A 121,896-nucleotide genomic window follows, 5' to 3' on the forward strand; every position below is an offset into this window, starting at 1 on the left:
TCTGACTTCAAGGCTTGGATTTTGTTGACAATAATGAGATCACCCAGACAATTATTGTTTGATTTTTCAGTTTGCCAGAGAGAGGAAGATTAAAGAAAAGTTAAGAAGCTTTGGCTGTTTCCTGTTACCCGTTTGCTGGGAGGGGTGGGGGTGGGGCCGAGGGTCGGGAAGAAGAGAAAATCTGACTGCTTCAAAATGTCCACACCGGGAGACACGCGGCTCTTACACCCGGCAGGCTTCGCACGGAGGCGGCACCCACGTGGGAAGATCTGAGGGGCACTGGAAACTCCTCTGTCCCCAGGTCCTGGCTCCCCTCGGACCACAGGATCTGCAGGGCTTTCCGCTCCCACATCTGTTCCTGCCGCTCCAGTGCTGGAGTGAGACACGGGACACTGGAACTCAATGAACATTCATAATTGTTATTACTAGGATGGGTAGGATTGTCTTGGTTCAGCAACTAACTTGTGGATGCAGCATTGGCTTTACTTCTCTGGCCTCCGTTTCCCCTCTGGGCAGTGAGGAATGAATGAGACCATCCAAACCCGCCTTGACCCTGACTTCCACAGCCCATCCCTCTCCACCACCACCCCGTGATCTGTGTGCCCAGATTTTTCAAATGAGGAGCCCCCAGGAAGAGGGTGCATGGGTCCTAAAGGGAGAGGAGGATGCTGAAGGCACCAGTAGGTACTAGAATTTTCTTTGCTCCCATCATGCATTCCTAATGAGACCTCAACCCCAGGAGGAGAGCATGGTCCATGGGGTCCCCGGAGGGGCAACAGCGTGGGGAGGGCAGGGCAGGCTGGAGAGTCTGCTCCCTCCTTCCATTCTCCATGTGGGGGGTTCCTAGTGGGACCCGTCCTGTGAACTAACCCTGCTGACAGGATATGACTTCTGTGCTCAGAAAGACCATCTAAAAAATTACTCCACCTCTGGGAATAGTCTCATGGCTCCTGCTACACCTTACACCCTTTCCTGGAACAGCACCAAGACCCTCCCCGCCAATGGGTTCTGCCTTTCCTTCTACCTATCACCTTCCCTCTCTCTCCCTTCCAGCCCTGCCTGCCCCTGCGGCATTGCCTCCCTGCCCCTTTCGGTGCATGAATCCATTACCCTCCACGTCTGTCGGGTTGTCACTTCTGGTCTCCAGCAACCTGCTAGGTATGGAATGTTGGAAAGTGATCACCAGGACAAAGCAGTTAAAAAATAAAAAAATAAAATAAAATAAAAAAAATAAGGAGAGAAATAATAGGTTGGTGAAGGGGAGCCAAGAAATTTAAGCAAAAAGAATACTAGACAAATGCGGAAACAGGGGCCCAGAGTGAGAATGGAACTCGTGTCTCCCAGCCTGGCTCAGGACCGAGGCCCTTCATCTAGGGCTTACATCCCCCACCTCAAGATCAAACAAGCAAGGGTGGTTTAGTGAGTTTTTCATAAAGCTTTTTCTTCTGAGAGTTAGTCTTTCCTATTTTTGGTGTTCTAATGTCCATCCTTTTTTTTTTTCCTTTCCTTTTAAGTAGGCTTTGTGCCCAGCATGGAGCCCAATGTGGGGCTTGAACTCATGACCCTGAGATCAAGACCTGAGCTGAGATCAAAAGTCAGACGCTTAGCTGCCTGAGCCATCCAGGCGCTCCTAAACGTCCATTCTTTTATAAAATGTTGGTAATGGCTAATTACTGATTTCCTTTTTATTTTTATTTTATTCATTTATTTATTTTTACTTACTTTTTTCCCTGATTTCCTTCTTAAAGATCTTTGTTTGGCATAAGACATGGTTTTTAAAATTGGCAATATCAAATTGATAAGCCAAGTTTCAGTGAGATTTGACTGTTGTTTGATAGCCAGTGTTTGGGAACATGGGCCCTCCAGCACACTCAGAAGGAGGCACAGACCAGCATTTGTTGAACTCCTCTCCTGGTGGGGAGCTCTCTACCTCCCTTGGAATGTGGTTCCAAGGAACACAGGCTTAGGGAAGTCAAGGTTCACAGCCCCCCACCCCCCAATCCCCGGGCCCAGGCCTGAGCCCCACTGTGGGAGGGAGTTCACAGTCAGGACCCCCACCACCACCACCACATTGGTCCCTAAGGCCTTCCATTGCTGTGGCTCAGAAAAAGTAAGATGAGATTTCTCCTGGCCAATCCATGATTACGGGTCGTGTTTCACTTTCTTTATTGTTTTTGCTATTGTCTGAATTTTTACAGCAAGCAGAGTAACTTTTATAGTCACCTCCAATAAATCATCCCTGCAATGAAAAATTAGAAGCCAGCAAACCTTTGTCCTCCGATTTGATTGCTCTTGGTGCTAAGTTGGAACACACGGGGAAGGATGATGAGACTGTCTGCCTCCCCGGGGAAAGTGATGGCCAGCATCTGGGGTCTTTCCTCTCCAACCTTAGGACCACAGAGAAATGGAGGACACGGTCGCCTCTTCTATGGAAGGCCCTAGAGCACAGATATCAAATGCCTTTGCATTGGGAGGACACCCTTTGGGAGGGTAGAAACTAAGTCTGCTCCTTCTTGGGGTTCCTCTCTCTCCTGCACAACCCAACCTATCCATCCCCTCGAACCTCCCCAGACGCCGGATGCCAGCCCAGTAGGAGCTCCCCTGATAGACGTTTGTGGAGCTGAAGGAAAGGCAGCAAGCAGGGCAAAGCCAGCCCCTGAGAGGGAGCCTGCCACTCCTGGCCCCCGGGAGAGCTCTGTCTGATGCACTTTGACAGAAAGGGGTTTGTTTCTTCTTGTTGTTTAGCTCAAAACAGAGTTAAGACTCCTAATCATCTCAAATGACCTGAAATGGTTTCCCAAGCAACCTGGGCAGACCCTGGGGGGTCCGGAGGGCATGCAGGGGCCCTGGGCCTCTGGGGCTGGAGGCCTGCCTGCCCCTGCTCTGCCTGACACGGATTCCAGAAGGACAGCAGATGCCTGATGCCGAAGGCACTGGGGAGATTGAGTGTGTGTGTGTGTGTGTGCCCGGGTGTGGAGTGGGGGGCTGGGCGGGGATCAGGGGTCTAGCTTGGGCCCGGGGCATTGTCTGCAGGGGCAGGGAGGAGGAAGTGGCCTGGGGTAGCTGGGGACAGCCATGAGTGAGAAGAATGGGGTCATTCTTCCAGAAAGCTGAGCACTCAGAGCTGGGGTAACTCTCGGGGGAAGGGGGCCCGGCCACTGTTTGCCCAGGGCAGGGCAGTCTGGGGAAAGTATGCCAAAGTATGCCTCGGGTGAGGGGATTCCCTGTGGGGGTGGCCAGTCCCAAAGTGGAGGGAGAGCTGGTGCTGGTCCCCCCCATGCTGTTCTGGGGTCTGGGGCATTAGGATGGGGAAGGCCTTCCAGTCATCAACAGTGTGGGGAAACCAAGTCCCAGAGAAGAGCAGGGACTCTTCTGAGTTCCCTGAATGAGTTGGTGGCAGAGCTGGGACCTTAATTCCGATGACTTTGGGGACTGGGGTTTGAGCCCCAGATTGGCTGCTTTGTAGGTGCGTGTGTGAGTCCTGGGGCCTCAGCTTCTCCATCTGAACAATGGAGATAAGTATAGACCCCCCATGGAGCTGGTGCAGGGCCAGAGCTAACGTGTGCAAGGACACTTTGTAGTCGCTATTTACAATGGACTCTCTCTGAAATCTAGTTTCCGTGCTCCTGCTGGACCCTCAAGGCCCCTCCCGACCTCCCCTCCTCCTGGCTTCTCCATTCAGCTACTTGGGGGGACACTCGCTCCTTCTCCATTCTCCATGCTCGGTCCCCTGGTTCCCAAGGGAGGATGAGCCCCTGCATTCCTTGTGGCTTTCCGTTCAGGACAGAGGACTGGGACGAAGGCCTTTCTTCCTGGTCTGGGCATGGACAATCGGCTGCGGACAGATGGAGCACAACTTGCAGGAATCCGGGTGATGTGTCACCTGGGTTAGTGGCCACAGAGAATGGGGGTGATCCCTGCAAGGAGACCAGAGTCTCTGTGTGCCGACCAAGTGCCCGATATGGGGTAGTTGTTCGAGGCCCACAAAGGGCCTGTGATGTTCATGTTATTTATCACCATCTCACAGAGGAGGATGTGGAAATCTAATGTGCTGGAACTGCTTTTCTTGGGATGGTCTGCATCCGAGGTAATTAAATTAATTTTAATTAAAAAACTAAAAAATTTTTTAATTTGTATTTTTTACTTAAATTTAATTAATTAACATTTAGTGTATTATTGGTTTCAGAGGTAAAGGTCAGTGATTCATCAGTCTTATGTAACACCCAGGGCTCATTCATGCACTGATCCATCCCCCTAAAGGGACAGGTTCCAACTGAGCGAGGCACACAGAGGGGCACGAAGCCAGAGGCCTTAGGCCCTGGGGATTTGTCAGGCCAGGCCAAGTCCACAAAGGGCTTGAAGTCCGGCTCAGCTGGGCACCCACAGCAGCCTGTCATCTGCTGCAGGCTGCCACTTGGCTCTCTTGGACCTCTCTCTGGGGGGTCATGGAGATGCTGTCAGGTTTAAGGCACAGAGATCCCAACAAGTAGTGATTTCGACCACTAGGCCATATGTTATCTCACATAAGAGAAGCCCAGGGACACGGCAGCTCCCTGTTGATTCTAGAGTCTCTTGGGCATTCACTTCTGTCCCTTTGTCCCCTCCACTGTTCTTAGTGTCAGCTTGACCTCTTAGCTTGGCCATCCTCATGACCTCAAAATGGCTGCAGGATAGCATGCTCATGCCGGCACCATCCCTTTGGGAAGAGATGGCTGGCTCTCTCTCACGTGTCTCTCTTTAAGGGCAACAGACTCTCTTCTGGGAGCATCCCCAGCTCACCCCTTGCCTCTCACTGGCCAGAACTGATACTATGCTTGTTCTTCTCCAGGGATTGATGAGACTAGTTTTGACCAGTTCTGACCAGAGTCAGGATTCATCCTAGGGATGGAGTCCAGACTCCCTCGAAAACCTACTACCGTGGACCAGAGCAAAATATAAATGAGGTGGCAGAGGAGATGCTGGGAACAGGCCATCAGACACACCTCCCTTAATCTCTCCACGTAAATATGTGTTTGTATATATACACAGAAAGTTCCCTGGGGCCTCTTTACCCCACAGCCAGCTCTTAGTATTAGCCCATCTGAGAAAAGAGAGACAGTCCCTCCCTGCTGTTTTCACTGGCCTTTCCCTGGGTACCCCTGAGGGTGAGCCTCCTTTGGAATGCTGATTACCCCTCAGTGTTCCCTACCCTGTGATTCCTTCCCCATACTCTTTTTTTTTTTAAATTTATATTTTTTACTTAAATTCAATTAGTTAGCATTTAGTGTATTATTGGTCTCCGAGGTAGAGGTCAGTGATTCATCAGTCTTATGTCACACGCAGTGCTCATTATGTCACGTGCCCTTCTCAGTCCATCACCCAGTTACTCCATCCCCCCAACCTCCTTCCTTCTGGCAACCTTCAGTTTGTTTTTTATAATTAAGAATCTCTTATGGTATGTCTCCCTCTCTGATCTCCTCTTGTTTTATTTTTTCCTCTCTGCTTCTCTGTTTTGTTTCTTAAATTCCACACATGAGTGAAATCTTATGTTTATAGCAGCGATGTCCACAAAAGCCCAATTATGGAAAGAGCCCGGATGTCCACTGACAGAAGAAAATGTGAGCTATATGTATATTGCTCTGTGGCCCAGACAAAGTAGCAGTTCGTGATATATACATCATGGAATATTATGCAGCCATCAAAAACGAAGTCTTGCGGGGCGCCTGGGTGGCTCAGTGGGTTGAGCCGCTGCCTTCGGCTCAAATCATGGTCTCAGGGTCCTGGGATCGAGCCCCGCATTGGGCTCTCTGCTCAGCAAGGAGCCTGCTTCCCCCCCACCCCCTGCCGCCTGCCTCTCCGTCTACTTGTGATCTCTCTCTGTCAAATAAATAAATAAAATCTTAAAAAAAAAATGAAGTCTTGCTATTTACAACAATGTGGCTGGAACTGGAGGGTATTATGCTAAGTGAAATGAATCAATCAGAGAAAAATAATTACCCTGTGATTACCTTCCTCAACTCTCACCCATCTCGCCCCTCACAGAGCCAGTGTCTGTTCATAAACCCATCTCATGGTGTCTCCCAGAGGCCTCGGGGGACAGATAGCAAGGAGGGGTCCATTTCCCATTTTGGACACATGGACGTCAAGCGCCAGGGAGGACTCTGGGTCATCGAGGGAACAAGAGGCGTCTGTGATGTGAGCTCACACAGGGGTCTTTATACTTAGATCCACCTCTGTTTTCAGGACACTGATAGTTCCCCAAAAATTTCAGGCAAGGGAGTCCTTCTTGGCATCTCACACATAACCCCAGGTCTAGAAGATGGTGAGGAGACCCGTCACTGAGGAGAATGGTGTAAGGTATCCCCTCCACAGCTCTGTTCCCTGAGGGCCCAGGCTGGGTCTTCCAAATCTCCAGGCTGGGTTTCGTGGATTCCTCTTGTACTGTAGCTTTGTCTGATCCCCAGAGTGATTTTTATTCTATTTTTCATGTTTTATTAAGGTATGCTTTTTTAGAAGGTACAATTTTATTGTACAACTGACATATAATAAAACTCATCTTTTTTTGGTATTCAGTCCTATGAATTTTGACAAGCCATCACCACAAGCAACATACAGGTGATCTCCATCATTCCCCCAAATACCCCAAACATCCTTCCTAGTCTGTGCCTGCCAGCATTCCCAACCACTGGCAACCACTGATCTGTTTTCTGTCACTATGGTTTTGCCTTTTCCAGAATGTCATAGAAATGGAATCCTACACTAAGGTGTCTTTTGATTCAGAGCTCTGTAATTTAGGGGAATGCCTATGAGATTTAGCAATTTTGTTGCACGTGTAGGTGGTTTATGCCTTTTAGTGCTGATCGGCATTCCATTACGTGGATATACCACAATTTGTTTATCCATTACCCAGTTGAGGAACACTTGGATTATGTCCAGCTTTGAAGCTGCCACAAACATACACTTACAGACTTTGGTGTGAACGTAAATTTTTACTTCTCCTGGATAATTCCAAGGAGTGGGGTTGCTGGGCTGGATAGGGAGTGTATGTTTAACTTTATAATAAATTGCCAAACTGTTCCCAGTGTAGCAGTCCCATTTTTCATTCCCGCCGGCAATGCAAGAGTGTTCTAGTTGCTCTGCATATTTGTCAGCACTTGGTATTATCAGGTTTTTTTAAAAAATGAATTTAGTCATTCTAATAGGTGCATAGTGTTATCTTAGTGTGGTTTTAATTTGCATTTCCCTAAGGACTAATGATGTTGAACATCTTTTCATGTGCTTATTTACCACCTGTATACCTTCTTTTTTTTTTTTTTTTCCCATCTGTATACCTTCTTTGGTGATGTGTCCAAATCTTTTGTTTAGTTTGTTTTTAATTAGGTTTCAAGAGTCATTTCTGTGTTCTGGATACAATATAAAGTGGTTTTAAAAATCAGAATCTGTTTATAATATTTAAAGATGCCAAGAGATTTCATATACAAGTTGGGTTTCTGGTTAAAAAAAAAAGGGGAAGATCTGGCAAGGTTGAGCCTAGTATCCCACATGGCAACAGTGGCTGAAGCTGGGTATCCTCTGCCTCTTTATGTCGGTCCCCTTCTCCAGCCCCTTTCCGGTTTATACACCAGCCTCACTCCTGCAGGCATTGGAGTTTGAGACCTTCTGAATAATACGTTTAATGTTTGCCCTGTGATGTGGGTTGTCCACATAGACAGCGCCCCCTAGGGCTGAGTTCAGGTTTTGCACCGTTTTTCTTCCCATCTTCCCAGGGACCCCTTGTCTGGGACTGAATCCCCAAAACTCACTTTTTCAAAAGACCACAAGACCCCTCTGTATGGTCCTTGGTTCCTTGATGTTCCCCCACTGGCCACCACGTGGTGCCATTCATGTGGTGGTATATGTGGTTGGTGCCCCCCAGAGTTGTGCAGTGCACAACCCACATGGCCATACATGCTAGGGGAGACCTTTGTCCCTCCCTAGCCCAGGGCTTGGGTGTTTATTGTTTCCTCACCAGGTGAGAGGATGCTATGCAGCACAGACCAGAACCTGAAGTTGTCTCGACACCTTACATTCTTGGCCTTTGTTTTTAAACTTATAAATTCACTTGAGGATTATACGGGACTGGTCTTCCAAATTTGGCATGTACTAGAATCACTTGGAAGGCTTGCTAAAACATGGATTGCCAAGCTCCACTCAGAGCATTTGATTACTAGGTCTTATGGCAAAGGGCTCAAGAATTTGCATTTCTAACAAATTACCAGGTGATGCAGATGCCATTGGTCCAGGAACCTGATTTGGGAAACACAGTTCTAGATCGTTTCAGAAGAAAAGAGAGAGAGAAGAGAGAAGATTGATTCTGAGGAGGAGAGGTTGATTTAGGGAGAGGAGGTAATGAGAAGAAAATGAAATTCCCTGAGAGGAAAAGGGTATGTGGGATTTTTGGGTCCCAGGAGACAGAACTGGGAAGTGGGGGATGACAGCCCTTCTGAGGGGAATGGCTACACCTGGGGTGGGTGGACAGAGACCCCAGGCCTTCGCAAAGGTCCCAGGCCCAAGTGAGGCTGGAGGCCTCAGAGCTGCAGCCTCGGAGGGACCGGGGGTCCTGTGTCATTGTCCAGCTCTGCCTTGGGGTGGAGAGGAGCACATTCTTAGCCAGGCTGCTGGGAGAGTGCTTGGAGTCTTGTTTAATTTGATTTTAGAAAAACAAAATAAGGACTTTATTTTACACTTCTAGTTCACATAGTAAAATTCATACCCCCATCCATAATTTTTGTTGTTAGTGCCTCACAGTTGCAGGGGTTTTAGCCAAAGATAAAATAATTCTGTGTTTCCTAAACATGTAGAAACCGATGAAAAAAAAAATCCGTGGATGATGAAAATCAGTTTGTAAATAATCTGCAAAGTGGAAAAAAAGTCAAGAGGTGGTTAAAATGACTGCTTGCTCTCCCTATCACTAAAGCTGTTTAATAACAATAACAACAACAATAATAATAATAGCTACAGGGGTGATAAAAACACACAGCCAGGGGCAAAGACAGGATTAGAACCCAGATCTGTTTTACTATTTACGTGGTAGATCATATGACTGTAAGAATAGATAATCTTTCAAATCATCATAAACTAACATGGTGAGCCACAGGAAGGATACAGGTGACAGCAGAGGGCAAAGGCTGGGCGCAGACTGGACCTTAGAAGCCTTCTCCTCTGGCTCCCTGGGACCATCTGGCCTGTGTGTCTATTTCTCTCTGCACATCAGTTTCATCCTTCTTTCCTTTGGCACGCTTCATCATCGGGCTTGCCTATGGTCCCGTTCTGGTCATTCCCCAACACAATTTAACAGACTGGATCCCACTCCCCAGCAGGAAGGATCTCGTGGGCCCAGCTTGGGGCAGGTGTCCCCCACTGGTCCAACTGGCTGTTTCAAGGGAGGGCATAGGGCAGAGAAGGTTGGGAGGTCCAGCCCTGGGCAGAACAGTGGTCCTCTGAGAAGGTGGCCCCTTTGTCATGTAGGAAAACCCAAGGCTCTGAGAAGCAATCACCCAGCTCATGATGAACCCGACATGACACTGCTTAGTTGGGTTTTAAGCCAGACAGACCTGGGTGGAACTCTTGACCCCACTGTGTAAATCCAGGCATGCCACTGAACCCCCTCCCCGCAAGCCTGGATTTTCTCAATTGTAAAATGTAGAAAGTGTAACTCATCTCATAGGATTGTTGAGAAGAGTAGATAATGTCTAGCTCCTTGCACACAATAGACCTTTAATGTTAACGTGAGGCATCCTTATGTATACAGGAAGGCACCTTAGTTCCTCTTTCTTTTCCAAAATAACCATATTGACCATAATATCAAAATAGGAGAGGACGGATAATTGCTGATTCCTTTTGTCTTGCAATTCTTACTTCTGGGGTCGATTTTTAACCTCTGGGTGACCTCAGGCTGGTTATATGAATGCTACAGACCCTTAGCTTTCTCACCTGCAAAATGGGCACAATAATTTCCCCACCACCTCCTATAATCTCCAACACCGAGGCAGAGGTTCTGGTGGGTCCAGCGATACACAAGAAGGAACTTCAGGGGAGTCAATAGTTTACAGCAACAGATTTTTTTTTTTTTTTTTTTTAAGATATCTGAATAGATTGAAAACTCCTATGCTCTAAGGTTCAGGAAAAACCTTCAGAAAACTGGGTATCTCATTTCCTCTACAGAAGCCCAGTATTGCCAGATAATCTAATTTTTAAGGAGAAATTAGAAGAGAAATACTCAGTTTCTTTAAGAAGTACTTAAGTGTCTTATATATTTAAAAAATCATTTAGTAGTTGTTGAATTAATATTCATATAAAGAATCACCACAGGGGTCAAATAAGACACACCGTGGGGCTGCCTGTTTGAGACCTCTCCTTGGAGGCAGGCAGGGCGGTTTGGGGGGACCTTCCTGTGAAAACTTTCCCCTACTCCAGCTTGGGTCCAAGCCTCTGGCCAGACTACGGACACCGCCTCCCCCCAGCCTCCTCTCCGCCTGGGGCCAGGGATGACTTCAGCTGAAGACAAAGAGGCCTTCATGTTCAAAGGCCGGCAAGACCGTTCATCTTCGGTCCTCCACAAACAAACAGGGCGGCTTTGATCTGGCTGGGGGTGGAGGGAGCAGCTCCAATTAGGAGATCAGCCCGTGCCTGGGCTAAAGAATGTTTGTAATAAAATAAAAGATCTAAGTGGTGGTAATGAAGGATAATAGAAAAATGGTGTCACTCAGGATTCCTTCTGAGCTGTCCTATTTGAAGTGGATTAACTGACTGGTCTGGGGATGGGGATGGGGGGTCCCGTCCACAAGCCTCTCCCAGCCTTCGCTTTCGCCCCCACTCTGGGGGCACAGCGAAGGGCCACCAGGAGAGACAGCATGACCCTATTTTCAGAAGCATGCCCTTCTTCACCTTTGCAGACATTGCCACTGTCGCCCAGGAGTGACCACCTTCCTTCATTCAAGACATGTGACTCAAGACCTTCCCCAGTGACCTTCCTACAGGGAAGGAGACCCTGCTGTCTTGGCCTTTGTTCCTCTTGCCCTGCCGGGGTTGTTTCACCCTCTGGAGCCTGATCCATGGAGTCTGGTCCTGAGAGATATAGCCTGGCTTTAGACTATTTCTTGTTAGCAACTTTTGTTCCTTGAGGGCAAAGGCACCTGCCAATCGGGGGTGGCAGTTCTTAGCATTGACGTCCACCAGTATGGAGGAAGGTGCATGGAAAAGAATCCGCAAAGGTCAGTGGTTTGATATGTGAGCTTATACAGACAGAAGCCCAGGGTTGGTATCTCCAATGTGTCAACTGCTTTACGTTCATCATTGGGACTGCTAGGGACGGTTGTTCAGATTGTGAACTGCACAACCCTACGGGATACCCTTTATAGTTAGGCAGTAACTATTTCCATAATTCTTTCTTTCTTAGTGATAATACCCAAGGCAGTCTTTTTGGTTCTCAGATGAGGAAATTGAGGCTGAGGAGGTTGCAGGATACTCTCTAGGCAAGATAAGTAAGCTGGGAACATGGGTCCTGTTGGTCCATGAAGCCTCTGTGTTACCATATCAGGATATGACATTGAAGGTGACAGCCTGGGATAGGTATTCAGTAGGCACTCTCTGAGGGCTAAATCTTTATTAACTCCCTGAATCCTGCATCCTGATAAGGTGGTAGTGTGATTATCATCTCCACTCTACAAATGAGGAAGCTGGGGCAGAGGGTAAACTGGAAGTCGCTTGCCCAAAGACATTTAGTAAGCAGAGTTGTGAGTGTTTGGTGTGTGTGTGTGTGTGTGTGTGTGTGTGTGTGTATTTTAAAGAGAGAGAGAGAGTGTGAGTGAGCAGGGGAGCAGCAGAGGGAGAGAGAGAATCCCAAGCAGTCTCTGTGCTAAGCCATGGAGCTCCATCTCATGACCCTGAGATCATGATCTGAGCCAAAATCAAGAGTCAGACGCTTAACCCACTGAGCCGCCCAGACGCCCCGGGGGTTGTGGGTATTTGAAATCGAGGAGCGGGGTGCTCCCGCTATGCTATCTTGTCATCACCATGGCCCCATTTCTGGTCACTTGTGGTTTCTCTCCCCTTCTAAATTGGTGGTTCTGTTCATCCGAGAAAGCCTGAGGGTAGAATATTAATTCTGTCCCTGACCACACTGGTCCCTGGCACGTGGCAGGGATCCCTGAGCAGCAATTTCCTGGGGCAATGGGGTCTTCCTCCTTCTTGGAACCCACATTGTCCAGCCCACCTCTCCCTGCTCCATGCTGAGCAGCAGAAATCACGCCCCCTCCCCCACTCCCAACCGTCCCTTCTCGCTCTCCCTTCCTCCGGGCAAGGGGCTCCTGCTTCTCAGGGAAACTGCTCGAGGACTGTCTGGATTTGTCTTCCAGCTCTACAATAAAGAACAGTTCTTTCCTTGACATGGAATCCTTTTAGCTTTTATTTTATTGTATATTTTTCTATTTCTAATTCGTAGTTTTGATGCATTGGGTGTAGCTTCTGAATGACCAGCTAGTAGACGTCAGGGGGACATTAACCTGGTTCCCGTGTATGCAGTGACTTTTTAAGAAGACAAGAAAGCGCCCAGTGAGGCAATAGCCTCCCAGTATCCTGGTGGTTCCAAGCAAGAGGGATCCAAGACAGGACCACAGACTTCAAATCCATCAAGCTTTCGAAACTTTTGAGTTTAAGTCACAAAGTCATCCACCTGCCCCACGAACGGGTGGACCATGTTGCCGAATACAAATCCCATTGGGGTCTGAAACGCATCATAGAGGGTCCCTGCCCTTTGTAGAATTCTGGGGGGCTTAAGGCTGGGTTTCCCACCTGGCTTAGGAAGAGCGATCTGCTTTACTCAGGCTACTGATGGGAAGGATACCAATACTAATACCAATACTAATTTCATCCAGAAACACCTTCATAGACATTCCCTGGCTAGTGTTGGACAGTCTGTGGCAGTCTGTGGCTGAACCAAACAGACTCATAAAATTCCCCATCGTCACATCCCACAGAAGCCAAGTCCTTGAAGAAGAGGTGGCGATCGGCCCCTCTGCTCCCCAGTGTGGCGTCCTGGGGGGAAGGTCTGTGCTGTAGAAAGTCCTAAGCTATTCTCTGAGCCATGGCAGGGGCTTTCCTGGGTAACACTGACTCCACTCCAGTCTTGCCCTCCCGGCTGGTGAGCCCTGGAACCCCCGAAGCCGCACAACCCACACACCCCGCTTGGGTCCATGACCCCTTCCACATTTCCTCCCTTAATGTCACAACCTATCCTGGGTCCCAGCTACCTGTACCCCATGACCGGTCCCTGCTCACCTGGGCTGCTGGGACGGGTGGCCTTCAAAATGCTTGCACACCCATATCTGTCACACACATACGGGTGTGCTGCACACAAGAGAGGGATGTGAGTAGGCGTGGCTTCTACAAAGCACCCCAGACAGTGGACGCGGGAGGGTGCAGGTGGGGGTAGGGGTTGGGGGGAAAAGGGAGCTGGGCAGGGGCCAGGCAGTGTTGCCTAGCTGAAGAAGAAAACGGATTCCCCAGGAACCTCATCAGGGGATTGAGCTCTGCACCTGCTTCTGACCCAGCCTACTTCCAAGCACATGTTCCCAGGAGGCTGGCATAGGGGCTGCTCTGTCTGCTCCCAGTTCTCCAGGGAGGGGCCATGGCTGCGAGAGCTCACCGGATGTGCTCCTGCCCATTGGTGCCCTGTCTGAAGGAGAAGCCGGGGCCCAGCTTCCTTGAACCATTTCTAGCCATGTGCCCCCCCCCCCCCCCCCCCGCTAGCGCCCAGGCCTTTGGGTCCGAATTGCTCTCATTTATACAGGAAAGGGGTGTGTCAGGCTTGAGGCTGTTTCCACACATCAGTCTTCCCTGCCAACATCGGCCCCCGGGCCTTGGCAGGACCCGAAAAGGAAGGACAATGCCGTGGGTTGTTCATAAGTCTAAATGCATTCCGTGTAATGGGTTTTCCTTTCTGCTGAGAGGATGTCCTTTTTCTTTTTGATACTTAAATGCCCTTTTGAAAATCCATTGCCAGCCGCTGAGTGTGTGGGCTCGTGCACACGGACATGTATGTTTACATGCTTGTAAAAACAAAAAAAAAGTGGGTCTGGGGCCCAAGCCAATTCCATCGGGTTCTCTGCCCACCCCCAGTGGCTGAAGCCGGATCTGGATGCCCTGTTCGTGCCCCAGCCCTCCACCCTCAGGGAGGACCTGGTGAAGGGCAGGCTCACGTCTCCTCTGCTCACCTCCCCGGCACGCACGGCCACCCTGAGTGGCAAGGGAGGCTGGACCACCGAGTCTCTAGCCCCGTGGCTGTTCTAGTCCTTAAACAAATATGGGCAGAGATGCTGGGGCTCCGCTCACCATTTCTGCCCCGGTGGGTGTGATGCAGGCACAGGAGAGGAAAATGTGGCATCTCTGGGCTCCCACCCTCCAGGAGATTCTGAGGAGAAAGTCCAGAGAAGCTCACGTGGCCGCATTACTCTGGCATGGCTGCCTCTGCCCCGCGGGTCGGTCTGTACACGTGATCTGGGCCACAGGCCCTCGTGTTTACCCCAAACACCTGAACCTGTTAGATCTGAAAGGGACCTTAGAGAGGGCCCCTCATTCTCTGCGAGGGGACCAGGCCCCAGAGAGGGAGGACTCTTACCCAAGGGCACATGGGGAGTCAGGGGTGGCCCCAGAAGGGGCTCTCCTCCCCCAGCCCACGGCACCCAGCCGGCTTGCCCCTGGACATGCCAGGGGACCCCTACCTGAGCTGACCACCCAGCTCCTCCTCCTGTGTCACCTGGGAAAGCGCTGGTGGACTTGACATAGGGAAGAAATTCAGCAAACTTGTCCGGGAGAAGAATGAACAGAAGGAGATACATGAAGGAAGCCCATCTGGGGAGGGGTTTCACCCTCCCTTCTCGTTTATGCATCTCTTAAGATCCTTGTGGCGGTAGGGGCAAAAATCCCACGCAAGCCGGCTTACACCGAGACATACATATCTGTCACCTGATACTTTGGTGGCAGCCAACTTCCACCTCCTAAGTTCAAGGGCCAGGTCTGGGGAAAGAAAGTTGGATTGCATGCCCACCAGATACCAGAGGCTGATGGGGGAAAGAGGGGGACTTATGCCTGAAGGACAAAAACCTCACTAGCTCCCCTTCAATCTCCCCCATGGATGAACGCTGTCATTCCCCGTGTTTATTTCATGGGTTGTTCATGGCTTTTATTCTCAAGTTTTAACTTACAGATATGTGTGTAGACCTTATTGGTGCATCTTTCTTTCTTTTTTTAAAGATTTTATTTATTTATTTGTCTGAGAGAGAGTGAGCGAGAGTGAGCACAGGCAGACAGAGTGGCAGGCAGAGTCAGAGGGAGAAGCAGGCTCCCTGCAGAGCAAGGAGCCCGATGTGGGACTCCATCCCAGGACGCCGGGACCATGACCTGAGCTAAAGGCAGCTGCTTAACCAACTGAGCCACCCAGGCATCCCCCTGGTGCATCTTTCTAATGGGAGGTGGTACACATAGTAGTGAGAAAATCTCGGCCCAGCGCTGAGTACCCGTGGGCAAGTGACTTACCGTCTCTGAGATTCCATTTCTTTCCCTTTAAAATGGGGATACAGGGGCGCCTGGGTGGCTCAGTGGGTTAAGCCTCTGCCTTCGGCTCAGGTCATGATCCCAGGGTTCTGGGATCGAGCCCCGCATCAGGCTCTCTGCTCAGCAGGGAGCCTGCTTCCTCCTCTCTCTCTCTGCCTGCCTCTCTGCCTACTTGTGATCGCTCTCTGTCAAATAAAAAAAAAAAAAAGGGGGGGATACAAATTCCTCGCTGTGGAGAGGATGACAGAGATGAGGTAGTGTGGCCTTCAGTCAATGGGGGCGATATTCATCACTGTAGCTTCCCTCCCACTCTACCCTCTCAGGTTGGGTTCCCAGAAGCAGCTCCGAAGAGGAGGGAATGTGGGGGATGTGGGGCAGTGGGGCAGTGGGCTGGGAAGGGAAAGCGTCAGCCAGCGCACAGATACTCAAGAAAGGGTGTGATATCAGGGATGTGATATCCAGCAAGGATGAGCTACCAAGCAAAGACCCCCAGAGGCTCATGCAGGCTCCCCACCCCCCCCACCCCAAACCCATGGGTGCTCTGGAGATGTGTGAGTCATGCCTCAGAATTACAGAGGAGCAAAAGAGCCAGGAGAGTGACTTCCTCATTCTGCTGGGTATTGGCCGAATTCTCTAGTCCCTTGAAGGTAGCTCGCCAGCCATGAGATACAGGTGCTGGCTATCGGGAGTCAGAGCACACCAGGGGTCAGGTAATGGGGTCTGAAGGGAGGCAGGTGGACCCCCGTCCTCAGCAGGCTCTTTCATACTTGCACAGAAGACTTGAAGCTGGAAATGATTTTAATGGATGAGTTGGAGAAGGGACCCGGGTGGGCCCAGCAGCTTCTGTTCTCTGGGTCAGAGCTCACCTAGTCTGGTGCCAGGAGGTTCCTCTTGGAACTGTCAGTTTGCAAAGCACCTCTGAATAGGAGAATCAGTGTGCTCAGCTCAGAAGCTGGGAGTGGTTATTTGAAATCCCATCCTGAGGAATGAGGGATTTTGACCCAGAGGCCCTTTGCACTGCTGCAGTTCACCAGGAGGCTCTGAGCTGGGCCAGGCTGCACAGATGCACTGGCCCAGGGTCAAGCGGTATTCCCACTGCTCGCGTTTTGAGGGTGTAGAGTTACACAAGTGGCAAAAGGCCTCTTGCCCAGGTGTCTTCCAAGTGCCCCCTAAGCACCTACCAGGCACCAGGCGCCGGCCTCAGCACTGGGAAGACCTCAGGCCTCACAGATTCACAGGTGACTCCAGGTGCTGCTCAGCGTCAGAAAAGACGGGCAGACCATGCATGTTGGAGTGCTGAGGCATGAGATGCCACTTCCACCTGGAGATCAGGGAAGGCCCCTCAGGGAAGGGGTAGGTTTTGAGCCGACCTAGAAAGGATCTGAACTTACCATATCAGGAAAGGGAAATCAAAAGGGCCTGAGTTAGTTCATGGCCTAGAAGAAGGTTTTGGAATGTTCTAGAATCTTCTAGAATATTTTAATATTTCTTGAGAAACATTCACATGGCACTTCCTATGTACTAGAACAAGTTCAAGAGTTTACATATTTGTAAAGAGTATGAAGATTTAAGGGGGGGATTGGGGCTGCCTCGCATTTGACTCTATCATCTTTAGGCTTCATTTATCTGTTCTTTCTCATCTAATGGCTAGTGTATAGCATCCAATGGGATGCTTTCCTCTTCAAAGAAGCAGGGGGAGCCAAATGTTCCCACCCTGCAAAGCTGTGGCCTGAGGATCCCGTGCCCAGAGTCCAGGGAGCCAGTGGCCATCTGTTCCCCAGTGATGCATCTTCTGGCACTGGTCCCAGCTGCCTGACATTACTTGCTTTCTGCCTATTTTCTCAGTCTGATTTTATAGCTACCTGTGAGTCCCTTTTCTGTTAGGATTAGACATGGTTAGACTCTGTTTTAACACTCAAGAGTCTCAACTGGTCCGGAAGAGAAAGTGAGGCGATGAGGTCGGGCAGAGGTGGGAGACTGATTGCGGAAGGTCTTGAACACCAGCCTAAGTAAGCATTTGTGACTTTATTCCTTTAGGCCCATGGTTCTTAATCAGGGATGAGCTTCTGAATCACCTGATGTGTTCATTATCTGTATGCTACACGAGATCACACAACAAAGATTTATTTTTCTCCCTACAGCTGGTGCGACACTGATGGATTTGACTAGGATGGGCTGAGCCAGGCTGGGGATGGGGTTTGTATCTGTTCTGCATGTCTCTCATTATGGGACCCAGGCTGAAAGGCTCTCTGGGGCAAACTCTTTCATGGTGGATCGTAGAAGTGTGAGGAGGAGGAGTGGAAATATGAAATGCTTCTGAAGGCCTTGGCTTGGAACAGGCCCCGTGTCAGCCCAGCCCATATTCAATTGGGCAAAATGAATGACACAGCCGAGTCCAACCTCCTGGGTATGGGAGAGCCTCATTTGTCCACCATGAATCATGTGAAAGTGGACAGGGGAGAACTGGGGACAAATCATTTCATCTACCACACCAGGAGTGTTTCCACAGTCTGAAGCCCTGATTCCAAGCCTTTGTTGTGAAATATTTGGAAAAAGCTGCGCTGATCCTTCTCGTGTGCACTCCCAGGGGAATGTCCTCCTGCTTGGGACAATGAGAGGCCATGGAAGGCTTTGAGCAGAAGCAGGACATCACCAGTCCTGCACTTGGAAAACAGCTTTGAGTGACAGATGGACATGGAGGCCAGGAGATCAGTCAGGGAGCATCTGGTTGCTACTGAACCAGAAGAGATCAGGAAAGCTTGAGGATGGTGTTCAGGTCTCTCTGTGGGGTCACAAGCCACCATATAACTCAGCAGCTCCACACAGTCATCGTTTAAATGGTCTCTCGTGATTTAGGGGGTTGACTGGGCTCAGCGGGGTAGTTCTGCTCTGTGCGATGGAGACAGGGACCTCAGTCATCTGGGGGCTCTCTTATGTTAGACATCAAAAATGGCAGTTGTTCTTGGCTCTCCCCAGAAGCTCAGCAAGGGCTGTCTATGGACACATACACAGGACCACTCTGGGTGACATGGGCTTCCAGCATTGCAGCTAGGTTCTGAGAAGGAATGCTCTGGAAGTGGGATGTTCTGGGACATTCTAAGTGGGAGAAAACAAAAACTTGTACAGAATCTTTCTACCAGACTCTGTTGGTTCAATGGTCACAGGCCACCCCAGACTCAGCGGGAAAATAAGTAGTCTGCGTCACAGGGAGAGTGACAAGTCTGTCCATCTTCAATCAATTGCACCTGGGCAGGGGCAGTGTGGAGGGAGGGGACACAGATGAAAGAGACATTTAGGAAGAATTGTCAGGACTTGGCACCTTTTTGGTCATGGAAGGAAGAACTGAGGTGCCCAGAAAGCCTTGCCCTAAAGGCTTGTCAGGGTGGCCCCTATGAACCCTGGAGTCAGCTCTGGGGTCATCACATGGAGTGGCCCCACCATCATGCATTAAATGGATTCCCTGGGAGCCAAAGGTGATTGGTGTCTTTGCTTGGGACACCCCCAATCACTCTGGCAGGCATCCGTCAGTCTGATGAGCTGGGCTTCTCACAGAGCCCCCAAATGAAGAGGACACAGGACAGGTGAGTTTGGGTAGCAGAGAAGAGGAGAAAAGAGAAATGCTGGACTCTCCTGGAAGAGGAGAGCTTTAGAAGCCAGACAAGGATGTAGCAGGGGCAGGCCCAGGAGATGGAAGGCCTGTCATTATCCTGAGGATTGAAGATCTTGCAGGTGTTGTTGGAGATGGAATGATTTTCCCTCAAGGGCAGCACTGGCCTTTTCCCAGTGGTGCCACTGCTCCAGGGGGCCACTCCTGATGGCAATGCCCCTATCACAGTTTCCCTCTGTGTTTGGAGGCCCAGGGCCATGTGGAGAAGGATGTCTTATGGTTCTCCTCACCAGTAGAAAAATCCAAAAATCCTCTTCCTGAACATTGAGGCCAAGCCTTGGAGGGGAATCTGGGTAGAGAATGTTATAGATTTTTCTTTTCTTTTTTCATCCTCTGACTCCCTCTCCAAGCCAGCTTTCCTTCAGACCTGTGGCTTCTGGTCTCCATGTCACCTGTGCCACCAAGGTCTTTCTCCTCCTTATGTCAGTTGCATAGGGAATAGATAGAAGGAACACTATGGAGGCAGACACTCCTAGACTGAGTCCCAGGGCCACCACTTATAGATGACATGACCTAGGGCAAGTTTTGTACAGATTTGAGACTCACTTTTCCCATCCATAAAGTGGGGGCAATACTTTTCTGACAGGCGCTGAGTTTTGCACATCAGAGGGTTGAGTTATAAGGACATTCTGCCTTCCTCAAGTGAGATAATGACTCCCTGTTGCCCTGTTTCCTTTGGGGGACTTGTTCCTTCCCATCCAATATTGCAGTGTGGTCAGGGCTGGGTCTGCCAGTCAACTCCATTAGGCCACAGGGTTGGACCAACCAAACTCCTGTAATGATTGGTTTAGAAATGTGCACATGACCGATGCTGGACCAATCAGAGTCCTTCCCCAGGATTTTTCTCTCCTGAGCTTGGGAAAAACAATTCTGTTTTCACACTTGACACAAGGTTGTTAGGTCACGAGTCTGAAGGTACTTGTGATCTATTCTCCCAGTACCTGGGTTACAGGAGCCCATAAAATTCCTTTCTGCTTGGGCTAGTTTCAGGTGGGCTTTGTCACTGCCATTTACAACTGAAAAGTGCTAAAGAAAACATTATTTTTTAGTGCTTTCATAATATTAATAATAATGAGAGCCCCTTTTATCACATGTCTCTTTGCCAGGCTTTCGGCCAAGTGTTTCCACAAGCTGGCTCACGATTCACCGTGGTCTGTGGTTGTTTGCGTGCACGGTGACACTTCCCATGTACCTCATCTCCCTGACACTGGGTCTGTCTGGTGGTACCTGGCCCCTGCGAGGCATAGGGCAGTCTGATGCCAGCCCCACAGTGGGACACCTTGGACTTAGCGTTTAGCGTGAGATGAAGGGGGTGGTCAGTGTAGATAGTCTGTTGCCACACAGATTCCGCTGGCCACATGGGGTTGGTCCTCTGGTCAGAAGTTGCTTGGGGACTGATCTGTGGGAGGAGGCTGCCTGAAAGCGGGAAGGATCCAGCTCCAGCTCATCATGCAAAAACCCGTCTCCTTGCCTCTTTCCCTATTAGTATGTTGACAGCTGGTTCCAGAATTCCTTCAGAACTATCTGTTTCACTGGGGCTGGAGGTGAGGCCTCCCCAGGGTTCCAGCTGGGGGTTAATGTGGAGGCTGGCAGCTGGCTTACGGAGGAGGATGGGGCACCTCGGCCAGCATCGAAGGCTTAGCAGGAGCCTGGAGTGGAGACAGTAGGGAGCAGAATAGTAGAGAGAGATCACAGCCCCCCGAGGCCCCCTGAGACCCTATAGTTCCCCATGGAACTGGCCCGATGGTAGCGCTCAAGGGGGTCTGGATGGGAGGTCAGGGAGAGAGCAGACACCCCGACACTGGCCCTCCAGATGCCAGCCCAGGTTGCTAATTTTTAAGAGCAGAAAACCTGGCATTTTAATTGGCATTAACAATTTTTTCAAATTAGAATAATAATAATAATTATTATTATTTTTAAAGATTTTATTTTATTTATTTGCCAGAGAGAGAGGGAGCAAGAGCACAAGCAGGGGGAGCAGCAGAGGCAGAGGGAGAAGCAGACTCCCCACTGAGCAAGGAGCCCATTGCGGGACTCGATCCCAGGAGCTTGGGATCATGACTTGAGCTGAAGGCACACACTTAACTGACTGAGCCACCCAGGCGTCCCTAAATTTGGATTATTTTTGCCTGGAGTTAGGGATATCCAGAATGTTATATGTGCATTAGGACACTAACTTGAGTGGCAGGGGCTCTGGTTTTTATTTTATTATTATTATTATTTATTATTATTATTATTTTGTGCTGGTTTTGAGAGCTCTCCTCTGTGTAAAACCTTTCTTACTGCTCTTTTGTTCCCATTGTTTTCTGTGAGGCCAAAGAACTTTTTGCAAGTTTGCTAGTCCTCCGTATGTCCTCCTGGACCATCTGGGTGCCTGATAGCCGGCTCTTACAAAGGCAGTTCATGTTTAGGGGAGGGGCAGGAAGAAGAGGGGTCAGGGGCTCCCGGCCCTGTTCTCAGCCCCTCCTTCTTCTCCACTTTTCTTGCTGGGTCCGCTCCATTCTCCCAGGGCCTGAACTTCTAGCCTTGGGTAACAGGTTATGGCTAGGGCCCTCCTTGGAAACACGGCGGCGATGGATGGAGGAGGCTTGGCCCTTGCCCCTGGCCCCTTGCTCTTGGGGCACAGCGTCTAAGGATAGCGGTCACAGCTCCATCTCTCTTCACACGGTGTGGGAGCTCGGTCACCTTGCCCCTCTGTTGCAAACATGAAACATCCGCTGTGATGTGCACCTTCGTGGGTTTTTGGAAGTTGGCCTGATGCCAAGTGAAAGGGGAGTCATGCAAGTCCCTATGTAGGAGGGAAGACTGGCCCCCTCCCCCCGAGCATTGTTCCATGGTGGAGAGAGGGGATCATAGAGATGATAGTCACAATGACAAGCTTTAGTGATGGCCAGTGCCCATGGAGAGCCCACGCTGAGCCAGGTACTGTATACCCTTTTACAGAGGGAGAAAGTGAGGACAAGTACTGGCCAAGGTCACCCAAATGGCAGTTGAGGAAGGCAGAGCCACCACGGATAACCTAGAGCCCCTCTCCAGTTGTTTCTGGTGTGTTCATTTCCAACCTGCATGCCCCATTTACAGATGAGAGAAGTGAGGGTGGATATGGGAGACAGGAAGCGCTAATGTTCTGCATGGTCTTTGTTTTTCTCTGGTACCCCTAGAAAGCAGAAGATCTGGGCAAAGGAGGAACTTGTTTCTTTATCAGAAGTTAGATTTGTGCCAGGAAGAAGGATCTCAAAAGGCAGGGCGGGGGTTGTCCCCAGACTCAACTTTCCTTGGCTGAGCCCCAGGGCTTTACATATACCTTGATGAATATTTACTTGGTTGGCATGTACAGTTGCCCAGTTTATACACTGCACAACTCCAGGTGGTATGTGGCATAAACCTGGGGGACCCATCTTGCAGTCCATGAGACAGGGTACAGTGTGGCCACATGTAAAGGCTTAGCTAGCAGGCAGTGGGGGATCGAGTCTCTTGAACTTGGTTGAGAAGCTCTGCTAGTCTCCTTGAGTCCACTTCTTCATCCATAAAGTGGAAATGATCATCACAGTCCCTTCATTTCCAGGGGGTGTGTAAGGAAGATGTGAGATAACAAAATGCATAGAGCCCTTCACACAGGGCCTGGCAACTGTGGGTCCTCAGTACAGTTTTGCTTCTCACACTTTTCTCCTGGCCTGGACTTGAGGGCAGGCAGGAGGCCTTTCTGAAGAATTTCTGCATCCTTCCTGCCAAGCCCAGTCCAGGCACATTGGAGGAACTTGCTACTCATTTGCCAGGGAACTGGAGGACTAACATTAAGGACCATGAGGGTATCTGGGGGACACTGATCAGCAGCAGGCGCCAGACTGGCCTCCCTACAATTTTTCCCTTTTAGAGAGAGCCTGGGGCCTGGTCTGAGTGCTTGCCTTCCTACCAGACACCTTCCCTGTCTCCAGTGCTGGGTTCCAGCAGGCAGGCCTGTTTCATAACGCCTGCAGCCATACTGAAAATTTTTAAAAAGTTAATTGCCAACTTAAAAAGAGGGGGAAGATTTTGTTTAGAAACTTGGCTTTCCAGCTACTCTTGAAAAATCCAAAGATCGAGCAATCCTGGGACCTTGGGAAGGAGTTGGGGTTGAGCTATAGCCATTCCTTTAGGCTGGCCTGATGGCACTGGGCCTCCCTGGCCCAAGCCCTGCCCTTAGATTTCCACCTTCTCCTGGTGACCCTGTGAGTCCTGGTTCTATGCCACCCCTGTTGCTGTGCCCGTGACCTCGCAGAGCTTGGCTTGTCATACGAAAAGGTACCAAGGCCTTCCTCTGTGTGATGGGTGTACCTTACTGGGGACAATCTACAGAGATGTTCTCAAATGTGCTGGCCAAGGCTCACAAGCCAGCCTCCAGGGTCACCGTCCTGTGGACCTTCTGGTCCTTCCCCTGCCTCCGTCCATCCTGCGAGGTTGCTGCATTGTTTAGGGACTCAAACATACACGCGTTATTAGAACCCCAGATCAAAGGCGGCGTCCCACCGCCTGCCTCTCAATGGTCCCTTTGTGCAGACGGAAGCCGGCCAGAGTCGGAACCCAGGGACAGAGGGAGGGGCTGGGGAGGGGCGCCCAGCACAAAGACCCCTGTCACCCAGAGAAGTCCGCAGATCATGATGTTAAAAGAGGCGCCAGGTGGAGGATGTAGCCCCAGCCGCTGTGGGAAGATGCAAATGGGGAGAAAGCCTTCATCCCTGTGGTTTCAGAGGGGAGGGACCATAGTGGCCCGTGCCCCAGTGGCAGACTCCATCTGTCCCCCTGCCCCGGCTGGGAGTGGAAGCTGCTTGGAGCGATGGGAGGTGGCGGGGGGGGAGGGGGGGTGGTGGGGTGGGGGAAGTGACCTCTTGGGCACAGAGTCAGAAGAAATAAAAATGATGTGGGAGGGGCTCGGAGAAGGGCCCGGAGAGGCCGTGGAGGACAGTGTCACCTCTGGTCAGATGGGTCCCTGTGCTGTCATTCCTGCCTACAGCAAACATTTCTAAAGCCCCCTACTGTGTGCCAGGTGTGGTGGTGAGGCTGGCCCAGACACGACCGACGTAGGGCCAGACCCCAGCGTGGAGGGCGTGGTGCGGTGTGGTGACCGCCACTCAGGGAGAGCTGGCATCCGCCGGGTGGGGTCCCTGCCGGATGCCTTAAGCGGTTCACACACATTGTCTCATTTATCTCTGGGGCTGGTTGGAACAAAGAAGTGCTTTGAGAGTTCAGAGGCTGAGCCAGGAATCTGCCAGCTTGGGGGGCCACGCAGGCAGGGGTGAGCAGGTATGAGAAGGATTACACTGAGAGAAGGGAGGGGAGCCCGCAAGGACTGAATGGAGGTGAAGAGGTCGAGGCGGTGCTGGATTCTAAGGAGACGCTTGCCGACCCCTAAACTTGGCAGGGTCCCAGGACTCAATTCTGTTCTCCGTCTACACTCACTCCCCAGGGGATCCCTTCTAATGTCAGGCTTTACGTTCTGTCTATGTGCTCATGAGGCCCAGGTGTATCTCTGCAGTCTGCAGCTTGCTTCTGACCCCCAGGCTCATGGATTCACCTGTCGACTTGACCTTGCCACTTGGCTGTGCAATAGGCCTCTCAGAGCAACGTGCTCAGACTGAGCCTGAGAGTTTACCCGCTCCGCACACAGCTGCCCCTGTAGGTTGCCTCCTTCCTGTGGATCAAGTCAAAAACTCTGGCATCTTCCATAACTCCTCTTTCTCTCTCAACCCATGTCCACTGTGTTAGTTAACCTCCTTGTCTCTGACTTCCAGATATGGTCACAGCTGACTTCTCACCTCCTTGGCTGCTATCACTCAGGTGTAAGCCTCCATCTTGTCACAACAACGAGGCTGCAGTCACCTTGTTACTGGTCTCCTTCCTTCTTGCCAGGTCTCCTGTTGCTGCTTCCTAATCCACATTCTGCTCACAAGGCAGCAGCCTGAGCCCTCCTGGTCATAGGTCTCTAATGACTACCATTTCCTTCAGGTAAGGCTGAAGCCCTTGGCAAAGCCTACAAGGTTCTCATGATGATCCTTGTCACCTTCCAAACTCATCTTCTCCTCCCCCTTGCACACCCCGTTCCCATTCTCCCATGCTTCAGAGCCATAGCCTACCTTGTTCCTGAAACATTCATGTCATGTCCCTGCCTCAGGACCTTGGCACTTGCTCTTTTCCCACCTGGACCTACCTGCTTACCCTGTGGCTTCCTTATGCATCTCTATGGTTCCCTTCTTTGCTTCCAAGTCTTTATTCAAAGACTACCCTCCAATCTCTCTACCTAAAATTGCAACCCCTCCCTTGGTACTTTCTCTCCCTCTTTCCCACTTGATTTTTTTCCCCATAGACACACCATCTATTATTTCATGGATTTGTTTTCGTCTGTTTGGTTAACATAAGAGCCTGGTATAAATTAGACCTTCAACAGATCTTTGTTGAATGATTTTATTCATAAAAGAAAAACACCTTTATTTCTCGGGCTCCTTCTCCCTGACTTCTGCCCCTCTTTCCTTCCAAGTACTGCTACTTAGTGACGAAGCAAGTCATAAACCTTGGCAGTTGCTGAGAACGCGTAACTTCCCTGAGCTTTGAATGTGGTCTACAGACCAGGGGCAGCAGCCTCCTCTGGGAGCTTGTTAGAAATGCAGATTCTCAGGTCCCACCCCACACTGCGTTTTCCCACAATCTCAGGGAAATCATAAGCATGATAAATTCCAAGGAACCCTCCTCTAGGCTGTTTGACTCCGCTGCAGGAAAGGGGTGGGGACCAAGGGTCTGTCAGGGACCCACGGTCAGAACACACAGGCCGAAGCAACAAGGTTAGGAGCTGGGAACAGGCTGTCTGAGGGACTGAGAGAGTCTGTCCGTGGATCCTTCTCTTCTCTGCTTCTCTCTGCTTTGAGTTCTGCTTCGTTTTGCTTGTTCCTTAGCCCACGTAGACCTCAGGCAGCTGCTGCCGCCCCAGGAATTATGGAGCTCTTGGATTTTGGAGACCACCAGCCAGAGGACCCCAGACCCTGGGCCTCTCTATTCAAATCCCACAAAGAGTCCTGACTGAGCTGGCTTATGCGTCGGGTGGCCAGCCAGCTGTGGCCGAGGAGCGAAGGGGTCGTGTGGTACTTCTGGGGCAGCAGGGTCCCGCGGAAGCTGTGCTCTGTGGGATGGAAGGAGAAGGTGGCAGTGGTGGCAAAGGCAATGGAGGGGGAAGGGGGTGGGGAGAAGGAGGGGGGACAAGGGGGAGGAGGGGGAAGAAACTAGCTAGAAGAGAAGGCCAGTGAGCCAGGCAAACTGACCACGAGCTTATCTACAGTGACACTCTTCCTTCTGGCCTCAAACCGAGGCTGTGGGGCCTCATGTGGAACGGGTGTCCGATGGCTCAGGGGCCTAGTCATGGACTCATACATCCTGGGACATGCTAAGTGCACACCATAGACATATGTGGGTACGTAGATCATCCCACACAGGCTCTGTCCTCACTGACTTCCCCTCCTGCCACCATCTTAGGCAAGCTCCCTGGATCAGGACTTGGAATCTCAGATTGGAAGGAGCCTTAGAAGCCGTCTAGTCTGACATTTCCCAAAGGGTATGCCACGAACACGCGTTTGCATTCCAACTTCCTAAAATGGGTTCCCCAGGTCGGTGAGTTTGAGAACCACCGCTTAGGATGTCTTCCTCTGGAAGAATCAGAAAGCTTAGATGCTCATTGAAGTTTCTGGCAAGTCCTGCAGAAAAGGAGCTTGTCACCTTTCAGCTAAGCCAGGGCAGTCCAAAGTGGAAGGCTGAGAGGTAGGGATTCGCAGGAGAGAGAGCAGGGTCTCCCAAGGAGCAGCATCGTGGGGCCAGGCTGGCTCTATCCCTCTCACATTCCCTCCAGGGGAAGCCTGTGCTCTGAACTTGCTAAAACACCCCAAGGATGCCTGGGAGACTCAGTCCTCTGCTGTTGGCTCAGGTCATGATCCTGAAGTCCTGGAGTTGAGCACCTCATCAGGCTCCCTGCTCAGCTGGGAATCTGCTTCTCCATCTGTGCCTTACCCTGCTCATGCTCTCTCTCTCCCATCCCCGCCCCCCCCCCCCAACAAATAAAAATAAAACACCCCGGATCTGGGAGAAGCTGGTGGCATAAGAATTCAATTCAGTTCAACCAACACTTAGGCTCAAGCAGCGTAGCCGTCTTTGGGGACTGTGCCTCCTGTAAGACTTGAATAGAATGGCTTGGGGACCTCACGCCTTGTTCTGGGGGAAGGCCAGCCTCTTCTGCCTCGTCTCCGGGAACTGATGCTGGAGCTGGTGTTCCTCCTGGCTGCATCCGTCTCCCATCTTTCCCTCCCGATGAACATTTCCATGCCCTGTAGCCTGTTGCCCTCTAATGATCTATGCTGGGCTCATTCCTTCATTTCTGGCCTGTGCCACGAAGCCACACATGTGGTTAGGATTTCACAGTTTGGAGTAACAAAGGACGATCCCAACCTAGAGCTGGGCCCGTGACCACTGTCAATTGCACATTAGACCTCACTGTCCTGAAAAGTAATTGATCTTCCTGGAATGCCCCTTCTTCTTCTTCTTCTTTCTTTTTTAAGATTTTATTTATTTATTTGACAGACAGAGATCACAAGTAGGCAGAAAGGCAGAGAGAGAGAGGAGGAAGCAGGCTTCCGCTGAGCAGAGAGCCTGATGCAGGGCTCGATCCCAGGACCCTGAGATCATGACCTGAGCTGAAGGCAGAGGCTTTAACCCACTGAGCCACCCAGGTGCCCCTGGATTGCCCCTTCTTAAGGCTCAGATTTAGTGTCCTTCTCCCATACTCTCTGGTCCCCTGGACACATGTTTCTTCCCTTTCCTGGTTGCCATCTCCCAAATTCCTGTGACTTTCTCATGCAGACTAGTTCAACTCACCCTTCCTCACCCCAAACTCGGTTTCCAGGCTCCTTAGCAACGCCACGTCTCAGTGGGGGTTGTGGAATGAAGCATCCCAGGGACCAAGGGGGCATCAGCAGAGTTGGACATTAATTTTTCTTCAGTACATCTCAGAGCATATTCTTGGCAGCACCCCATCCTCTCAAGGACAACGCCTACCCGCCCCCCCACTCCGCCCCCACCGATGGGACGGAATGGGTTCCTCTCATTCTGTCCAGAGCACCTCCTATAGGTAGTATCGGGTACAGCATTCAGAGATGTCAGTCAGGCAAGACCCCGTCTTTGAAGGACCCCAGACTCCTAAGTAGGAGCAGCAGGGGCCCTCATCATAAAATAAGGAGTGCCAAGCCCAGAGGCAGGGGAGAGGAGCTGGGCTATTCAGAGTGGTCAGAGCTCTTCAGGTTGGAAGGTCAGGAGGACTTCTCTAGGAGGTGGCCTTTGAAGGGAGGCAGAGACCGACGGCTTTAACCTGGGGACAGGCGTGGGGGTGGCCAACCAGGGTGATGTGGTTTTTAAAAGAAAAAAAAAAAAAAAAAACCCTCCTGGCTCCACGTCTAACAGATTTCACCTAAACCAGCCTTGCTAAATCTCAAGCCCCATGAAACCCGTTTCTGTTATAATCTCTCCCTCTTATCTCTTCCTTCCCATCCTTTCTCATTCTCCTCCCCCAAAGGATAGGAAATCTTCAAAGAAAAAGATGTGTCACTGTAAGTATTCAGCCCAAGAAGTGGGCCAGATAAATTATTAAAACACATAAAAAGACAGTGAGTTGTGGGGCGGGGAGCCGGCACAGGCCGAAAAGCTGCCCCAGGTGGACGGTGGTCTGGTGGCGTCCAGGGAGCCCCTCCCCGGAGTCCTGGACTGGCTAAGGTTTCACCACGAGGCCCACCTCTCTGGTTTCTTGCCCCAGGGCCAGCTTGGTGGTGGTGGTTGGGGGGGGTTGGTGTCACGATTCCAGCGGCAGCAGCAAGTCCCCGGCGCCTGCCCGGCTGGGAAGGGCCAGGCTGAAGGTGGAGGGGAGGCCTTTGTGTCTGGGCTGGACATTTGGGATTTACTTCCCTCAAGACTCAAACTGGTAACTGCGGAGTGTTAGTTCTTGCTTTTATCTCTTTTTGAACTGTAAAAAGAAATTCCCAAAGGGGAGAGGGGATACTTTTTTCTCATGAAAGAAGAAAGCCATGACCGGTTTAAGGAAGTAACCAACTTTTTGAGCACTGTGAGAAAGAACGCGCAAGGGTTCCTGCTTTGATTTCGATGCACCCTGGCACGGGGATGGGGGGTGGGGGGGTGAGAGAGTCTGTCAGCAACCCCAACAGAATGCGGTTTCCTCTGGAGGGGTTTGCAGGAGAGCTCCCGCTCTCTGAATCAAACGCTCGAACCCCCCACCTCCCTCCTACTCTTGACTCCCGTTATCCTGCTCTGCTTTTTTGTTTTCCTACAGCTTGGGGGGTAGAGGGGTCTCATGTTGGCAATATTGACGTTTGGGGCCGGATAGTGTTTTGTTTTGGAGGGCTATTCTGTGCCCTGTGGGATATTTAGCGACATCTGTCTAGTTGCTAGGTGCCCTCAGGCATGGTCGAATGTCTCGGAATGTTCCCTGAAGTATCCTCACATTGTCTGTACCCACCTGACACTTCCTCAGTATGTTTCCAGATGAAGGACTCTCTAACTATGGGATGCAAGGTTGAGACTATATTGGGCCAGCCTCGTGGAGTGAACACAGTCGCTGGCTCACTGTGTGACCTTGGACAAGTGACTTCACCTCTCTGTGCCTAGTGATTTCCTTTCTTTGTAAAAACAAGTCCAGGCCCGTGTCGGAGCAGAGAGTCATTGGGAGGGCTAGCCATGACTTTGGATGATGGGCATGTAGCAGGTCTGGGTAAAGAAGCGTGCTATAAAATGACCGGAAACACTATTGTCGGGAGTCCAAGTGCTCCTCCAATGAAACCAGCCCGCAACAGCATTAATATACCTGCTTATAAGATTAGCTTTCATTTTCACCAACGAGGGTGTGTGAAACATGAAGTTAGGACGGTGGAAGTTAAGACATTGATGAGACACTGTGAGGTGAGACATTTTAAGAGATTTATGACTCCGAGGCCCCCGCAGGTCCCAATGTCCTTTTGAGACATCCAGAGCTGTGATGCCCAACACAGCAGCCACCAGCCACACGTGGCTATTGATCTCTTGCGATGTGGTGAGTCTGGGTGGGGGATGTGCTCTGAGTGTAAAACACATCAGATTTCAAATAGCCAAACAAAGAATGTAAAATATCTCATTATATGTTGCAAATATAATATTTTGGGGGGGGTATTGGGTTAGACAAAATGTATTATTCAAGTTAATCTCATTCAAGTTTCTCTTTACTTTTCTTCTATGTTGATGAGCGAGATAGCCTGTATGTTTTTCTTTTGGTGTTCTCAACAAGCTTCTAAAAATTTTTCCTTTTATTTTTAAATTCTTTATTGAAGTGTAATTAACATTCAGTGCTCTATTAGTTTCAGGTGTGCAATACGGTGATTCAGCAATCCTCACTCAGTGCTCATCGTTGTAAGTGCTGCTTTTAATCCCTGTTTCTTTTCACTTAAAAAGAAAATGTGGCTACTAGTAAATTCAACTTTACACATGTTGCTTACATTATCTTTCTTGGGCAACGGCCGCTCCAAGGAGCTGGCAAAAAGGGAAGACTTGAGCCTCCATTTTACAGATCAGAAAACTGAGGCTCACGCAGTGAAGTCAGTCCCAGGGGCAGAGCCGGGATCCTCACTACTTAGCACAGGGTTTTCTTTTCCCACGCCCAGGCCGCCCTGTACCAGGCAGAACTTAACAAGCCCGCGGTGTCCCCAGCGGGGCAGTCATTCTCCCTGAGAACCACAAAGGTGGGGTGGAACCCCTTGATGTCGCTCTCCCCTCCGCAGAGACTTCCCCAGACAAAACAAACAAGCCCTTGGGTCTGGCGAGCTGCGGCAGGGAGCGGAAACCGAGGAGGATCAAAGACCCAGCGGTTACCCCCTTCCGGGCCGCGCAGCTGGCAGCGAGCCTCGACCCCGGGAGGGCACCCACGGGCCCCCGGCATGAGGCATCCGAGCGATTGGCTGGCAACTCGTGGCTTTCGGACACTTGCAGCTGCCAGGAGTGGGCTGGGCCCACAACCCGCTCGAGGCGCGGTGGGAGCTCCTCTTGGATCCCAGATCAAAACTTAGAGGGGCGGAGTGGGAGCATGGGGCGAGTAATCCGCGAGCACTTTCTGCAAAAATCAGGTCGTGCTAAGATCGGGAAGGGGCAGCGCAGCAGCCGCGTCTCCTCTCCCGACCTCAGTTACATCACCTGTAAATTGGAGCCTACACGATTCCTGCCTGGCCCTCTTCGAGGAAAAATAGAGCGGAGGGCAGGCACGGTACTGTTAGCGAGGGGCAGCGGTTGTTCCAGAGAAGACAGGACTCGGGAGGGTGTTTGTCCCAATACGCTTACGCCTATTGGACAGAGGCCCTTCCCCCACCCGGGTCCCTGGGTCTCCGGGTGCAGGTCCCTGGACCTGTCCGCCCCGCCGACCCCGCGCCCAGCTGAAGACCTCAGCCTGGAGGGGGGCGCTGTGTCGGCCCCGCGGCGACTGGCCACGCCCCGGCCCGCCGGCCCGCCCCTCCCGGCCCGCCCCCGGCCCGCCCCCAGCCCGCCCCCAGCCCGCCCTCTCCGCGGCCCGCCTCGCCTTTGATGAGCCGCGCCCGGCCAATGGGCGCGCGGGGAGGCGCGGGCCGCGGCGGCGGGCTGGGGGCTCGGCGCGCCCGGGCGTCAGTCGGGCCGCAGCGACGGCGGCAGGAGCGGGTCCCGGCGCCGCCTCGGGCTCCGCTCGGCTCGGGGTTGCTCCGGGAGGAGGAGAGCGAGGCGAGGCGCGGCGCGGCGAGCCGCCGGCGCCCCGCGGGCTGAGCGCATGGCTTAGGGACGCCCCCGCCCGCCGCGCCCCCAGCATGGGGAAACTTCACTCCAAGCCGGGTCAGTGTCGCCCGCGCGCCGGCCCCCTGGCCCCGGCCGCCCTCGCCCCCGCGATTGCTAACTCTCTGCCTCTCCTTTCTTTCCGGCTCCCGCCGCCGCCGCCGCCGCCGCGCGCGATGTGCCTGCAGCCGCCGTGTGCAAGCGCAGGGAGAGTCCGGAAGGTAGGGGCGCGCGGGGCACGGACCGGGGGGATGGACGGGGAAGCACCGCGAACCGCGGCGGAATGGCCTAGCCCGCGGGATCTTATTACCAGGGCCACCCCCACCCCCAGCTCTGGCCACCGCTCCCACAAACCCGCTCCGGGAGCAGTCCTCGCGCCCCCCTTTCTGCCCCACCGCCGTCCTGTGCTCTCTCTTCTGACCCCCAACCCCTCCTTTTGCGGTCCTCGCCCTCCGCGCTCTCTGAGCCCTCTCTTCAGACTCCTAAGCCCCTTCCCCCAAGATCCTGCCCCTCTCCTTCGGGCCCTCAGTCCCTTCTCCCGAGAGCTGGGCTCTTGCGCCCACTGCGCTCCTCTTCTCACCCCCAGTTTCCCTCTTCCCCTCATCCCCGGGTGCTCCGTGCACCCGTCCCGTGCTCACTGCACCCGACCCTCGCCCCGCTCCTCAGCAGTCCTGCCTCTATCGCTGCCTCTTCTGATCCCCACACCCTTTCTCCAGGGTGCTGCTCCCCCTTTAGGATCCCATCTGGGTCTCTGCCCCCTGAGGCTTAGCTGAACCCCTTTCTTCCGATTACCTGCGTCCCTCTCTCCCGGATGGTGCCCCGGCGCTCACCCCCCATCTTGTCCCCGCTGTCTCTGCCGCGCCCACTCTGTGTCGGGTAACTTTCGGCCCAGGGGCCAGACTCAGGGGCTTCGTGTCTTCCCCGCCCCAGGTGACAGCTTCGCCGTGAGCGCCGCCTGGGCTCGGAAAGGCATCGAGGAGTGGATCGGGAGGCAGCGCTGCCCCGGCGGTAGCTCTGGACCCCGACAGCTGCGCGCGGCTGACACGGTTGGCAGAGGAACCCGGGTACGATCCTCACCTACCTTTCAGCCCGAGACGGGTCTCCTTACCCAACCAACCCCAACTTCTGGCACCCTCTCGGCACAGCTTCTAAGTCCTGAAGTCCCTTTGCAGCTGCCTCTGCCCCACCAACATGTCTTGGGGAACCTTAGAGGTGGCTAGGGTGTCGGTCTCCCATCCAGCTGGCAGTGGAGGGCTGTCTGGGGAGGGAAAAGTCCTAGGTGAGGAGGTGGTGCAGGTCTGGTATGTGGGGAAGCTTGTGTGTGCTGGAGGGGTTTGGGGGCCTGTACTGACCTCTCTACCTTGTTTCTGTGGCCAGTATTCAAAGGTGGATTTAGAGGGGGTGTGCTTGCTAGTAAGACAGGGAAGGCATCTGGGTGGAGGACGGGACTGTGCTGGCCTTCAAATGTGTTCCAAGTGTCTGTGGCATTCATCACTCCATCTGCTCAGTCAGGAAGCCCAGTAGAAGAGGCTGTGATCTGGGTAGCAGAGCCTGGGGGGCACTGAGACCTGGTACCTCTTCACTTGGCCCACACGGAGAGAGCGGCTCTCCTGCTGCTGTCGCCAGGGCCCACCCTGAGCCTTCCCCCAGTAGGTTGCTGGGGTTGGAGCTGTTCCTGAGGGAGCGGTGGATGAGACAGGGGAGTGAGTGAGTCCAGCCCCAGCTCTTGGCCTGGGACTGGTGCTCACAGATGTCCTCGGAGCTCGGGAACTCTGCACGGGGCTTTCAGATGGTCTGCGTGGAACTCGAGCAAGCCAAGGATCAAAGGATGAATCAACTTTTTGATGTGACATTTAATTTTTTTTTTTTTAAACTTAGAGGGGAACAGACTGAGTCTCAGGTCTGGTTAGTTCTTTGGTCTTGTCCATGGGGCTGGGGAGGGGCCTGTGGAGGTTTCAGATTCAGATGTGTGTGTGTGTGTGTGTGTGTGTGTGTACGTTCTCTGGTACTGGGGCCGTGGCACCTGGGCTGGTCGCTTAGTTGCAGGGGCTGGTGCTGGGAGGTGAGCCTGGCGATAAAGTCCACGCCTGTGCATGTATGGAATAATTTCTGCATCTGGAAGAAGCCCCCATCGCACCTCTTCCCATTGCCTCGCTTAGCTGGGGGGCTTTCTCTTCTTCCTTTTTCTTCCTCTTCTGGCTGGGCTGGCACTGGAGCTGCTGTCCCCCAGGAAAGGTCAAAACTAGCTGGGTGGGGGGCACTGCAGTTGGGGCCCTTTAGAAACAGAACTACAAACTTCCCTTTCTTCCCTCACCATTTATAGTTTTTGATCTACTTACTTATTTAAAGCCTGGTGAAAATGATCCGATTTAGCTATACGAACAAATGCATTTGCAGCTCAAGACAGAGGCCAACTGAGTGGATTTCCATTAATCAAGTTTTGGGTTTTTTCAGCCTGTTTATTTTTACAAAGTATTCCTGCAGAATGACATTTATTTGCAGTCCCCCTTTTTTTTTTTTTCTTTCTTTCTTTTTTTTTTTTTTTTTTTCCTTTCCTCAACTGCCAGGCAGCTTGCTCCATGCTTTAGGGGAAACTTGAAATACAGCGAGGGCTTACTTCAATTGACTTTTATCTTCAAAGCCATAACAAATGTTACCCGCATGTTTTTGGTGGGTCTCCTTGGCATCCAGTCCTGGAGGATGGGAGGGAGGAGGAAGGAAGGAGAAGAAAACAAAAGTCTGTCGTTTTTAATTAAATAGTAGTATTCCCAGCAAGAGGAATGCGAACCAGTAAAAGTTGCCATTGGGGGAGATGAGGGAGGGTGGGGAGGGGGCCCCAGCTGAAGTCTGTGGCTTTGGTGAAGTCATGGAATTTTGTTGCCTGTTTTCTTCCCCCAGCTGAGGACAGCATGGGGTGGTGCTTGCTCCCCTTCCCTTCCTCACCCCCTCTCTCAGAGAAACACTCAGGGGTCATTAATGTTTGTTCAAAACATGTTTGAAGATGTGAGAGGCAGAGCCATCCGTGTGACATATGTTGGGTGGTGGAGGGCGGGCCTCATCCAAGATACTAGGGGGAGGGAGACTCTGCTTCCTGGGGAGTTCTGCTTTGGGGACTGGGACCTGGACACTGGGGTTCCTACCAGCCCTGGCCCAGCCACCAGATCTGCTGGGGTGGGGATGACGAGCCCACCCTGGGAGAGGTCAGGGGAAGCCCAAGGTGGGAGGCTGCGCAGTGGGGGGGGCCTGTGCACTGATTTCAGGTGGTGCCCGAAGGAATGTTTGTTATCTTAATAGTCAAGCGTTTCTGTTGCCGGAAAAGATAATAACTAGGACATCAAACCCATGATATTATCACTTAGGATGAAGCTAAATTGAAAGACGGTGTTGAAAGTTGATTCCGAGCACACTATTAAGTACAAGTGGTCAAAACTGTGACTGTGGAAACGGAATGCCCGAAGTTTAGGAGAAACACTGAATGAGACAGCAGTGGGCAGCCTCCTGCTGAGGTTAATTTCTGTGATTCCCAGTGGGGCAAAAAGGGTGGCTGTATAGGCTTTTCCATTAGATCGTCAGGAGGTAGGGTGTGGGCTCCAAGGTCTGCTGGATGCCGGGGGCTGGCAGAGGTCCCTCCGGCAGCCCTAGGCCTGGCGTATGGACGGTCTCTGTCTCCACTCTGCCTGCCTTTCACTGAAGTGGCTGGAGGCCCATTAGTGGTTCATTCAACTCGCATTATTATCACTGCAATGAACATCACTATTTATTAAGTTCCTGTGGATGTCAGGCACTTTGCTTACATTGTCTCACTCCTCTTCCTAACCCTATAAAGTTGCGAGCCGGCTGATGGGGACTCTGTCTTTCTCTCTCCTTCGGAAGCACTTTCTAGAGAACCGGGCCACGAGTGGCAAAGGTCTGTGCTAGAACACCTGCCCAGAGGGTTCTTCCCTTACTCATTTCCAGAGAGCAGCATGCTGACCAGCTGCTGAGTACTTTGGGAAGAGGCCGGTGGTGGGCCGGCAGGAGCAGGAGGGGCACCTGCTGGCCCTCTTCCTTCCTGACCCGGTCTGAGTAGCTTAGTCAATGTTTAGGGTGGGTCCCAGTTGCTTGGAAGGTCCTGGGGCGGGAGAGGGTGACTTTGCTGGCACTAACCTAAGCCTGCCATCCCGAGCATGAAAATAAATGAGGCCAGGCTCTGCCACTAGAGCTCACCATCTCCTATAAGCCATTTTATCTAAGCTCATCTGCTAAATGGGTGTAATAATATCCTCAGCCCTGGTGAGGTTATGGCAAGTGACCCTTCAAAATGAGTTCAAAAGGGAGAAAGATACTAGGAGGTTTGCTGAGGCACAGGTTGGGCAGAGATGGGAGCCCAGATGATGAATCCAGAGGCTTCCTCCCTCCCCTGCCCCACCGTCCACTGTAGATGCACTTGGATGGACACGGACTGAGGGCGGGGCTTCAAGCACTCGGGGAGCTCAGAGGAGAACAATAATGAGGGATGGGGACAGGTCCAAGTACTCTGAGCCACGAACAATGAAGTGAACGATTTCTATGCCGGACAGCAATGCAATAGACACTTCGAAGTTTCAATAAGCCTAATAATCTCAAAGAGATAAAGAAGGAGTGGTAAACACAAAGCTGTAACAGGCAGTTATGAGAGAACACCAATCGGGAATACCGGGTCTGGAAAATGTCCTAGAATATAATGGGTGAATTGGAAAATGTTGGTAGAGGGATGGAGTCGTGTAGGGGACGTGGAGAAGCTGATGGCAGCGTGCCTGGACAAGGAGAACCTGGGGGCCCTGTGCTCTGAGCTTTGTACCTGTGGGCACCGATGTGAATGTGTAAGACCAGGTTTAAGGCCATGCCCCGCCCACCCCCCCATCCCCCCACCTGCCCCCAACCCCGGGTTTGGCCCTTTTGCTCTTTTAGCAGAGCTGCCTTAGGAATGGGGCGGAGAGCTGCGGGCCTGGCAAACCTGCTTCGGGGTTGAAGGTGGCTTTCCTGCAGGCTGGTAATTTAATTACGGGGCACCTAGTGCATTTTGATGTTTGGGGAAGATTGGGAGGGCGCAGGCTGTGTCGGAGCCCGCGAGGCCATGCAGGGCTGGGTGATGGGGTTGGAGGCTGGCTGTTGGCCCAGCTGCTGCCCCAGTTGCCAGATTCCAGGGGAATCACCCTTGAATGATACCAGTTGGCACAATTAAAAGGCCCCATGTCTTCACCATATGGAAAGCGTTAGGCCTCCTTACGTGGTTTCAAAGCTATGTGCCGGGACGTAGACTTGACATTTGAGGTAAAGCATAAATTAAATATTTGGTGTTTTCAGAATTAGAAGATGATTTGCTTTGAGGTTGGTGGAGGCATCTTTGGGTTCTCCAGGAGGGTCTCCTCTGCCCGTGGCACCCAGGATCAGCTCTGTAGCCCCACCTGGCAGCTTTCTTTACTCCGGGGGTGGGGGTGCAGGGAGAGACTGGGGAGGCCCGAGCTGGGCAAAGCGCCAGCTGGGGCTTCTGGCTTTCAATTAGGCCGGGTTCCTCTGGAGGGCGGGTGGTGGGCAAGGCTTTAATAAATCTCTGTGATGTGGTCTCTGGGAGACTTCGAGGAGCATCTCATCCTGCCTTCGGAACTTCTCTTTGGGAAAGAAGTTCTCCTGAGTCAGGCCCATGCATGTTCTAGTCCCTTGAATTCAGGAACAGCCCCTGCACTTTCACATTTCGTACAAACTGTATGTAATAAACCCAGGGAGAGGCTGAACCAGGAAGCAGGCTTGGCATGTCTCCCAGGTCCTAGAACTCGGGGGAATGGTGCTTCCCCTCACCCAGTGGGGATGGCCAACGTGAGGAGAGAGGGTGGGCCCCGGATGGGCAGAGAGGACTCCTCCTTGCGCCAAGAAGCTCCAGTAGGGACCCACAGGGACCCAACCATCCCTATGAGTGCTTAAAACAGTCTACAAAGGGGCACCTAGGTGGCTCAGTGGGTTAAAGTCTCTGCCTTCGGCTCAGGTCATGATCCCAGGATCCTGGGATCGAGCCCCACATCGGGCTCTCTGCTCAGCAGGGAGCCTGCTTTCTGCTCTCTCTCTGCCTGCCTCTCTGCCTACTTGTGATCTCTGTCTCTCAAATACATTAAAAAAATAAAATCTTAAAAAAAAAAGTCTATGGAAAGTCAGCAAGGAAAGAATTACTTTCACAGGAATACATCTTCCTTGCGTTAGCCCGAGGGCACGTGGTGGGGACTTATGATGTCTTTGCTGGATGGATGAATGAATGAAGATCGATTAGGGCACCATCCCTGCCTCATTCTCTCCCAGATCCTCTTCCTCAGGCAGAAGGAAGAGTGGGACCAGGCCTTTGTTGTCAGGCACTCATCTATTAATCATGATATATAATGAATTGTTGTTCGTTATGAAATCCCTAGCTGGGCCAGGCATCGAGGATACAGGGTACCTAAACGAGCTGTGGTCCCTGCCCTCCCATGGCTTCTAGTCTGATTTAAAGGAGACGAAGGAATCAGGACATCAACAGACTGGAGTACGTGGGGGAAGCTGAATGAAGGTGGCATTTAAATAGAGAGCTGAGAGGCCCTGAGGAAGAGGGTGTGGGAGGAGAAAGTTGGTAATCGTGCACAGAGTACCTGTGGGAGGCCCGGGATTCGACATTGTCCCTGGGAACTCGGTGCTGCTTGTGTTGGGAGAGCGGACTTCAAGTGGCTTACAGCGTGTTGGGCCCACAGAGCTCTCCTGGTGCTCAGGCTTTCTGAAAAGTCCTGTGCGTTACTGGCCCCTGGCACATGTGAGCTACCCGTTCCCGAGACAGGTGGAGGGACCGGGTGGGTGTTCAGCCTGCTGCCCCAGCCAGCAGCATGCTCATGGAGCTGCTGAATGGAGAGCGTCATGGACTTGGGGACTCGGGGGCATTATTCCAGGTGTTGGGATGGATCGGTGGGCCCTGCTACCCTGCGTGGAGAGGAGGGTCCGCTGAAGGGCCAGAAGCCCAGCGGTGGTAGGATATGGGGGCCTGCGGTGTGGGATTGGATTGTACTCAAGGCAGAGAGAGGCACCCCAAGGGCGAGAGGAGTAGTAACAAGCCAACCACAGGGATGGTTCCTGAGGGAAGAGGGTCCCTTGCCTTGGTTTACCTGATGTGTCTGAGAAAGAGGAGTGCCAAGGGACCCTCTGGTGAAGGGGCCGGTGCCCCGGCCCACAAAGGGATCTGCTAGCCTTGGAGAGCCAGGCAGCCACAGATCCCAGCTCAGGGGCTCTTATTGCCTCCCTCCCTGGCTGTGGGTTCGCAGTGTGCTTTGGTTTAGAAACTTTTGGAATTTTTAGGTTGCTTGTTGGATTCCAAAGCAGGCGCTTCCGGCTGCCTCCCTGACTTCCCTTTCTTTTTCGCTCACACATGTTCTTTTTTTGTGGCTCTTGTCTCTCACAGACATTCTTTCTCTTCCTCTCGCTCTCTCCCTCCCCACCCTGCCTTCCCCCGCACCTCCTCCCTCTCCCCCTCGCCCCTGAGGAAGGAAAAAATTCAGACTCTCACAAACAAAATGTCTGCCATTCCATCTGAGGGAGAACTGAGGCAGGAGCCCAGAATATCCTGGAAGAAACGCCAGAGAGAGCTGAAGGCCTCAGTTGTTTAATCTGGAAGGCGGTCTTTGATGTCACCGTGCTCCGTTTATCCTGGGAGGCTGCCTGCTTCTTTATGGCTGGCCTCAGACTCTCCACATGAAGAATGGCCGAGAGCCTTCAGGGGCTGGAGGAAAAGCCGGATCACTCCCCGAAGGGCGGGCCCAAGGATGCTGCCCCTCCTGCCAAGCCCAGGTGGGGCGGAGAAGCTTTTCCAAACAAGCACTTGCAGAGACATAAGTAATTCTTTGATAACTTCATGGGGGGAAGCAGTGGGAGGCTGTTTGTCCGTGGGGACAACCATCACGAGGCTTTGCGAGGAAAGTTCGGGTCCCGCTACAGGTCAGCCCTGGCCCCAGAGAGGTGGCTGTGGCCACCTGGGGGTGCCCTGGTTGTGCATTCGTTTGGAGGGACGGGTCTGGGCTTCACTTTCTGAACTCGTTGAGCCACATGGGCAGCGCCCTGTGTGCGTGGCCTGGTGGGGGGCTCATGCCTTTCAGAGGACCCACAGAGGAGGCCATGGTGGCGTGGCGTCACCTCCCTTCTCTGGGCCTGGGGTTTTCCAGCTATGAAGTAGGATAAAATCATTTATTATAACTTAGCAACCATGAACGCATTTTAGTCATCCACAGATAGTCCTTCCTCTCCATGGAGTGGACATAGTGTACCTACTTTGGGCCTGGTAAACATTCGCTGCGCCCGCGAAGCATGGCACTTGTGTTCATGGAGTTTATACTCTAGTAGGAAAAGAGAAGTATTTTTTTTTGTAATTTAATTTTTTTTTCAGTGTTCCAAAATTCATTGTTTATGCACCACACCCAGTGCTCTATGCAACACGTGCCCTCCTTAATACCCAACACCTGGCTCACCTAACCTCCCATCCCCCTCGCCTCCAAAACCCTCAGGTTGTTTCTCAGAGTCCAGTTCTCAGGTTTCGTTTCCCCCTCTGATTTCCCCCAACTCACTTCTCCTCTCCTTCTCCCAATGTTCTTCATGTTATTCCTTATGCTCCATAAGTAAGTGAAGCCATGGGATAATTGACGTTCTCTGCTTGGCTTATTTCACTCTGCATAATCTCCTCCAGACCTGTTCATGTTGATACAAAAGTTGGATATTCATCCTTTCTCATGGCTGCATAATATTCCATTGTATACATGGACCACATCGTCTTTATCCATTTGTCTCTTGAAGTGCATCTTGCCTTCTTCCACAGTTTTGCAACTGTGGCCATTGCTGCTATGAACATTGGGGTACAGATGACCCTTCTTTTCACTACATCTATATCTTTGGGGTAAATACCCAGTAGTGCAATTGCAGGATCATAGGGTAGCTCGATTTTTAATTTTTTGAGGCATTTCCACACTGTTTTCCAAAGTGGCTGCACCAACTTGCATTCCCACCAACAGTGTAAGAGGGTTCCCCTTTCTCCACATCCCCTCCAACAAAGAGAAGTATTTTTAAAAACAAATGACACAATTTAAGTTGTGATGGGTATCTCGGAGGAGGAGTACTGGGTGCTTTGAGAACATTGAATGGGGCTCAGCCCTCATCTGGGTGGCTGTGCCTTCCACAGATATTTGGGTGTGTTTAGGGTGGTATGGAAACTATGAAGCATACGGCATAGCTCCTACCCCACTGAGCTTAGAGTTTAGTGGACCTGAACGTTCATCTTTGCCTCTCATCCATTTTTCTTATCTTATTGCATTGGTTAGAATCTTCCATACTATCTAATAACAGTTTGTTGCTTATCTAGTTAAGAAAGCTTTCTTTAACCCCTGGCTTGCTAATATTTTTGAAACCAGGAATTATTATTGAATTCTGTCCAGTGCTGTTGGGGTGTTGTCAACCTTTGCGATTGTAACAAATGACTACGTACAGATTTACCTCACTAGATTTCCTAGTGTTCAACTTCCTTTGTATTCCCAAACGTAATCCTTCTTCATCACGACACATGGCTGTTCTAAAATGCTGTATTTGATCTGCTTATCTTTCACTTGGGATTTTTGCATCAATAGTGCCATTAGATTGGCTCATGGTTTGGGTAGTGGATACTGAACAATGAAGATAGTGTTAGGGGAATGTTGGAGGACACTCTGGGGGCTCTGAGGGTCTAGAGCAGGGGGTGCCAACTGGCCTTGGGTCAGGTGGTCTTGGAGGAGCCATTGATCTCAGCTCAAGGGTGAATCAGGGAAGGGGTGGTGGGGAGCAAGGTGGGGGGTCATGTAATAGCGCTCTGAGTGCCTGCTAGATGGGCCAGTAGTGTGTGAGAAAGCCTCCAGTTTGTTTGAGATGCTGATTGAAGTTCATTTGGCTGAGGAGGGACCACAGTCTAGGCAAGGCAGCCTGCTCAGGCGAGTTGTGGACCTTGGTCTTTGTCTAGAGAGAAGACGAATGGCAGGCCCTGTGTGAGGATCCAGCAGGGCAGAAGTGGGGGAGCTCTTGTGGCTGGGAAGAAGGAATGTGAGGACAGGCTCTCCGTTGTAAAAATAATTTGGAGGATAAAGAGGAATCAAGTGACTCTATCTTCTTGGCTCAGGCAGAGATTCTGGAATGTCTGCATTGACCTGGGCAGAGCCTTTGGCTCTTAGGGCTCATCCAGGGGACCCTTGAGACCACCAGCAGGGGAAGGACCAGGAGAAGGAGAATAGGGCTTGAGGCTGTGTAGGTGATGGTTAAAGAGCGAGCACTCTGGAGCCCGATATCCTGGGTGCTAGCAGATACTAACTTCTAAAGATGTGGGAAGGATTAACAGAAACTTCACGGGGTATTGAGGCACCCAGAGTACTTGGCCCCTGGCAAAAGGCAGGGAGATATCACTGTCCCAGGGCAGAAAGGGCAGGGGAAGAAATGTTGGATATTTTGGATTTGGAAACCTACAGGAAACACTGCTGAGGAAGTGGAAAAGCCAGGCAAGAGCTCTATATGTGGAAGATGAACCATAGAGACGTGGGACAGAGGGAGTGGGGGGTGGGGAGAAATACCCCAACCTCTCCTTGTGTCCTCAGGTTTCCTGCCAGGACCTCCCATTGTCCAAAGCCAGGAGCCAGAGACCAGGACGCTTCAGCAAATTGGTCTAAGGAGGTCAGCTTCCCCGGGGGCACAGAGCAGCATAGAGAAGGGTGGGGAATGGATAGGGGTGGGGAGGCCAGTAGAAGAATCAAGTCTGGGCCTCGGTTCCCTCCTCTGTAACGTGGGTATGGTAATGGAATCCGCTTCACAAGCTGGTTGTCAGGACTCCGAAGGTAGAAGGGTTGTAACTGCCGGGCACAGAAGTGTGTGCCCAGTCCATGTGAGCTATTAGGGTTATAAAGCCGCAAGAGACACCAGGCTATGGAGATTTGGGGAGGACTTCCTGAAGGAGGTGGCGTGTGAGAAGCTCTGAAGGATGGTCAGAGTTTAAAGGGCCAGAGAAGTCATATCAAGGACATCGTGGGCTGGGTGGGAGACATGCAGGAGGAGTGGGGACTGGGGTCCCCCAGGGGCACACGTCCTGTCTCAAGTGTGCAGCATCGCTTAGCCCCTGCCAGTGGTTGCCATGTGCAAATGCGGCCCTGGTGTTGCCACATCGGGTCATTAAGAGAATCTAGCCATCTGGATTTTCATGTGAAGTCATTCTAATTAAAAAAAAAACAAAACAAAAAAAACCATCAACCAAATAATGTTTTTAGAAAATAGTTTCTTTGGGTGGACCCAGGCAGCTGGATTTGGCCTGTTGTTCCCTGGCTTGGGAGATGAGGTTTTGGTGGGGGACAAGTGTGTTGGTGGTAATAGTGCAGACTCTTGAGTGTGAAAGCCACCTCGTGCTTTATGTGCGGTTTTTCCAGTGTCTTGTTCCCCCATGTTGTGCAGCTGAGAGACGGGCACAGTGGATGGAAGTGTCAGGCCCAGCTAGGGAGAGCGGGACTCAGGCTGCCACCGAGCAGGGGGTGGAGGCCCAGCAGAGGCTGGGGGCTGGGAAGCTGGGGACAGCTTGTTTCCGTTTGGCAGAGCACTGTGGGAGGGCCAGGTGGGGGTCAGCACGGAGAGATGTGGCTTGGGCCACTTTGGGGACAGCACTCGTCCATACTGCAAACTTCCATCTAGCGCCTTGCATTGGTTCTCTTAACTTCCATTAGACCCGCCTTCGGGTTCAGGCCACCTTGTACCGAGGCTCCCGGTGTGCACACAGAGCAGGTGTCCCAGACATGACTGGCGGAATCCGACTTCTGGGTCTGACTCCTGACGCCCAGATGCACATCTCTTGAGGGGGTGCTCATCTCTGATCCTCAGTTTCTATATCCGTGGAATGGGTAGAAGCCTGGTTTCTAGCTCATGGCGTGGTTCTAAGAGCGACACAAGTTCCTCTCGGCCAAACAGGGAGAGTAAAAGGGAGGTCTCTCCTCTTAAAGCTAATGATCACTCAGGTGCGTGATGAACTGGTGAGGAAACGTGATGAGGAAAGAGCAGGCTGTGGTGGGACAGGAAGTGGGGTGGGGTCCAACCTTGGATCCAAAGAATAAACAGCCAGGGGAGGAAAGGGGGCATCTCAGAGAGAGGGAAGTGCAAAGGCCATGATGAGGGTAGGGAATCTTCAGCTCCCTCCTGTCTGACGCAGGACCAGACTCCAGGCTCTGAGATGTTAGGACAGAAATGCTCTTTCCAGCAGAGGAGGGTCGACATTGCCTGGGGTTGGGAGGGGAGGGGGGAGTTTGTTCTATGTTATAACCCACCAGGGTCCTGGTCCCCCCACTGCAGGTGATTTGATTTTTTATTGATGTCTGCCCACGCTGGCTGCTCTCCTTTCTGGCTGGATGGGAGGTAGGGGGAGAAGGCGTGGAGCTGACTGGCTGGCCTGCCGTGTGCTGCCCGAGCCCCCTGGCTGTGAGCACTGCTCTGGGGCCCCAGAGAGGCAGGGGCACAGCATAAAGGGGCCCTGTTAGCAGGGCTGGCTTGGCCACCCTCGGGCCACAGGTGAGGGCTGGGGAAGACCAGAGCCTCCCCAATGGGCTCAAGCCTAAGGGTGTTTTTCTCATTCTAGAAGGCCACGCAGGCTGGCAGGCCCCTCACACAGAGGCTTGGGCTTGTGGTGGCCCCAGCGAGTGGGTTTGGGGGTGCTGCTTCGGGGTGCCATGGCCATGCCCGATCTGGCTTCCCGAGGGAGACTTGTTGCGGGGCAGTTTTTGACCTTGACCCCGTTACTTTACGCATCTTTCCCCCAGTGATCAGAGAGACTTCAAAAGCAAAAAGATGAGGAGAAAGTGCTACAGACCAGGAACAGAACTGTGTTTTCAGTGGCCCCTGGGGAGATGCCCTTGTCCCCCTGCCTGGGAATTCAAAGGAGCCTGGTGCCTTGATGGGTCTCGTCCGTGCATCGCTGTACAGTGTTCTTTGGCTACAGCCTCAATATGGCTACAAAGGGTCCACTCTGTCCCATGCCCCACACTGGGCCATCCACGGCATGCCGGCCCTGAGCCATGCGTGGTCCGTACCACTCAACACTCGCAGCACCGTGAGAAGGCAGGTCAGAGTGTCAGAGACAGCCCATTCCTGTCTTTGTTTTACCTTTGGAGAAACTGAGCGCTAAAGGAGTCTACCTCCTTGCCCAAAGTCACTTGACTTGGGAGTGGAATCTTCCAGCAAGATTCCAGTTCAGGTTAATCTGATCTTAGAGCTGTCTTCCATCATCATAGATGAGATTCCCACCCCCACCCCCCATCAACCATATGTTACAATCCCATTTGTGGCTCATGAAATCCATTTAGCGACCAGCATTAAACATTGCCTAAAACAAGAGGAAATATTGCTTTGTGTGACTTTTTAAAAAATTTATAGGCAAGGATATTCATGTCTATAGATAGACAGATCCATCTAGATCTGTGGATATCTACCCACACATCTATACCCAAATCCATATACAGAGAGGCCCATTCTAAAATGTAATTCTTACTACAGGTAAAAGTGTTGGAAAATACTGATGTTTGGTTCCTGGTGCAGGCTCTGAGCCCGAATGCTTAGTTTCGAGCCCCAGCTCTCCTTCTCACTAGCTGTGTGACCTTGGGCAAGTTCCATAACCTCTCTGTGCCAAAGTTTCCTTTCTTAACATCAGGGCCTTTTGGTCTGTTGACAATATGGTCACAACAGATTCTCCCAGGATGACTGGGGGTGATTTCTTGCCCACCTACTCCCTTTGCTCCGGGCATGAAGAGAATGGGGAGTCTTTTGTGGGTCCCCAAGTCCTCTCACTCAAGAACCAACCTCTGAGCTGCAGCTGCCTCCTGAAAGAACAATTGGCTGAATCTTTGGGGACTGGACAGAGTACTGTGCTGGGAATCCTGAGCGGGGGGGTGGGGCGGGCACTGGGGGTGGCCCCAGCTTGGCTATCAGGTAGCTAATGTCACTGCTGCTGGCCTTTATCTCTGCATCTCCAAGTGCGCTGAAGAAAGGGAGGGTGTTTGGGTTCTCTTTTGCTGTGTAACAAATTACTCCAAAATTTAGTGATTTAATCCTCTCGTGAGTTGATTAACATTACGCTATTTGTGTCGGGCTTGGCAGGTGCAGCTTCTTTGTGGGTCCACGTGGCATAGATGGGGCGGCTCGAACAGCCAGGGGCCAACTGTTCCACTTGGGTCCCCCACCCGGGGCCTTGATCCTCTTCCATGTGGCCTCACCACGTGGTTAACATGGTCTTCCTCATGGTATGGTGGTCTCGGGGTAAGCTGACCCCCTGCCTGGTGGCTGCCTTCCTGGGGGTGCCGAAGCGGAAACTGCCAGGCCTCCCAAAGGCGCAGGCCCGGAATTGGCAGCGCTGCATTCTCTTTGTTAAAGCAGGTCACAGATCGAGGCCAGGTTCAGGGGAAGGGACTACATGGGGGGCGTAATTACTGGGAGATGGCATTTACAGGGGGTCGTCAAGGTAGTCTAGCAGAGAGGATGGTCTCCTGGGAGAGAACCTGTCCGGAGGCTGGGTCGGGAAGGGGACTGCCGGGTGTCCCCCGATGGATCTGGGATCCTGGTGCGTGCCGCTGGGGGTGGCAGGAGTGTGGTCTTGGTGGGATGACAGCGGAGGCAGGCTGGGCCTGGGTCAGGAGGGGGCTGAGGGAACCTTGCACGTGAGCAGAGCACAAGAACGTCTATGGCTCCTTCTTCGGAAGGATGAAAAATGTGCAGCAACTCTAATATCGGTCACTAGGAGACAGCTAACAAACACGGGCCGGCTGTGTCACCGATCTTTCCGCGCCTTGTGAAACCAGGGCGAGTGAGGGTGGGCAGCGGGCTGACGGGAAGGAGGCCCCTGAAATGCCATTGAATGAGCAAAGTGAGAGCAAAACAGAAGCATGATGTGGTCCGTTTTTTTTTTTTTTTTTTTTGCAGGATACAAAAGTCTATTCAGGCCCGTGTCTATATATTTGCAGGTGTGCAGGGAAAGATCTGGAAGGATACACTGACAAAGGCTGCTTCCCCGAGGACTAGAATGGTGGGAGGCAATGAGGAGAGAAGGAGTTTCACTTTTCACATTAGATGTTTCTACATTGTTTGACTACCCCCCCCACCCCCATCCAAGGAGTGTGGATACTTTTGTGTTTTTCAAAAAGCCCATAGATTTTAGAAGAGAATGAGACGTGAGAAGGGGATCACGTGTGCAGGAGATTTATGGAGAGACTTTGCAGGGGGGTGGAGAGAGAAGACAGTGGCGGGAGAGAGACGTGGGGTGGGGAGGGGTGCAGGGTGCGGCGAGGGCCATGCCTACGGCGACCTCCCGCATGCTGTCTTGGATGCAGAGCCCTTGGGGACCCCCCTTCCACCCGGATGCTCTCTGAATCAGAGCCTCTCTGTATTGGGTGACACCTGTCCTTCGTGGACCCTGTAGGAAAGGCATTGGGGAGGGGCCGGAGGGGGAGGAGGGCTGAGTCGGGGAGGGCACGGCCCACCTGTAGAGCTTTAGGGATCCTGGGGGGCACCGTCCCTGAGTCACGACCAGCTCAGTCAACGGTCCTGTCTCCTTCTGTGCATTTCCTCGTGGCCGCAGCTTCTACAAGTGTTTCGATTCTAGGGACAGCTGTGGATACCTGGCCTTTCTTTCCAGACCTGTCAGGACCCTCGGTTTATAACTGGAAGGAAGGAGAGTTAAAAGGACCTCGAGATGAGCGCTGTCTGATAGAACTTTCTGTGATGATGACAAAGCTCTGTGTCCACACGTCGTTAACTGCCTGTGGCTCCTGAGCACTTGGGATGTGGCTTCTGGGACTGGGGACCTGGATTTCCAATATATTGTATTCGAATTCATTTCAATAGCCTCATGCAGCTAGCGGCTCCTGGAGTGCATAGCTCTGGACCATCGAGAAGGATCCAGGGCTGCAGAGCATTAGGCTAACCCCTATCCTGTGGGCGGTCAAAGGAGTTATCTGAGGCAGTTGCTGGTGGGCAGAGAGCTCTGCCCCCAGACAGCCCTGGCAAAGCCCTTCTTGGGGTCCTTCCAGACCTTGCTCCTCTGAGGCCTGGCTTCCCTCCAGCTTGGAGGTGGCAGCCCCATTGGCCACTGCTACGTCAGTGAGGGGAAGGATTTTAGGGTACTTCCAGGTGGATGGCTTGGAGCACCTTCTTCTGGTTCATAGATCAGGCCTTCCCTGCCTTCTTAACCTCAGGCGGAGGGGAGTGAGGCTGCTTGCTGTCTTGCTTCTGGGCTTCTTGGGTGAGGACCTGTCCCTTTGGTCCTGGTTTGTGCAGCTGGGAGGCACAGCCTGCTCCTGGGGCAGGGCAGAGAGGGGCCAGCTTTTCTCCAGGAGGAAGAGCTAGAGCTTTATGGTCTGCAAAGACCTCCTCCCAGCCATTGGTCAGGCATTTAATACTTACACGAAAGGGGGCCAGGGTCAGCACTAATAGGATGGGGCGTCAGAAGCCAGAAGGCAGAGTCTAAGGAGCTGGTTCTGCAGGGCTCACCGCTGCATCCTCGGGGCCCTTTGCCCAGCTCGGCACATGGCTGGTGCTCAAGGAACACTTGCGGGGTGGCTGAGGCTTGGAGGCGCCAGGAGTTTGGTCTGTGGGAGCGTGACCCCAGAGGAGCAGGAAGTCAGGTCCTGTCTCTCCACCTCCCCACCTAAATGAAGTAACGCACATGGTAAAAAACAAAAATAAAGACATTCAAAATAGCACTAAAGCTTATGTAATGAAAAAGAAGCCTCCTTGCCACCTCTGCCGCTGGCCTCCCAGCACCCCTCTCTCCAGGCACCTGCCATTTCTGGTTCCTCTTCCAGTTCCACCTTACTGTGGGCATGTGTGCACCCTTATCCCTGCCCAGACAGCGGAAGCCTTCTTGGCCAATAAGACTAGTATTTTTAGGTTAATTGAAAAATGGATTTGAGGTGGGGAATCATGAAAATTGATAGAGACCTTGTGTTCCTTTCAATTGACCAGTCATAATCTGGTTCTGCACCTTGCTTTGTTAATAGTGCATCTTGGAAATCAGACCTTATCAGTACATTGAATCTTCTTGCTCTTTGTGGCTCTCAAGCCTTCCATTCTAAGGATGGACAGTAATTAATTGCACTGATTCCCTATCGGGCAGCTAGGTGACTTCGGGGCTCATGTCTGTAGTCTACCTGGATGGATGGCATGGATTCCTATAACTCTACTCCTGCACACACCCCTGCTCTGACACCCACACCACACTCCCTGATGTGATCTCCAGGGCTGGCTCTTCTGCTTTTCTGGCAAAGCCAGAGTGTCTCCCCTGGCCTTGTGTCTTTAGAATTCAGGAGGGCTGCAGGTTAAGTGAGTGCAACCTTCCTTGGTATGGGTCAGTTAGGATCCCTTGGGTTTGTTCAGACATCTCTGCTGTTTGATGAAAGGCATGTTATTCGCCTGTGTGCCTGGGAAGTTCAGAGGGTGAATCGAATTCGGGGACCCTGGATCCCACAGCTCCAACTCTGCCCTAGGCCGGTGGTCTGTACCTTCAGCTCTGCTGTTAGCGGTTAGCTTCATTTTCAGGTACAGACTCTCCCCAGGTGGTGGATGCTTGGCACCCAGTCCAGGCTGCTGTTCCAGGCCGGAAGAGAGTGGGTTAGCCAGATCCCAGGCTGGGCTGCCATTGTTTTTGACTTGGCTGACATGCCCATCACAGAGCCAATCCCTCCGTCTCCAAGAGTCCTGGGTCAACATGGTCATCCTGGAGTGCTGCTGGGATCAGTCCCAAACCTCAAGGGCCAAAGGCGAGATGGGTGGGTGGTTCCCCAGAGAAAAAACACCTGGGAGGAGAAAGCTGCAGAAGGCACCCTGGAGGGAGGGGGCCAGCTTCTGTGTCTTGTCTGGCCCCTAGAGTACAGCTTTCTGAACTGCTGCTTCTGTCAGCAGCTGGAGGGTGGGGGTGTGGCCAGAGCAATTAGCTGATTCTCTGCCATTGGATCTCAGAAGAGCCCTGGTAGTTTGTCACCTCCTCCAGGGAGCCCACGTGGGTCACAGCCCTCTTTAAAGCTCCTCGATTCTAGTGATGATGATCTTAACCTTCAAGGAGACAATAAGACCCCTTTGGGAATCTGCTAAATCTGATGATGTCATTCTCTTCAAATAAAGGCTCTCACACCTTTAACTACAACTTTAGGGCACCCATAGCCTCCTAGTTAAGAACCTTGGCCTTATTTTCTATGGCTTTTTTGTTTTTAGCTTTATGATTACTATTATCATTATTATTATTTCTCATGTAGATCTTCTAATTCCATGGGCCACAGATCTTTGGACCTGGCCTTTGGATCTGGGTTTATAGGGAACTATGTTGATTGTATAGATACTGGGTCTTAATTTCCTCCCTTGTAAATTGAGAAGACAAAAGTTCCCATCTCTTGGAGTTGTTTTGAGAATTAAAGGAAATAATGCATGGAGCAACTTACAGCTTAGCATGCAGTAAGCACTCAGTAAACATGCTTCATAGCTCAGCAAGGCGTCCAGAGCTGCTGGTAGGTTCTGGAGGATTCCTGGGAAACCCACTCCATCTCTCTGGGGGCGCAACACAGCACCCAGAAGGGGCTTGGTTGCTGTCAGGTGGATGAAGGGGTTCAGAGAGACCATCTTCATTTGCTGAGAAGTTGTTGGGGTGATTCAGGTCTATTTCCATTCTATTTCCATTCATCTGTATTTTCTTTTGGGAAAACTAAAGCCAGGGAGGCTTCCGTGACTTATCCAGGTGTCTCAGGGTTAGTGTGGGGGTGATTGTGGGTACCTTTACATTCAGATCTTAGGACACCCCTCACTTGTCTCCTGCCTGGCCAAGGACCAGCCCCAGGTGACCGCTCACCTGTGTGTTTCGGGGGTTGAAGGAGTTCCCCGATCTCAGCAAAGCCCCAGCCAGGGGCTCCCCTGCCTGCCTGTCTGGACCCCAGGTTTGGGAGGGGTGGATATTGTCCTGTAGAAGGGGGAACTGGTGCTCTGCTTTGAGAGTATTAAGACACAAAGTCCCTGTGGTTAACAGCAAATTAATCACAGTATTAAGGAGGGGTTGTCTGGGTAGACATGACTTCATGAGCTTGTCCTACGGTCTGCCTCTGCCATGTTTCACTCTCCAAGATTTTTGACTTTCAGAAAAGGAACCACAGATAGAGTTACCCAGGTTTACAGAAATATTTTTACTGGGCAGAAGATTGCTTTATGTTGAGAGCCAGTTATTTGAGGAGACAAGCAAAAGGCCCTTTATTCTCACGTTCTGTGGGAGGAAAATATTATGCTAGGAAGCCCGCTTCTCGGACATACCGTGTGAGAGGCTGGGCCGCATTTCTGGAATTGGGAGTGGGCGACAGAGATGGTGCGGGGGCCCCGGGGGCTCCCGGGCAGGGACCCACCTTCCCCCGAGGATTCTGGGCTTGTTACACAGGCAGAAGGACGCTTAAGGTCACCGAGCCAGGAAGGGCGGTGGTTTGAGCTGGGTTTGGGGCCTGGGGGCATGGGGCAGAGAGGAGGAGACATTGGGGTGGCCTGCTGGTGTGTGAGGCCCCTGGTTGGAGAGACAGCTGGCCCAGTAGAGCCGACTGTGCCACTGGCCAGGTGTGTGACTCAGGGCCCGAAGCCGTTGGGGCGGTCGGTAACTCGGGCTTGGGAGTAAATGCCCAGCATTTCCTTGTGTACCCGATCCATAGAGTCCGCGGTGAGGACGGGAGACAGGGAGACCTGCCTGCCTTCAGTCCACCGTCCAGAAGCCACTCACTGTGCCGCTTCCTTTGCTGGTGCTCTCGAGGGCAGCGGGCCTTTTCCCCCCGAGTCCCGAAGGGAGACTTCTGGTCGGATAGTGCCATCGTGAGGGCTTTGAGATCTGGGCCACCCCAGCCTGTTGGAGATCTATGGGCCTCGTTTCTTGAGCCGGTCTGCATTTCAGTTCATGGAAGGGACTGTTCCCGCCTGGAAATCAGGGCAAACGATACTGGCTTGATCATCCTCAAGGAGGATGGGTTTGACCTTTGTGGCTCGAGACCTTGTCCTCCCCTTCCCCCGCCCTTGGTGGAAGAAGAATGCCTGCCAAGAGCTTTGTTTGGGTCTGGAGCAGCCACGTGTCCGATAAGGACTCGCACCCTTGCTCCTTCCTTGCTGCTAACCATCATCCCTTTTAAGTTGGCCGGTTGGAGAGGGTTGATCGATGCTGTTCTCTTCCTCGCCTCCTGTGCATTATTTAGAATGCGAGGGAGAGTTTATCTTGTTCTCCAGGAGATCTATCGGTTCAGCGTTGGAATGGCATCCAAGTTTACAGCATGGAGTCTGGTGCCCAGAGCCTTCTGGTAAATATTTTGGGAAGTTGGATTCCACTGGCATTATGGGCCGGGGCTTGGGGCATTGGGTGCTTTTGCATAGCTCGATGATCGGGCTTGGACCCTTCTCATACGGTGCCGTGCACACTGGCTCCGTGCTGAGGCATCTCGGCGCCCAGAATCCCTGCCTCTTAGAGGTCCCAGGTGCTGTGCCTTCTGCCGGGAAACCTCCGGTGGCTTCTTGACTGCCTGCAAACACAGCCGGTCCTTCTTTATCCTTGGCACCCTCGTGTCCTTCTTCTTTTCCGTGTACCTCCCATCATTCATTCACCCCCAAAAGCTATTCTCCAAGTGTGCCCCTCTTCCTCCCTAAAAGCCTTCCTGTCGCTTTGCCGACATCTCCTGTATCCAAACCCGGGTTAGCCTAGTCACATGGGTGGGCCCTGGGCAAGATCCATATGCCTTCTAGCCTCAGTTTCATCATCTGTAAAATGGGCTGGAAATCACAAGACCCACCCTCCCCTCTCTGGGAAGCCTCAAGGCCTGGTGTGCCGAAGGGTCTGGCACATTTTTCACTCCCCTCCGCTCCCCAAGTTAGACTATAAGCTGCTCGAGTAGAAGCCAGTTCTTATCCCTCTGTGGCTCCTTGAAAGTGTCTTGGCCTGTGTGTCATCCACAGTAGCTCCTGAGAACATAGTAAGTGGAACCCACTGGCTAGGAGGGGTAGGGGCTCTCCCAAGGGTTCCTTGGATGGAGAAAATCTCTCAGAGCTTGATTTTCAAGGTTCTGGGAAGAGAAACAATACTGCTTCAGCAGGGTGGTTAGAACGCTGCCCACTGTGGTCGCCACAAGCTTCACACAGCTGTTGAGCATTGGAAATATGGCTGGGCTGGGTTGTGACTACTGCGCACATTTCAAAGGCTTCGTATGATAACACGGGATGTAGAATTTCTCATGAATTATTTTTTCCGTTGATGACGTGTAATGATAATACTTTGAAAGGGCAATATTTTAGATGCATTGGCTAAATTACATGATTAAAATGAGTTTCATCCGTGTCTTTCTCTTTAGTGTGGCTGCTAGAAAATTGAAAACTACGTATATGGGTTCCATTTGGTTCCTACTGAGCAGGTTTGGTCTAGATTCTAGACCATTCACGATGATGATATTGTCCCCAAGTTGGCAAAAGTTGGTTCTTGAGGCTGTCGGGGGTGGGGAGGCACGGGCAAAAAGTTCTTATTCATTTTAGATACAAAGCACAAATATACGTATTGATGTACATAAATAGTTACACAGTATATTTGTGGTATTAAAATTTCAAGTGATTAGGAAAAAAAAGTTTAAGAAAGCCCTGTGCTCCAGGGACAGCCAGACCTGAGTCACATGCTGGCTCTGCCTCATATTAGCTGTGTGACCTCGGGTGAGTTCCTTAACCACTCTGTGCCTATTTCCTCATCTGTAAAATGGGAGGGGAAATGGTCCTGATCCTACAGATCTGTTGTGTAGTTTAAAGGCGAAACACTTTGCTCAGATGAATAGGGCGGTTGATATCTACAGTTCTTATTCCGTATGTGATCAGCGAGAGGCCTCTGGAGGCGCGAGAGGGGGACCTTCCACTTCCAGAACTTACACAGTGACCAGAATGTCTGTTCACCTGATTTTCCATCTGGAAAGGTGTTGCCAAGAAGACCTTAACGTCTGCAAGGCACTTTCTACTGATCACAGGAGGTGGCTGGAGGGTATATGAGCACTGGATGTCTCATCCCAGTCATACCAGCAGCATGCTGGGCACTGGGGTGGGCACTTCCACACTGAGGGCTGGCTCTCGGTGGTCTTGGCCAGGCTCGTGGCAGAGGCTCAGGGTAGCCCCTCCTGGCCAGGCGGGCGTCCAGCTGTCAGGGCCGGGCTGAGGCTGTGCTGGGTATCTCCTCCCTGGGGCTGCCTTCAAAGGGAGAGCCGGCAGGAAGGTGGAGGGGGAAGGAGGGGCTGCCCCACTGACTGCCCGACACAGACAATTGGATTAAAGGTCTCTTTCAAGGCCTTGGAAATTGTTAGCGACAGGGACCCTGGCCTGGGGACAGGGGACTGCTGCCTTTTACTAATAAAACCAAATTCCCTCTTCTGAGATCAGGTTGAGAGGCACAGATGCTGGGGCTGTGCCTTCTGTGTGAGGGGGTGAGTGAGGCTGCTCGGCCGCACAGCTAGACTCAGCCCCCTGGACCACCCTCCCTCCCACCCCAGAGTCTCCACACACATGATGGCTTTGGGGTGGGGGGCACGAGTAGGGGCTTTGGGAGTTTCAGGGAACCTGGAGACCTTGGGGGCCGAGTGCTTCACCTTTGCTCTTGAAGCCAAAACACACCCAAACATAACCTCTCCCAAACGACTCTCTCCCTCTGTCTTCCTGGGAAACCCATGACCGGCCTTCCACTCAGCTGTGGCTCCATTTGGAAGTTGGAGGGCATTCCCGACTCTTCCTCTCAACCCTCAACTGCGTAGCTGGCAGATGGACAACTTTTGTTAATTCTGTGACTAAACGCCTCTCGGATTTGTCTGCCGCTCCTCGCTGTCCCTGTCTGGTCAAGGCCACCATCACATCCCTCCTGGAGGATTCCAAAGCCTCTGATGTTACCTTCTGTAGTTCAGCAAGGCTGACCTTACAGGACACACTGGGATTTTACAGAATCATTCCCCTCTTTAAATCCCTACTGTGCCTTTCTGCCGCCTTTAGAAGAAAGTCGAATCCTTCCTGTAGTCTGCAAGACTGAGTACGATTGGCCCCTTTCCCACCTCTTGTCTCCCTCAGCCTTCCCCTCACTCCCTCATTCCCAGCCACTCTTGTCCCTTTTGAACATACGCATCTGGCTCCAACCTCAGGGCCTTTGCACATGCTCTCCCCACTGCTTGTGATTTTCTTCCTGATACTCTTTGCCTGGTTCTTCTTTACTCACCCTTCAGAACTCAACTTCCACATCAGTGCCTCAAAACAGCCTTCCCCGAAGCCCCACTCACCGTGAGTTTCCTTCCTTGCTGCTGTTTCTTCTCCTAACACCCAGCTCCTTCAATTTCTTGGGGGTGCTTGTCACCATTGGGGATTAGCAATTTATTCACGTGGTGACTGAGTTACTGCTCGCCTCCCAGGGAACGCCAGCTGCGTGGTGTCTGGGGCAGACGCCGTTATTTACCCCTGCACCTCCAGGTCTGCCCCAGTGAAGAATGGGGGGCGCCTGGGTGGCTCAGTCCGTTAGCATCTGACTCTTGATCTCAGCTCAGGTCTGGAGCTCAGGGTCCTTAGTTCAAGCTCCGTGGTCGGGGTGGAGTCCACCTTAAAAAACAAAACCAATCAAAAAAACCAAAAAACAACCTTGCAGAATGGAATTGCTTTGCTGTGTGTTTTGGACACATTCCTTCCCCTCTGGGCTTCAGCTGCCACATCTGTCAATAATGGGTGGGGGTAGCCAGACTCAGCCGCTTCTAAGTCACTTCCATCTTGGATAGTTTTTAGAATTAACCAGGGGTCTTTCTTCCACCCGGTATGGTAGTTGGGGCTGGCTGGAAGGCTGGGTGTGGTCATGTGCCCCGCCTTCTTCCTTTGTGCTCTAGCCAGGCCAGGGCTCATGGGGTCTACTGTGGGACCCTGGGAAAAAGGGTACTCTTCTGTGTGTCAGCTAGCTCATTGGTAAAAATGGGTGCTCCCCACTACCACTGGGGTTTTTAATCAGCCTGGAGGCAGCGTGACCTTGGGCTTGAGCAAACCTCTGAGTCAAGGCAGAACTGCACCCAAAGCCAGTCTCTGCCCAGCCCAGAGCGTGAGGAGGTTAAAAGGGTTGCTGATGGGCTGTTCGGAAGACGGTAGGAGACTGGGCTCTGGGATCTGAGGCACTGGAATCCTGAGCCTGTTTGCTACTAGTTAGGTGGCCTCATGCATCGTTCCTGATTTTTCTGAGGCCTCAGTCTCCTCATCTGTAAAATGGAACTACTGGCTGAACCTCCCCCTTGGAGTTGGTGTATGAGTTCATAAGATCTTGCACTTGAACCTCTGTGGCCTGGTGTAGGCCAGGTGCTCAGTAAACCTGCTTTTCTTATGACTAATACTTACGCCCTTTAAAAATCGCTTCTTGTCAGGGAGAAGGAAACAAGAAGGAAAAGTCTTTCTGGAACTTTCTTTACCCCATGGAAATGTCTTTGTTATTTCCTTCCTTGTTGGAAAACCCTCACCCTGTCCCCGTCCCTCCATTGTCCCCCTGTACCCTGTCTGGTCACCAGGTGACTCATTAATGACTCCAGCTGGAGGGCTGCTATGGAGACCCCCTTATGCTGAAATTGCCCCATGCCTGGATGGACAGCCCTGTGAACCCTGACCAGGGCCTGAGGGTGATGGTCAAGAGGACAAGGGGCGGTAAGGTTTGGAGACTCTGGGCCTCCATCCTCCCCTTGATCTGCCTTGTAGTGCGAAGGCAGTTGGTGGGAACAGCCAGTAATCTCTGGGGTCAGATCAGCATGCTGCCTGCTCTCTGCCCCATGGGACCGGCCATCTTGGAAGCTCATCTTGGCTCTGGTCTGGGAGAGGGTCCCGTCCTCACAGCCCCTTGGAATCTAAGACCCCCTGTAGATGTGCCACTTCCTGGGGGGATTAACACCCTCTCCGAGCATCACCTCTGAGCCCTGGAAAAATGAAGCGAGTAAGTAACTGGGTTCAACCCCCAGCGAGTCTGACTCAGTAGGTACGAGAACCCTTGTGGAAACAGACCTATAGCAGCCACAGGGGCTGAGAGACGGGAGGGGCGGTGACCCAAGGAGTATCAGGGTGCTATCACCACAGATGGGGGAGAGGTGTCCGGCTCCATGAGTGACAGCTGTTGACTGTATGTCTGGGGGGCAGCCCAGGAGTCCTTTTTTTAAAACACACACACATATGTGTGTGGGTATAATACATGCATCTTGATACACGTACCTTTCTAGATTTTTGTTTGAAGTAGGCATTCTCATTCCCATTTTCCAGATGGTAAAGCTGAGGTTCCAAGTGACTGGGTCCCTTCTTCCAGTCAGTATTGAGCAATGGAGCCTGATATCCAAACTCAAGACTGTTGTGCTCATCCTGCCTCACCACAGCTTCTCTTAGGACTCAGTGTTCCTGCCTGTGGAATGGGCACACTCCACTTTCCGTGACCAACTCCTGGGTAGATAGCACTTGGAGAGCGGGATTGAGGGTTGGGAGCCCTGTGTGTGTGTGTGTGTGTGTGTGTGTGTGTGTGTGAGAGAGAGAGAGAGTGTGAGTCACCCCACCCGACTGAGGGGTGAGCTCCTTGGAATCAGGGCTTGGGGCTGAGGTGGCCTGGGAGGGCCTGTTTGGTTTGGTTGACATTTCCGAGAGATGCTGGGCCTCACTGGTGCCCTGGCTGAGCAGACACAGCCGTCTCCCCCCAGGGACTAAATTTAGGATTCCTCGGCTCTTGGCTGGGCCTCCTCTTGTTTTTGGAAAGTCTCCATTTTGTTCCTCCTGCTGCCTGCGGGCGGCCGGAGCCCGGCCCCAGCCAAACGACTGTCCTGCCCGCTTGCTTTCCACTCACGCTCTGGCCTGAATTGATCTTGTCGGAGTTAATTAGCAGCCGGTCTTGCAGGCCTGGCCTCCAGCGGGCAGGAGGAGCGGTGCTGGGGGGCGGGGGGGGGGTGCCAGGAGCTAGGGGGCCCCCGCCCCGCGCCCCTGCTCGCTGCCGCCCCAGGCAGAGGCCCTCTGGAGGGAGGCTCTGGGGTTTTCTTTGGCACATTGAGCAAATGGCTCCCTCTCCCTTTTCTTCTGAGCCCTGTAAAAATAAAAAGTTAAAAGACCCTCAAGTTTGAACAGTAAAACCAAATACATGAAACCAAGCTGTTTCCACGTGGGGGCACGGACGGTGAACACCCAAGTTTGAAACTTCCTCTCGCTGGAATTTATGGAAGCCTTGGAAACTTTTCCTTTTCCCTTTAAACATCAGAATTGGCTCAGGGCATTCTTTAAAAGCATAACCTTGGTGCCGCTCACAGCTTGATTTAATACAGCTTGAATACAATAGTAACTTCTGAACAGGGCTCTCTTCAGAGAGCAGGAAAGGTGTTTCATGACACCAGTCATGGGCTTTTTTTTTTTTTCCGCCTCTAGCCAAGAAGTATATTCTAAGATTTATTAGATTCTCCACTGCCCTCCCCCTAGTAACCCAGATTTTTGCTAGAAGTGAAGGAAACTTACTCAGAACAAGTTCTCTAACTAGGGACTGGAAGACGCAGAGACCAGTCCTCTGGTGGGGGACTCGGGCACTGAAATAGTCCTCCCGTGCCCAGAGGCTGGCTGGGTTCACAGGCTGGCGCTTCACAGACTCGAACCGCTCAGGGCCCGGGCATTAGGAGCATCGCAGGAGGGTAACTGTGTTTGAGGGAGAAGGGGATGAAGTGCACGGGGCGGGATGTTGCTGGGGTTGATCAGTGTTCCTGCAGAGGGAGTCTGGTCTGGACTTCTGGGAACGGGTTTGCCAACCTCTATGTCTGGGAGGGGGCATTTGGAAAGACAGCGGTGTCATGATAATATTCCCTAAGGAATAAGGCGGGTTCCTGATCAGCTCTGCCTCAGTGGTCCAAATCTCTTATCTGAGGGGCACCTGCCCAGGGCTGTGGGGCCCGAGTTTGGCTCTTAGGGAGCTCAGGGGGCTGCAGCGATGGGAAGGGGGGTTGTACCCTCAAAACAGCAGGCCTAAATATTGGTGTGGTCACCACTGGTTGTCCCCTTTAGAGCAAGGGCTTCTCACGGAAGCAGAGACTTTTGGCCGGGGGGCCGGTGCTGGGGCCATCTGGTGGGTAGAGACCAGGATGCTGCTGGATACCCTGCGTGGACCAGACAGCCTCACCACAAAGAATTATCTGGCCCCAGCAGCACCAAGGTGGACAGATCCTGCTATGGTGGAGGTTCTGAGTTCCCAAGATTGGCTGCTAGCTGCTGGGCTTATTCCCGCCTTTTGTTCAAAGCTGGGACTGTGTGCACTGACCGCTAGATGTGCCCCACAACAGACCTTATAGGAGTAGCTTCCCCTCCCACCATATTATAGGAGGGCATTTGGCCCCGCCTCTTCTCCCTCCCCTCCCCTTCCCTACCTTCCCCTCCCCGTCCATCCTTTCCCTAGGAAGCAAAGAAGAGGCAGACCCCTCAGTGGTAGACATTCTTGGCTAAATATTGACAACTCCCTACAGTTTGAGTTAAGGGTCTGCAGCTGGGCTCTGTGGGCTGCAGAGGGGCTGGTTCTGTACCCTCTTCAGGAAGAACCCAGTGTAGCGGGAAGTATGGAAAGTGATTCGTGGGAAAAGATGTAAAATATTCCAGAGCTGGACAGGAGCTTAAATCAAAACCTAGTCTGCCCCTCCCACCTGCATGATCTTGGACAAGTCACTAAATTTCTTGATCCCGTGTTCCCCTCACTTGTCAATGGACATAGTGGGACTAACTTTCTAGCAGGTTGTTGAGTGGGCAGAAAACTTTTTTTTTTTTGCAAAATAAGTTTTCCTAAGTCCTTCTTGGTCACGGTAGTAGGCATAACTGAGTGTCTAGGGGTCTTAAAGTTCTCCTCTACCTGGGGCCATTTAGGTGGGCTGCATGTAGGAGGTAGCAGGTGCTCTGACTTAGCAAGGTGAGTTTTTCCTGTTTTGGTTTTGCCTTGAGCTGCTTGCTCTGGTGAGGACCTGTTTTCCTGACCCATGGCATTTTGCTTTCTTTCTTCTCCTGTTTTAGACGGGGTGACCTTAGTTGTTGGAACACATAAACCTTGATGTTGGAGTGGCTCATGATGCTAGAATTTTATTTATCGCTCATATGCCAGTATAAAACAGGTATCTGGCTTGGAAGATGACTTGCCCAGGCAGTGATTCAGCAGCCCAGGCTCCTTCCATCTTGTAGCTCAGGTCCTCCAAACCTTCAGCTTCCAGCTGGCAAAAGGGGAATGAAAGAACAAGAAAATGACTTACTCCTTAAGATCTCTGGCTGTGAGATCACATGACCCCCACCTCAATGCAAGGGGTCCTGGGAAATGTAGTTCTGTCTGGGTAGACGCCTCCCAGTGGCAACCCCATACCAGGGGAAGGGAAGCAAAACTCTTTGGGGGCAGGTGTCTATCTCTGTCACAGCCCCTGCTTGCATCCTTGTGTCCTTTGCAGGCCTCCTTTCCTGCTGGTCTTCTCAGCTAGCCATGTCTAGCTCCACATTCCAGAAGCTTATGCTTCTGTTCCCATATGGAGTGGCATAGCCCCTGGGGGGCTGCTGGTGCTTTGTGGGGAGATTCACACCCAGGTTCTGACTGGATGCCCATATTGCATGGACTTCTCCCACTGCTGTGGCTGGCTGTCAGATTCTGACAGCCATCCATCAGGGTTCTGAAAAGGCCCAGGAGCCCTCCAGCAGGCCTCTATCTAGCAGGGCTGTGGTCCCCCTGGGTAGCCTGGGAGCTGGTTGGGCTGCAGGGCTGGGCTGGGACTGGCTCGTTGCTTTCATGATGCCTCATCCTATTAGGGATGGTTTTCGTCTCTGGGAATGCCAGTGTCACTGTGTCATCCTGGAAAAGTGACTTTCTGTCCATCAGCCCCATCTGCAAAAGTCAAACATGTGCTCCGGTAAAGCCATGGCTATCCTGAGAGTCCCCAGCGTCCCTCACTGTGCAGTCTAACCTGACACACACACATTCGTCTGTCCTATGGGCTGCACCTGCCTTTGTAGGACACTTCAGGTTGGTTTTCTGCTTTTATTTTCAGTTTGAGAACAGATCTCGTTTTTTTTTTTTTTTTTTTTTTTTTAAAGTAACTTGAGTGTTACAACCCTATGACAGGTTCTCTTGATGGCCTTGACCTCTCTTCGTGTATGGGCTCGTAGCTCACCCCTTCCCGCGTGTGCCAGGGCAAGTCCAAGGGGAGGATGGAGCCTAGAGCTTGAGGGGGTGCCTTTGCCAAGGCAAAGCCTGAGTCTTTGGGAGGCCCTCACTGCATCGGGCCTGGGCACTGGTACATGCAGGGAAGGTGGTGTGTGGGCTTGGGTGGGTGGAGCACCCGACATAGCCAGAGGGCTCACCCCCCTGCAGCTCCGCTTCCCGAGGGGTCCGTGGCCAGAGAAGATTCGGAAAAGCTGACAGCATCAGTTTTGTTAGTGTGTTTTACTCCCTTCCTTTTGCCAGAGATTGCAGATGGGTGGACGGAATCTAGCCGTTCGCATGTTTTATTTGACACATTTAATTGCCAAAAAAAAAAAAAAATCAGTGCTTAAAAATGGAGGATTTCACTTAGAATTCCAGATTTCTGACTCCTTTTTGAAAATTGGAAAATCTGGTAATTCTGGCATGAATTTCGTAGGCCAACAACATTCGGTGGGGGCTGAGTGCGGCTGGGCCTTTGGACACGATGTACGCCTCCCATAGGCCCGTGGCGCCCACCAGTCCGGTTTCTCTGTTTCTCTCTCGCTTCATCATTATTCTTGCACGTTTTCCTATAGACATGTGCGTCTCCTTACTCTCTCTCTTTTTAAAAAATCTATTTATTGGGGAGCCTGGGTGGCTCAGTGGGTTAAAGCCTCTGCCTTCGGCTCAGGTCATGATCCCAGGGTCCTGGGATCGAGCCTTGCATCGGGCTCTCTGCTCCTCGGGGAGCCTGCTTCCTCCTCTCTCTGCCTGCCTCTCTGCCTGCTTGTGATTTTTGTCTGTCAAATTAAAAAAAAAAATCTATTTATTTATTTTTGAGGGTGAGAGCATGGGGGGAGGGGCGGAATGAGAGAATCTTTAAGCAGACTCCTTGCAGACCGAAGTGGGGCTCCATCCCTCCACCCATGAGATCATGACCTGAGCTGAAACCTAGAGTCAGAGGCCCAGATGACTGAGCCATGCAGGCACTCTGAGATATGTTTCTTTTTAGTAAGTTTTTCTAGTTCTTGTGAAGAAAAAAAAATTACTATTAAAGGTGGACAGGGAGAGATGAACCAAGATGGTTCTTCGTTTTAAGAAAAACGAGAGCGTATTTCTTCATGGTGTAGAAATGTTCTGTATGTTTCTTATGTGAATATTAAGCATGGCCCACTTCCTTCATTTAAATAACCTCGCTTAGGGGCGCCTAGGTGGCTCAGTGGGTTAAAGCCTCTGCCTTCGGCTCAAGTCATGATCCCAGTGTCCTGGGATCAAGCCCCGCATCGGTCTCTCTGCTCAGCGGAGAGCCTGCTTCCTCATCTCTCTCTCTGCCTGCCTCTCTGCCCGCTTGTGATCTCTGGCTGTCAAATAAATTATTAAAATATTAAAAAAATATAACCTTGCTCCAATAGGTTTGGAACATGTCACCTCTGCCCTACACTGATGTATTCCTTCCCATAGGAAAGTATTTCCGAAATATAGGATCCCACTAGGAGTTGGGGGGGGTAAAGATTCTATGCTAAAATAGGTTTGGGAAACAGTAGATTTAATGATCAGATTAATAAGTTTCCTTACTGCAGGAATTCTCAGTGCCTTTATTGTGCCAAGGTACACTATGAATCTCAAAATGGGGTTTTAGTATAACTCGGTGTTCTTTCAATTTGGTGGCCAGTTTTTGCCAATGTTCTCTGCCTCAAGGAGCCCTTTGGGAAGCAGATCTGTAGGGTCTGAGTGCTCTCATACTGTTAAGTGCCGTCTCTCCCACTCACCCGGCCTGCATACGGCATCCCCTGCAAGTACCTGCTCTTATGCTAGATGCCCGAGGGCCTCCCAAAGATGCAAAACCTTGCTTCTGCGAAGCTGTCTTCTGCCCAATCCCCGAGGAGATTTCCAGTGTTCCTTGCTGTGTGGGGCCCCTGCCACTTGCTTACAAGTGACTTGGATTGAGACAGCTGGCTGAACAGCCAGTGCCCGCTCTCTGTGGTCAGCTTGTGGCTCTGGGTACTTTGTGGGCTTCCACAGAGCTGGTGACTTGTTTTCTGATCCAGGATGATGCTGGGCTCTTTGGCAACAGCTCCCAGTCGCTGTGAGTCTACAAGGGCTTGATGAGTGGGCTCTGAGGATGGTGGAATCATGTGGAGGGAGATTGCCTGTTCCATCTCCCTGAACTACGTGTGCCTTAAGGTGTAACTTCTTGCCCAGTAACACCTTTGTTTCTTTGCCTGGGCATAGTAAGGCAGCTCCTGGACCAGATGCCAGCCTTGATCTGCTGAGCTCCCTGGGATGCTTCTGAGAAGGCCAGAGAGTGTGCTGCCTGCCCAAGGATGTCTCAACTAATTAGTCCATTAGAGCCGATGGGCCTCAGATCATGAATTTGGAGCTGTCTGCTAATTATGCCTTGAATGTGATTTTAGTTAAACGATTAAGGGCTCTCCCAGGGCTGCCCTCCCTTTAGCAGTCCCACAGGTATCTGCTTAGAGCTCTTGCCAAAATGAGATCTATTTTTTTTTGTCCCAGGAGAGAACCTCCCTCCCAGGACCCAAGGGAGGCTAGATCTCACAGGTGATCATCTCCCCACACTGGGCTCTTTGCAAGGAGCATGATGGCCTCCCACCTTCCAGACATCCCCATGTAGGTGCAGAAATAGCAGCAGAGCCACTCACTAGTTGTTTCATGCATTCACTCTGGAAGGGGCCTCAGGGTCTTCGGGTGACCCAGCAGGGATCCTGGGGTCCCCAGGCTGCTGCTTTGACCTTGGTGTTTGTCTCAGAATCATATCTGGGCTGAACCGTTTTGGGCGTTCTGGCCCGGACCCGCTCTCTATGACTGCAGCCCCAGCCTCCAGCAGCTGCATGAGTGACCTGGGGGCAGGCAGCAGAGCTCTCCGGCTGAGCCCAGTCAATCTGCAGCATCACGAGAGCTTAGAAGGTGGTAGTTTGAAGCCGCTAAGTTCGGAGGTGGTTTGCTACACAACAGCAGAAAATCAAAACAGAGGGATGGCTTGATGTCAGCTTGCATGGAAGAAAGAAGACGTGTCCCCCCGCACGTGGCGGAGCATTGCCTCCGAAGGATCAAAGAGAGAAGGGCAGTGCAAACAACGGTCTCCCTGGAGGGACACAGGGCACAGGTATGGCGGAGGGACCAAGGTCAGGACCACAGGTATGGCTCTATCCCTTCCCGGAGTCGTGAAGAATTCTGGGATTCAAAGCCTCCTCTAAATACAGAAACACTTCAAGAATCCCTCTTTTAAAGCAAAGCCCTTGATTTAATGGGTTTCTCATTCAAAATAGTATCACTCTTCACCCTGTCAATTTCAGGAGGTTTATTTGCTATGTCAAAAGTGTATCTATATATACATACAATTTTAATATAAAACTATATGTGTACCCATAACTACCTATCTCCTGTGTAGGACTGTAACTGTGTATGTACGTATAACCACGTGTCTACAGTTAGCTTGTGCTGTGTAACAAACCATCCTGGGACTTAGTGGCTTAACCATTAGTTATTTGTCACACACGTACGGTTTGGTGGGAGCAGTTTTACTGACCCGAGCCAGGCTGGGCTGATTTGGGTTGGGTTCCCCTACCTGTGCTTCCGAGGACTGTGGGCCGTTCGACTGGTGGCAACTGCCTGCTCTGGAGAAGAATTGGCTGGGACAAGGTGAGTCTCCTCCACATGCATTTCACTTCCCTCTGGCGAGTGAGCCTGGGCGCCTCTCATCCTAGAGGTGGATGTCCAAGAGAGGAAGTGGAAATCCCAGGTGCCGAATCAAGTCTCCACTTGCCTCCCATTAGCTACAGTCCCATTAGCTGAAACAAGTCTCATGGCTAAGCCCACAATCCATGTAGGAGGATACCAGCAAAGCGTCGTGGGCACAGGGAAGTGGGGACAAATCAGGGCCACTGATACAGTCGGCTTGTTACAACTGGGCTGAGGGGTCCGTTTCCTGCCCTTTGGTCCCAGGGTTGTGACTTTCCACATGAGTGATTTAGTCCTTATTCAGCCTGTGCCTTGGTTTTCCCATCCATACAGTGGGGATATGAATAGAAGGACTGGTGGAAAGGTTTTGAAGGAAGAGAAGTGTAAAGTGGGCGGTACCGTGCCTGGCACAGAGTAAGCACTTGGTGAATATCAGCAACTAGAATTACCAGCCAATGTATGAGCGACCCTACGTCACAGGCACGTGGTGACTGGGAGCTTCTGGGGCTGGTTGGTTTCTCTTCTTTGGCCTCCATGGATAAACAAGGGGTCTGTTCCATCTAGATGGCCCCTGCTGAGCCCATCTTCCCCTGACTGGGGGCGGCAGGGCCTGGTGACACCCCAGCACCTCTCCTGTATCACCTGTGGCCCCAAGGCTCCAGCCTGTTGCCTGCAGATGGTGGCAAGTCCTGGATTCCAGGAACCAGGGGGCTCAGGCAGTGGCAATACCACCCCTCCCACCCCCTGCTGGCTCCCTGGAACATCAGGGACACTGGTAGATTCAGGATGTGCTGCCCAGGAGAGAGGAGAGGGTCCTCTTTGTTTCATTCTCCTTAAAATTTGGCCCGTGTTGGCATTTCGTTCCAGGGGAAACTTGCCATTAGATTCATGGTTTGACCACATGGTACCTGCCACCGCTCAGGCACCAAGGGTCCAAGAGGGGTGGCCGCAGCCCCTCGCCGGCGTGTGTAGCAAAGCTGTGGCTGGCGCAGGGCCTGGGGACACTGGCAGTTCCCATTTTGTCCCCTCAGTTGCTGGATGGGACCTTGGTGGGAGTGGAGGAGAAAGCGCCCCGGCAGCTGGGCTCTGTCAGCCTCGCGGAGACAAGGTCCCTGCTGGCCAAGGAATTCTGGGGCTGAGTCGGAGATGGGGCCGCTTTGGAAGCACATCCCAGGCCCTGGAAGAATCTGAGTGCCCTGGGCAGCGGGCCCGATGGGGGACTTGGGGCCAGAATGCCGGGAACTGAAAGCTGGCCTGACTTCTGAGGCTTGTGGAGTTGGCTCCCCAGAGGCCTCGCTGCCTCCAAGATCCAGCCGCCAAGCGTTTACCCAGGCAGGGCCTTCCCCTCCTCCCCACCCCGCCCTCTCAGCCTTCCCCAGCCTCCCTCTGCGCCTCAGCAGCCCCCCGCCCCGGGCTGCACGGTGTGGCGGGGGCTGATTTTCCTCTCCTCTCCAGTTCGAACCTGATCGTAGTAACCAGAGCGATGATGGCAGGATCGGCAGGGATATCCATGACTGTTTACTGAGAGTCTGTGAGCCACAGACAGGCCGAGCATGCCACGCTTATTATTTCGTGGCATCTTTGTGCCACTTAGTGAATCTCACCAGTAAGGCCCGCCCTTCTTTGGACTGTGTGTGCTCCTCAGATGTGCTCACCGTGTGCCTGGGTTCACTGTTACTAGGTACACCGGGCACCGTTCCTTGTGGACCTCTGCTTTCAACCGTCAAGGGCAGGCTCTGCCCCTCAGATGTGCTAGGTCACTCTGAAAGATGTTTGTGGCCTGACTTTTCTCTTTTAAAGATTTGTTTGTCTATTTTAGAGAGAGAGCATGTGAGTGGGAAGGAGGGGTGGGCAGGGGGCTCGTAGGGAGGGGCAGAGGGAGAGGGAGAATCTCAAGCAGTGAGATTCTCCACTGCCCAGTGTTCAGACTGATGTGGGGCTTGATCCCAGGACCCCGAGATCATGACCTGAACTGAAATCAAAAGTCAGACGCATAATGGACTGAGCCACCCAGGCGCCCCCATGGTCTGACATTTTAGAAGGCAGGTCCCCATCAGAGTTTTCCATCTGCACCCTGTTCTGTGAGCCGGGTGGAAATTATAGTTACTTAAAGACGACAGCATGTAGGGTTTGGTCAAGGTGTGGGCTGTTGGGTGAATGAATGAGGATCTTCTTCAAGGGGTTTCTCCTGCTTGCAAAAGCTTGGGTCACAGAGGCACAGAGGTATCTCCTTGCTTCAGAAGGAGTGAGAAAGGGTGTCTGGCCACCTCCCCACCCATCCCCAGCCAGGAGTCAGTTAGCTCTGCTGGCTGGCGCTGGACCACCAGCAATCCAGAATGAAGATGTTTCGGCTGGAGGGTTAAAAAGAGGCCCCATTCTCTGCTCAGACTCTTAAGGCCAGAGAGACTTCCTAGGATCCCGTGGGGCATTGCTATCCTCAGCCAGCCCTTGGTAGGAAAGGGGGGCATTGTCACTCCCTGGTCTCCCCAGAACCCTGAGTCCCACCTATCAAGGCTGACTCCTTCAAGTGGGAATCCTCTCCAGTACATCCACTACGGAAAGCCACCCAGCCCCTGCTTGAATACCTCCTGTGACAAGGAGCTCACTCTTCTAAGTGGCCTCTTCCTTTGTTGGATGGCTTCAGCTCCCAGAGGATAGAGAATATTGGCCCTTCGTGCCATGAGTCCTGCTGTGCCTTCAAGAGACACCCCGAATTGGCCTTCTTCGTCTCCTGAAGCATGTGAAGGCAAGAAGCCAGTCTCTTCCACCCTCCAAGTTCCCATCCTTTCCCATTGTGTTATCAGTTCTACCACTCTATCAGTTTTACCACATCAGGCTGTACACTGTGCCCTGGAGTAAGTTACTTAGCCTCTCTGAATCTGAGTCTATGTCTCAGTTTGAGTTATTTCATTATACTATAAAATGGAGATAGCCACGGTCCTTAGCTCAGACTTCTTATGAGGGAGGGTTAGATGAATTAATGCCAATAAAGTCCTTCAAACGGGGCTTGCTAAGTAAATATGTATCAGCTCTAACTCTGTTGTCATCTTTCTGGTCATCCCCAGACCAAGGCTTTTCAGATTTTTTTTTTTTAAAGATTTTATTTATTTACTTGACAGAGATCACAAGTAGGCAAAGAGTCAGGCAGAGAGAGGAGGAAGCAGGCTCCCCGCTGAGCAGAGAGCCCGAAGTAGGGCTTGATCCCAGGACCCTGAGAAGGCAGAGGCTTTAACCCACTGAGCCACCCAGGCGCCCTGGCTTTTCAGATTTAAATGTGTGTATGAATTACATGGATTTCATGTAAATATGCCTACTCTGGTTTAGTAGATTGGGTGAGGCCCAAGACTCTGCAGGTCTAATGACTTCCCAGGCTGTGTGGAGACTGGGGGTGCTCAGCTCACATTTTGAATAGTGAGGCTAGCGTAGCCATGTCTTTCTTTACAAAGGAAACTTCATTTGCCAGGGACAGGCTCTTCTGTTCTAGTGATGGTAGAATCATCGCATCCCCTGATAGGAAATACAATACTTATAATAACACAGGCTAAAATTGCATTACTTGAAGGGGAGAGAAGTATTATCTTGGGTGTCAGGGTAACTTCTGTCCTCTGGCTTATGAGTCTGAACCAGGGATTGATGGAGAAATTGTCTTGTAGGTTGCGTATAGCCTTCATAGGTCCGAAAGAACGTGCGGATCTCTGAGGGACATGCCTTGCCTCTGGGATTCCCTCTGCTCCTGAGTCTGGGGTGTTTCCTGTGACTCCCCAAAGCTAAGTCAGTGAGGGGAGTCCCCCTGGGTCCTGTGGAGCGGAGTTCCTCATGACAGGTGTGGCCGCCACCGGCAGCTAGTAAGTGAAGCACCCTGCTGTGGGTGGTGGGCTGGTGCCCTGCTGCTAGTGGGACCCCCTCGTGTCCCAGGGACTGCTGCACATGGAGAAGACCACCGACACCTGTTTGCCATTCAGGGCTTGGTTCGTTCAACTTACATAATAGAAAAACTGATTTTTCTTAAAGATCTAAATGCCAGTTCCAGTTGCATTCCTGGAAAACAGTGGGACAGAGTGGACAACTTAAGAATGACAGAGGAAACCCGCTGACAAGAGCGCAATCGTTATGGACTTATCAGTGCACTTCAGATGCAACCCATTCCAAAGCTGCCATGATGCTGTAGCCTTAACCAGTGTTTCTGTTCCTTATCTGATTCTGCTGGGCTGGGCCGAAAGGGAGTGGCCGCTCAGCATCATGGTCCAGAACAGGACACCCCTCCCATCCCTGGGACCAGGGAGCTTGGTTTTTTTTTTTTTTTTTTTTTTTAAGATTTTATTTATTTATTTGACAGGCAGAGATCACAAGTAGGCAGAAAGGCAGGCAGAGAGAGAGGAGGAAGCAGGCTCCCCGCTGAGCAGAGAGCCTTGATCCCAGGACGCTGGGATCATGACCTGAGCTGAAGGCAGAGGCCTTAACGCACTGAGCCACCCAGGCGCCCCCAGGGAGCTTGTCTTAAATCCCAGAGCCACTTGGTCAAATTTCTTAACTGCCTTGTGCCTCAGGTTACTCATCTGTAGAATGGGAGCAATAACAATGTCTACCCCATGGTCATCGTCATCATGAAATGAGTTCATGAACGCTAGGTGCCAGAGAGGGTGTCCGGCCCACTGTGCCACATGAGATTTGGCCCTTTCTTGGTACGTTGTGATCTCACCGTGGCTGAAAGAAATCAAGCCTCTTCCCATGACCTGGCCTTACAAGATCCTGGCTGTTGACCAGCTTATCCTGGGTGAGTCTTGGACCTGGCTGCTTTTGCCGAGATGATTGAAAGTCAAGCTCTTTTTCTTCTGGCTAAGCTGCCCTCCCCCTGCTGCACATCTCCCTATCCCCACCACTTTAAAAATATTTACTGTAGAAAATTTCAGTTCTACCCAAAACTAGAGAGAATATGGAAATGAATCCCCTTCAAGCAATCACCCAGACACAACAACCAGTCTGCTTTCTTGATTTCTACTTATTTTTTTTTTTACTTTTTTTTTTTTTTTTTAAGACTATGTCATCCTTACAGGTTTTCTTACTTATTTACTTGGACTTAGAAAAATCTTTTTCTTTTCATTTTATTGTGGTAAGAACACTGAATATGAGATGATGGCCTCTTAACAAATTTTCTTGTGTACAATGCAGTATCGTTGATTATTGGTCCGTGTTATACAGCAGATCTTTAAGTCCATTCATCTGGTTTGACTAACACTTGATGCTGGTTGAGTACCAACTTCCTATAACTTCTTTCCCCAGTCCCTGGCAACCACTATTTTGCTCTTTGATTCCATGAATTTGCCTGTTTTCACTACCTCATATAAGGGGAACCATGCAATGTTTGTCCTTCTGTGACTGGCTTATCTGACATAGCATCATGTCCTCAAAGGTCATGCCTGTTGCTGGATACTACAGAATATCCCTCCTTTTTAAGGCTGAATAATATTCTCTTGTATGTCTACACCACATTTTCTTCTCTTTTCTTTTTTTAAAAGAATTTATTTATTTATTTGTCAGAGAGAGAGAGAGGACACACAGAGGGAGCAGCAGGCAGAGGGAGAAGCAGGCTTCCTGCTGAGCAGGGAGCCCAATGTGGGACTCGATCCCAGGACCCTGAGATCATGACCTGGTCTGAAGGCAGATGCCCAACCAACTGAGCCACCCCGGTGCCCTTATCCATTCATTTATTGATGGGAATTTAGGTTGTTTCCATATTTGGCTATTGGCACAGTGTTGTAGTGAACATGGAAGAACATGGAATATATCTCCAAGATCCTGATACATTCAGAGTGCTTGAAGAAGAAAACTGCCAACCAAGATTACTATACCGAGCAAGACTATCCTTCAGAAACAAAGGAGAGATGCAGACTTTTCCAGACAAACAACAGCTAAGGTGGGGAACATCAGACCCACCTTACAAGAACACAGAGGGGACTTCTTCAAGTTGCATTCAGTAGCAATGCAATAGCATAAGAAAGCATAAAGCTCCAAATATACAAATACAGAATACTGCAATGGCAGTGGGCAAATCCCTTTAATTCTGCTATAAAAATTACAAGACAAAAATACGAAAAACAACTAGAAAAATGTGTTAATAGATACACAATACAAATGTAAATTGCAACAGCAATCACATAATCTGTGTCTGGAGGGGGAGAAGTTGAGTTTCTGTATGCAGCTCAAATGCTGGATGATGTTAGAACTAAGATATTTTTATCTATCTATCTATCTATCTATCTATCCATTGACAGAGCAGGGGAGGGGCAGGGGCAGAGGGAGAGAGAGAATCTCAAGCAGGCTCCATGCCCAGCATGGAGCCCAACAGGGGGCTCCATCTCCAAACCCTGAGATCATGAGCTGAGCTGAAATCAAGCATTGGAGGCTTGACCGATGGAACCACCTGGGTGCCCCAGAACTGTGAGATGTTTTATGGAAGCCCCATGGCTACCACAGAGAAAACTGTAAAATTATGCAAAAGAGAAAGAGAAAAGAATCAAAGTGCATCAGTCCTACAAAGAATCAACAACGTGGAGGAAGACAGCAAGAGAGGGAAAGGTGGACCAAAAAACTCTTCAAAGACTGACAGAAGGGGACGCCTGGGTGGCTCAGTGGGTTAAGCCGCTGCCTTCGGCTCAGGTCATGATCTCAGGGTCCTGGGATCGAGTCCCGCATCGGGCTCTCTGCTCAGCAGGGAGCCTGCTTCCTCCTCTCTCTCTCTGTCTGCCTCTCTGCCTCTCTCTCAAATAAATAAATAAAAATCTTAAAAAAAAAAAAAAAAAGACTGACAGAAGAATGAAAAATATGGTCATCGTGAATCCTTCCCTGTCGATAATTCCTTTCAATGTAAAGAAACTCCCCCATCAAAAGACAGAGTGACTAAATGGATTTAAAACAACAACAACAACCACAACCCATTGATGTGCTGTGTACCAGAAACTTGGAGGTTTCATTTCGGTTTGGGTTTCTGTGGTCCAGCGTGCTCCACGTGGAAGCCCCGTGTGGCCCGCGCTCCCAGCTCGCTCCCCTGGCCTCTCATGAAAAATCAGCCCGGTTGGGGGCGCTTTAAGACAGGGCTGTGCCTCGCTTCACTATCCTATGAGTAGAGGGATGCCCCTGGAGTGTGGTTCCTTCTTGGAAGAGGACGTGGCTCACGACTGAGGGGTTCCTGCTCTCCTATGATGGTGTCAGGCAAACAGATCACGTGGGAACCCTCTATCAGGTGCTCTTTTGACCTTGGCATTATACTGACCTCTCTTGCCAGTCTAGCCTCGAAAGAGGCCCTATCCTTTCCAGCACTGCTGGGCTCAACTCCATCTGCCCTTATCAGTCCTCCCGTCCTTGCACAGAGAATCCGGGAACACATCAATTCCTATTGAAGACTGAGAAGCAGAAACACCCACATGCCTCCATCCACTCCCAAGTGTCAGATTCAGCAGATGGTCCCGAGAAGGCTTTCATGAACAGTACCCTTTTTGTAGGACGACCTCTCCTCCTGCCTTTCTAAGTATGTCTTTATGTACTTCATAGGAACCTTCATTTTTATTTACAAAACAAACATTTAGGTAGAGCTTCCAATAAGCCTGGCATTGCTTGCTTTGCAAATATCAGTTTAATCACCACGACAACTCTGTGAAGTAGATACTATCATTTCCCTGTGATATGAAGGGGGAAACTGAGGCACAGGGAAGTTAATATCTCGAAGCTGGAAGGCGACAGAGCCGAGACCCAAACCCCAGGTGGTCTGGGGCAGAATCTGGGTCCCACCCCACTTGGCGACGCTGCAAACTCCTGGTGGTGCTCTCATGAGCTCACAGCTGTTAGGACTCAACCTATGGTAAAGTTAACCTGATAATTGTTATCTTCGGAGGTGCGTGTTGTCAGGCTGAGGTTGCTAGGCTCCTTCCTGGGGTATTTAACATGGGTGGCTTTGTGAATGGGTGATGGCCCCATGAGGTGGCCTGAAGACAGCAGAGGAAGGGTGGAAGTCAGGGCCTGGCTAAATCAACCCTCCTGCGAGCCCATGGAATCATGGCCTGTCGGGACAGCAAGGCCTCTTGCCTCCTCCCTTTATACAAATGGGGAAACTGAGGCAGAATGTGAGGTTTCCAGGCCAGTGTCCCCCCCCCCCCCAAGCCATAACCATTTGTCTCCTGGTGAGCAGGACTGGGAAGGTAGGACAAGCCTCCAGAGGGATCGGAGTTGGTTGGAAATAGGGAGCCATTGAGGGCTGCAGAGCAGGGGAGGGAGCCTGTGGAAATAAAGGAGTAGTGTGTCATCTGGATTGGGGTGTGAGCCAAGGATCTGGTCGGCAAAGCATTTTCCAGGTAGCTGACCTCAGCCTAGGAGCCTGGATGAACTAAGAAATCAGGTGGGTGAGGCTGCCCCAGGGTGGGCCAGAGGAGCTGTGTGGGAGGGGTGCCAGGCAACCCAAGGGGAGTCTGTCTGCTCACGGGTGGAATATCCCGGGCTGTGTGTGGGATGTCATGGCCTTGGTTTCGGGTTGGAGAGGCCCCTTGCACCTGCCCAGTTTGCATTCTGGGCAGTGACTTGGCTGCCGCCGAGGAGAGAGCTGGCGGAGGCTGCGGGGAGACGCCAGGCCTGTGTTTTGAGCAGGAGCCAGGGCTGGATTCTGGAACAGACAGCGGGCCCAGGTCCAGTCCCCGTTGGCCCCTGATCAATGAAAACTGTCATAGGGCCAGCGCATTGCCGCCGCCTGTGGGCCGCTGAGATGGGCGGGGCCTCCCCGGGCGGGGGGTCCCCAGGGTCCCTGGCTCAGAGAACATCGATCAGCGCGTCCCCGCCCGCCAAGGGTGGGTTCCACCCCCGCCCCACTACTCCGTGATTCATTGCCCCATTCGTTCCTGCCTGACATCTCCCCTAGGATGGATCTGTCAACACACGGAGCAAACACAAGACCTGTGGAGAGGAGGCAGAGGAGGGTTAGCTGTTTACTTTTTTGGCTGCTGTTTTATGCGCTCTAGGCTCTGTGCCAGGTCTGCAGGGCCTTTGGTAATGAGCAAGAAATGTATGGTCCCTGTCCTCCATGAGTTTATGGAGCCTAGAGGGGAGACTGCCATCAACAAGGAGTAGTCCTACAGGGCACGAAGGACCACAGGGAGGCCGTCGGAGCTGGGGGGAGCACAGAGTAGCGGCCATGCTGAGTCTGTGGGGTCCTGGGCTGGCTTCTCCAGGAAGGAACATGACAGCTGCGCTGGGCAAAGGAATCAGGTGGCAGCAAGGTGAGAATGGCCTCGGCAGAGGGCAGAGTTGGAGAGAGAAGGTGGTGGACAGTGTGGAAGGCACCTACCGTGGGGACGTGGTGTGGTGGGCAAGTCTGGTTGCAGGTGGGTCTACCAGGGGCCCATTGACCCATGACTGTGCCACTCAACTCCTGTTGGCCTGGCCCAGCTCCTAATGGCTGCCCCTTCCATTCTCAAAAGTGACCTGGTTTGGGCAGTAAAATGATACAGGCACCCCAGAATCTAGATACTAGTGTTTTCATTTTACCGATGAGGAAACTGAGGGTCACAGAGACTCGAGTCAGTTGGGCCAGGCCCTGGAAAGAGGATGGGAATGGACCTGCGATGGGAACCAGGCCTCTCTGACGTGAAAGCTCAGGCTTTCCCATAAACCTGCGCCACCTTTCCTAGTAAAGTGTAAAGTCAGAGACATATGGAACTTGAATATTCCCTGAGCATGACTCTGCACAGCTTTGTACCAGGGCTGCATAGGGTCAGGGGAGGCTGGATTGCGCAGCACTGGTTCAGTGGCCCGTGACAGAAAACAAGCTCAAATTGGTCTAAGTAAAAAGGGGCGATTTATTGGTTCATGTTGTTGAAAAGTCTAGGGGAAGTGCTAGCTTCAGGCATAGTTTGATCCAGACACTCAGTGTTATTGGGACCCATTTTCTATTGTTTCAACTCCTGCATCTGTTTTCCTTCATGTTGCCTTTTTTCTTTGAAAGAATCTCCCTGTAAAGAGGTACAATGTTTTTCTTCAGTGTCACATTTCATTAATATCAGCAGAAAAAGAGCAGATACCCTGGGATTGCATCTCTTTGACCCAAGCTTGGATCATGTGCCCAACCTTGACCAATTCCTATAGCCAGGGATGTACAAAGTTCTCATTGGTCAGGCCTGGATCATGTACCCACCCTTGTGATGAGGGGGAGAGATCAGCCCTGTCTATGCCTTATGGATGAAAGTGGTGGAGGGCTAGGGTTTCCAGATATTATACAGGACATCCAGTTTTATTTATGTAAATAACATTTTTTATATAAGTATATCCCAAATACCTCATGAGACATACTTATATTAAACAATGACTAAATCTGAGATTCACGTTTAATTGAGTGGCTTGTGTTTTTCTTTGTGAAGTCTGGCCAGCCTGTGAGGGGTGGCTCTCCAGGGAAAATCAAAGTGTTGATAAGAAGAAGGAGGAATGAATGCTGGGAGGTGGGAAGTCGTTTGTCCAAATCACAGGAGATGCCCACTACAGAGGCAAAGAGAGGGATAAAAAGCTTTCTTTCAGCCTTGGATTCCTCCTGAAGTCAGCCCTGAGAGCTATGGATATTCAAGGAAGGAAGTCCCTGGAAGAGAAGGTGGCTCAGGAAGGGTTCTCTGTACTTGAACTAGGCCCCAGCAATGGGGAGGGGCATATATTGAAATGGAGGTGGGGTAAGTGGTGGGTGGGAGAAAATGCCCATTTCTCTCTGCCAATTGGCCTGAGCCCTGGTACAGGGTTCCCAGCCCATTACCTTTCGGGACTGGCCTTGGGGTGACTCGTACCTTTGTCTGAGACTAACCAGTTTGCTGGTCACCTATCTGCTCCATGGGAATTTACCAAATGTGTCAGATTCCTCCAACGATGAATCAGGTGGCAAGCCATCAGGTATATCATAGAAGCAGAGCCTGAGACAAGGGTCATGCGCAAGTTATCATGAAGAACGAGCTCCAGGGCAGACTGGGAAGGAAGGGAGGGACCTGCTGCAGGAAGCTCTGGAGCGTGACTTCTGCTTCAGAATTGGTCCCCACTGGAGGTAAGGAAGCTGGGCTCAGGGCCAGCTGGCGGAGGGCCAGGGGCGCTTCACAAGTATGGGCTGCTGGTGGGGAGAGCTCACTGAAGGTGGGGGTGAGGCCACGTAGAAATGGCAGGGGATCCAAGTGGGGGCCATCAGCAAAGGGCCTAGAGAAGTCGGGGAAACCTGCATGTTTGTGAGCATGAGTGGCTCCTTGGGCAGATCGTCTATAACATCTGAGAAACTCCACAGTGAAGAACCCAGGATCACCTCCAAACCAAACAGCCCACAGCACCCCACTCGTAGGGACACAGGTCTGAGAGCCAGAGCTTGCTGACTTGGTGTCCCTGCCCCCTGGATTCTGGTGGAGTTGAGGGGCTCTTGTCTTTATTGCTAGCCTCTGTGGGGACTGATTTTGACCAACTCTGGCTGCCGGCTTTGACCGTTCTGGGTTCTGACTGTGGCTGTCCCACTCTTCGGCTTTGTGACTTTGGGCAAAGGGCAGTCTCCTTTTGGGGCCTCAGTTTCCCCATCTGTTCTCTGAGAGGGTCTTACCCTGGAGTTCGCAGAAAGGTTTGATGTGTGGTTTTATTTGTGTGGCGTTATTCCAGGGGGACCTTCTCAGGGGAGTCTGGACCTTTCCTCAGGTCAGAAGCTCTGCTGGTCTGGCTCTGACGCCTGTGGTCTGAGAGACTGCACATGCGCGTCTGTGTGTTTCTTCCTCGACATCCAGAAACACACGGGTTCGTGGCTCAGGAGCCTCCGGCTTTCTTCTCGAGGGGTATCGGTCCTTCCCACCTGCACTGTGTGCTTCTGCTTCCCCATCCAGAACCTCTGTTTCCTTATATAAGAGGGGGTGAGGGCTCCTTGACCTCTTAGGGTTGTGGGTGAGTCTGACAACCTAAGGGCTGCCGTGGGACAAGGTGTCACAGGTGCAGGCCCTGTTGAGAGTGCCTTCTTGCCCCGGGACCCAAGGGCATCCTCCGACTTGGACGCTGGCCACATAGCATCTCCTTGGCCACCGTAGGCTTCCTGGGGGACCTCTGTGGCAACAGTGGACCACTGTGGTGACCTGTGGGGGTGAGCAGCTGCCTTTCATATTCCTACACCCCCCTCTCTAAACAAACAAACAAACGAACAAAAACCCCCAAAGGTTTTGGCTTGCCTGAGAATGAAAAGAGTAGAATTTGGGAGGTCTGGAGAGAAAGCTGCCACCCTCCCCCGCTCCCAGTGAGAGCCCCGGTTCACGTGCTCAGCTGGCCTCATGCCATTTCTGGAATCAAAGCCTGTCTGCATTACATGACCACAAAGAAGGTCTTGCCAGTGCCGCCCCCACCCCCCAGCAGCCTGACCCGCCCGGCTTCCTCTGCACCCACAGCCAAGCTCAATGGGGAGCAGGTGGGTTCCTGGTGGGTTCTCTTCGTGGGCTGTGTGGGGAGGGAAAAGTGGGGTCTGGGGTACAGAGAGGCCCCTTGCCCCCCTGTCCCTCCTAGGTGGGATCCCAAACCACCCCATTTCACTTGGAAGGGCAGACCACACCCCCTGCTTGGCCCAGGACCCTTCTAGCTGACTTCTGTGGGTGAGTGCTTCTCAAACAATGTGGCCTGTTGCCATGTGTTTTAACGTGTTTTCTTCCAAATGCTTCACTGTGATTTCTGGTGGTCAAAGCAAGTGTGCAGGTTCCTGGCAAGCCATCTGACAGCCTCAACTCCAGCACCCAGGCACCACCTCTGGGAGTCCAGATCGGCCTCTCTGACCAAGGCACATGGAAACACGTGTCGATAATTTTAGTAGATGCCATCACTCCTCTCTGCACTTTGGTGACTGCTTTTCTCTTGGAGGAAAATGCGGGGAATGTTTTTCTGAGCCGGTAAATTTAGTCAGAGCCGCATTTAGTTGTGGAACACACATTCGTTGATTGCCTCCTCTGTCAGGCAGTATGTGGTATGTCAGATGGTGATGAATGCCCCAGAGGCAACTGAGGCAGAGAAGGGGTGAAGGGGAGAGCACTGCAGTTTAAATAGAGGAGTTTGGAAGACCTCACCCAGGGGACGAGGTGAGCCAAAGCCTGAAACATGGTCGGGGAGCTGAACTATGTGGAGAAAGAGTTTCAGGCTGCGGGAATGGCATGTACAAAGGCCCTGAGGTAGGAATGTGTTTGCAGCTGGGAGGGGAGTAGGAGGCGAGGGCGGCCAAGGCAGAGTGCATGCAGGAGAGTAACAGTGGGCAGGTAGACGAAGGGGCAGACAGGCCAGGTGGGGCTTAGTAGGGCACTTGTAGGACTTTGGAGAATGGCTGAGGGGGGTCCATTGGTGGCCGTCACCCAATGAAGAGGATGACCACTCTGCATGGCCTAGAGTGCACCATGGGTGTGGGGGAGGTGAGGACGTGCTGGGTTCCAGGTACATTTTGGAGATAGAGCCAACAGGATATAGTGGGGATTGGTTGGAAGGGTTGGAAGGGCAGCAGCAGACCAACTCCTGGGTTGCTGGCCTGAGTAGCAGGATGAGGGGAGCAGGATGTCGGGTGCAGGGAGACAATCTGGGAGGAAGGGTTTAGGGCAGTTGGGAGTCATGTTTGGCATGTGAAGTCACAGGGGCCTGTTGAGCAGCTCCGTGCACATGGCCAGTGGGTGGGAAGCCACAGCCGTCTCTTTAATGGAACAGTGCTTTAGAAAGCCTAGTGTCTTTTGAGTACAAAAGCATCGCATGTTCTTGGTTAAAAAAGACTGAGAGAAAGAGAGGGAAGGAGGGGAGGAGAGATAGCACAAATCCAGATTGTCTGGAAAAGCCGGCGGCTGCAGGGGGCAGCTCCCCACTGCCCATTCCTGCTCCCCCAAGGGAGCCTCTATTATCGATGGGTAGCATGTCCTTCCAGAAACGTTCTTTTGTTTATGAGCCCAGTGGGATTGGGCTCCAGGCTGTCCTCACCTGCTCTCCCCACTGCCAGCACCTGGGAACGCGGGAGCCTCCGTTCCCGAGCAGTGCTGCTAACCCTTCTGTTCTTTCATGGCCGCCTTCTTATGGGACCCTCCAGGCACGCCTGTGTCACAGGCCCATTTCATGGGTGTGGACACTGAGCCTTACAGCCGTAGATCTGGTGGCACAGAAACAGCTAAGATTCTGAATGCATGGAAGCCTCTGGGAGTTCGGATGTCCCACTCTTGATGCTGCCCAAATGCAGTGAGGTGGGGACGTTGGGAGTCAGCGGTCACATTGCTAGGGAGTGGGGGACCAGACTTCACCAGCAGGCAGTCAGCAGTGGGGGTGGTGAGGGCTGGGGAGAGGCTGTAGGAGCTGGGCTGTGGGGCAGAGGGGGAGGAGGCCAGGACAGAGGGAGGGCTGGCACGGAGAGGCATCAGAGGGCCAGGAAGATGACTTTTGCAAGTACTTTAGGGCCAGATGGGGTGGACTGAGTATGTACACGTGTGTGTGTGTGTTCGTGTGTGTACACGTGCATGTGTGTGTGTATGTGTCTAGCAGGAGGGTCCCAGGGTGTGGCTCAAACCACTGTTCTCTTGTTCTCTGATGAAAATGAAGTGTCCTTAGATGTGCAAAATGAGACAACCTCGTTCCCTCCATTTATTTAAGTGAGGACATGCCGGAAGCCCAAGTCCCTTACTCCCAAGGCTGAGGGAGACTTCATGCTTCCCCAGGTCCCCAGATCACGCCTGGCCCCCAACTGGGGCAGGGTGCTCAGGCTCTCCCTGGGATAAGGTGGCCCCGGCTCTCTAAACCATTCTCTGGTAGACAGATGACAGCGGTGTGAGGCATGAGCAGCCTGGCTCCCGGCCACCCCGCTCGGCAGGGCACACCCACGGGACCCTGGCAGCAGACCCACGGCCTGTCCCCGGGCCAGGAGCTGCTGGCAGAGGCTACCCCAGCTGCCCGGGGATCAGAGGCCCCTTTGGCCGCTCCTGTTCTCAGCACTCGGCTGTGTGGCCCCCCAGGCCGGCGGCGTGGCAGGTCAGTGGTGTGGCGTGTCCGTGATGTAGTGGGATTGGTGGTGTGGCTGGCCGGGGGTGGGGTAGGGGGCAGGCGAGAGGGCAGTGGGGGAGACGCGGAGGGCTGGCAGCCTGCTGGGGTGCTCCTGGGTTTGTCTTTGATCGGCTGTGAGGCCTCCCTGAAGGCAGTGGGGGTAGGTGAGAAGAGAGGAGGGCGGAGAAGGAAGGAGAGGGACCCCCTCTCCATCTCCCCTGAGAACAGAGAGGGAACGGCTGTCTTATGGCTCGCTGACTGCTTGGTGGGTGTGCTGAGCGCTTTCCCCACACAATCACCCTTCTCCTTCAAAGTGGTCTTTCCAGGCGGCTGTCGTCACTCGTGCACTCAGGTGAAGAAACTGAGGCACAGACCGGGAAATCACTGGTACTAGGTCACACAGTATCAAGCAGAGGATCCAGGGCTCGGGTTTGAACGCTCAAGGGAGTCGCCTCACTCCGCTAAGCCTCGGTTCCCCCTACAGGGGGCGACAACGACACCCCAGCTCACAGGCCGCTCAGAGCGCTGAGCTAGGCACCAACAACGTGCTGAACAGAGCACTTGGCCCGTGCCAGCCGCTTGCAAAAGAAATGCTGGTAATTATTATCACTGAGTCCTTTATGTTTGTGACCTCAGTTCCTCCCACGCCCCGACAAGCCCGTCGGATCCTGGTTTCCACTGTAGAAACTCCTTTGAACTGCCATCTAGTAGGAAAATTCCCATCACGCCAGCAGAGAAGCCCTAAGGCCCCACGTCCCACCCAGCCCTGGACAGCCTGCCTTGCACTGGTTCATCTCCTGAGAGCGCTCAAGTCCTGAAGCCTGAAGATTAAGGCAGGTTCCGGGTGATGCCAAACTTTGCTGTTTCCTCTTGGCATCAGCTGGTTTTTCCTCCATGCCCAGGATTCCTGTTCCCAAAGAACAAGCCCCGGAGGAGGGGCCTGCGACCAGATTGGGGAGGGATGGGGGGAGGATCCGCTGGGGCTGGCCCCCTACCTGGTGTCTCCCTCCTTCCTCCCCCCACCCCTTCCCACCTGTCCCATTGTTCAGGGTCGGGGAGGGGGCAGAGGACTTCAGCTCCCCGCCCTTTAAACCTTGTCATTCCCATAGCATGATCTGCATTCTGCTGAGGGGATGGGGCTCAAGGTAAGCGGTAGACAGCTTGTACTTTAATGGTTCTGCATTTGTTTAATATGAAATATATTTTTCAGAACCCCAGCAGTAACTAGGACATCACACCCACGATTTCACTGATCTTATCGGTGAGACTAGGTTTCAAAAAGAAAGAAAAAGAGAAAGAGATCCAATCTAAAGAGAAATGGGAATTACTCATGGGAGCCCAGGTGAGACCTAGTTCTGGGGGGGGCGGGTGCTGGTAGCTGGGACGATGGCATGTGGATGCCCGCAGCTTGGCATGTGGATGCCCGCAGCTTGTTGGGGGGACAACAGACCAGACTCTGCTGGCCCATTGCTGCCTCTGGCTGGCTGTGTCTCCAGGACTGGACAGAGCCGTCTTTAGGGGTCATTTGCACTCTATAAGGTATAGGGCCTGAGGGTCAGAGGAAGGGAGTGTGGCGGCCCCAGAGTTAGACCCCAGGGTTGGAAGTCCTTCCTCTGCTAGGCAATGCCATTCCACTCTCTGCCCGCTCTCCACCTTCCTGAGAAGCATTCCCTCAAGTCCAGGAAGCCAGCTCAGCCTAGAGCCCCGAGATGTGGGGGGCAGATGCTGGGATGTGCCCATGGGAGTAGAGGGATTACATCTTGAGCAGATAAAAACAGTCAGGGAGAAATCCAAGGAATTTTAATTACTGCCGCACATCTTTGGAGTTCGAAGGCCCGGTCCTTGTAGGCCAGACACGCAGGCCAGCTCTGCACCTTGAAACCCTCAGAGCCGCCTTCCCCTCTTCTGCTCAGCCCACCCCCCACTTCTCCATGTGTGCAGGGGCCCACTGCTCAGCTAGTGGTGGCAGCCTCCTCCCTCTGGCTTCCAAGCTTGCCTGGGCTCTTGGGCTGCAGTTTCAGGGGACTGTGACTTGGTTCTGCAGGTTCTGCGGGCCAGGGTGGGGGGCAGGTCACAGCTTTTGGTTGTAAGTGTGGAAGGCCAACCCTCATTGCATTGTGGATCAAACCTGCATTGTGATTAAGGCAGGTAAGAGCGGGTCTGGCCCCAGGGCTCATCCGACAGAGATCTATCTATTGAGAGTTGACTATAGATCAGGCCCATTCTAGAGCAGCATGGACCCAGTTCCCTTACCCTGGGGAGCTGGCTTCTAGAAATGAGCTGACCTAAGGTCTTGAATGATGGTGCTGTCCCGGGCACCGGCCTGTGTCTGTCCCTTCGTGAACTCTCACCTGGGGTGCACCGTCTCAAGCAGCTGGAGGTGATATTGGACACAGCCTTGGCACCAGAGAAGACTTCTTTCCCTCTAGTTCCCATGAAAAGGATCTTGGGGGGAGGACTCCAATATGCTGAACTGGGGGACAGGTGCTGGACAGGGAGAACCTGTGGCCCTCACTAGGGGCTACAAGGCCCTGGGGGGCTGCGGTGTCCTCAGAGGGGTGTCACTTGCTTGAGAAGAGGTGCCATTTCTTTCTTTCTTTTTTATTTTTTTTTAAAGATTTTATTTATTTATTCAACAGACAAAGATCACAAGTAGGCAGAGAGGCAGGCAGAGAGAGGAGGAAGCAGGCTCCCTGCAGAGCAGAGAGCCCGATGTGGGGCTCGATCCCACTGAGCCACCCAGGCGCCCCAAGAGGTGCCATTTTTTCCTGGCAGCAGCCTCGAGGTCTAGGTTCTGCTGACATCTGGGAGTCCCCAGAGAGGAGGGAACCCCCAGCCCCTCCTGGACTGTCACTGGAGCTCAGGGCCCCCAGGAGCCTCCCCTCCCCCAGCCCTTTGTCAGTGGTTTTCTTTCAGCCTTGGCTTTGCACGTTGCACGGATGGGGAAAGAAGGGTTAATTCCTTGCCGTTATGACCTGCCATACCCATGGGCAGAGGGGCTCACTGGGACGGAAGTAACAGAGGTCCACGGATTAAGGTGCACAGTGGTGATGGGGACATTGGGGCCCAGAAAGTGGACGGGCCCCAGCTTTTTTCTCGGTCTTTAATTCCTGCTGGGTCAGGAGGCTGGAGCCCCCGAAAGCATCTTCTCAAGGGGACCATAAGCATCATCCTGGCCCACTGCCCCCACGCTAGAGACAAGGAGCCCAGGGCCTGGGTGGTTCTAACTCTGCTCTGCCACTTTCTCTCCTTAAGTGACCTGGGGCCAGTCTCTTACTCTGGCTGAGCCTCAGGTCCCTCCTGTCAAGGGGGTTACTGTGTGGCGTTTTATGAAACTAGAGTCAGTGGCCCAAGTGACCCAGGAATGTACTAGAATGCTTCTGAGGACGTTGACATTTCTCACGCCCATACCCCTCTCTCGTGCCTTCTCTCCCTGGTGGTAACCACAGGGAGGCCTGCAGTTTGGGTGCCCTCGTGGTATGTGTGTGTTTGGTGTTTTCTTAGAAGTATGAGTCACATTCTACTTCGCGTGCCCCCCATGTGGTGTGTCTCTCCGAATGCTGGGATTTATGGATCTGCCCGTGTCTTCCGAACCACCATGTGGCATTCGTGGTGTGGCTCTGGCATGGTTTCCAGCATGTCTTAGATTCTTGGTGAACTTGAGCAATTCACGTGAACATTGTCCTGGGTGGGTGGGTGGGGACACTAAGGATTTTGTGGGAGTAAAATGAGAGAACATTCCGAGCGTGTGGCAGAAGTAGGGCACTCTGAAAGGTGCACAGAAGCCCACACTTAGTGTTTCCCACTACGTGTGTTTCGTTTGCATTTTCTCACTGACCCTTGACATCTAAATCGCCTTGTTTCAGAAGAGCAGAACGGGGGGCCCAGAGTGGTTCACCGAGGCGTCTGCTGTCGCTCGCTGCTGAGGCCAGCTGGGCGCCCTGACTCCCGGGTCTGGCCGGGTTCTGGGAATGGAGCATCCCTGCCCCGGATGGCCAGAGCCTGCTCCCGGCGAGGCCTGCCCACAGCGGCGCCGGACCCCCAGGCACGCCCGGCTGGCCTGCCTCTGCACTGCGCGCCGGGCGGACGGAGCTCGCCAGGAATTTCCTGGGGCAGCTCCAGGCCAGACTGCTTGGGTGGAAGGGTTAAAGGGTGGCTGGGTCGAGCCCCCACCTTCTCTTCCCCAGTATGGCCCAGTCCCGCACCTTCTTGGGATCTAGAAGTTGTGCCGTGTTCTATGGGCACAAGGAGTTCGCTTTGAAACCCCGTGGCACCGACATCTGTTAGCTCTTAGAGAACAGAAACATTGACAAAGAGCTGCTGGGCAGGCGGTGGGGGGAAGATATTAAGCTCAGGAGTAGGAGTCTCAAAGACAAAGAGGAAAAACCCCAACCAAACTCCAGCCGGCTCCCAAGCCCTGCTTTGATGTGGTTTCCCGTCCCCGGAGGCCTTATAAGGCCTTATGCCTGCAGTTCGGGGCTCTGGGTTGGTGCTGGCTGCACACTCAGCACCCGGAGGAGCTGGCCTCTCTTCCTGGGGCCCAACATGGGGCAGGGGAGCTGCAGTGCCGGGACATGGCGGGGAGCAGGGGAGGAAGGAGGCCTGGGCCCTGTGGCCTGAGAGGCCATGGAACCTGGCCACTGGGCAGGGGCAGCCTGGCATCAGGCTGGGTGCAGCAGGAAGTCTGGAGATCTAGGAAGGCCTTTGATAACAACTTAGAGCCTAGTCTGAGGCCAACTGTCCTCAAGGCTAGAGGAGGGGGGCTGGGGACCAGGGGCCGGAGTGATGGCTAAGTAAAGGAAGAGTGAAGGGAAGTCCCTCACCCCATGCCCCATACTTGGGTTTCCTACAAGGCAGTGGGGGAACCAGGCATCTGCCTCCCGGCCCTGCTCTGATACTTACTAGCTGTGTGACCTTACGCGAGTCATTTAACCTCTCTGTGCCTCAGTTTGCTCATCTGCAAAGTGGGGATAATAATGGTATGACCTCAAAAGATTGCCATGAGGATTAGACACAAAGCATTAAAAAGAGTGTGCTGGGCGGGAGAGTGTTTCTCAGTGTCTTTGAGGGCGTCTTGGGGCTAGTGAGTCCTTGAGATTCTCTGAGCAATGTTCTGGTAGCTATTTGACAATTGGAGTAGAAGAAGTAATAAACATAATTACCGGTCTACGAAGCCCCAGTCATGGTATTAGGTGTCACTTTAAGCGCTTTTCTGTGCAATGACTTACTTAACCCTCACACCCGCCCCGAGACGTCACGAGTGCTGTGGTCCCTTGTGTACAAATGGGAGGCTGAGAACATTCCTTTACCGCCATGCTTTAGTTTGCGTGAAGCCTAGCTGGGACTTGAACTGGGGTCTGCCTCCTTCTGCAGTGGGGCTCCACGTGGGGCTCGTGGCAGTCAAGGGGTCTGAGTGCCTTCCTATAGGATGGTCCTGAGGGCCTGGCCCCACACCTTGTTTGTGGGCCCCCCGTCCCCGGCCAGGGTTCTGCTGAGTCCCCAGTCTCGTGGGGAGGAGCTGGGGGCCTTTGAGACCTGCAGCAGCAGCAGGAGGCTGGGCCCTCGCCCAAGGAGGTGCAGCCCAGGCTGTTCTCCTTGCATATCTGTAAGTGTGGTCCCTGGTCCCTGACAAGTGCCAGGACTCTTGGCTGTCTCTATCCCCAGGCCCACAGGAGCCCTGATTCCACTGTCCAAGCTCGGGCCGGGCATCTGAGAAAACTGGCTGAAATCTTGGCTCTGCTGAGGATCCAGAGCAGGTCACCTGGCCTTGTGGAGCCTCCTCCTCGCTTAAATACAGGGCTTTTGGGAACCTTGTTCCCTGGAGGTTCTTGGAAGAATTCCCTTGGTCAGTGCCTTATGCACCGAGAGTGCTTGGTAAATGAGGCGAGTGGCTCTCAGGCCCTTTATCTCCTGTGTCCTCTGTCCCTTTAGGACTGACGACTCTTTCTTTGTAGAAAAAAATAAAGGGTAACAATTATAACTCTCACTTTACAAACCGCAGATCATTTTTATGAGCGTTTATTCCTGGAGAGATGGAAAGTGCAGGGCAATGGTGAGAACTGAGGGAGATAATAAATTTACTTACAAGGCACCCCACATGGTGCCTGGCACTGAGGAGATGCCCGATAAGGTCCACTGCCCTGTCATTACTGTGGTTTATCATTGTACCCATTTTACAGAGAGATAGACTGAGGTTCCTAGAAAGCAGTGGCTGGCCCCATGTCCAAGGGTGAGGGAGACCATGGAACCAGGATGTGCTCCTGTGTCTGGCTCAACACTGCGCTGCCTCTGGCTTAGTGATTCAAAGCTTGAGGACCGCAGACATAGCACTCCCGGGACCGTCTGGTTTAGCAGATGAAATGAAAATTTTTTTTAAAGATTTATTTTATTTATTTATTTTTAAAAGATTTTATTTATTTGACAGAGAGAGACACAACAAGGGGAACACAGGCAGGGGGTGGGTGGGAGAAGCAGGTTTCTTGCTGAGCAGGGAGCCTGATGAGCCCAATGCAGGACTTGATCTCAGGACTCTGGGATCATGACCTGAGTCGAAGACAGATGCTTAACGACTGAGCCATCCAGGCCCCCCGTAAGATTTATTTTAGAGAGAGAGAGTGAGAGAGCACATGCATATGCTCAAGCAAGTGGTGGGAGGGGCAGGGGGAGCATCTCAAGCAGACTCCCCACTGAGCACAAGAGCCCCGTGTCGGGACTCGATCTCGCCACCCAGGAGATCACAACCTGAGCCGAAACCAAGAGTTGGACGTTCAACCGACTGCCCCACCCAGGCATCCTGGAGGAGATGGATTTTTGTCAGTGGACCCTGGTGCTGGGGAGCTTTTACGGTTCTACAGAGCAGGATAGGGTTTAGCCCGAAGAGACCGACCCCTGAAATTGCCAGAGCTCTGCTTTCCTATGCAGAGACATGCCTTTACTGTGTCAGGGAGGTTGGTCCTCCCCGCAGACAGTCCTCAGAACGTATGATACACACCACGAGGCATCGTTATCAGGGTTCCAGACGGCTGCTTTCTTGGGGATGGCGTTGGAGTCTCTAAACGCCTCCAAGTGTGCCGGTAGGAAGATGCACGCTCGAGAAGGGGTGCCTGACAGGTCCTGCCTAACTCACTGGGAGCGATCAGGGTGGCGGGCCAAGGTCAGCGCCGAGCCCCCCACTTTCCAGAAGACCTCAGCGTGATCCCCTTAAAGCCAGTCACCTGGGAGGGAGTGCTGCCTGCCAGCCTGTCTGGGGGAGGTGGCATCCGTCTTCCTCTGGCATGAAAGATGGGCTCTAATTGGCTGCCAGAGTGTCCCAGCCATCTAATGATGCCGCCCCAGCACGCGTGCCTTCCCTGTCACCCGCTCCCAGCTTCCCTGTCAACTCCGGTGCTGTTAACAAAAACAGCCAGTTTACAAGCCCAGGAAGTGTTCGGTGATTATGGTAATTGGCAGAGGAGGGGGGAGAAACCGCCTGGGCTCCAGGAATCAAGGAGCCTGGTTTTGAAGTCAGTGAGACGCCAGGGGTCTGAATGACCACATTTTCACAACCTGCCAGAGGGGGAGGTGCTTTGGAAGAAGAGGTAGAATGGAGAACACCAGCCCTAATCCATAAAATGTTAGCTGTTGATCCTTTTAAAACAAAACAAAACAAAACAAAAGAGACTTTGCTCCAGCTGTGTCCAGCTGATAAGATCAGCTCTACCAAGCATGATTCTGGTTTCTTTCATCAAGATAAGCACTGGTGTTTCTGTTAAGTATCTGAGGTGCTTGGATTTTTCAAAGAGAGGGTGCATTCTCTTTTTCTTTCTCTTTGCACTTTTTGTTTTTGTTTTTGTTTTTCCAAAAAGAGAAGTTGGTGACAGCTGCTGAGTTTTTTTTCTTTTTTTTTTCATTGCTTGTCATTTTGTTTTTCCGAGAAGCACTGCCAAGAGCGTTGTTGTGGCATCAAAAGAGATAAGGCAGAGTAATCTTCCCAAACTTTGTCTCTCTGCCGGAAGAGGAGCCTTTCCCAAAGTGGGTTCCTCAGAATACGAATTCCACGTGATGCTTTTTGAGACACAAAACTCCATGGTCTCAGTAGATTTGAGGAATGCAGTAGAAGTTAACCGCACGGATATTCAGTGTATGTTACTATAGTAAACGCTTCAGTAAGGGATCAGTCTGACATGAAAACAATCTTTTTTTTTTTTTGATCACAGAACTATTAATGGCAGAATCCCAATAATGCAAAACACGGACTGACAAGTGCTGATCTTGCTTCTTCTATATATCTAGGGTCCTCCTGCAGGGGTCGGGCAAGATAGGTAGCCTCTTTGTGGACATTCCAGAAACCTCACAGCCCATGGGCTAACCAGACTCCCTGTGTCAACCTGACAGTGCCTGAGTGACAGCCTGACCAGGCTGGTTGGGAGTGACTCAGCCACTGGGCATCCTGAACTCACACGTGGAGCACAGGGCAAGGCTATGAAAGACCAGGGTAGGTTCTAGAAGGTGTGTGCACTGGGGAGAGGTGGCAGGCATGTCCAAAGATCACTCAGGAGGCTGAGCATGCAGTTTGCTGAATGTGATGCTGGAGAGTCAGGGGAGCCATGTTAGGGGCAGTAGAGACCCACTCCCGTGCACACCAGGCCCTTTTTTTTTTTTTTTTTTTTTTAAGATTTTATTTACTTATTTGAGAGAGTGTGTGTGTGTAAGTGAGCACAAGTTGGGAACAGAGGGAGAAGGAGAAGCAGACTGCCCACTGATCAGAGAGCCCAAGGCGGGACTCGAACCCAGGATCCCAAGGTTGTGACCTGAGCCGAAGGCAAACACCCAACTGACTTAGCCACCCAGGCGCCCCCACACCAGTCCTGCTTGGCAAACGCATGGAGACAGCCTGCCTGGGACCCTCTGCTGGGGGAAGGAGTCCCACTGAGATCCCTTCCTGGGGCCCACAGGGGAGGCTTGTTGGTCCTGAGTCCACCAAAATTGACTCTGAGGGATAGAGCAAGGACGTTTTCTCATCTTGTCTCTGTCTTTTTGGTGGAACTTCCTTTCTGAGAGAATTGTGCAGTACCATAGTGAGCTATAGGCTGAGAAAACCTACTTCTTAAAAAGCATGGTGACAATCCACTTTTCAAGCAAGAGTATCCACCAGAGTTGACCTAGATTCCCATCAGAAGAATCAGGGCAGGACCCCTGCTTCCTTGTGACCAGCCAGGCACACGTTCGGGACACCATCCCAATACTGGGTTCCTCCTTGACTCTGTCGGATACTTACTTAATGTCCCTGCTTTGTCTTCCTCTAGGAGCTCGTGGGTGACGTTTTCAGAGAAACGCTCAGTGAGGAGGAGGAGGAAGACTTTCGGCTAGAAGGTACTGAAGTCCATCACTCTCTTCCCAGGGCACCGTGAGATGGGGAAGGGGGCATCTGGCCTACCGTGCGCCCTGGGCACCCTCCGGAAAATCTGCAGACCAGGTGGAGGACGGGACCCCAACTGTCAGTGCGGATAGTAGGGTGACAAGCAAGAAGGGAGTGTGACTCTTCATGGGTCCGAGCCCAGAGTGGAGCCGGGCTCCTGAGGCTCACGTCCTGGCCCCGCTCCGTATTGGATACGTTGTTTTAGCTCAGCTTTCCCACTGTGGGGAGTGACCATAAGGTAAGCACTATGAAAAGTAGCCGTCCTATTTCCCCGATTCTCAGTTCGCATCACTCACTTGGAGCACAAGCTTGCCTACCAACAGCCCTCCACCGCCCCCTCCCCTCTCACGTCTGTAGCTCTTGCTCTTGCCTTTGTTCGAGGGGAGGCCCCTGTTGTAGAAGGACGAGGATCCTGGAGCAGAGGGCTGGCCGGCCACAGGCGCCCTCACTTGACTTCAGGCAGGGTGCGCCACCTTCCTAGAAGAGCCTTGGTTTCCACGTTCAGAGAGTGGGAACGAGAGCCTCCTCCCTGCTTGACTCCCTGCGCTGGTAGGAAGGACAGACGGCAGCATTTGCTAAGTGGGATGGCATTTATTTCCATTTTGCACTCCGGGAAGCGCATCACTGACCTGGGGAAGCCTTAGGTTGGTAGGAGCCTTGCGGTGGAGATGGAGGGGAGGATGAGCAGCTCGCAGGAGAGCGGCGGTGGGGGTGGGGGGGCAAGAGTCTTGGCGGGGAGGGGGATCTAGGCCTTGGGGCCCTCTAGGGCCTTGAGAGGAGAGCAGACAGTGCCAAGAGCTTCTCGAGGGGAGCCTGGGCCAGGCCTGAGGACCGTGGCCGCGTGCGCCTGTGAGCTGTCAGCTCCCGGCCATCTGCCCGCCCCCGGCCATCTGCCCTCAAAGAAGTCCCCCAGCTCGTGTGCACGTTAGACTTTGAGAAGCAGAAGAAGAAGACTGTTTCGAGAGATTCACTCGGTTGCCCAGGAGTTGGAGGCAGGCTGGGACTCAGGGATCTGTTGCACTTCGCTCAGATACAAGCAGGTCCTGAATCAAGGGTTGAGGGGAGTCCTGTGGACGGAAGACTTTGTGCGGGCTGCAGGCTGTTCACCTGCAGCGCTGGGGGTGGCACTCAGAGCATCTGCTTTGCTTCTGTCATTCCCCTTGGCTCCGCCAAGCCTTCCCTCTCCTCTTTGGCTCCATAGAGAGATGCCAGGAGTTGGTGCTTTGAGATCTGGGGGGTCAGGTAAAGTTGGGCAGGATATAAGCCCTGGCGGTTCAAGGGACTCCAGACATGGATTCCATGGGCTTCGTTTCTCATTCCAGTTATATATTCATTCCCTGCTCCTTCGCATAGTGACTCATTACCAAGTTCATTCTCTTGTTCATGCATCCCTCCACCTGCTCTGTCCATCCCCCACTTGCTACCCATCCAACCAGCCACCCGTCCGTCTGTCCCTTCATTCACCTATCCCTCACCCCTCACCCCTCACCGACCCACCACCCACCCACCCGCTGGCCATGCTTCACCCATCCATCCATCCATGGGTCTCCCTACTCTCCTGTCCCCCGCCCCCCAGCCCGGCCGTTCTGAGTCATCCATACTCCCTCCTCTGCCCGAGTGTTCGTCCCCGGTCCTTTATCGCTTCATCCATTCATCCACTGATCCATCCTCCACTTGTTGTCAGTCTGTCCCTCTTGTACTGAGCCCCTCATTACTGCCCCAAATGAGGCCCTTCTCTGTCCATCGCGGCTCCGTTTACAACCGTGTCATTGACTTCAAATGAGAGGTCTTTCCCTGCAAACAGACGCGGAATGGCCTACCCGTGGAATCTACTTCCCTCTGGAGGGGAGGGTAGAAGGAATGCTGGCCTGAGGAGCGTCTAGACCGGGCTCCCCTCAGCTCTGGTCACAGCCCGCTGTGGATCGTGGCCAGGTCCCCCCAGCTCTGGGCCTCCTCACCCTCTGTCACCTGATGAGTGGGGACGTGGAGCTGGGCTTTGTGGGTGCGCAGAGGATGTGAGCTCCTCGCAGGGAGAGGGAAGCCCTGCGGTGGGGAGAGGGCAGCGCTTACAAACATTGGCCAATGGATCTGGGATGAAGGTGGGGTACCCAAGGTGCCCCAGCTCCTGCTGGAGAAACGGTGTCAGCTTGACCGCACTGGGTCTGATCCCATGGCCCACCAGCTGCATGCCAGGCTCAGAGGGTGGCCCAGGCACCTTGCTAGTCCCTGGTGATGTCCAGGTGCCACCACTCAGGAAGGAGGGGATTGGGAGCCACTTTCCTGCCTCACTTTCCCCACTAGGGGGTCGGACTAAGTTGTTAGTGGTGTAGGTTTTTGGCTTCTTTCTTCAAACAACAGTTTACATAGAAGCAGAGAAATAAAACATCAGGCTGCAGAGAAATGCAGTGTGCCCTGGCCGGTATGTTTTACGTAAAAAGGGGCACGAGACGATGCTCTGTGTTTCCTACGTGTGTGAGTGGAGAGCGCGTGAGTGTTACTGTGTGGCTGGAGGGCTCCACAGGCAAAGATAGGGGCTCCTCTCAGACCCGGCAGAAGGATATTAAAACCAGAAAGAGCTCTCCAAGAGGACTGCATTGTTAATGGGGATGAATGTTTTAACTTTCCCAAGAAGAATGAATTGAAAGACTCACGGCAGATTTTAAAAAGTGAAAACGATGAGTAGATGAGGTGGGAAGAGAGAGGCGGCTCAGGTTTGCACCGGGACCGGCCTGCCCGGCTCCGACACTCCTGGGAGGGATGCTGGGCCCATGACTGTCTGTGGTTCCGTGGTCACCCATGGCCACGGCCGCGGCCACAGAGACGCATCCACCTGGCCCCGGGGCATGTCCCTCTGTGGTCCGGGCCTAGCTAGAGCACTCCGAATCCTGAATCTCTTCTTTGTCTTCCTGTTGGCCAAGTTCATTGCCTCTTGGCGGGCTGGAGGGCTGTTGAAGGGAGAAAAAAGGCCATCTGAGGCGTGAAGATAAAAAGAAGTCTTTTAGCCATCCCCGGAGAGGACGGCTTTAGCTCCTGCGTTGTTATGTAAAGCCGGCCCTAATCCAGCATCTTAACCGCCTTAACTGGCCAGCTGGGAGCTTGCGGGATGGCAGATTAAGTCTGGGCTTGGTGCGAGGGCTGCGCAGCTCCTTTTGAACTGTGGAGAGAACAAAGTAAACATCAAAAGTCCCAAGCTCCCAAGAGCTGGCTGGGCGTGGCAGGGGCGGGACCCGCGGTAGGCTCTGCAGGGGAGGAGGGGAGAGGGGACCCTCCCTCTGCTGACCCAGCAGGGGTCTGAGCAAAGGGGAGGGACACCCCACACTTCACTGGGTCCCCAACTGGCTTCCCTATCTCCTGGTCGTTTGGGACAGGTGGTGGCAGCCCATGGCTTGTGGCCTGAGGTGCAAATTGTTGGGCAGGACCTCCTTACCCCGAATGCCCCCCACCCCAGAAGCGCTGTGTCTCGGGGTGTCCTCCCCACACTCAGGGCAGCTTTTGCTCTGTGCCCTTGAGAAGGGAAAGACCTATACATGGCCACAAGTCCCTCCTCTCTGGGTCCCCTCTCTCGCTTCCACTCAGGGATGTTCCCATCCCTCCCAGAGGCTTGATTCTGGTTTCTGGCCACAGACTCCCAACACCGTGTCTGTTTCCTACCCTCCAACCTCCCCGCTTGGGGCTGGAAGCAGGTGCATTGCTGTCTGTCTGGCATCTCTAGAAAGCTGACTCCAGAGGGCTTGAAGTCAGGTGACACTTCCCCCTAGGAGCCCAGGCCCTTCCGCCAGCCTGGGTTTGGCCTGACTGGGCCCCTGGGGGTCCTCCCCTCCCTGCCCCCTGGATGGATTCATTAGAATAGAGGGTCCTGCCAAGCAGGGTGGTGGTGCTGGGGGGGGGGCGCTAAGGCCCTGGGGGTCTGCGTAGCCCCCACTCTGAGCTCAGGACCCATCTGACTCCCCATGGCACCCAAAATTTGTCTCCCTACCACCGCCTCCAAATCTGCGAGAGGCACCTTGCTACCTTTATTCAGGCTTTTGGGGGATTTGCAAGTCCGAACCCGGATGCGGCCTGGCTTTAACCGGCACTGTCTGGGTGACTTTGGGTGAATCGCTTCACGCCTCTGGTTTTCATTTTCCTTGTTGGGGGTCATCAGAGCCCTCGTGCAGGGTGCCTGTGAGGACGGTGAGGTGGCTTACGTGAGCACGGAGAGGATCGCGGTACGGAGTAAGTGCCCAGCGTACGGGAGCTGGCAGGAGTCTTGTTGTTCCACGGGTTCCTTCTTGAAGAGGAGCCAACTGGTGTTTATAATTATTTACTAGTCCAGATCAAAGAAGACCTATTTTCAAAGCTTCTCTAATCCTATTAGAACCTCTCCTTCCCCTCCCGGTGCGTGACACAGAGTCTGGCGTGCTTTACGTGCTCAGTACATACTCCTGGAAGAATGAAGTCAACAGCATCAAGTCTCTGAAGTCATGCAGTCCCCTCCTTTGGGCCCTCCGGGCAGGTTCCACATACTCTCCCTTGGCCTCTGTCCCTTTGTCCCGGCCCCCAGGTGTGATGTATCCACCACTCATAGACCCGAGGGGCCCTCAGGAGGCCATGGGTCCTCCTCATTTGTAGTTGGAAAACCGAGGCCCAGAGAGGGGATGTGACCTGCCCGAGGTCACACAACAGACTGAGAACAGAACTCGGGCCTCTGGCAGGGTGTCATACGAGGGATGCGGGAGGGGCCGTGCAAGTTTCTGGTAGTGGCGCCCGGCCAAGAGGTAAAACCCGGTGAAGGGTAGAGGGTGGCATGTCCCCCTCTGAGGAGGTGATGTGTCAGCCGAGATGCAGGCACCACAAGGACGCCAGCCACGGAGGGCGGGAAGGGAGAGCAGCCAGGAGGAGCAAGCAAGCAGTACCCCAAGGGGGAAAGAACCTGGGGTTTGGGGAAGCACAGAAGGGGGGCCTATGCAGCAGAAGGGGACACCGAGGACCAGGGCGGGCGAGTCAGCAAGGGCGGGACCACGTGCCTGCTTGTAGGCTGCTTTTGAAGAGAAAGCATTGGATACTTGTAAGCCGTGCTTAACAGAGAACTTGTGGCTTCTTGGAACGACGGGCCCTGCGGTGGGAGGAGGAAGGAGGCCATGGCAATGACCGGATTCCAGCCGTGTGGGCCAGGGTGATGGCATCGGACATAGGGCTGGAGAGAAGTGGGTGGGCCTCGGGGTTGGCGTGGGAGACGGGAGGAGGGGGCAGGGGGTAGATGAAGGAAAGAAAGGGATCCTGGGCTCCCCCTCCCCCCACCGTGGACTCCTGGCTTAAGGACCAACAGCAAGGCGGGGGCCCCTTGGGAGGTGGCGTTTTGGTCCCGCGACCGTGAAGGCTGACCGTCGGGGGGCTGTGGGACATCCCAGGAGAGATGCCAAGTAGACAGACGGTTGGACACTGAGTCTGGAGGTCGGGGAGCAGCTGGGAGGGGGGAGACAGCGAGAGCATGGGAGAGGGAGGACTTCTAAGGACATCTCCCCTGCAAAGTCCTGTCAATCACTGGGACTGGCCGGTGGTTCCCTGGAAGTCGGAGAGGAGGAGGAGGTGACCAAGGAGCAGCAGGACCCCCCCCCCCCCCACCCCGCCACTGCCCATGGAGGGCAGGCAGCCCACACCCTGCTGGCTGTGCGCTTTCAGTTCAGAGCCTGCCGGACTCCACTGGGCGGCGGCAGTCCCCCCAGCGGCCCCGGTGACAGCGGCTTCTCTCGAGTCTGTTTTTCATAAAAGCTCAGCTGGAACAGTGGAAATTCTGACTCGTGTCAGATACCGAGGAGGCTTTAGTAGTTTCAAGTAGCTCGGGGTTAGATTTTAAAAGTTGAATTTCATCACATGTTTTAACTTGGGCGGGGAGTAGAAGGGACATGGTATTTTTAGCCCAAAAAAGCTTTTTTCTCTTTCCTGCTCCCTCTCTGCCGGCCCTCCCCCCTCCCTCCCTGAACAGATGTTCCGTTTCAACCCGATTCAAACCTCAAAGCACAGTGGCCATCAACCTTAGGCTCTGATGAGGGAAAAGGCCAGAAAGCTATTTGTTGGGAAGGGTTTTTTTTTTTCTTTCTTTCTTTCTCTTTTTTCCTTTCTTTTCTCCCCTCAGTCATAGCTGGTCCTTAAATAAGATCTCCCTACAGTAAAATGCAGCCTGGGAGGGAAGACCGTGGAGGAGGAAAACCCAAGCTGGCATGTCTGAAATCAGGAAGGGGTAGACACCCACTAGTAGAAAGTGCCAGAAACTACCTTGGGGAATCCTGCCTCATTAGGTCAACTCCTCTTTGGGCGGTGGTGGTTTTTGTCTTGATAAGCAGGGGCTTAGAGTTAAGTTGGGATTCTTGGGGTTCTTTAGACATTCAACTCAAATGTGCCAAAGCTTTGGCTGGTGATCTTGAAAAATCCTAGCATAGATCTTGCCTAAAAAGGGCCAGCTGGATCCTGGAGCTCAAACCATGTCATCCACACTCATATCCACTCCCTCCCTCCCTCTCCCCTTCCCTCTCTCAACTCTCCCTCTGCCCCTGTGTTTGTCTCTCCCACTAAGGTGGCCAAGGGCAGCTACCCAACTCTGGGCACTCCCGTCATCTGAGCCCAGCTGCTCAGGTGGAGGACAGCCCCCAAGTCTCAGTACTTGTTGCAAAAGTTTGCTTCTTGCCAGGTGGATCTGGGTTGTATGGCCCCTGACCCGTTTGGGGGCTGTCTTTAAGAAAAGAATATAGGGATCTTTTATTTATTGACTGGTTTACACAGTTCTTTGATAACTCTGAACCAGTTGACAGCTCCATCCGGTAAACTTAAATAAATATATCTCCAACTCAACCTTCCCTTAGCTCAATTACAGAAACGCCTCTTCGCCCCGACACTGCGTGATGCATTAGGACATTTGCATCAGAATGGAAAAAGATGGTGGTTGTAACCAGTTGAGGTTCAAATACCTAATTTTTGAAAGTATCGGAGAACCCAATGACTATGGGAACAGGGGGCCAGGGCCCATGCAAGTGAAGGCCCCATGGGCTCTGCATCTCTGGCTTCAGGATGCACCCTCTGGTACTGACCTAGGAGCCCCCCAAATGGCCATCAGGATGAAATTCATGGTGTCAGAGCTAGGGGCTGGGTGCATCCCCAAAGCCGGGGTGGGGTCAGCCCTCCGTAAACTATGTGGATTGAGATGGGAGAGGGGTGGCCCACCAGAGGAAACCCAAAATGCTCTTCTCAGAAGGGGGACCAGGGTGGCAGGACATGTGGGAGCAGGTCTAATATTGAGTGATGGAGTGGAGAGACCAGGGGCTGGGGAGTCAGGAAACGGGAATTTTCATTCTTCTGTTTCTACACTTTCCGGGTTCAAATCCCACTTGTGCTACTGACTGTTGTCTCATTTTGATGATGATGGTGAAGAGGAGGATGTGGGCAGTGTTGATGTGCCTAGATATGGTGTGACAGGCACTATGCCATCTCTTGGGGGCTACTTGAGGAAGATCAAATTAACAGAAAAATGATAATGTGGAGTAAAATGGACTCACTGAGTAGGGAACCCTAACCTAGCCCCTGGGGGCTTGTAGGCAGCTTCTCGGAAGTTGGAGGGCCTAAGCTGAGGACCCGAAGAGTAGGCAGGAGCCGGCGAGCCGGGACGAGTGTTCTTGGCAGGGATAACAGCACAAGAGCACGGCTGGGTCAGAAACTAAAAAGCGGATCAGTGGAGAGAGGGGGCCTGGAGACGGCAGCAGGCAGATCAGTTTTAGCAGCAAATACATGGCTCGATCCGTTTTGTTTCTTAAGGTGAGTTTCCTCTTTAGGAAGATACAAACAGGAACTTACCTGGCCTGGTCTCCGTAACAGGCCCTAAGGGAATAAAGCACATACCCACTAACCTCACCAGCCCACTGCTGTGCCCGTGAATGAACAGATTTGCGCGTCTCTTGGACCCTCACTCCCGCAGGAGAGCCTTGCACAAATGATGCGAGAAATCATTTGGCCTGGAATGCACATATGATATCTTTCTCTTTTTGCTGGCAGTCCATTTACCCTCCTAATTATATTTGGCAGAGGCTAATATTAAAATTCATCTGCATTCCCTCTAACAGCTGCTGATGGAGGGCTGGGGAGTCAGAAACATCCTGGCGAGCCACCCCGAGACTAAAATATTTGCAGCAGATAATCTGCATGTGGACAATTGAGAAGAGCCTGTGAAGACATTAGGGCAGGTGTCCAGACTCCAGCAAGGAAGCTCTGGCTTGTGTTAGATCTTACGTCGTATGGACTGAGAATAATGTGGCAGGTAACTGGGCGGAGAGAACTGCCCATCCGTGTGTTAGTCATTTCTGGTCTCAAGGGGTGGGAGGCGGTACTGATAATAGTCCTAACGGGATTTCAGATTTGTCCCTACTTCCTAAGTTTGTGATCAACCAGGCCTTTCTGGATCATGTTAAAATATGCCAGTGTTTGCTCCTCTCATCCAGAGTTTGAATTTTAGCCTAAGTATGGGATTCAGGAACAGACCTGCCGCATCCAGCCACCCCCTTTCTCGTGCAGGGTCCCAATGTCAATCAAGGCAGAATTTATAGTGTGTTTGTTATGCAGCTGGCGTGGATTGGCTGCCCTGTGCTTCTGCTGTGGGCATCCCAGGGGCGCTAGCTGGCGGGACCCCGGATCCCAGGAGACTTGCAGTCTAGCCGCCAAGGATGTGGCAGGCTCCTGGGAAAGAATGGAAGATCCCAGATGAGATTGTGGAGAATGAAATGCTGGGCTTGATGGGAAGAGACTGCACCCGGCTTGCAACAAATGGATTCATGCAAAGTAGAGAAAGGAGCTCCCCCCCATCCCCCAACCCCCACCTCAAGACACCTTTATGCCATCTGTCCCCCAAAATGTCACTGGCAATATACAAGCATATGAGGTCCAGCCTGTGAATGGTGCCCCCTAGGGTTGTACAGTGCACACCCTGCCTCTCAGATGACCCTGAGCCTACCCCCTCACCCCCCTGGGAAGAGCCCTGAGGGGCTGGTCCTGCCTGGGTGCCAGGGAGGGTGGGGCTGTGGAAAGGCAGATCTGTTTTACTTTATAGCCATCCTCTCGGCTGTTGGCAGCTCGGGCTGGGTGGGTTGTGCCATCCTGCTCCCTGGGTCACTGCTATTTACCAGGCTAAACAGGCTGGAGGAAGTGACTGGGGCTCTCCCAGCCTGTGGTCCCAAATGAGCTGTTGATGCCTCCCATTGGGACTGTGGGTGCGGGGTGAGGGCTGGGAGTCAGACCTTGTGATCACCCGCAATGACCAACCCGACCATCCTCACTCAGGTCTTTCCTTGCTCCTCGGGGCTCCTCTGTACTCTCTTCTTTCCCTCTCTTCCTCCCCAGCCCCCTCTTCTTTTTAAACTGGGGGAGGGACAGGGAAGAGACTGTCTTTGATCTCAGTGGAGGAAAAAAGTCTGTTCTGTTCAGGCTTTTGGCTAACACAACAAACAGTGTTTAAAATTTAACTTTGCTTAATTAATTAGTAATTCTGTTTAATGCTGTCTGATCTCCCTCCAAAAGGTATTTTGAAGCTTGAGAAGGGAACATCAAAGGGAGCCGGGTGAAGATGGTCAAGTAATGCATTTAATCTGGCAGTTGCTGGGGGTGGAGAGATGCCAGGTTGGGAGCTAATGTGGGAGAGAGCCATCATCTGGTAAACACAGCCAGCAGGCTCCTCACAGCCGTGGTGTGAGAAGGGACAGTGAGCAGTTTCCAAAGAGAAGGAGCTCTACATACCGCCCCCAGACTCATCTGAGCTGAGAACTGGTTTGAAGAAATCAGAGTTGACATTTTCTTTCTTCCATGCCTACTTTGTATGGTTGGGCAGGTTGTGTACTGCACAAGAGTTTCCAGTTATGCAGGTGAGCAGCTGGTGAAATCCAGTCTGCACCCTGTTTATTAGGGTACCCTGGTGGGAAGGGTACCTAAGCACAGTTTATAAACTTTTCTAAAAGGGCCAGCAGAGTACAACTTTTAGGCTTTGTGGGCCATATAGTCTCTGTTGTGATTACCAAACTTTGTCATTGTAGAGTGAAGCAGCTATACACAGTGCATGTGAACGTGACTGTGTCCCAATAAAACTTCATTTACAGAAACAAGCCGTGCGGTGGGCTGGGTTTGGCTCACAGGGCATAGCTTGCCAGCTTCTGTTCTAAGTCATGTAAGGGTACGTTCCAGGCAGTGATGTGAATGTAGGATATAAAATCAAGAATATGAGTCTTTGAACTTGAAGGCTTTTCTTGCCTCCTCACTCCATTCCTCCCCTTCCTTTTTCTGCTGTTCCTCCAGCTTTCCTTTCTCTTTCAAATTACCAGCATCTCCTGTTGTTACTGTGAGTGATTAAAGAATGCTGAGTCCCTCTGGAATTTTGCCCCCCAGAAGATCATCTCTGGGCTGAGCCGGAGTAGGAGGGTGCGGATGGGCTCAGAATGTGGTGCCAAAGCTCATCTCGACAGAAATGCCGTTCTCTTTGCTGGTGGGTGGGACCTTGGCAGCCCGAAGTAGGTACTGTTTACCCTTCCTGTGCCTGCCCATGAGCCCAAGGATGGATGGATGGGGCGGGGGGGGGGGGTTGTGCTGTGCAGGGATGGCAGGACTAGGTGCTGGTTGATGTTTGTTTGAGAGGCTTCACATGTGGGTTTGCAAACAGGGCTGAGTCCCAGCCCCTGCCTGTGGCCCTGGGCTCTGCTAGGCTTTCCCAACATCTCTGATACCTCCTCTGGCCATTGGGCGGGGAATAGCAACAGGGTGAAGGGCCTTCTTCGGTGGGGGTGGAGGGCACTGACTGTCCTTGTTCCTGGCCTCCGGGGCCCTGGGGAAGGATGGGTCCTGGTCCTACCACCCATCTGTGGCTGACCCCATGGGTGTCCGGGGGGTGGGTGTTCTGAGCTGGGATAGCATGAGGGACCCCCTTGGTGAAGAGAAGGCAATCCAGACTATGGTGGTCTTTAGAGAAGACACAGAAAGATGGTGATTGGTCCGGGGTAGGGGGTGCGTTTTCTACCCTGTTGGGTGAGGAGGAAGGAGGGGAGGCGGGGAGGGCCTGCGTGTAGGGAGGGGTGCACCAGAGAAGGAGGGAGCAGGGACAGAGCTTTCTTTTCTTTGGGTTTTATCAAGTGGAACTTGAAAGGCAGTGTTGAACCTGAAGGTGGTTTTCTGATAACTTCTCTTTGAACTTGAAGTTTGGTTTCGATAAGCCTGGCTGGCTTACATCTCCAGCCAGGACCTCTGTGGAGGGAGGCTGCAGCTTTGAAGATGGAACTGGGCTTTGTTTTCCTTTTCTTCCCCCCCCCCCCCCCCCCCCGCCGACCCCTGCAGGGGGTCTGTGCCGGCCAGGAAAGCACCACGGTTTCTCCAATGGAGCGGTGTTGGGGTGAGGGCGACCATCTGGGTCTGCGCTATCAGCTGGGACCATGGCTCCTCTCCATCTTTGGCAAACCGGGCTTTTACTGAGCACCTGTTGCACGCAGGCGACTGTGCTAAGGAGGCACTCTCCTCCTCGCCGTCCCCCACCCCAGTAACCCGGTGAGGAAGAAACCATCTCATCCCCACTTTCCCCACGAGGAGACGGAGATCCAGAGAAGCCCAGTGCCTTGCCCAACATTGTCCAGCCCATCAGCAGGAGCAGGGTCACGATATGGGTCCAGAGTATCAGTCCTCTCAACCAGATGCTCACGCCGAGCTCAGCTGCACCCACCGGAGACGTTCGGGACCCCTAGAGCTGAGGGCCGGGCATGAGGAGAGACCCTGCTCCCTGACTTGCTCTCATGAGCTTCTAGACCTTTTGGCCTTCTAAATGGGAGTGGCAGTAGTACCTACTGCTTTGGGGCCTGGTACCCCGTCAGGTTCCATGATGGTGGCTGCTCTGGCTCAGTGGGACTCTGGCAGATCTGGGGTGGGGGAATCAGGGTGGCCCAGGCTGCGTGCTTGGCTGTCCTTGGGCCACTGGCTCACTGACTACCTGACCGCCCCAGGACTCAGTGTTGCACTGGACTGGCGTGCCTCCTGGCTCTGGCAGTGTTTGCTTTGGAGGAGCAGGGAGGACAGGACCTGGTTTTATCCCCTCGATCAGAAGTGGTCAGCGTCAGTCCCCTTTCCCCACCCTGGGGGCCTCTGAGGAGTTGGATCTTCTTTTAGGTTTGTCCTTATTAGCCTCATTCTGTGAAAGCTCTGGGACAGAGCTGGGGTCCATGGCTGAGACAGGGTCTCCAGCTGGATATCTGACGGCTCAAGGGAGTTGTCACCTTGCTGTGGGGGCATCATGGGATGGTGGGGGGGGTGGTCGTCTTGCATCCCTCTGGGTGTACCTGGAGTGAAGAGAAAGAAGGGGGCACTCAGGTCCCACTGGGAGGGGGGCTGAGGCTGGAGTCAGGTCAGTCTGTTACGGCCATGGCCTTCCTGTCCCTGCCCATCTGGCCTGGTGAACCATCTGGCATCTCCCTCCCTGTCCTGTTCCCCAGCCCACGCTGCCTGTGTTTGATATGATGTGTTTCTGGCCTTTTGCATTCCCAAAGCCTCCGTTTTGAGGAAACTTGGCTACCAACTCTGCTGATTCCCGAGAGACTTTGTGGGGAGGGGACCTCATTCCCCTGACTGCGCCCACTTGCAGCCGCTGGGACCCTGTGTGCTGGTCCTGGGCTCTTGGGCCCTCGCTCACTGAATCCACTCTCCCCTCTGGGGAGAGGACTGCTCTGGTTTGGGTTATACAGCTGGGCGAACTAGTTGAGATGCCTAGAGAAGTTACACGACTTGCCCTGGGTCACACAGCTTGTTAGGAGGATCCAAGCAGAGACCATGGGTGCTTCTCAGGCCGCCTGAGGGAGGCCCCAGCTTTCCCTCAGGCCTCCTGACCAACTCCCGGCATGCCGTTCGCTGGGCCCTGGCACATGGCCCCTTTGAGGAGGCCAACATGTCAGCAGGGAAGGCACTGAGACTGTGTGGAACGTGGCCGTGGTCTGCAAGCTTCCCGTCCACCTGCCTCTGGTCTGAGTGCCCTGGCCGACCGCAGGCTACTTGTCTGGGCTGTGTAGTTGGGGCAGGAAATGGCAGCCTGGAGGCGCCCTGGGGTCATCTGAGTGGCTGGCCTGGGTGCACCTGGGCGGGCTCTGGGGCATCCCTCCGGCAGCCCTGGACATTCCCCGAGGCCAGAAAGCAAAGTGACTTTGATCTTAGTGCATGGGAAGGCCAGGAAGGGGTCCAGTCCCCAGAATGAAGCCCCAATGGGGGCGGAGGCCCCAAGGCCCAGCTGGGGACCGTCCTCACGCTGTCTCACTTGCCCTCCCCGCAGTGGCCCTGCCTCCTGAGAAGACAGACGGGCTGGCCAGTGGAGACGAGAAGAGGAGGGAGAAGGTGAGCGAATCTTGCCCAGGCTCCAAGAAGCAGCTGAAATTTGAAGTAAGTACCCTTTCCCTGCGCTGGGCTCTGGAGAAAAGTGTTTCTGTCCCCTTGGCGGGAGGGAACAGAACTTTCCTTCTTTTCAAGGAGGGAAGCTGAGGCCCGTGCAGATGCAAAGGCCTTTCACCTCCTGTGGGACCCACTGCCCTCTGTGGGAGGTTTGTCCCTCCCCGTCTGGGGCTGCTCCAGCTCTGCACGGGCCCCGGGGACTCAGCACCGCCATCCCACTGGGCTGTGTCCTGGCAGTCTGGGGAGGCCCTGAGTGGGGACCTGGGGATTGGCTGGCCCTGGCGCTGCCATTACCATCTGAGGTCATTGCCTTCTCTTCTGGGCCTCGGTTTCCTCGTAACTGGAAGAAGCCTCTGATTTTGACTCCTGGGGCTGTTCTAGGGAACATGGCACGGTTCTTGGGTAGACTGGATGCCAAGGCAGAAGGCCTTAGGCAGGTCCCCGGCCCTATCTGGGACTCAGATTCCCTGTGTGGTCAACAACCAAAGGAACATGTCGTCCTCGAGCTTGCAGTCTGTCCATCCTGCCCCATCCCAAACAGTACGTTAAGCTCCTTCTGTGTATCAGGCAGGGCCGGGTGCAGGAGAGCAGAACCTGGGCCTCTCGGCACAGAGCTTACTGGCTTCTCTCTGCCCCCCCTTCTCCTCCCTTCTTCGTTCTCTGCCTCCCTCCCTGAGACCACTGGGGCAGAGCTCTAGCAGGCTGGGGTTTGCATGGCCCTGCCCTCCCGGAGCACAGTGTGGTGGGGGAGGCGGGAGAGAGACCCAGTCCTAGTGACTGCACAGCTGAGGATGTAATGGGGGGTCTGGGAGCACGCAGTAAGGTGGGTGCCACAGCCAGGCTGGAGGCCAGCTGGGTGATGGAGGTAGTTCTTGATGCTGTGTACTGTGGTGGCTGAAAGCAGAGAATGGGGCGGATACCAGTCTGCATTGAGCCTCTGAGTGCCGGAGTAGGAGTTGGGAGAGGTGAGGACAGGAAGCCTCTGGGATAAGGAGAGCACTTCCGACTGAGTGAACAGCAGGAGCAAAGGCCCTGAGGTCAGCCAGGGTTGCGAGCTGTCTGGGAACAAGCAGCATCATAGGGCATAGTGATGGCAGGTGGTGGCGGGGAGATGACTCGGGACAGGGTGTGACAGGGTCCCAACGGGCCTTGAATGCAGGAGGTGAGGGGGGCGGGCAACATCCCACTGGGGAGCTGGGGTTGCTAGCTGCTTCTCCGAGACCACCAGAGTGTCTTCTAGGGGTGGTTGGGCAGAGCTGAGGGCCGAGTGCTGCGGCAGAGGGAGGGCTCGGACTCAGAGCTCTCACTTCCCTGGAGGCCCAAGGGGGCCGATTTTTGGAAGGGCCGGGCTGACTGTCTGGGACTCATCCACGGCCCCTGAGGACGACTCACCTGAGACACCTAGGTGGTAGTGGAGGGATTAAAGACGCAGATGACAGAATTTGGGGCGGGGGAGGGCATAGTTACCGAACCCCGAGCTGTCTTTGGAGCTGCGCAGAAGGGCCGGGGAGAAGGAATCAGAGAAACACTCTGTGTGCATGTGTATGAATGTGTGTGTGGGCAAGTGTGCGGGGCGAGCGCTGTGCTACATGAAACGGTGCCTCGCAGAGCAGAGCGGGCACTTGGCAGGTATCAGACGGGCATGTCACAACTGAGGGAAGGCTGACTTTGAACTCCGCGTGGGCCGCCCGAGGACTGCTGGAGGGAACTGGCTTCGAGCTGTAGAGGCTGGGGGCAGGGATGCCGCACTCAAGCTCATCCCTGCCAGCATGCATAGGCCGGGTGTCACTCCCCTCTGGGGTGCTGAGCCTGCCTTCCTGCAAAAGGAGGGGGCAACTGGGGCAAGATGTGGAACAGAATGGCCTGGGAGCATCTTGGCTGGTTTTTATAGAATCTTGTAAACCTCTTTCCCCAAACGGCCAGCATTTCTCGAACTTTCTATCTGGTGTTCAAGGGCTCCTACGGACACACTGCCAAGGACCGAGCTCATCACTTCCCAGCTCGGGTGCCCAGCCGGGTCCCATGAGTGATGATCATGAAGTCGTTGTGAACATTACATGCATCCTGTTACCGTTACAGCGAAGACAATGGCAGCTATTATCGTTAATTGCACTTCTCTAGGTGCCAAACAGTTCCTTGCTTTTTCCAGGTCCCCCTTTGCAGAGCCCAAGGCAAGGACTTGGCAGGTGATCCCAGGGAGCAGCAAAGGAGGGCAGCCAAGACCAGTGGGTGAATGGGCGGACCAGCGCCAAGGCAGATGGGGCTCAGTCTTGCTGGGACCCCCCCCCCCTCCACTCCCTGAGAACCATGCAGAATGCCTGATGCTGCCCCAGGCATTCAGTCCCTGGTTTTCAGGGCTTCCTCCGGCACAGAAGCTGGCTGCTGGAGGTGGGAGGTCGGGAACTGGCCTGAGAATTCGTGACGTGGGGCTCTCCATGCTCCCAACGGGCTCGTGAGATCAGTACTGGCCTTTCCTGTAATTTACATGAGGGGAAACTTCCAGAGAAGCCACGCCCAGGGTCACACAGCCATGGAGGGCCACTACAGGCATCTCCTGGGCCTGAGCTGGAGTTTTACCCTATAATGCTTGTTCACCCTCTTCTGCCTTCCATATATGGTGGCCATCCTGGGCGTCCGGCCATAGCTTCCCATTACTGGTCCCCGTGTCTTCCAGTAATTTTTGTCCCTTGGTCCAGTTTCCATCTCCCTGAGGCCATGAAGCTTCCTCTCAGACCCCCAGCTCACAGCCCCCTGGTGTTTCCTTTGCCTTCAAAGACCCAGAGGCTGTCTGGCTCGCCCACAGGCATCTCTCCCTGGGCCAGACCTGCCCTGCCCTGCCCTGCTGGGCCTGGCCTCCCTGCCTGGCCCCTCAGCTATTATTCATTATGATCGTCCTTCACACAAGGCCTGGGGAGGGCAGTGAGGAGGCGGCTGCCCAGTGAGCTGGCCTCTGGGTACTCCAGCCACACCCGTGGGTTGTCTGTGTCCAGGAGCTACAATGTGACGTGTCCGTGGAAGAGGACAGCCGGCAGGAGTGGACCTTCACCCTCTACGACTTTGACAACAATGGCAAGGTCACCCGTGAGGTGAGTACACCTGCCAGGGCCCGCTGCCTCTGGCCACACCCTTGGGCCCTCCTGCCCTTCCCCCTCCCTCTTCTCCAGGGCAGCCTACCAGGTGGAGGCCAGGAGGGGTGAGGTAGGGAGGGGAGCCAGGCTGCTGGAGCTTTAGGGAGACCTGGAGGGGTGTCCTATAGCTGCCCAGTGAGTGGGCAAGCAGGGACAGAGGAAGGGGTGACCAGGATCCCTTGCATTCAGCTGAGGCGGGAGGTCAGGGGATTAGCCCTGAGAGCCCCCCTCCCACCTGGAGGAGGACCCAGGTCCCACCAAAGTCCTGCCCTGCTGCCTCCTCTTTGGAGTTGGAGAGCTCTGGCTGGGGCAAGGGCTGTGACCACCCCAGGCAGCTTCCCATCTCAGCCAGTGTGCCCAGGAGCTGGGGCCAGGCGGGCATCCAGAGGCTAGGCCGCCCTCTGTTGAGGCAGGAAAGAGCACCCCCCGCCTCCCGAGAGCACTGCGCCCAGTCACAGGCCTGTTTGTCACCACCCTTCTCCCTCAGAATGCTGGCATCTCTCCCCTCAGCCCTCCTGCCATACCTCTGTCCCCTGCGGAGCTGAGCCGAGTGAACATGGCATGCAGAGCTGAGATGGGGAGAGGCCCAGCAGGCGCAGGGCAGGAGCGCTCAGGGTGTTTGTTTAAGGCGCTGGAGGAGACTCGCGTGGTGGCTGCTCCCCAGGAGACCTGGCTAGGGCCAGAGCCGGTAGGGCAGGCCCTGGCTTCAGTTCCTGGGGCTCAGGGAAGCCACCGGTGGGTTGGTGGAAGCAGGGGTAGGACCTGGTCTGAGCTACTGAGCTCTGCCTCCCATTTTCCCTGGGCCAGGCACCCCTTCTGCCTTCTTGCTGCTTTTCCCACCGTCCCCCCGGGACATCCTCTCCCTCCCCAGGAGGCCCTGGTTTTCAGATGGGTGTAGGAGTCTGAGAGCAGCATGGCTGCCTGCACACCCGCCTCATGTCCCGCTCGGAAGGGGTCAGGGGTGTCCCCAGAGAAGCTTTGCTGTCTTCTCTCTGCCTGGTTCAGAGCTATGGATTTTTTTTTTTTTTTTTCCGGGGCTTGGTGCAGGAGAAACTGCTGGGAGGGATGCCTGGGTGAGGAAAGGGCAACTCTTCCTCAGGCTGGGACTTAAGGAATGTTTGAACAGGGTGGGGGAAGCTGTGAGTGACTTTTAATCATTCAAGACTCTTGCGGATAGAAGTGACAGAATCCCAGAAAAATGCTCTCGGTTTACCAAAAAAAAAAAAAAAAAAAAAAAAAAAAAAAAAAAAGGAATGTATTGTGATCCAGGGCACTGACTTCAGGCATGGCTGGATCCAGAGGCTTGGCGCCCTCAAGCCTAGCTATCTTCAAGGCTCTGTTCCCTCTGTGTTCCTCCATTGTCCGGCAGCCCTTCCCCTGGCCAGTAGTGAGGTGACGGCTGACATTTTCCTGCTGTCCGGGACGCTCAGCAACCCTCCCAATTCAGAAGTTCCAGAATGGAATCTCACCAGCTCTGACCGCCTCACCTGTCATTTTTGCCGTGGGTTTGCAATGCTTGGGATGGCCCTATTCTGGGTTGTAGGAGCAGGGAGATGTTACCAGATACATGAGACACAAAGAGTGAAAATGAGAGGGGGTGTGTAATCAGCTCACAAAATAAAATCAAGGTACTGTTTTTAGGGGGCAGGGGAATGGGTTCTGGGCAGGCAAAGCCCGGAGAGGGGCTTGGGTATTTGGGAAGCAGTGGAAATGCCTCTTGGTTGGAGACCTTGGGGAAGCCGGGGAAGGGGGTGGTTTAGAGGAACCCCTATCCCCCTCCAGCTGTGATGCTTTGTGTGAGAGGTTATGGTTTTTCTGGAGTGAGCGCTGCCCTTCCTCGCCACCCTGTTTGGGAATGGCAGCTGTGGTGTAATTATCTTCCCAGGGAAACACTCTGCAGTCTGGGAGCTTGGTTAGCTGAGCTGAACGGCCGTGGCCCGGCCGTCTGTCAAGGCCACACGGGCAACCGGGCTGGGGTGCAGAGGGTGGCATTGCCCTCTCTTCTGACTTGCATGGTGGCCAAGACCCTACCGCCCCTGTGAGCCACTGCCTTCGTTCCTTGCTGCTTTGAAAATTGCTGACCGTAAGAGGGCTGGCCCCCTACCTCGGAGGAGGCCTTGCAGAAACCCGAGGGCACACCCTGCTGTCTGGTTCTGCTCTGGGCCTTTCTTTACCCTTGGTAATGAGAGGAAGAGTAGGGAAGTGAGGGTTCCTGAGGTGGGTGGCCCAGCCCGGCCTCAAGAAGACCATCCCTGGATCGTGTCTTCCTGCCCCCAGGAGCGAGGGGGCTGGCTTCCAGTCCAGGGAGAACCCAGCCTCCTGCTTCCCCTTGGTTTATTTTTAGCCCCGAGGCCACGCCTCAAAGCTGGCTATAAATACCAGTCCCCTGCATGCTCCCTGGCTGTCTGTGGGCATGTTTCTGTGGCCTGGGGCAGATCGGCTCCCATCTCAACGCAGCTACAGTCCAGAGTGGGCGCCTCGGCTCACTTCCCAACTCAGAAGAAAGTACCTGTTCATTTGTGCAATAAATACTCGCAGGCACCTACTTCTGTGTGCTGCGCCCCATGCAGGCAAGAGCTGATTTCTCAGCTGGGATTGCCAGAGCGTGCCTGTTCCTAGACCCTGAGTCATGGCCCCCCCACCCCCAGCCCTGGTTTGGGATAGGACGCTGGAGGGGATGATGCTGATGAACCTTACTTTTCTCATCTGTGAAATGGAGATACTGGCGCCTCGGGCATGAGCTTCCTAAGACGGGAAGAGGAGGGAGCCGATGCGGGTGTGCGGAGCGGCTCATGGGAAGAAGCGAGGAGAGCTGTCCTCTGCAGGCCTGGCCGCAGGAGCTGAGATCGCTGAGTGACTGATCGGGGTTGCAAACTGGGTCTCACACGGGCATCCTTCATGACCCCAACGTAAACCCTGAGATGTTCCGGCCCAGCCCTCCCCACCCCAGAATGTTTTGTTAAAAATTAAGTTATCGCAGGCAACCAAAGTAAAAATAGATGAAGTGACTCTATCAAAATTCAAAACCAACGTGCCTCAAAGGACAACAGCAGAGTGGAAGGCAGCCTGCAGCATGGGAGAGAATATTTGCAAATCACATAGCTGGTCAAAGATGAATATATGGGGGCGCCTGGGTGGCTCAGTGGGCTAAGCCTCTGCCTTCGGCTCAGGTCATGATCCCAGGGTCCTGGGATGGAGCCCCATATTGGGCTCTCTGCTCAGCAGGGAGCCTGCTTCCCTTCCTCTCTCTCTGCCTGCCTCTCTGCCTACTTGTGATCTCTGTCTGTCAAATAAATAAATAAAATCTTTAAAAAAAAAAAAGATGAATATACAGAATATAAAAAGAATTGCACGTCTGCAACGGGAAAACCAACAACCCAAGTAAAAAAAAAATGGGCAAAGAACCGGATTATTTTGCCAAAGAAGATACACCAGCTAATGGCCAAGAAGCCCATGAAAATGGGCTCAACGGCACTCATCATCAGGAGATGCAAATCAAAACTGCAGGAGATCCCACCTTATATGCGTTAAGATGGCTGTTATAAAAGAAAAAAAAACACACATAGACCGACAATGACGAGTGTCCTTGAGGCAGCAGCGACCTCAGAAGCCCTGTGCGCTGTGGGCGGGAATGTCCCAAGCTACGGCTGCTGTAAGAGACAGCACGGAGGGTCTTCAGAAAGCTAAGCCCAGAATTGCCACATGACACAGCAGTCCCACTTCTGAGCCTCTACAGCCCAAAGCAGGGTCTCAGGGAGTTGTTTGAGAGAATTACATATATATGTAATATACATACATATGTTTGAGAGGATTAACATATACATACAATGCACTATAATTTAGCCATAAAACAAAGGAAATCCTACTAGGGACCACAATAGGGAAGACCCTCCCGGACCACACGCTAAGGGCAACAAGCCAGCCACGGAAAAACCAATCCCGTGTGATTCCACCTCTATGAGGTACTGGGAATAGTTAGATTCCTAGAGTCAGAAAGTGGCATGGTGGTCACCAGGGCTGGGGAGATGGGGAGTTGTCAAAAATTAAATGGGTGTCCCATATCGGAGATTCTGAAGACTTAGTGGAAGATTCTGGATTTCTGGGATGACCCTCCCTTAGCCTGCATTGCCACGGTGCCAAGTGGGGGCCACCTCTGTGGGTTCCCCACTCCGGGTCCCTCATCCTTCTACCTGCCTGGCCACGGCCGTGCTTGGAGTCCCATCTGCCACCTCTGTCTGGGCAGCTTCCGGGTGGGGAAATCAGGTGAGGGAAGGCTGAGTCTGTCTGCTTATGAAGAGCCACAGGCCAGATAATTGGCCATCTGTGGGCCCGACTTACAGAGAGCAAATACCTTTCCAGAGGCTTCTACATCCTTTAAAGCTGGACGCCTCCCTTTCTGAAAAACGATCTTAGCAGATGCCCAGAACAAAGGGAGATGCTATATGATTCCTGCGTTCATCAGTCAGAAGTGTCTGAAACGCTTCACGGAGCGTGCGTTTGGACGTCTCCGTCCGACTGAGGGGCTAACTAAGGCCCAGAGAGAGGACGAGATTGGGTTAAGTTCTCACAGAATAGTTTATCTTCAGCAACATGCCTCCTTTCCCATTTTTCATTCAGAAGGAGCTCATCAGACCCCAGCAGCCTCCCCGACCTACCTCAGTCCACACTGACTGCTGGGGTGGGCAGTGCCCACCACAAGAGCCCTTCCCGGTGGGAGCGGGCTCAGCCTTTGCAGGACATACCAGAAGTCCTTGGCCATGGAGCATCAGCCCCCCAGGGTAACTCCACCAAGGAGGGATGAGACTTTTCTGAGGTGGGGTCCTCACCGTCCCTCTAAGGACCCAAGTGTAACCGAACCAGTTGCCTGTGGCCAGACCTGCTCATTCATGTCATCTCCTGCTCCCTGCATCCTAGGATCCCTTCCCAAGTGAACCCCTCATGTGTATAATTCTGCCTTAGACTTGACTTTGGGGGAGCCAACGGCTTTCTCTTCCTCAGGTGTCACCAGGCCCTCTGAGTCCCAGGGCTGTGGGCGTATGTGGCTGAACCCCGGGGGGGCTTTCTGCTTCCCTCCCTGCAGGACATCACCAGCCTACTGCACACGATCTACGAGGTGGTCGACTCCTCCGTCAACCATTCACCGACATCAAGCAAGACGCTGCGGGTGAAGCTCACGGTGGCCCCTGACGGAAGCCAGGCCAAGAAGGGCATCCTTCTCAATCACCCCGGTGAGGGGCTGGGGGGCCGCACAGACCACAGGGGCCAGTCCACTCCCAGCTCCCAGAAAGGATCACACCCCACTGACCTGGGAGGAGTGGAAGGGAGTCCCGGGGGGGGGGGGGGGGGGGCTTTCCCTGGGAGCGACTTTGTGGACAGGTGGAATTTGAACAGCTCCCTGAAAGAGCAGGATTTGCATAAGAAAGGAATTACAGGTGGGAGGCCCTATGTAGGCAGAGCCCGGGCTTGGACATGGCACATGAGGAGTCTGTAGGGGAGAAGGTAAGTGGCCAGGTAGCTGTGAGACCCCTCTGTGTGGTCTTGGCTTGGAGAACGCTTCTCACAGAGCCATGGTGAGCAGCTGTGGGCCAGTTGTCAAAGGCTGCATGGCGATGGGGGAGCTTGGAAAACCTCCACGGAGCCAGGAATCTGGTGGGCCCAGGCGTCCGCCGCTCACCCGGCTGTTTCTCGGGCGGGACTCAGACCTGCAGAGCACGAGGCCCAGAGCGGAGACCAAGCCTGCCGAGGAGCTGCGCAGCTGGGAGAAGAAGCAGCGAGCCCCACTCAGGTACAGTGGCTGTGTGTGCGGAGGCGGGGATGGACGACAGCCCGGGACCCTTGAACACATATTGAGCACCGGCTGTGTACCCCCTTACCCAGGGGATTTTGAGCAGGCGGCTCTAGTCTGTGTTTGCTTCAGGGGGCGGTGATTTCCGAAGACAAGCTCACAAAGCAAGCTCCGTTTGTAAAAAAGGACTAAATGTAGTTCCACATTCCCTCGTCCAGAACGCTTTGGGCCAGACAGGTTTTGGAATTCAGCATTGGCTGCGTTTTAGAAGGGAGATTCCCAGTGCATCTCTCCTCTATTCGGCATGGCATCCGGGCAGTACCCGCGATTTCGCACACTGAAACATCTGACGGACACGTGGGAATGTCCACACGACACGTGGGAATGTCCACTCGAGGTGGTACCAAGGCTACCGCTACTGTCACACCCATTTCGGGCAGGCCTGGCTGCCTAAAAGGTTATGAAAAATCTTTGCCTTCAGGCTTTTTGGGTTTCCGAATGGTGGCTAAAGGATTGTAGGCTGTGATTCTCTCCCACCTGTTATTTCTTTAACTGGAGGGAGGGACACAAAGAAGAGAGTGTGTTTAAAGAAAGGCTTTGAGTAAACAGGAATATAAAGTAGGAGGCATGAGGATGTAGGAAGCATCCTTGGCCGGAAGTCAGGGGCTGGATGGCACAACCTGCCAGGGGAATGGGAAGGAAGGGACCGGATTGTGACAGGCGCCCGCCCATAGGGAAAGGACAGAAGGCAGTCTCTGCAGGGGCCCCAGCTTGGTGTGGGGAGGGATGCATAGGCTAGCTGTGTTGGGGAATGGGGCGGATGAGAGGGGTGGGGTTGGCAGCTCAGAGAGCCTTGCAGGGGAGAGGCAGGGAGTTCGGACTCCCACAGAGGGAAAAAGGTGGCCTCTGGGGGCACCACTTTCCCCACCCCCTCCTGATGCACGCTCCATTCTTGGCTTACAGAGCCTGCCACCCTCAGCTCCAGTGGGCAACTTCTGCTGCCCACATTTGCTGGGAACGAGCCCAGGGCTGAGGTTTCCCGTTTGCAACGGGCACACATGGTTTGAAGCCTGACTTTGGGGCTTCTGTAAGTTTTGACCAGGTACCTCTGATGGTTTCTTTGGACCTGTTCAAGGACCTCTCCTGTCCTCCCAGAAGGCCCAGGGCAGCCAGCAGAGGTCTGCATCTCTGCTATCAGAGAGGAACTAGAGGCACTGATGGCTGAGATGACCACTCCCTCCCCTCCCTGCCCCTTCCCAAGACCCGGAAGATGAACGAAGGGTCCAAAAGGAATTGTCCTGGTGGCTTCCCAGGAGACTGTGGAGCTATCCCCCAGCTAGGGCTGGTGCCCACCCCCTCACTGGCTTTCTTACCCTAGGTTCCAGGGTGACAGCCGTCTGGAGCAGTCTGGCTGCTACCACCACTGCGTGGATGAGAACATTGAGAGGAGAAACCACTACTTAGATCTCGCCGGGATAGAGAACTACACGTCTCAGTTTGGGCCTGGTAAGGGAGCTTGTGCACCCGGGAGGCAGGGCAAGGGCAGGGCTGGGCTGTCCATGCGGGGTGGTGTTCATTATACCCCTCTGGGGTGGGGGAAAATGCAGGTTTTACAGGATGGGTTAAAGACTCTTCTTGGAGGAGATGACATTAAAACCGTTTTAAAAATGAGCACATGCCCCAAGTTGAACAAAATCAAATGGTACCTCAGGGCCTCTCATGCGATGAAAACCATTGCTCTGTGCCTCACCCCAGTCATCCCCCTCCCCCCGCCCCGGACCCTGCTTCCCTGTTCCATCAGCAAAATGCCACTCTGTCTTCCTCAGATGTTGATATCTGTTCGCCCCCTGCTGAGATAAATGAAGAGGTAGCTCATTAATTTCATACCCCTGAACTCCCTACTCCCCTTCCTCCTTCTACATGTAATTCCTGGGTTAGTTACCATCGTAAGTTAAGGAATATGCCTGTAGATTTCTGTTCCCATGACCTCAGACAGCAACTTCTCCTTTCTCTCTTGGAAGGGAAGTTACTGATTTTTAAGGACCCAACAAAGAAACAGAGCTTCCCCCTTCACTGACAGCCAAGTTCCATTCCAGAGAAAGCAAGGAGTGGTCAGGGTAGGGAGGGGAGCTCTCAGAACAGTTACCAGTCCTGGAGCATGGGGGGCATAGGGGGTTTCTGGGGGCACAGAGCAGCCCCAGCACACAATAGTTGCTCATGAAATATCTGTTAAATTGGTTCCTAGGCTCCCCATCAGTGGCCCAGAAGTCAGAGCTGCCCCCCCACACCTCTAACCCCACTCGGTCTCGCTCCCATGAGCCAGAAGCCATCCACGTCCCACACCGAAAGCCCCAAGGCGCGGACCCAGGCTCCTTCCACTTCCTTGACACCCCATTCGCCAAGGCCTCGGAGGTCCAGCAGCGGCTTCGGGGCGCCCAGGACGGGAGCAAGCACTTTGTGAGGTCCCCCAAGGCCCAGGGCAAGAGCGTGAGTGTGGGCCATGTGGCCAGAGGAGTGCGAAGCAAACCCCCTCTGGGCCCCACCATCCCTGCGGTGTCCCCAGCCGCCCACCTGGCCGCCAGCCCATCCCTCCTTCCCACGCTGGCACCCCTCGGGCACAAGAAGCACAAGCACCGAGCCAAGGAGAGCCAGCCGGCCTGCCGGGGTCTGCAGGCGCCCCTGGCCGTGGGCGGCAGTGTCTTGGGGCGGGACCGCGCGAGGGACCTGCCCGCCGTGGTGGTGTATGAGAGCCCGGCTGGCCAGGCGGTCCAGAGACACGAACATCACCACCACCACGAACACCACCACCATTACCACCACTTTTACCAGACATAGACCCCTCCCCAGAAGCCCCCACCCCGGCCATATGAAGGACCCCCCCCTTCCCCAGGCTCTCCCCAAGGCATTATTATTCTATTAATTATTGTTATTATGATGATTATTGTTATTAATAATTATTGTTACTCCACTAATATTCAGCTAGCCTCCATGTAGAAGATATATGGAAACACAGAACTAAACTTTTATTTATATGTTGTGAGGACTGCATAACTTATCCAAGAAAATGACTCTGGGTTTGCAAGTGGCCTGTTGGGGGTGGAGGCTCTCTGGGGCTCCCGAGCGGCGCTTCCACGCAGGGCTGGCTCATACCCTTCCCGGCTCTAGGGGAGCCCTCAGCCAGAACTGTGCCCTACCCCAGTCTCTTCCAGGAGAACACCCTTACCTGGCCCGCTTCCAGAGACCCTCGAAATCTCCGAGAAGATAAACAGCTGCTACCTCTTAGTATTATTCTGATTTTCTTTGGCCCTTAACTGATTGTAATGTGCTACAAGGGATTTCAGCGGACCGCAGACGCGTGACCTTCCTGGCTGTTGTGTTTTTATGTCCCAACCTAGAAACCCTAGCTGTCCTTTCTGGAGTTCCCTTTCATGCCTCTCCAGTGGGATCACGTCCTTGCCCAAAACCTGTCCCATCTTTTCTGCCGCGTACCACGTGGAAACACACGTCTCCCCCTCCCTTCCCTTGTTCTCTCTTTTTTAGAAAGATACACACACACATATTTAAATACTGCCCCTGCAACCAGCCTTCTCATTTTGGAAACCTCTGGAGAGGGAACCCAACCACAAAAACAAGCGTGGTTTTCCCAGATCGGGCGTTTGTGTGTTGTCGGTCATGGCGGAAGATGTGGAAACCTCATGTTCTCTACCATTGGCAAATACATACATATCTACCTACATGCTTCTCTAACCGAGCTTCCTGTATCTATAGCTGGGCACTATCTGTCCGTTTCCATGTATCTTTCTATAAATATACACTCTCAGGTAAATTTTCCGGTGTGCAGAAATCAGTGGCTTGCTTCTCTAGACATGTCCTGAGCCCAGATGTCACCCTGTGTGCCTCTTGGTGGGGCCACTGTCCGTCAGATGCAAATGGTTGCTTGCCTCTCCTTGGCAGGTCCTTTTTCTGGGCTCAGGGTCTGACAGATTTGGAGAGGCCTGCTGGAGTCCAGAAGTTGGGAGGGCAGTGGAGACAGTGCCAAGAGTTGGGGCCCCAGAGCAGTGTCCTCCACAGAGCATGACTTGGTCTGATGAGAGCCTGGGGAGACTAGGAGAAGGACCACTGTCAACTAGTCGGGGTCCCATGGAAAACTTGACACGTGCTCCAACTGGGAAGTCTGAGGGGATGTTTACAAAGCATAGGCAAAGCCTCCAGAAAGAGTGCAGAATCCAGGGCCAGTGATGTGTGGGGCCACTTCTGCCCCTGCAGGGGAGCAGAGATGTGCCAGTCATCTTCAGGCAGAGCTGTGGGGTTGGGGGGATGCTACCCTAAGGAGCCATGAGGGACCATCACCCCTCAGGGACGCAGCCAGCCTGCGGGGACCTTACAGGGAAATCCATTTCTTGGTGCCACTCCTTCCTGTCGAAGCCCCTGGGAGCCAGAGGAAGCCACAGGGCCAGGGTGCCGGTTGAGGGCCATATGGATGCTCTTTCCAGGCAGGGAGCGAGCGGAGGGACACAAGGAGTGGCCAGCTGCTGGCCTCCTTGCTGGTTGGCTGCCAGATGGCATCTCTCCCAAAGCCTCCGATTTGGATTTGATGTGGCTGGAAAGGAGTTATTTTTGGTAGTGAGCTCTGGATGCGGATGCGCATCGGGCTAGAAGAGGTTAACTCATTCGCTAGTGATCACACAGCAGGTGGCAGAGCTGGGTTTCTAGTCTTCCCCAGCACCCCCTAACCACTGGAGGGCTTAACCACTGGGTCAGGTCTTCCCATGTTTTGAGTTGTGGGCTTCTTCCATCCGTAGCATCCAGCTCAAACAGGGGAAGGAGGGAGCCGGCCTCCAGAGGCCAGGAGCCGGGGTGGGATGAAGCGGAGAGGCGCTGGGCCCTGTCCCTCCCTCTCTGGGTTTATTTGTCTACCTCACCTCGAAGTGCTTTGTCACGCTGTGGGGGCTGCGGACTCTCTGAGCCCCGCAACCAGATGGAAAAGGATCTTCTGCGAGGGGTAGTCCAGGGCAGGATTCTGGTACCCACTCCTGGGCCAATCACTGGGGCCCACCTGAAGTCACGTGTCCAACCCAGGGCCAGGGGGCGGAGTCTGCGGGAAGGGAAGGAAGAGTGCGAGGCTAGAATTGCTATAAGGTGGAAAGGAACCAGGGATTGGGTCCCTACGGGGAGTCTCCCATTGGTGGTGGCTTTAGAGCGTTCCCTCAGCCTCTGAAAGGGGGTTGGACGCCATCTCTCGCAGCCTCTCGCCCTCCAGGATTCAGTTATTCCTTAAGGCACCTGAATTAATTCCTTAGGGATTTATTCAAAATACCGTTTTTGAAAAATCATGACCTGTGCCTGTGTCCAGAATCCCTGACTCCAACCTTCCCGGGCCCCTCCTGGGCCATTCAGTGAGGCTTGGAGGTTGTGAGCCCAGACGCTGGGGCCGGGCTGCCTGGCTTCAAATTCTGAGTCCTCAGTGCTCTGTGCTTCAAGCGGTACACGGTACTCCTCAAGCCTCTGTTTCCCCTCTGTCGAGGAGTATCTTAAGAGACCTACCCCACGGGGTTGTCGCGGAAAATTCACTGAGTTAACATAGACCTGGCCGGGAGGAGCACCACGAAAATGTTAGCTGCCGTTACTTACAAGAATAAATGCATTTCTGTAAGACACCTCTATGTTTAAATTTTGTTAATTCTTTGAAAAACCTTTATTTGTTTCAGAGGAGCTTTGGGTTTTGGAGAAAATCGAGGGAAAGATACAGATTTCCCACATACTCTACCCTACGCGGGCACAGCCTCCCGCATCATCAACATATCTCACCAGAATGGTACTTTTTTTTTTTTTTTAGACCAAAGATGAACCTATGTAGACCCTCAGTAATGACCAAGAGTCCATAGTTTGGCTCGGGGTTCACTCTTGGTATTGGGCATTCTGTGGGTTTGCACAAATAGACCATGATGTATCTGTCGTTATAATATCATATAGAGTATTTTCACTGCCCTAAAAATCCTCTGTGTCCTACCCATCCCTCTCTCCACCCCCCCCCCCGGTTTTGTTATTTAAGTAAATATTTCAAACAAGGTTTGAAACAGAAAATAGTAACAGTAACTGAACTCACCACCCAGATTTGACACATGCTGACAGTTTACAATATTTATTTCAGATCTATTTTTAAGAAAGAAAACACTGCCATGCTGCTTAATCCCTTTCCCACCCCCACTTTTTTATTTTTACCCGAGGAGTAACATAGCATTCATACTCAGGCCTTTCCTCTGTGACCTCATGTGTTTGGAGAGCTTACCCTGTGGCTAGAGAGCTTGGCCCCCTTCTCCAACAGCTGTTCAGCCTTCTCTTGCTCGGAGGCGCTGTCATGGACTTGCCCCATCCCCTCCTACCAGTCCTGTGGGTCTCTCATCCCAGTGGCTTGTAGGATCCTTGCGTACAATTGTCCCCGCCAGCAGGAGCAAGAGGGACAGTGCCAGCACGGAACTGCTGCTGAGTTCAAGGCCATGTGTGATTTCAATGTTGGTAGATTATAAATGACCTCTAAAAGCTGTACCAAATAGTTAGACGTTGAAGGAAGTAGAGAAAAAGAAAGAGGAGCAAGGGAGGGAGGGAGGAAGGAGAGAAGCAGGGAGGGAAAAGAAAACTAGAAGGGGTCAACCACACTTCTTGGTGAGGCTTTGAGCACACTTTCCCGCAGGCTGCTAGGGGTGGGTTTTGTCTTGTTTGCAAATCTCCTGACATCCTTTCCAGAGAAACCGCGGCTGCTTCTCCAGAACCCTGAGCTCCGAGCTCCTCTGGGGCCTGGAGAAGGTGTAGCGGGGACAGGACTCAACTTGGCCAGCTTTGTGTGCTCGCAGGAGCAGAGGCACTAGCTGGGGTCTAGGATGCCTCGTTTCTGCTCATCTGTCACTGGGTCCCAAGGATGTCTGGGGTGTCAGGCAGCCAGCCGGGCTGAGGCGTGAGGCTTGCAGCTGCCAGGCCCTGCTCTCATCTCCTGGGGAGCAGTAGGGGGTCGGGGAGCCTGAGTTGGAGATGGTCTCGTGCGCTTCCCACACAGCCGTGCCAATTACACTTTCTGGCAAAGGAAACAGCCAGGAGCAGTTTCTTTTGCTTCCCCTTCCTTGTGCTCAGCGTTTAGATGTCAAATCATTATAGGGCCGGAGGGAAGGCACCCTTGGAGGTGGCGGGAGGAGGGGAAGGCTGCCTGAATATCAAATACCGTTTCTGTCGTCGCAGCCACTAATGACCCCAGCTTCTGGGAGGCCGGTCAGCCCTCGAGGGAATGAAAGGGGACTCCTGAGAGGTGCTCAGTGTCAGCGGACCATGACACCCTCCAACGCCTTCACCTGCTCATTGAAGCAGGGCTGCACCCAGCAGACATGCTGGGGTGGCATGCCCCAAAAGACCCCACAGCAGCCTTGCCCTTGTCCAATCCAGGCCCAGCCTCCGCCCTCCCAGCCCTGCCTTGACTTCACCACCACCCCCCTCCCCGTCCCATGGGCATGGCCGGGCTTCCCATACGCACCTGCTGTTTTGCAGAGCTAATCGCTTTAGTGACTCCTAAAAGCCGTGTGGAGGGCACCCTTCCCCATTCATTAAAGTTTCATCACTGCCTTGTTGGGGGCTCTGATCTGGTTTTTGACTTGTCACCTTCTCCCAACCCCGAAGGCCGCTGAACCTCACCCTCTTCTCAGGAGATTGTGCCCTTGAATGACTTTACAGATCAAGACAGATCTTTTGTCTCCGCAAAAGACTTTCTGACCTCGACATCTTCCTTTAAAGTGAGGCGGGGAATGAGTGTGAGACCCATTTCTAGTAGCAGAAGCTGACCTCAAGGAGGAAATGACCCTGAGCCTGGCCTTGATTCCCCCAACTCCCGCTGACCCTCCTCTGGGCTTTACCCTCCACTTTCTCTCCCCAAAGGGGAAGAATCCTGGTGCTTTCGGCCTGTGAGCCTGGTGGGGACAAAAGGGCCTCTACCTCAACAGGAGACCCTCCAGATATGACTCGGGCTTAGACCACGTGGTGGGGAGTGGAACCGTGGGGAGGGCAGAATGGCAGGTTCACAGCCTCTAACTCTCATCCCGAGTGTTTCACAGTCACCCGGGGAGAGTGTTAAAAGTTTTAAAAATGCCAGTTCCAGGGCCCGCCTGCCTCCCATGATGCTGGTCTGGGGGGGGCGACTAGGTCTCTGCTCCCAGTGTCCTTCCGGTGAGCCAGACTGAGAACCCTGAGCCTTGCATTTACTCCAGATGACCTCATTCGAGGGAAATCCCTAACCTCAATGCACTATAAGCCTCTCCCAGGGAACATGTTAGATGCAGATACCTAGCCGCCCCCCCCCCCACCATGAGAATGAGATCATATGGGTCTGGAACGTGATGGCAGCAGGCATGAGTACCCTTGGCTGCCTCTCACCCAGGGAGTGCTGTTGCACTTGCACCCAGGGACCACAGTGTCAGAAACCCAGCAGCCTATGCTTTGGAGCAAGCAGGGTGGAACCCTCCCCTCCCCTTCAGGAGTAAGTGCACTGAGCCGTGAGCCTCTAAAAAGCCTCCTGATGTTGGAGCAAGTGGCCATGGCCACACCAGAGGGCAAAACCGGATAATCCAGTAACAAATCTCCTGGTGCAGGCCGAGTTCTTTTCCTCATTGCCCTGCCACCTAGACCTCAATAATGCCCCGCCCCTCCCCTGGTAAAACCACAGGCCCCCAAGGACAGCCAGCTCTAGTGAGAGTCCCAGGAGTGTCTTCTAGCAGGGATGAGTCCACAGTGACCCCTGGTGTGTGGACCACATACCTTCCTCCCTTGGCTCTTCAGGGAGATGCAAGGGGGCTCTTCTCCGTCTTCCCACTTCGTTTTGGTTTCCTTGCTCCCTGTCCTCGGTCAAGGCCAGCCTTCGGGAGTGGGGACTTGGTGCAACCACCAGCGATCCTCTTTGCATCGCTGTAGCCCCAGGCTTGGTTATGGTCAAGGTTACAGTGCCCTGCCCAGCTCCTCCAAGGGTCTGCTCTGGGGACCATGTCTGGGCTGACCCTTTGGAGAGCCCTTCCTGATCCCCCATGTCTGGGGGAAGAAGTATGCAGAGAGAGGCATTAGAGATTTAGAAGGATCTGGGTATGAGAATCCAGCCATGTAGTAACTGCCGGGGTCTGAGGAGGTCCTGGAGGAGGTGAGCAATCCCAGACCCCCCTCCCCGGGCCACCGCTAAGATCTCAGGGGGCAGAGCAGGACGAAGGCCTTAAGGGACTGTGAGCGCTACAATAGGATTATCACCCCCACCTGTCTACTTCACCCCAAGCTTTGACGACACCCTCCCCGAACCAGCTCCACTAAAATAACGCTTCATCATCACAAAATTCTGGGTAAGTTAATCAAAGCTGGCTCTAGCTTTTCTTGAACGAGACCTCAGTTCTTGGAACCAAGTTAGCCAGTGCCCAGAGAAAGGACTTCTGTAACTGCCCTTCCCCAGAGCATGCACACAGTAGGTGGTGACTAAAAGGAAAAGGAGGAATGTCAGAGAAAGAAAGGCAGGAAGGAGGGGATTGCGCATCCTTTAGCAACTGGAGGGTTTACAGGGGTTCTGCCCTGGAATTCTTGACTGTGGAGTTGGGCAAAGCAGTCACAGTTCAGATAAAAGTCCGGGAAAGCAACACAGCATCAGTGACTTCTAATTTTGTTAAGTAAGAATGGAAAAGAAAAGAAAAGAAAACTGCAGTCTTTTACTGTTTAAAGAAAAATATTGAGCTTTATTGGAAAAGAACAACTCCTCGCCCCTCACTGTGTTGGTGTCCCACCCCTCCCCCACCGCAGCAAACCAGTGAACATTTGGCAGAATGTTCATTGTGTTTGGGAAAAGCCGTTTAACAGCACAGTGGTTGGGCAGGAGTTAGTGTCCCCATTTTAAAGATGGGAGAACTGAGTCTGGAGGAGGCAGGTGCAGTCCATATGGACACTCCTTCCTGCAACTGAGTCCCAGGCCAGCTCTTGGGGCCCCCTTTCCAGTCTGTGGTCTCAGCTGCCTGCTGAGGGACGTGGGGATGGGGCTGGCTTCTGTGATGTCTGGGGAGAAGGCTTCCACGGCCTCAATCACGGGCTAGGGACTCTGCAGGGGCCATTTTGGTGACCCTGCTTGCATAGACAAGGCTTGGCTGTAGCCAG

The 121,896-nt window shown here is 53.1% G+C and overlaps 1 protein-coding gene across 1 annotated transcript; it reads left to right on the forward strand.

The window, feature by feature from the left end:
* The first annotated feature begins 31,913 nt into the window (after positions 1-31,913).
* NKD1 (NKD inhibitor of WNT signaling pathway 1) lies at positions 31,914-117,398 on the forward strand. The gene is made up of 10 exons (XM_045076045.1): positions 31,914-32,134; positions 32,263-32,295; positions 33,005-33,138; positions 89,297-89,363; positions 102,713-102,819; positions 105,819-105,914; positions 111,037-111,184; positions 111,657-111,741; positions 113,120-113,247; positions 113,987-117,398. Exons 1-10 carry the CDS (start codon positions 32,110-32,112, stop codon positions 114,574-114,576), a joined length of 1,413 nt encoding a protein of 470 aa, XP_044931980.1. The 5' UTR covers positions 31,914-32,109; the 3' UTR covers positions 114,577-117,398.
* The last annotated feature ends 4,498 nt before the right edge of the window (positions 117,399-121,896 follow it).

Source organism: Mustela putorius, unplaced genomic scaffold (genome assembly GCF_011764305.1).
Source record: "Mustela putorius furo isolate JIRA1106 unplaced genomic scaffold, ASM1176430v1.1 tig00000174_pilon_pilon_pilon, whole genome shotgun sequence".
NCBI lineage: Eukaryota > Metazoa > Chordata > Mammalia > Carnivora > Mustelidae > Mustela > Mustela putorius.

Excerpts from the sequence above, each read along its gene's own strand:
- NKD1 (XM_045076045.1), top strand. The coding sequence starts at position 32,110 with ATGGGGAAACTTCACTCCAAGCCGG. Across the intron at positions 32,135-32,262 it reads GAAACTTCACTCCAAGCCGG|CCGCCGTGTGCAAGCGCAGG; the intron begins GTCAGTGTCGCC and ends ATGTGCCTGCAG. Across the intron at positions 89,364-102,712 it reads GGAAGACTTTCGGCTAGAAG|TGGCCCTGCCTCCTGAGAAG; the intron begins GTACTGAAGTCC and ends CCCTCCCCGCAG.